Source organism: Trachurus trachurus (genome assembly GCF_905171665.1).
Source record: "Trachurus trachurus genome assembly, chromosome: 6".
Classification (NCBI taxonomy): Eukaryota; Metazoa; Chordata; class Actinopteri; order Carangiformes; family Carangidae; genus Trachurus; species Trachurus trachurus.
The window spans coordinates 16,446,812-16,588,739 of record NC_139897.1 but is presented as its reverse complement, the minus strand read 5'-3'; the positions used below and the strand labels follow the sequence as shown (position 1 = coordinate 16,588,739).

The 141,928-nt window shown below is 41.7% G+C and overlaps 12 protein-coding genes across 18 annotated transcripts; 4 read left to right on the top strand and 8 right to left on the bottom strand.

The window, feature by feature from the left end:
* Positions 1-38,234: 38,234 nt before the first annotated feature.
* LOC310987458 (uncharacterized protein) lies at positions 38,235-45,925 on the bottom strand. Of its 2 annotated transcripts, none has more exons than XM_083973727.1 (5): positions 45,283-45,925; positions 42,764-42,940; positions 40,868-41,077; positions 39,071-39,284; positions 38,235-38,614 (listed from the first exon to the last, which is right to left on the bottom strand). In XM_083973727.1, the coding sequence occupies exons 1-5, from the start codon at positions 45,772-45,774 to the stop codon at positions 38,436-38,438; spliced, it is 1,272 nt and encodes a 423-aa protein (XP_083829853.1). In that variant the 5' UTR covers positions 45,775-45,925; the 3' UTR covers positions 38,235-38,435. The 2 variants fall into 2 exon arrangements, with proteins under 2 accessions (XP_083829853.1, XP_083829854.1); XM_083973728.1 differs by having other exon boundaries at positions 40,901-41,077.
* A 3,661-nt stretch (positions 45,926-49,586) lies between these two features.
* prpf18 (PRP18 pre-mRNA processing factor 18 homolog (yeast)) lies at positions 49,587-66,020 on the bottom strand. 2 transcript variants are annotated; one of them, XM_083974564.1, is made up of 11 exons: positions 65,859-66,020; positions 56,110-56,187; positions 55,848-55,874; positions 53,873-53,974; positions 53,666-53,779; positions 53,156-53,302; positions 52,852-52,920; positions 52,419-52,559; positions 52,249-52,320; positions 51,998-52,153; positions 49,587-50,445 (listed from the first exon to the last, which is right to left on the bottom strand). In XM_083974564.1, the coding sequence occupies exons 1-11, from the start codon at positions 65,925-65,927 to the stop codon at positions 50,365-50,367; spliced, it is 1,056 nt and encodes a 351-aa protein (XP_083830690.1). In that variant the 5' UTR covers positions 65,928-66,020; the 3' UTR covers positions 49,587-50,364. The 2 variants fall into 2 exon arrangements, with proteins under 2 accessions (XP_083830690.1, XP_083830691.1); XM_083974565.1 differs by lacking the exon at positions 55,848-55,874.
* A 2,689-nt stretch (positions 66,021-68,709) lies between these two features.
* On the top strand, positions 68,710-71,860 carry bend7 (BEN domain containing 7; the record flags this gene model as incomplete). Its single annotated transcript, XM_083973330.1, has 8 exons — positions 68,710-69,058; positions 69,327-69,443; positions 69,521-69,870; positions 70,405-70,512; positions 70,697-70,814; positions 70,921-71,034; positions 71,236-71,277; positions 71,802-71,860. The coding sequence occupies exons 1-8, from the start codon at positions 68,725-68,727 to the stop codon at positions 71,858-71,860; spliced, it is 1,242 nt and encodes a 413-aa protein (XP_083829456.1). The 5' UTR covers positions 68,710-68,724.
* Positions 71,861-73,304: 1,444 nt separating this feature from the next.
* Positions 73,305-80,582, top strand: sephs1 (selenophosphate synthetase 1). Of its 3 annotated transcripts, none has more exons than XM_083974194.1 (10): positions 73,305-73,340; positions 75,185-75,307; positions 75,430-75,526; positions 75,930-76,033; positions 76,182-76,289; positions 76,577-76,731; positions 76,852-76,942; positions 78,095-78,194; positions 78,807-79,019; positions 79,345-80,582. In XM_083974194.1, the coding sequence occupies exons 2-10, from the start codon at positions 75,212-75,214 to the stop codon at positions 79,557-79,559; spliced, it is 1,179 nt and encodes a 392-aa protein (XP_083830320.1). In that variant the 5' UTR covers positions 73,305-73,340; positions 75,185-75,211; the 3' UTR covers positions 79,560-80,582. The 3 variants fall into 3 exon arrangements, with proteins under 3 accessions (XP_083830320.1, XP_083830322.1, XP_083830321.1); XM_083974196.1 differs by lacking the exon at positions 73,305-73,340 and adding an exon at positions 74,124-74,247; XM_083974195.1 differs by lacking the exon at positions 73,305-73,340 and adding an exon at positions 74,264-74,489.
* Positions 80,583-80,822: 240 nt separating this feature from the next.
* On the bottom strand, positions 80,823-88,539 carry cpt1b (carnitine palmitoyltransferase 1B (muscle)). Its single transcript, XM_083973616.1, has 19 exons — positions 88,317-88,539; positions 86,978-87,130; positions 86,745-86,884; positions 86,416-86,587; positions 86,178-86,279; positions 84,830-84,967; positions 84,666-84,743; positions 84,297-84,404; positions 84,062-84,146; positions 83,665-83,860; positions 83,399-83,584; positions 83,203-83,308; positions 83,001-83,117; positions 82,754-82,918; positions 82,494-82,628; positions 81,933-82,085; positions 81,741-81,854; positions 81,527-81,619; positions 80,823-81,413 (listed from the first exon to the last, which is right to left on the bottom strand). The coding sequence occupies exons 2-19, from the start codon at positions 87,116-87,118 to the stop codon at positions 81,279-81,281; spliced, it is 2,364 nt and encodes a 787-aa protein (XP_083829742.1). The 5' UTR covers positions 87,119-87,130; positions 88,317-88,539; the 3' UTR covers positions 80,823-81,278.
* A 340-nt stretch (positions 88,540-88,879) lies between these two features.
* Positions 88,880-92,330, bottom strand: LOC310987398 (kelch repeat and BTB domain-containing protein 13). Of its 3 annotated transcripts, XM_083973619.1 has the most exons (9): positions 92,168-92,330; positions 91,546-91,723; positions 91,261-91,449; positions 90,978-91,162; positions 90,506-90,877; positions 90,250-90,390; positions 89,934-90,088; positions 89,627-89,784; positions 88,880-89,482 (listed from the first exon to the last, which is right to left on the bottom strand). In XM_083973619.1, the coding sequence occupies exons 2-9, from the start codon at positions 91,579-91,581 to the stop codon at positions 89,300-89,302; spliced, it is 1,419 nt and encodes a 472-aa protein (XP_083829745.1). In that variant the 5' UTR covers positions 91,582-91,723; positions 92,168-92,330; the 3' UTR covers positions 88,880-89,299. The 3 variants fall into 3 exon arrangements, with proteins under 3 accessions (XP_083829745.1, XP_083829743.1, XP_083829744.1); XM_083973617.1 differs by having other exon boundaries at positions 91,546-92,330; XM_083973618.1 differs by having other exon boundaries at positions 90,250-90,395; positions 90,526-90,877; positions 91,546-92,330.
* A 124-nt stretch (positions 92,331-92,454) lies between these two features.
* On the bottom strand, positions 92,455-100,339 carry chkb (choline kinase beta). The gene is made up of 11 exons (XM_083973620.1): positions 99,482-100,339; positions 98,938-99,046; positions 98,618-98,731; positions 98,296-98,429; positions 98,098-98,202; positions 96,512-96,570; positions 95,239-95,326; positions 94,952-95,060; positions 94,159-94,259; positions 93,950-94,031; positions 92,455-93,822 (listed from the first exon to the last, which is right to left on the bottom strand). Exons 1-11 carry the CDS (start codon positions 99,988-99,990, stop codon positions 93,766-93,768), a joined length of 1,467 nt encoding a protein of 488 aa, XP_083829746.1. The 5' UTR covers positions 99,991-100,339; the 3' UTR covers positions 92,455-93,765.
* Positions 100,340-101,474: 1,135 nt separating this feature from the next.
* On the bottom strand, positions 101,475-103,804 carry LOC310987400 (zona pellucida sperm-binding protein 4-like). Its single transcript, XM_083973621.1, has 8 exons — positions 103,442-103,804; positions 103,129-103,313; positions 102,931-103,028; positions 102,557-102,714; positions 102,284-102,476; positions 101,995-102,184; positions 101,823-101,898; positions 101,475-101,657 (listed from the first exon to the last, which is right to left on the bottom strand). Exons 1-8 carry the CDS (start codon positions 103,755-103,757, stop codon positions 101,572-101,574), a joined length of 1,302 nt encoding a protein of 433 aa, XP_083829747.1. The 5' UTR covers positions 103,758-103,804; the 3' UTR covers positions 101,475-101,571.
* A 2,084-nt stretch (positions 103,805-105,888) lies between these two features.
* On the top strand, positions 105,889-108,032 carry LOC310987401 (zona pellucida sperm-binding protein 3-like). The gene is made up of 8 exons (XM_083973622.1): positions 105,889-106,372; positions 106,467-106,585; positions 106,720-106,823; positions 106,921-107,098; positions 107,211-107,328; positions 107,430-107,512; positions 107,604-107,761; positions 107,917-108,032. The coding sequence occupies exons 1-8, from the start codon at positions 105,938-105,940 to the stop codon at positions 107,979-107,981; spliced, it is 1,260 nt and encodes a 419-aa protein (XP_083829748.1). The 5' UTR covers positions 105,889-105,937; the 3' UTR covers positions 107,982-108,032.
* An 8,681-nt stretch (positions 108,033-116,713) lies between these two features.
* On the bottom strand, positions 116,714-119,378 carry LOC310987805 (gastricsin-like; the record flags this gene model as incomplete). The annotated part of the gene is made up of 9 exons (XM_083974235.1): positions 116,714-116,869; positions 116,995-117,093; positions 117,243-117,390; positions 117,522-117,638; positions 117,735-117,934; positions 118,356-118,474; positions 118,834-118,951; positions 119,066-119,210; positions 119,323-119,378. 9 exons carry the CDS (start codon positions 119,376-119,378, stop codon positions 116,714-116,716), a joined length of 1,158 nt encoding a protein of 385 aa, XP_083830361.1.
* Positions 119,379-121,933: 2,555 nt separating this feature from the next.
* Positions 121,934-136,233, top strand: mapk8ip2 (mitogen-activated protein kinase 8 interacting protein 2; the record flags this gene model as incomplete). Its single annotated transcript, XM_083973537.1, has 13 exons — positions 121,934-122,062; positions 127,001-127,240; positions 127,348-127,426; positions 127,725-127,928; positions 128,300-130,517; positions 130,785-130,993; positions 131,474-131,549; positions 132,285-132,457; positions 132,551-132,660; positions 132,749-132,871; positions 133,018-133,088; positions 133,179-133,277; positions 133,780-136,233. 13 exons carry the CDS (start codon positions 121,934-121,936, stop codon positions 133,850-133,852), a joined length of 3,804 nt encoding a protein of 1,267 aa, XP_083829663.1. The 3' UTR covers positions 133,853-136,233.
* Positions 136,234-136,470: 237 nt separating this feature from the next.
* arsa (arylsulfatase A) lies at positions 136,471-140,869 on the bottom strand. Its single transcript, XM_083973770.1, has 8 exons — positions 140,545-140,869; positions 138,694-138,934; positions 138,381-138,599; positions 138,013-138,182; positions 137,669-137,793; positions 137,433-137,560; positions 137,231-137,333; positions 136,471-137,127 (listed from the first exon to the last, which is right to left on the bottom strand). Exons 1-8 carry the CDS (start codon positions 140,772-140,774, stop codon positions 136,832-136,834), a joined length of 1,512 nt encoding a protein of 503 aa, XP_083829896.1. The 5' UTR covers positions 140,775-140,869; the 3' UTR covers positions 136,471-136,831.
* Between the last annotated feature and the right edge of the window lie 1,059 nt (positions 140,870-141,928).

The window sequence follows — 141,928 nt, the reverse complement described above, 5'->3', positions numbered from 1 at the left end:
ATGTTGAAAATCCCTTTGCAGGAAGACAGACGTGGGCAGCAGTTGGCATCTATGCGGTCAGGAAGACATTTTGTTGAGTAAAGTGTTGGCAGGCAGGAGGAACTCCCCCCACCCCCCCACACCACTCACCCTCCTCACCCACCTCTCCGGCTGTCAGGAGTGTCATATATCTGGGGGATATCTGAGGGTGAGGGAGATTGCAGCCCAATTACGGGCTGATAACTAATCAATAGGCCGCTTATTCCTACAGCAGGAAGTAAAGGAATGGGCCCCTGGGACAAGTAGTTCAGATTACTCTCCTCTCAACATGGGACAGGCACTAATGATGAGACAGAAAAAGAGAGGAGAGGGGCAGACAAAAGGGGGGACAATAAAGAAAAAAAAACAAGAAGGGAAAAGCTGCTCTTTCTACAGAGAGAAAGAAATGGACAAAATGGAGCATTCATGGGACAAATTTCTATCATTCTAAAGGCAGTTTGTCAGACGATGCAGCTGATGTACAGTAACAAACTATATCTCTCTCAATTTAATGGCAGATACAGTAAAGGGTTGCTTTGTCCAAATCACCATCAACAACAAGAACAACAGCAACTGTTTTTACTTTAACTGAGTCCCTATTAAGTCCCTATTAAACACATACACAGGCATTTTACACCTATTCTGCATAATCAACATTCCGCTCAGGTCAAAGTTGGGTCATGCCAGTAAATATTGTGTTTAAGGTTGAAAACGAGATACTGAAGCTGAGTGTGCAAACTAGCACAGTCCACAAAATTGTTGATTATTCAGCATTTCATCATTTTACCTATCATAGAAGGGTCTACATGTAAGTTTAGGTACCAATTACAGGTTATAATACGTCCACCAAGCAGAGCTACTTTTCTGGGAAATCTAAAAGATCCAGTGGCTCGCTATTGGAAAGTGAGGAGATCTGTTGGACTGGGGCTAGCTGGTTAGCATGCTAAAATAAGTAGAAAAAACCCCAAAACAAACAAAGTGAGATAAAAGATGCAAAACAAGAGTTAGCATTGGCATTGGAAACCACTCCTGCCTAATAATGGAATAAAATGTGCTACAGAATTCACATTGTTTCTGACTGGTAATTAGCTATTGTTAATTTTGGCTATGCAGCAATAATGAAACAAGGGGCTCCTTTTACCTCTGCCAGTGATCTGTGACAGCTAAAATTCTCTGATGCTTTTACTTTTTTGTCTGTGCACTTATAAAACAAAATATGAACAAGTTTTTCCTGAAAAAGTGGTTCAACCCAGCCCTTCCCCCAAAACCGTTTGGACTTTGGAGATCCTTTATGTGTCAAAGTTTAGTCAGCTTGAATTCTGCATAAAACAACGGGGTAGGTCAATTTAAAAGAATGTGTTCCAATTGATTTCACATAAACGAGAAAATACAGAAAACATTTTTCCTAGAGAAAAACATCATATTTTGTTGGGCTCTACAGAGATTCGTGGTTCATGGTAGTTACTGTAGCAGTCATGCTAACTGCAGACTTGGTCCTGGTTTCTGCCTCTAAACGAACCGCCCCTTGATGCTTGAAGGGTCCTCTTTCCCTGGAACACAGGAACTATTCGTTCTCATTTCTTTTGACAGGCCATTCGTTTTGTCGCTCCTCTGTCACTGTCGCCCTCATGAAGAAATATGGCAGCAGCCTCTGCCCCTGTCCCCCACACCCTCTGCCCTTAGCTGACAACCTGCCCTGCCAGACCCCCCTTACATCCTTGGGCCCCTCATCCAAGTCCCCTGTCACTCCAAGCGCTCTTCTGCTAATATTCTGTGAATAATCAACAGTTTTTGGTTCATTTTGACACAATCAACCCAAGGCTGGGGAGGGGAAATCATAATTTGAGGGGTGTTTTGAGTTAGAAAGTTTATGCCTTTTCTGTCAGAGCTGAAGTAAAGTATATTTTTTCTAATCAGCCAATAGAAGAGAGATGGAAACTATGGGCAAAGTTGGTCTTTAGCTCCTGTCTGTCTTTTTCAGTAGCACCGTCTAATCAGTAGAATGGTGTTGTTGGCTGTCAAGCAGAAGGCATCAGTGAAAGACGAAAGCCTAAACCATCACCATTAACACTGATCAGGTTTCTCCCAATCTGCTTGTTTATCTGCCTTTCTCCCCAGATCAGTACAAAGCTACTTTACAGCCTCTTAAACCGACATGTTTCTCCTAGACAATACAGACGAACCACAAAACAGTCCTCAATGACTTTAGTGATTAAACGCAAGCAGTAGTTTTGGATGAAATGAGACAGGAGAGAGCAATAGAGACAGAGAGAGTGAGAGAGAGAGAGAGCGCAAGAGAGAGAGAGAGAGTCACTCCTCCACACAACTTCATTTCCAAATCAGCTGCATTTGGCATCGGCACATTGGCCAGAGCCAAAGTTTTCCACTCAGAAGAACAATGCCATGCTCCCTCCAAATCGATTGGTAATACGTCTCATCCCATTGATGCCATCTCTAATCCATTCTGGGCTCCTTTGCAAGATGGAGATGGAGAGGCAGAGGGAGAGGTATGGCAAGGCACATGGAGAGAGAGAGAGAAAGAGAGAGAGGGGGACAGAGAGCGTAAATACCGGCTGAGCGGCCATGTATTCTGAGGAATTTGTGTTGTGACGGTTTTTTTCTCTCTCTCTCCATCTCTCTCTCTCTCTCTCTGCCTCTATTGCGATGGGGCTGTGTCGTTAAGCTCTTTAGTCCGCATGGCTAATGAAATAGGGTTGGCAGGATTACACAGGGCTAAAGCACTGTGCCTGGTGAGCCTTGGAGAAACCGCTGTAGCTCCGCCAAGTGAAAGAGGGAAGGAAGGAAAAAGGAGGAGGGGGTTCGTGGAGAGGAAGAGGGCAAGGAAAGGGTTTTGGGGGGGGAAGGGAGATGGCAGGTTAATTGTAGAAAGGAAAACTCCTGGCAATGTAAGACCATTATTTATCACATCTGTCAGCTATCGTTCTGGATTGTTTTGTGTGTTTTTTTTTTTTAGATGTTTGTTGCAATGATCCAGATGCAGCTGCGGCCTCTGAGGCTTTTGAACCCTTTGCTCCATCGAGGCTCTTATAGACGGTCAGCCACTGGTGGGGAGGAGAGGAAATAGAGTGAAGTAGAAGAAAGCTCACAGTTGGCTTCTAATAGCCATAAAAGCAGCAGAAGGTTTTTAACTAGTTGTAAAATCAGTGGCAGGAACAGGAGGATATTAATTAGATTAGCGCATTCATGGTCCTGTGATCACCTCTTCTGCTTCCATGATCATTTCTGAGAGATGGAGTGAGATCAGTTCATTATATGATGTGCCGTATATTGTGAATCATGCGAACACACCGACTTGCAGTGATACTGATAAAAAGATCTTTAAACATATATTAAAAAGCCAGTTTGAAATATGTCAGTGAGTCTTTCGCAAAGTTTTGACGACTACTCTGCAATCATGAAAAACACTCCCCTGCTGTATAAATCTTTAAAGGGGCATTTTACCAATTTAAGGGTCAGTTTACTCATCTTGAGACCAGCTCAGCCTATAAAACAGTTGTAACGTGTTTTCTGTGGTTCAGGAGGAAGCTTTCCAAAGTTTGGACACCTACACTGAGTCAGAGGAGTAATGTTTACAGGCTATGACTGATTTGAAACAGCACGTGCATTTTGAAACCAACAAATTGCCACCTGGAAGTTCCTTATCATTACGCTGATTGAGGAAACATTATTCATCAAATCCAGCAATCTAAATTGTTCCACTGAATATATTTGCGAATTATTTACTAAAAACAAGGTTACGTTGGCCTCTGCTTTTTAGGTTTTGAAAACTATACTTTTACAGTCTCCTGCGATATCCCAAACTTTACAGAAGTGCAATTCTCAATCAATTCTCAAATCTCAAAACAGCTTTAAAGCATCATTCAACTTTAACCCTTGTTTATGCCGAGGAGTCGTCTCTCGCTTTCTCTTCCATTTACTTCTCTCCTCTTCCTCTCCCTCCTCATCTCCCCTCCTCTTGTCACATCGTAGGAATAAATCTGTTTCCAAACATAATGGAGCCCTCCAGGAGGGAGGGGCCTCAGTTTAGTATGCGTCCCTCTGATTGGTCGCTCGCTTGATGTCGTATATGATGATAAATCTGGCCCAGGTGTCACCTCCCCGGCAGCAGGTGAGGATTGATGGGATACAGGAGGACTATCCATCATCCTGGGCAGGTGGCATGCTATCGGAATTTGGGAAATCTGTTCCCAATCAGGGTCCCGCAGTGCTCGGCAGGGGTTTGCAACGCTGTTTGGTAGGCGTTACTGGAAATCAATGGCAAGCACTCAAGGTCAATGTACTGTTAGAAAACTCCTTAAGCTCTGACGGATAGATCCCTCCACTCTTTCTGTGCCCCTCTCTCACTTCTTGTGTGAATGAGGAGACACTGACATCTTCCATCCTCTGCCGCCCCGGCCCCTCTGTTTAAGGAAAGGTGTTTTTTTAGGTGGATGTCATAGTGGCTGTCTGGAGCAATTTGCGACGTAGCCCTTCTCTAGGTGGATCCAGCGAGTGCCAATCTGGGGCCGAGCCTGGGACTGAGGTTGGGGCCGGGGAGTATCGGAGATCTAATAAAAGCCCAGGGCGCCTGCCTGGCTCCTTATTCTTATAGATTACCTGTAAGTCACCTTGTCCCTGCTACTGTAAGGGTTGGGAGTTAAGCTGCATAAAGGCAGACATTCACCCTCACCTCCTTGGCTGGCTGAAAATCAATTCAAACTGCAGATCAGAGGAGGGGGAAACTTTGTTACAGACGTGCTGCAAGCCAGTGATTCAGCATCCTGTCAGACTGTGGGTTCAGTTGCAGCACAAAAAAAAAAAAAAAAAAAAAAATCACTTTCTTTTTGTTGCCCTCTCTTTTGTCTTGAAAAAAGTGACTGATAGACCAATAGTAGAGTTCAGTCATAGCTTGTCAGATGGGTACTGTAACAACACAACATGGGCTGCAGTGAAGTTGTGCCTCAACTTTTTCAAGCAGCAAGAGCAGGTGAGCAGGTTTGAGAAAATGCAACAGGAGATAGATAGATAGATAGATAGATAGATAGACAGACAGACAGACAGACAGACAGACAGACAGACCCCCAACCCACCCATATACACCCGCGAACACACACACACACACACACACACACACACACACACACACACACACACACACACACCATCTTCCTAATTTATCATAACGTCATACACACCTTGTTGAAATCGTAGTAATTCCGTCCAGTTGAGTCACGTCCGACGTCCATCAATGTCCCTTCAACGTCAGCGGTAGTTCACTTGATTCATTCAAACATTTTCTTCCGTGTCCGTGTCACAGGTGATTTTTGAAAAAATATTCAACAACACAGCTGAAAATACTCGGTGCACTTCCGTACGCTCACGCTGACGTGATGCGACGTTCATCTTACAAACTTTTAGTCAGTTTTTCTTTTATCAGATTAGCTGTGCAGTGTGGACTGGGGCCTAGGCCAACTGGAGCCGGATGACCTGAGCGCTCATACGGAGCACAGGAAGCTGGTAGCTGCACTAAGGGACCATCTCTAAAGTGCACGCTTAAGCGCCAACGGAGCTATTTAGTTTTTACAAGTAGACATACGACAAAATTATTCACTGAGGCCACGTGATTTATTACACTCTTTTCTAAACATATTTCGACTGACTTTTTTGTTGTGGTTTAGCTATTTGATTAATATCAAATCTGATTTTATTTGCTGGCAGTGACGCTTAAAGATAAATACACCATTAACAACTGTTTTCTGATCTCCCCAAGTGGCCAAACAATCAGAGGGTTAAAGTTTAGTTGCTTTAAACCAGCAGATTTTGCCAACAGGTTTAGCCTACTTGAAAGAGTCTGATTAATTTTGAACGGACAAATATTGCATTCAGCCTTTCCAGGCAATAGCACATGAAAAAGTTTACACAACATTTTTTTCACTTTAGTTACCAAAGATAATATTTCAAGTAAATCTATTAAATAAGATTTAAGATGATGGTCTTACAGTTTTGGGAAATGCAGGAGTAATATAACAGGAGCAGACTGTAGGTTTTTAATTGAACTGATTTGCTCTCATCATGATGAGAAAAGACTATATCAGATTTTTATGAAAAACATCAGGTTGCATTATACACAGATTAACTATTTATTTTAAAACAGTTAAACAGTGTTAAACAGTTAAGTATTGACTTGGTTTACATTTACAGAAGTGCACCCCCATCCGTGTCTCTGCCCACGCACGCAGTAGCTATCTGTCTCCTCATGCTGACCTCATTACCAGTCTGGAGGTCAGCTGCAGGGAAGGTCACAGACCTAACCAACTCTCTTTCTGTTCCTGTACACTCTGCACTTGTATCTTCTTCTCTCACCCTTTACCTTTCATGCTCATTCTTCTTTTATCAACATTCAGCTGTACAGAACATTTCATGTCTGTCTTGTATGTCTAAGTCCATCTTACCTTTACTTCTACTAGTCTTCCCATTGCACATTTGCCACCCTGCCCCTCTATCCCAAGGTGACCCTGCCTCCCAATCCCCACTATCGGTCAGGCTTGGGCCCCTATTAATCCTACTTCATTTGTCCTGCCTCTTCCCTTCACTTTGGGAGGAATTTATGACAGTACCTTAAATGCTAATGGAGTCTAATCTGTGAAGAGCTTCGCTCTTTTCTAAAGACTCCTATCACTCTTTGTGCCACATGCATACAATGAGTCTACACATACAGGGACAGAGCCAGACTTGTATTAAGAGAAAGTTCCCTCAGTGAATAGACAGCACATGTCCATTCAAATGTATTTCCACCCAGGAAATCATGTCCTCTTTGTGGAATGGTGAAAATAATATTTTCTTTTTGTCAGAATACCTTAGTCTATGCTCAAAAGATGAATCCTCTATCAAAGTTCAATGGCTCAGGTTAAGAGTCACTGCAGTGAACTGGAGAGATTAATTTTGGCCTGGGGTACTTCACTGTGACTGAGTGTGCGTCTGTCCTGCCGTCTGTCTGGCTCCCTCTGTCCTTCTGTCACCGTGACAATTAACATGGAAACTCCACGGGAATGTTTAGCCTCACTCAAGGATAAAACCTGTCAAAAATAAGTGCTTCCTTTTAGAAATGTGTGTTTATAACGGAGAGGATAAAACTGGACAATTTTCTGCCTCACTAGTTTATTTAATGCAGGGGTAAAATAATGCACATTTTAAATGGATGTAATTACTAGTTATCACTGGCAGTTACTTCGAGTCACTTTGTGCTGGAATGGAGTGAAGAGACCAGTGGTCTCTCTTCAACACTGGAAGCTATACACAAAACACACAATGGTTTTGTGAGGGGTACAATTGTGGCACTTGAGTTCAGCACATGGATCCTCTCCATTTGACCGGAGGGAGAGACACACTGAGTGAATCCTCTGAGGAGAGTTATACTTGTGAGCAACAGACAAGGACAGACAAACAGACAGACTGTGCTGGAGACACAACACAAACATGTGAACATGCACATGCAGTGCACATGCCACCACAGATCACCGGCTGTGATCTCAATATAAAGACAAGGTAATTAGTGTAGCATTAGCCTCTTCTAAATATCTTCATAAAATCCTAATCTGTTTTTAATCCAGACGGTTTGATGCTGAAGTGCTGTCTGTCTGCAAAGGCAGGTGAAGTGCCTGGTAATGGAGAGAGTGGTTTATTTGGACAAACACACCTCATCATTACAACAATATTATACAGAAAAATATGTTGGTATAAGGTATTAGATTAATCATCTGGTAATTATTATCTAGTTTCATACCATAAAAAAAAAATACTGTGTAGATCTAATTTAAATCAACTCTCATAGCCACTCTATATACACATGACCTAACATGTATTTGTGACATATTTTATAATCAATACTGGTATGAAAAGTGACTTGAATGGCACATGCTAAACAGTTTTGTATATTTAGACATTTAGGAGGGATTCCACAGACAGATCGGCCTCAATAATCAACTCTGTATAATTACATCCACAATATCAATGGAGAAACATCATATTGGAATGCACTGAGGCATGTGTAGGGGATTGAGTATGTGCAGGTGTGAATGTGTGCATGTGTGTGTGTGTGTGAGTGAGTGCACGTCCACGCACATGTTAATTCTGTGCTGGTCACTGGAGTAAGCCACGCTAGAGAAGGCAAAGCTGTGATTGCGTTGAGCGCTGTGCTGCGACCGACAGACTTAATACCAGCCCCACTGGACTGAGATCAGCTATTAAGATAAACCAGGCCAACTTAGTTTAATTCCTGGGCAGAATTACGCTCAGACCTGGCCTGCATTTGCATTCATGGAAATTTCATTAAAAGACTAATTTTGGCAAAGATTTAGGTTCTCCTGTTATTTCTAAAAGCAGAACATTGTCATTTGCATGAATGCATTATGTATGAGAAGCACTGTGACATAAAGCAGTTAAGGGAAAAGACACACCTTTTATTTCAAGCTCTTTTTTGTATTTCTATGAGAGGTGAAGGAGTGGGTGTATGATCCAGTATCGTGTGCAGGCCGCATCTATTACAAACCTTGTCAGCTGCGCTCTGTGGTCGTGACCTCTTTCAAAATGCCTGCGTGCGGTACAATTGTTGGTTCATTTATCCGAGTATAAATTGAAGCAGGTCATTGACTGATCCAGCAGTTCAGCGGAGCAACCAGGATAACGATGGCTGGTGTGACTTCAGCGAGGCTTCAATAATCAGATTGTAATAAAGCTAGTCATCCTACAGTTAAAACACAGCCTGACAGTGAGCTATTGTTTCCTGGAACTGTGGCTACCCATAAGGCAGTTCTATTCTCATAATCACCACACATAATGGATGATATGGGTCAATGTGGAGGTGGGGTATTTTTCATGCTCACTTTTAGCCAGCAAGCCTATTCTTTTATAGAACCTCTTCATGAGCGAGTTGGAACATCGCTGAATCTCACGCCGTATTTCTTCCTGTTTTAACCTTGGTTTGACTTGTTTACCTCAAAACGTCAGGGGGAGGTCACGCTCCAGGGTTCTTTGGAGGAAAAGAGGCATGTTGTGGTAGGGGTAGTGCATCTCACACCTCTGTTTTCTCACAGTTCTGTGATACAGTGTGCTAACTTGATTCTGCAAATTGAATTTAGTGGAGAAGCAAAAGAAATGCATTTTTATTTATTTATTTTAAAAGGGCTGCAAAACGCATCACTAGTATCACACTGCTGCATTTAAAAGACGCGTTTCTGCTGAGCGTGATTAAGAAAAACATGGGGCCACAGTTTGTTATATTTTCATATATGTTTTCATATTAAGCCACACATTTATAACTCTGAATCGAACATAAAACACAATAAACCATATGGTGTTTTTATTTGTTTTCTAGTGCAGGTTTACAGCAACAAATAAAAGTAAATGTATAGGAGTTTTATGACAAAGGAAATTACTCAAGACTTTTCACTGCGCCCCAATGACTGAGGACAGTAAATGTGACAATCGACAGCTGAGAAATGCAGCCTCAGAACATGGCCTTTGTACACCGCATCTATTCATTTGTATTATAAGACGTGCATATGGTTCCCATTTAAATTACGTGACTTGTCAGGCTTAGACGTCTTACATGGACAAAACACAGTCATGTTCTTGTAGAAATAAATGCATTTATCAAATCTAGTGTCTTCTGCCCACGTACTGTATGTCTACACATGGAGCAACTGTAGCCTCATGCACTATTGCCTCCTGCTCCCTAAATCTACACTGTAACACTGTCAGGGGCTTTAGTGAACGTGTTTACAGTGCTGTACGCCCAGTGATCATGAAGTAGCCTCTTTTCCCCCCAGCTCCATCTCAACCGCCTTAAACTTTAATAGTGGACAGTTAAATATTAATAACTGATATCAGTGGGGGCTGCTTTACTGTTTTTGGCAGCAGTACAACATTAGCCTGCCTGAGCTCCATAACTACTGTGCTGGTCCTGCTCCAAAGCACACACACACACACACACACACACACACACACACACACACACACACACACACACACACACACACACACACACACACACACACACTGACCAAAAGTCCATACATAGAACGCTCACACGAACACACCACAGCCACAGGCAGACCGAAACACACAAAAAGACAATTTACTAACACATTCATAACTACTCATATCACTGCCACTATTGAAAATAAAATTAACATTACTGATAGAAAGTGTTAAAATGATTGGAGTAGCATAGTATTAGCTAGGACAGTGAAAACTGGGACAGTATAGATATGCACACACTGCAAAGCACTTTACATTGGAGAGAGTTTTGTGGTTCTCTATAGGAAAAAGTGTGATTCTTTTTTTTTTTTTTTTTCCTGAGCTTAAAATAAATTATAAATGGGGCCTGAGTTTTGTTCTGAGGGGATTCCTGTTTCTGCAGGTTTAACACACACAAGAGAACATCTTATCTTAACATAAAATAATAATATGATTAATTACATAGCAGTGGGAATAAAGAATTACCATTCGAATGGCAAAGGAAAAAACAAATTTTGCACTGCATGCAGGTATGTGCAGGTGCAGGATAAAAACCTGTGGTTGAGTTTGACCTTGAAGGTTAAAAATGTTTGGTAAAGACTAAAAATCTAAGTGTGCGGACAGCCTTTTTTTTTGCCATTTCATAATGTTTGTCATCATTCTCAGTGAGTTCACATGTTTTTACGTACAACTGTTGTAGTCTAAGTCTCTAAAACAGCGTTCAGGCACTCTGTCATGTCCCATCTTCACCTCTAATGCAGGTATACACTGGTTTGTCAACAGAGATGTCTCAGTGTTACCCTGTGCATCTTTATTTAAACATGCAGGGTCTCCACAGGTCAGCAGACATCACAAACACTGTCTCCTGGTGCCTGGAGGGTCTCAGGTTTGAGTACCTCCACCAACCCAACAATCAGCCTAGCGCTGCAAAAACACAACCTTTTCTGCCTCAAGGCTATACAAAAACAGGCCAGTCTTCAATCACAATTACCTTAATTAAGAGAGAAACTGAGGCTCAGCATCCACACAAGCAATAGACAGTGCTAGAAATAGTCAACAGAGGTTTAAATCAAAATTTCAGCTGCATGCCCAAACTTGTGGAACCTGGCTCTATCAGCAAAAACAAACTAGTTAACGAGACCTTGACTTGAGTCCTGCCTTTGTGGCCACATTCCTTCATGATGCTTTAATGTGGTCAATAGTTAAGAGGCCGTATCACAGAAACTCTTGAATTATTTTGATAATTCAAAGAGTTTGGAATGAAATTATTCTGGAGTAATATTGCACAAATTTCAAAGTAAAAGTGGAGAGAAATATGAATAAATCTTTCTCAGTTAAACATGTATTCTCATATTCCCAATGAGCATTTGCCTATTTATGTTTTATCTAAGGAAACGACCCATCCAGCCGGCACAGAAGAGCGAGTGTCAGCAGTTTTGGCCCCGACTCCGTTCTCTCTGTTCTTGTTTTCCCTGTTTCTCTCCGTCTCTCTCACCCTCTCGCCTCATGTTGTGCTTTGCATTTCCCAGATGAATCAGACGGGTTAAGGAGTGAAGTGAGCATATACGCAGTAATCCTTTATTTGCTTGATGAACATATTTGTTTACTCCAGGGTACTCACTCTTAGAGGTAATTACATCCCCCTATCTCAACCTCTAATTACAGGTTTTGTAGTACAATCAAGGTCTTCAAAGTCAAGCGCATGGAAACACCTTTCTTTAAGCTTTCTTCACTCAAGTTCCTTCTGGCTTTATACTGAGGTTTTTTTTTTTTTTTAAATGATCCCTATTAGACACACTAGAGATGATGAACATTTACCTGTAACCTTAAGGAAGACATTTCACAATAAAATTCCAGCTCACTACACAACTCCCAAATGTCCTCTTTTCCACCCTCCCGCGTCCTGTGAATGTCTCATATAACTGTTCATCCGGTAAAACTTTGTTGACTAGCAGCTGCTGTGATGAAGCTCAGGCTTGCGGCTTGTAAGCCTGTTCTCATCCAGAGGTCATTGTGGAGGAGAGCTCAACGGGCCGGCACCGGCCCCTACTGCGCTGCCAAGACGAGAGCAGGAGCGCTGCTAATCTGAGAATTGGGGGGATTAGGCTGCACTGTTATTGTCTGTTTGATGAGGGATTAAATTTGGTTAATCCAGACCTTCATATGGGATTCCTCATTTAAGATAGCAGCACAGTTCCATCACACAGCTTAACCAGGCCTCTCTCACTCTCTCTCTCTCTCACCCTCCTTTCTTTTACCAGTCAATATTTATTTTGCTCTCTCTCTCTCTCTCTCTCTCTCTCTCTCTCTCTCTCTCTCTCTCTCTCTCTCTCTCTCTCTCTCTCTCTTTCTTTCCTTTCCCATGTGACTTTCTCAGTCCGCATCTGCACTCCTCATTTACCTGCGATTGTGATCACCTCTGATAAGGGTCTGAGAATAATTAGATGCGCTCAAACGCTTTTTGTGGTTTAGTTTAAGGATAACACAAATCACATATAACTTGGAAATAAATCTGAAGAATGCAACTATTCTTGATATACAAAAATATATCACAGATTAATTCTGAAGACAGGTAGCCTATGTCTGGGAAAAATCATTAATGGGGCTCCGACATTGATCCAACATCCTTCAGCCAACAAGTTATTTATTTACTATAATTTTGATTTATTTACACAAGGTCAGAGGGTCCAGGATATCCAAGTTAAGTCACATCATATCAGCATAAAAAAAGTGAAAACAAATAGTGTTAATCACTTGAAAGTAGTGTTTAATTTTGCAGGATCCAGTTGTGTGAAGATGACAGAGCGCAAGACAGTGTTGCTTACTTTGTGTTTTCACTCAGTTTAAGAAAAATGTAAAGATTATAAAGATGCAGATTCAGCTTCAGTGCAAGGTAGAGTTGGTGTCTTTGCATAATTTCTTAGAGATGAAATATTGACATTGTTTCTCCTGTTCATAACACCGATTGATGCGTGTGAATAAATTATTTCTCAACTTCAAATATTCATGATTGGAATGTGATTTTCGGTTTATTTCCATAGGTGCAGCTGCTCTCAGGAGAACGCATGCAAGGACAATAACAATACTCTAAGTGCCATTGTGCTGTATCATCACTGTCCTCGCCGGTGTATTTGGTTTTTATTGTACTTTTCATTCAGTCAATACAAAAAGAAGGTGTTTTTTAGATGGCTTGCCACTTGCCAATACAAAGGCATGAACATAAAAGTATATGATCTAATTGATTCGTAGTGAAAATAAATTCCAGAGTTTTATGCATCGGAGTAGACCGTGCACAGGAAACAGATGTAGATATATTTCATAATCTCCCAAAATATGCTTACTAGTGACAGGCAAATAAAGCCACATATGTACATTTAAACAGTTAATAAAACAAAGCCTGTTTAACAATCAGAGCGTGTGGGTGGGCAGGAGAGAGAGATGGGTGAAAGTCAGTATATCATCCATTTATATCTTGCATAGCAGCTTGTAAAATCCAAGCATTGTCTTTGCCACACGTGCACCGCTTTCCTTTCGCTGACATCCCCTCCCTCCCTCACCCCCTCCCTCCGTCCCCCCTCCGTTCACTCAGCTCTGACACCATTTAGAACAGTTGGCATCATTAATGGGAGGGATTGCCTCTAAATTGGCAACAATGAAAAGACAAATTATGAGTGGCAGAGTGCTGGAAAGAGAGAGAGGGTGGGTGGGAGGAAGAAGGGAAGAATTAGAGTATTTGAATAATTTAGCCCCCTGTGGCTGGGATGACAGGAGTGTTATTCTGAAGGAAGGCCCCGCTGCTAGAGAAATGAGAGGTTGTAATGAGATGTAAGCGTGCGTGCGTGTGTGAGCATGTGTACGTGGGCAAAAAAAAAAGTGTGTGTTGCTCTTCCTCAGTGGCTCAGTGCATTTGATTTGGCAAGTATTTTCCCACATAGCAATCAGGCTGGTTATAGAGAGGGCTACTGTGACATGAGCTCTGTGTGTTTTTCTTTTAGTCAGAAACAGAGAGGCAGTTTGACATGTCAGCATCAAGCTTTTTTTTGTTTTGTTTTGTTTTGTAAGCTCTGTACACACTTTCTCCAAACCGTTTCTCTATTTACCCCTGGAACTATACATGCTGCACACCAGAGCTTCCATAACTTCAGTGTAACTTTTCAAAAATAATAAAAGATACTCCACAAACTGTTATCCCCCCCCTCCAAAAAAAGAGGTGCAATCCATGAATCATTTGTACTTGACCAGTCAAACAGTCTCTGTCTTCTAAATGTGTGTGAATGTGGGCTTAGTGACAGCTCCGTCCCTCACCTGTCCCCCACAGCGCTATCTAGGGACCCCCTCCCAGGCCTCTCTGTTGGGAAGAGGGGAGACACCCCAGACACCTCCCCACGCTGCACTCCACTTCTGCCTTTGAACACTTCCTCCACTTCAATGGCAACTTGTCTAAAAAAGCTCCTGCACTCCGTTCCTCACACAGCCACTTATAAGAAAGAATTCTCTCTTTCTCTCCTCGCTCTCCAGCTCTCCTTCTCCCTGCATTTCCTCTCTCTTTCTCTGCTGGCACTTGTAATTATCTTATGCCTGGGAGACAGGTTTTAAGCAGAGGTGTCAGGCCAGGTGCTTCCTGACAGCTGGGGATGATTAGGAGAATTCTGGAGTTCTGTCACTGGTCTCCATGGTGCTCCCCACGGCGACCAGGATGCCTTGTTGTCACAGCAACAATAGCAACTCTTAATTTGTTGACGGGGAGAAATTCATCAAGGCCTAGGTGGCTCTGCAACCCTAAACAACCGGCTCTCCGGGGGGTAAGAAGGCACACCAAGGGACCGGGGGCCGGGCTACTGATGGAGAGACAAAACTTCTGCAGCTCTTCCTCACTTTGCTCATCACATACACTGCTACTTCTCACTTTTTATTCACTACCCCCTCCACTCTCCTTCTCTCTATCCCGTTGCTTTTTGTAAAACTCTAAAACTATCCATCCCACAAATTGACCTCCACCCATCTATTCCTCTTCCTGCTCTTTCTGTACACACACACACACACACACACACCGACATATACAAACCTACAGACTGAGAGACTTAACTTTCATGGTTCATTAGAGCCCAGCTCACTGTCCTTGGCATCTCTCTAGTGTCGGTGTGTGTGTGTGTGTGTGTGTGTGTGTGTGTGTGTGTGTGTGTGTGTGTGTGTGTGTGTGTGTGTGTGTGTGTGTGTGTGTGTGTGTGTGTGTGTGTGTGTGTGTGTGTCTGTTTGCTCATATGAATGTTATGCACGCCTAGTAATGTGCTGTCAGGAGTACTAACAGCTACGAGTGTAACTTCTCTCGTTTTATAACCTGTACTACAGGACTACAAGAGGCCAGAGACTTACACAAAGACTCACAGGCCTAATAAATGTTGGATTGGTGTCCCTTTGCTCTGACACACACGTACACGCACACGCACACACACACACACCCTTACCCTTACCGACTGAACCATAGGGCTGCTGGGATACATTACAGCCCCAAATCACACACGCACAGTCTATACAGGCAGAAATGTGGCCTTCAAAGTCAGATTTCAAATCAAGCATGCAATACAAACCCTGTTATAATTTTCTACACTTTAAAAGACTAAAAAAAAAATTACACCATGGCTACTGAAAATTCTCAATTCTGAGAGGAAGGTATCGATTAATATTTGATGACTATAGACATATACGTGTTTGTGGTTCTAAATGAATTATCAAACTGTGGGTTGGGTGAAAGGTATTTGTGTAAACCTCCACCCACAATAACAACAACAGCAAAAAGATAAAAAACATCCCACTGAGAACCGTGCAAATATAATGTCAGACATATTCTATATGTGGGCAAATCTGGACAGAAACCTAAATCTAGGTGAAGCAGAGAGAGGACTTAAAATCATATTTGCCGTGAAGAAGCTAGAAAATAAAATAGATATGAAAAATCAGGGAGAAAAGTAGATATTTTAATAAGCTCTGATGATCCAGACCAACTTATTAAAATCACTCAAGTCAAAAGTGACACATAAACTGTGACATGCTTGCTCTCAAAATAAGCTTCGTTCATAACCTGTGTGTTGGTCAAACTCCTTGTGTTTTCTTCCCCAAATTTCTTCTTATCTCTCCACAATCTCATCATATTTTTACAAATTTGGAATGATGGCCAGAACCAAATCAAATGAATAAATAAGAGCCAAGTTGTAAAAAGACAGAATTGTCCTTTTACTCTCTCCTTTTCTCAGTTATATCATTTCATGCAACTTTGGCTCTGTCCGCTACTTATTTGTCAAACAAACCTTTTAAAGGGCTGCATATCACTACTCACTGAACACACACACACACACACACACACGGATGCATGCACGCACAGAAAGAGAGAGCCAGAGAGATGGCCTGTCCAATTACGTCAAAGTGATCAGTGAGAGAGATTTTCAGTGGAAACACTCCTCAGTTGCCTGCGTGATGAACCCAGCAGGATGAAGACACACACACACACACACACACACACACACACACACACACACACACACACACACACACACACACACACACACACACACACACACACACACACACACACACACACACACACACACACACACACACACATACACACATGCTTTGTGGAGGCCCAGGGTGGCGAAGCGAGAGGGTCTAATTGAGGGGAGATAATGAGTGAGTTTGGGCCTCCCTGCTGGCACCACCATGGATGCTCTCTCACCTCTCATCACGTCTCCGTTCACTGGCAAAGACAAGGTGCTCAACATGCAAAGGAGCCTCTTAGTGTTGCTGCTATTGATTTGCCATCATGAAAGACCTGAAATTAATATTGATTCGAAAACATCCACATGATGAATTTATCATGTGCTTGGTGTGTTGGATACATTTTAAAGGCGGAGAGAGTGAGTGGGATGAGATGGACATGAGGGGGAAGCGTTACAGATGGCTTCTCTTTTGCTCTCGCTACATATATGCGGTGACATTTAGAGGGAGAGAGGCTACACTTTGAGAAGTAAAGAGGAAAAAAAAACAAGTTAAGAGGGAAACTTAAGTAAAATGCTGATATCGGCAGAAGAGGTTTTGTTGTGAGCATTGTTCGTACGCTTTCTTGCAAATACAGAAAAGAGGAATACTAGAGGGGAATAGGAGCTAATTAAAACTAAGATCAAAGCCTCCCTCTAAGTGTTTTTCCTCGACACATCCGGGAAAACTCAAAACACTGCTTTTATTTTTCTGCCACCTCAGATATTTCATTTTGGGAAAAAAAGACAAATACAGTGAACTTTCTTTGAGTACATATTGTTAACTAATTATCCCATTCAGTTTGCTAACATGACCTGCTAACAAAAACGGAGGGTGTCGGTCGCTGTTTGTTCCCTGTGATAATCAGTGCTCATTTATGACCTTCCCGCACACGCCTGCAACGTTTTTACAGCCAAGATCGCGCTGGATCCTGATTTAATTTTTCTTCATAAACAATCTTGTCTTAATCCAGCACCAAGCAATTAAGAATGGAGTCTTTGCCTCCATTAACATTTCAATTAATTTCCAGTGCCATGTGTGTGTGTGTATGTGTGTGTCTGGAGCCCAGGGTACTGATAGATCCCCTGTAGCTCTGCAAGGATTACACCCCTAATCTACACTGTCACTCTGAATGAGCCCATAGACACACACTGCACTGAGGGGTGTGGGAGCTGTCAGGTCTTGTTACTACAGATAGTATAGCCTTGCACACACACACACACACACACACACACACACACACACACACACACACACACACACACACACACACACACACACACACACACACACATGCATGCACGTGCACACAGACCCCTCACCCACAGTTTATTCTGATGCAGTTTACATACTCTACAAATTGCTCCTATAGGGTTTTCTGCCCTCATCGATAACTCCTGGTTATTTCCCCAGATTTGGGAACATGCTTATAAATCTATTGATGTAACAGTATGGTAAGAAAATGAAAGTAGAGCCAAGATCACTTATGAAATTATATTCATCATTCTGAATGAAAACACTTTACTGTAGTGACATTTATTGCCCTTTTTCTTTTTTCACACTTCCTTTCCTGAACTTTTTGCGTGGGTTCAATCATTTTGTTGGTGTTTTATTTGGTCAGATTCCACACAGCTGTTGTGCAGATGTGAAGGACTAGCATGCAATTTTTTTTGTCAAGCGCTGCAACTTGAGTATTGATTTGTCTGTCAAATAGTTTTTTAGTTCTTTTGTTAAGTGTTTAGTTTTGATATAAAAGTGTCAAAAATAAAGTGAAAAGCTGTCCTTATATCATGGGGATTTCATTTCATAGGCTCCCCATGAAAAAATGCGCGACTTTTCATTGCCACTTTTTTCATAGACTGTATTATCATATTTATTTCAACCAAGGCAACAATGACGGTGACTGACAGTAACAGACAACATTTGATCTGCACAGCATCTTGTGACTTTGTCTGTGATGGGTGCTATACAATTTTTTTTACTGTCATTCTGAGTAAATATTTCTCCACTGTGACTATGAAACTGTGTTGATTCAGTAGGTCACAGTGCATTTTATTTTTCAATTCTGATCCAGAATTATTATCAGTTTATTCATCATGTTAAATCATTCGTAATTACTGTGTTATGTCTGTGTAATAACAATCATGTGTGGCTGAGCCCAAGGCCCCATGGCCTCAGTTCTCTCCAAGGGCCATGGGGCTTCTTCTTCTTCGAACCCAAGCCTCCCAGTCCAAAGTCAGTGGAATTACCCAAAGCACTAGACACAAGCAACACATGTAATGTGAGATAATACTATGGTGGAGCTGAGGTCTTAACCCATGTGGCCGGATAGGACAGTGGCTAAAGCTGTAAACTTTGGATTGGGAGGCTGGGGGTTGAATCCCGTGACCAGGTGTCTTGCGTTGTGTCAGACTGCACAGCATTTTCATCCCAACGTCACACACATTGGGACGATTTCCCACATAGCTGAAGGTTTGTTTGCTTTTTTTCTTTTTCTAATTAGCTCTAGTTTTCAAGACACTGTATACTGCAAGACTTTTTATATAATTTATCTCTAACTCTTTGTCTGTGCCTCCCTGATGTTAGCCTGGCTCTCGCCAGACCCTTGTAGTTCCGCAAAGCTCCACCAGAGGCGCTACGCTCAGCTTCACACAAGGGTCTGGACTCGAGGCCAATGCAAACTTCTTCCCCGGAGCAAAAAATAATGAACCAATCAGGATCGCCGGGCGGGACTTTCTGAGGTGTGACGTAGCGCTGAAGCGACTGTTTGAGTCAAATAACAATGGCGGCTCGCAGTGAGTGGCTGAAGTAGCACGTCATTCAAGATAACGGACCACTGGTTTATCCAATCACATACAAGATTTTTTTACAAGGCCCCGCCTTCTGAAATGAATCGCCTATGGAGCAGTCCCAGACCCTTGTGTGGAGCTCAGCGTAGCTTTGCGGAACTACAAGGGTCTGGCGAGAGTCAGGCTACCCTGATGCATTGAGTGTCCTGTATTGATTCAGTAAGGGGGTTTTGCGGGCCCTACTGGGCAGCGGGCCCCTTTCTCCCATGTGCAACCACCCTGCCTGTCAGTATCACCTGACCTACCTGCTGCTCCTCCACACTCACCTGCTCACCTGTTCCCCATCCCAACATTAGCCTCCCAGTAAGCATGGCGGTCTGTTTCCAATAAGTTCTCTGTCAGAATGTCTTAGCTTGTCAGATTAGCTTTCCTGCACTTTGTTTTTTACCTGTGTGTTTATTAAACTAGCTAAAATGTCTATAATAGGTGCTGCTTTAATAAACTAACTTCCATGCAGTAAAATATCAATATACATATTTCTAAACTTGGACCATTTGGTAACTATTTGTGTCTCTGATATGAGTGGCACCTTCATCTTGTAGTCACAAAGCACCAGAGTCACTGTGAAAAGCGCTGCAGTGACAGTCTACTGCCTCCTCTGTGTCTGGTGTTGAATGGATTCTGCACTGTACACAAAATGGAACATGTTCTCTCAATTTTATGATTTATGTCAAGTTTTGGATAAGAACTGTATTGCAAACTCGCATCCTGGTGCACACTCAGAATAACAAAACCAGGACTCAGATCCAATAAAGTCTATGAAGAATAACAGGTAACCAATAGTAAAAGTCGCTCACTCTCTGCATGAGTAAAAGTGTTAGACAAAATGTCGGATCCAGGTGGAGCTGTAACTTCACCGTCACTCCATAGGTTTGTGGAGGTCACATTCATCTTGTGATGCTCTCTGGTCCAATGAGAAGCAACATTATTACATGGTCCACTCAGGATCGTAAGTGATTGAGCTGTGCTGTAATGTGACACTGTATTGAGTTAGACCCAGACAGGTCACACCAACCCTTCCCACCTCATCAGCATCACCAGGCCTTAAAAACGGCCTGCTCACCCCAATCAATGACCCTAATATACATACATTTGCATACTAACCTAATGGATCTTTACCTTGATCAGAGCTGACCGGCACATGGACACTGGCCTGCTTGACAAACACTCCCAGAGTCACAGACTTAGAGCAGACATGTCATAACACAGTCAGTTTGATTTCTGTGGAAAAACCTTAACTGTTGCTTACTTTTATGAAACCTTATATCTTATTTTTATGTTTTTATTTTTTTTTATTTCACACTTAGACTGAAGAAAAAAAGGGTTATTATTTGTAGTCCAGATTCAGATTTTCATCCATCAAACCATTTTTTTTCTTGCTTACTTGCTTGTTGTCCATATATCCATTTACACTATGCAGGGTTTACTGCCCCAGTGAAAACATAATGCTTTCTGAGATTGTTTTCAGACACATCCAGGATTTTATTTGTACTTCTCCGTCTGTCTGCCTTTCTCCATATTTCTCAATATCTCTCAGTTTTTCTCTGATCTCTAACAGAATCAGTATCACAAGAAAGAGAAAGAGTGAGAAAGAAGGCCAACTGTGTAATGCCCTGCCAAGAATCCTCCTCAGAGCAGGCTTAAACGGGTCTGTGGCAGTCCATTTATTTATCAGTGGCTAGATTCAATAAAACGGCCCATATATGAAAGGGGGGAAATAGCAGCACTGTCTGACCGGAGGATTTATCACAGCTGGGAAACTGGTTGTTGCTCTTATCTGTCCAACACTGTTCCATTCTTTTACAGCTGATGACGTATGACTCCCCCCATCCACCCACAGTGGCAGCCTGGCCAGAAGACAGACCACGGACTGTACTGTGTAGAAGACATTGACACTTGCCGTGTAACTGCTGGGTGAGATTTGCAAAAATGTGTGTTTATTTATTTCTGCCATCGTGTGAGAGGATGATTCATTTCATTTTCCAGGGGGTGACACAGAAGAAAGAACACATTAAGTAGTTTTCTCCATAATATACAAAGCAAGGTGACAAAAACATGCTTTGACAATTTGGACAATTTGTTCCAATCTTGTTTAGCTTTGTATGACATTTTGAGAAAACACTTGAAATTGCTGGAACTTAAATGAGAAGACCAATGCCACTATTGTGTGGGTGCGTTAAACAGTTAGCCCAGCTTAGCATAAGAACTGAAAACGGGGGCAATCAATTATCCTGGGCTGGCCCTAAAGCTCATAAACTTGTAGGCCCTATCTAGTTTAATCCACTCAGAACAGAATTGAGGAGATGAAAATGCAAAAGTGAAACTATAATTCTATCACCACCTAAATCTGCATTAACTGCATCTTTTGGATTCTATAGGGGAACAGCATAACCATAACGATCACATCAAAGACACATCAAATCTGGTCACACAACCTAAGATGTTTTAAATATATACTGTGTAATACACCAATAAGAGGACTTCACTAAAGGAATTCATACACCATCACATGGCTGTTTGGGCCCTTTTTTTTCTTTTTTCTTTTTTCTTTTTTACCTTATACACAACATTGTTATCAGTCCCCTCTGTGGATCCTTCTTAATATTGTCACCCATCAAAGTTTGAACAAAATGGTAACTTAACTCAGATCTATTTCAGTGCTATTTACACAGAAACCCAAACACGCTCACCGACACACAAACACACTTGACCCTTGCTAAGTGGAAAAACAAGTAGAAAACCTGAGATGATGTTTACAGCTAACAATGCGGTGAGCTTCATGGGACACTTGGTGATTAGATGAGCAGGTCAGTGCAACAGCACATTCCCCTGTCACTCAACTGATGGCAGATTAGTCGTCTGAGTGGCAGCCATCAACTGTTTGTTCTGCAGCGGTGTGCACACACATACACACACTCTGAGGTGTCAGCAGGCCTATCTCTGGTGACAGGTCTCACTGTCCAGTCTTGTCTCTCCTATTCTTCAGGTCCTGTATCAGCCACGTCACGCACCAAATCCTGAACCCAGGTTACCTGTATTGCTGTTGGTGCCACGGACACACACACACCATTTCACCTCTTGACAGACAGATAGAAAGACATGCAGACAGACAGATGGACAGACTGAATGACACTTGGACAGATCCATGAAAGTCCCCAAGGGCAGCTGCAGTCAGTCTGATTAGGCACACTCATAGCCCTTTGCAGCCACTTATGCACACACACACACGCGCGCACACACGCGCGCACACGCGCGCGCGCACACGCGCGCGCACACGCGCGCGCGCACACACACACACACACACACACACACACACACACACACACACACACACACACACACACACACACACACACACACACACACACACACAGGGTTACCCTTAACTGACCTGCAGTAATTTTGCCCAGCAACCATGTCACCTGCATGGGAAAGCTAAACGTCTACACCCCAGACATGCACACACAGAGTTTCCATTTTGTTAAACCAGACTTTGCCATTATTAGAACATTTCAGGGAAAGGACCATTAGAACAGAAATGGCCCAGGCTAGGAATAGCCTGATGCCAGCCATCACATTATCTGTGTCGAATCACCAGATATTAGCTCAACTGGAGCTGTTACAGCTATCAAACTGTACTTTTTGTCCTTAAATGTTCCAGTGTGCCATTGATCTATGGTGAATGATATGAAGTTAAACGAGCCAGTGGAATCGAGCAGTCTTTATGTCTGGAGATGGGTCCGGTGAATGTTTATTGATTGACAGTTAACTCAGGTTAAGGTTACTTCCTGCTCAAATAATTCATCTGATTGGCTTAAAGATAAGACGACAGAATGTGGCAAAGGTCCATTTCAGTCTGGTGGACTATTCAATGGACATTTCTTCTTGTAAAGAATTTGTCAGGAGGGAAGAAATACATGGAGTTAGGGAATGATCCTGTTAGATATACTGTATGTGTTACTGGTCATTTTGAAAGTGTTTCATGATGTATTCATACACTGAGATTAAATGAAAGTGAGCAACTAGCTGTGTTATGAATTAGTATGAGTCTAAGAAGTGAACGGAGAGTACACAGAAAAAAATGATGCAAAACAGGGCATAAAAATTGGTGAAATGTCTTTTGTGGAAGAAGAAGGAGATAGCGTTTAATTCAGGTTTGTAGATATATGTAAAAAACAACAACAACTACAACTTAATATCGGTGCAACAAGTGTCAATCGCCTTGCAGATTCATACATGTGCAACAAATCCGGGAAAAATATTTGTATGAAAATATACGATAAAACTGTGCAGCAATGTGATTTTGGCGATATTGTATACTATGTACACAGCGTATGAAACAAAAAGGAAAAAAGACACACACACACACACGTTGAAAGAGAAAGTTCTTCTTTCTCTGTGGTTGCATTCCCATGGTAGTTTGCACAAACCCCTCAGGCAAAGCTTTATCCCCGAGCTAACATGCTGGAAAGCCTCTGAGTACCCCAATGATCAAAGTCGCCCATTTGTTTGAACACACTGAGACAGAGTCATTAGAAATGCATATTACAGGACAGCTATTGCATATTAACACAGTCAGGCAGCCAATTAATCATTAGCTCATCAATATCTCATTTGCATGAAATTATTCTCTTTTAAGAGCCTGTGTCTGAGGTGACGGGGTGAGCTCATCGATAATGCTAATGTCCCTGTGGGCTTGGGAGAGGGAAGCGAAGGGGGGGAGGAGACGGGGGAGAGATGGAGAGTGGGAGACCTTGTTCTGTATGTATGACTCCCACTTTAAATACCATATGAAGAGAATTAGTATGTACATTAGCAAGATCAGTTTTATATCAGTGGGTTTAGGGAACTTCAGATGTGGTCAGGTGAACATATGCAATCAAGGAATGCCTAACACACATAAATGCACATAAACATACACACAAACACACACACACACTCAAACATGTATGCTATTGGCAAGGCCAGAGAGAGTGGAGTGTCTCAAGGTCGCCTAAGGCTCAGGGCTCTTATAGATTGCAGCTACGGTGTGTATGTGCCCTGACCACACCTCAGTGTGTGTGTTGGAGGGCCGGTAGATGGAAATGGCAGCACTGGGAGTGATTCTGTCACCCTTCCCTAAAGAGGAAGGTGAGATGTGCCACGCTTGTTATCCATCAAGACATTGATTCCTCAGATGCAATATAGGAAAAGGGGCCAAGATAGAAAAGCAACAAGAAAAGACTTCAGAATTGCTTGTTAGCCAATTTGTGTAATGATGAAACAGCATCATAAAGTTCTGTCATATTTAATTAAAGATACGTCTTTGCCCTTGTATACCTGTGATTGAAATCATCTTTGAAGTGAGCCAAATAATCCACTCACTATAGAATTCACTTTCTTTCTACTGATGAAGACTATGGGATACAGATGTGGAAAACATCATGCTAGTCTCCCACCATCCCACTTCAACAAAAACTCTAATATAACAATTTTAAGAAATAACCATGGTTGTTTAGAGTCACCAATAACTGGTAAAATGACATTTTATTGAATTAACTGCAGAATTACTATGAATTAACTTGCATTCAATTTTTGTTAGAGACACCTTTGACTGATCTAGCAAGTTAAAATGCCTCTGTGTGTAAATCTCCCCTCTCATGTTCCTTCAACAGGCATTTTTATCCTTGTTTCTCCTTTCCACCCTCATCCCCTCTCCAGCTCGTGGAGGGGATACAGGTACTCTCAGCTGATTACCAAACATGAAAAGGGTTTAAGTTCAAGACTTTTCATTGATTACTGACCCCCCCCTCCTCCTTCCGTTCACTCTCTGCCTCTCTTCACATGCTCATTGTCAATCCTGCCACCTCTCCCCTCTCCACCCTTTCCCCTCTTTACCAGCACCAGGACCTGCCCATGTCATCCATGTTAAGAATGGTCAACATATCACAACACTGCAAGTTGTCCAGGTGTGCGTGTGTCCATGCATGTGTGTGTGTGTGTGTGTGTGTGTGTGTGTGTGTGTGTGTGTGTGTGTGTGTGTGTGTGTGTGTGTGTGTGTGTGTGTGTGTGTGTGTGTGTGTGTGTGTGTGTGTGTGTGTGTGTGTGTGTGTGTGTGTGTGTGTGAACACTTCTCTGTCTGTTCGAGTGTTTGTGTTGGAGGATACACTTGAGGTCTAATTAGAACCGTTACAGCTGCAAAGGGAGTGGTATAATGGCACATAATGAAAAATGCCAAATTTCCTCTCCAATAAAAACCAAATTGATTAATGAAAAGCACTTTGAGATAGAAGAGGTAAAGCGTTGTTGGATATAAAAGATGATGTATTAATCCTCTGCCGTTACAGATGGTTCAACCCTCCTGACAACTGCTATTATGTCGAGACACTGTTAGCATGCATAATTATGCTAATTAAGACCTAATTAAGTGCTAATTCTTTAGAGAGTCTCTTTCTTTGGTTGTAATTTAACACGACTCAGCATTTAACACTTCTTAAAGAATTTCACACCCCCTGTGATTCATTTGTAGTCCTTGTTTCGTTTGTTATATGTTGTAGACACATGTAGGCCTCCACACTGGTCAAACAATGATGTAAAAAAAGGCCATGGTTGAGAGAGAAATGGGCCCGGAGCGAGAGAGGAAAAGAAAGAGAGAATTCAGTGCACTGCTATGGACATACAGATAATGAAAATTCAATTATGATAGGTTGTGTTAGAGCTGAAATATATTAGATAGGTTGCAGTATTTTGACATAGCTAATTAGTGAAAAGTTGCATCACTCAGTGAATTTATATTCTTTTAATGGGGTATGACAGGAGATAAGTGTTAAGATATAGGCTCTTTCACTCTCCATTAATGATCACGATGTGAACCACACACTTTCTATCTCTCGTTTTCTATGGTGTGTTTGTGTTTTCAGTAGTTCATGTGAGAATTGCTTCTCCAGCGGGCTGACAGGACATTGTTATGTTGAGTGACGGACAGTTCAGAAGTTGTTACAGTGTATTGCGTCAGAGCAGGATGAAAATTGTGTGACAGTGATCCAGTACGTGTTCAACAGTGACCCTACATGTACACGAGCTGTGACTCACTCCGTCATTAAAACAAAGCCATTACAAACTTGACATGACATCTGTCACCCCGGCTATCATCACAGGTCAGGACTCTTGACCTCTCCCTGTCATGGTGCATGTAGCGATCAGAAGCAACGCAACTCACTGATTTTCTGCAGAGCCCACAAGCGAAAGCTGTTTCATAATGCTGTCTATTGTAATTGGTGCTGAGGGTATTTTTTTGTCCAGTTGCTGAAAATTGGCTGCAGTCTGTTTTTCCTCAACATGGAACCATAAGTCTGACAGTCAGGTTTTTAGGGCACTTCAGTATAAATCCTCTTTTTGGAACTTACAAAATTTTTACAAACTGTTAATTTGTCATTTGATGAATTGGATCAGTAAAGTATGGGACCATGCACAGAGTTTAGATGGCCGAATATAAATCCCAGGCTGTATCTTTAAATTTGAACTCTCACTGAGACCAAATGTTACATAAACCACAGACAGAAAAATGTTGCGAGAACGGGAACAGATGCAATGTAGTGTAGAGATTTTCTACGTTACCTTAAATCAACGATGGCCTGTAGCATTGGAGCAAGAGTATGTGCAGATAATGAAGTGTGGCACTAAGTAACTGTGGAGTCCCTGCCAAAGCTTAATTAGAGATTCATCCTCTGGTATATATCACTGTTAGTGTGTGTCAACAGGGTGCCATATATCAGCCGTTGGCAGAAAGGGGTTTATGGCTCAAACTGTGTGTGTGTGTGTGTGTGTGTGTGTGTAACAGCCACTTCTAGGCCTGTGAAATTAAACACCAATAATTAATGGGAGGTAGGAAGTTTACCACCTGTTTCAGTCTACCATTAATGGAGATCTTGCAGGAAATCCACTGTGTAGGGTTTTAAGATAAACAAGGGGTCTGAATGTTAACACCCGTTGCGCTTCTTCTTCTTTTTTTATATTCGGATTGTGTGGTCCTGCATTGTCTGTTTGTTCTTAAAGGTCCCACACTGTATAAAGTGTGATTTCCAGGTGCTTTTTGATTATAAAGCAGATCAAAGTGGTATATAAATACTGAGAAAATATCAAAGTGTGCATTCCATAGAGAAATGCACACAATCAAAAACTTTGATGTGCCATTTTAGTATGTGTTGATGTCCGACACACAAACAGTTGTGCTATTCACGTTTACCAGTGAGTTTTACCAAGGTACAGGAGCAGAATAATGCATTACCTGTGGTTGGTCTGGCAGTGGATCACTCAGCAAACAGTCAGCCAATCAGAAGAGACACTCAGTGACTGACACAAAAGACTTGTTCGTGTTTAAGCTGCAGAGAGAAGCACGAGAGAGAAGATGTAAAATTACTGGAATGATTTTTAGTATCAGGAATGTATGGGACATTTAAATATGCCTGATTAACTATGAGAAAATCTTTCAATAATAATATAGTACAGTAATGAAATGATTTACATAAACACAACAAGAATAAACTGAAAATAAAAGTGGAATTTTAAAAGATCCACTCAAACAGCACAAAAAAAACTACACTTCAAATTAAACACAATAAATAAATAAACCCCCACTATGAAGTCAGTGAGCACTATTTAGTTTCATTAAATGAACAACGACCATTCAGATGCATTGCCTTTCGATCAGTGAATCCATTTTTGTACACAAATGATTCTAAATGGAGCACAGTAGAGTTTCCCTGTAAAACATAGCACCTGCAGCTCCGGTCCATTCAACCCACGGTGACATGAATGTACTGAGTCTGACACATGAAATTGAATTTGTCTCTGATTGTTTTTTAAAAACCAGAATATGAACAATATATTTAAAACACACAGAATCAGGAGATGCAGTATATGGCGGGAAGTGTCATTGTTATATAGTTAAACCACGAGACAACCATTTCACTATCATGTTTTTGTTTGTTTTTACGATGAGTACATTAATGGACACTATAGGATTCAAAGGTCTAATGAAAAAGTCCATTCTCTGTTCAATATAATGGGAATATCTGAATTTATGGATCCTCCCTCCTATTCTCGCTCTCTGCTCTTCTGTGTTTGAAGGAGTTCACATGCATGTAATGCGTTAATGTGTGTGTGTGTGTATGAGAGGTGATTTGTGCCATGTCGCCCATACACATGCGGAGACCACAGACAATTCCCTTTATTAGTACACATAGTTTATGGTCTCATTTCAATTCAAACAGCATAATATAAATTATAAATAATGATTCACATAATAAATAATGTAATTTAACTATGTGAACCAAAGAGGCTGTAAATGTGGCATAATTAACAATACAAACATAGACACTTAAACTCTGTCAGCCTTCACATTTGAAACATGCGCGTGAATCCATGTGATAGGTTTAAACACTTACAATAAATGCACAGGTTTTCTAAATACAATTAAAGGGGCGTATATATTCGCCTGAATGCAAGATGGTTACATGGCACATATCACCCCTCACCTCACAGTTTTTGTCCACCTGTGTTCCCATACTGTATGTTTGTATATATATGTGAGCATGAGGAGAGGGCCCCTGAGGTTTGATTATGAACTGGTGACCATAGTGCCCAGAATATTTGGTGGAGGAGGAAGCACACATACGCTGGTCCAGTGACACAGTAACACAGCCCCTGGGACTTGAGCTTGTACAAGCTTTATGATGTTGCTGGCTGAGGCTGGAGCAGGACACACACACACACACACACACGATAATGATAAGGTCCCACTGCAGACAGCTGCACACTTCTCAGACAACACTGAGGGCTTGTAAGGGGCTGTCAACTGTGGGCTCCTCCACTCCAGGGGCTGTGAACTTTTATTTCAACTGTGACCAAAGAAAATGTTTGGATTGTGTGTGTGTGTGTGTGTGTGTGTGTGTGTGTGTGTGTGTGTGTGTGTGTGTGTGTGTGTGTGTGTGTGTGTGTGTGTGTGTGTGTGTGTGTGTAGACAATTCTTCCATATTGTACTAAGTCTATGAGACGATTCACTGCAAATGCACTCTCCATTACCTTTTGTAATATCCTTTTTTCAGTGGCACTCTTTTTCTCACCTTTTTTAAGGCAAACAACATACAGGGACGGACACAGAAACACACCAGAAAAACAGAAAAGCTTCTCGATAGTTTACACAACAGGTTGAGGTGAGGTGAGGTGAGGTGAGCAGAAAGCCAGAGACGCAGGGATTATACTGAAGGAAAAGTAGAAGTGAGAATAGTGGCGGTGAGAAAATGAAACAGAGATTCACCTCTCTGTATTAGCAACATGTTTCTTGACTGTGTCATTTAATCTGGCTAATTGAATGCTCCAATAATTCTAAAGAGATTATAGTTGGGCAAAGTGTCACACTCAGGTCAGAGGTAAAGCAGGCCAATGATCTATTTGTCAAATACATCAAGCTCTCCTCTAATTTCCTTTGATTGAAATTGATCATTTTGTAAATGCAGGGTCCAGATGGCTGAGAAGATTTATTCCCTTTGTGTTGGGGGAGGCTGAGCTAATATTATGCAAAGCAAGTGCAGATAACTCTGGATTAACTAAAGATCCATGTGAAGAAAGCTGGTTTTAAAGGTTTTATTTAAGCCTCATCTGTACTGATAAATCACTGATAGCTTTGCATTATCTAACGAGCAGATGGATTTCATTAGATTTCACTGTGCCACTTTCTCCTGAACACCAGGGCAAAAAACAAACAAACAAAAACATATATTCACAAATTAAAGGTTTGGGATGCAGTGGGCAGAAGGTGAAATCTGTATCTATATATTTAAATCTATATACATTCATGAAAAATTCAGCAACAATGTTTCCATTGTAGAAATAACATCACAGATGTGTTTGTCTGCTGGAGGAATCAGAAATTTAGATCAAATTTAGTACAACAAGCAGATTGCATGATTCCCTTTGTAACATCTCCAATTAATTATTTGCTTCGTGCTTGAATTACAGATACACTGAAGTGTTTTAATTTAGCAGCTGGAAATTTGAGCTGTTTCTAAAACCTTTGCATGATGATGTTTAAAAAATATCACCCCTTTATTCAGTCATATTCATTTTCTCTCTACAAGTGACTTGGGAATACATTTTACAAGTGAACAGGTTTAAGAGCATAAGCTTCCCTAGCCACAGCACATGAAACCCAGCAATTGGCATTTTTCAAGTGTCTGATGATTAATCATTGATAAACCATCTGAGAGCACAGAGCTGGTTCTGGTCAATGTTGCACAAGCATGCACACGCACAGGAGACGTCAGTGAGATGATCCAGGGAGACAGAGATGGAGAGTCGGGGTAAGAGAGGTGACATTTGTGAACTGCAGAAATTTTGAGATTGACTTGTCATTTCAGATGGTTTGTGTACGGCTCTATAATAGTGCAGCTCTGAACTGCTGAAGTGCATTTCTCTTCTGACATTCCACAATATGAGTAGGAGGGTCCAGATTATTCCAAAGTCATTCCAAGTTTACCAAAGCAGGTTGTTTCTCCCCTAAAAAGTCACAGTCTATGTTACTCAACATGATCCCAACTCAGCATTTCGGAGAGTTTTCTGTCAGCCTTGCAAAATAAACAGCTCTCTCTAATGCCCCCTCCTTTCGCCCCCTCCCCTCTTCCCGTTCTGTCTCTCTCTCTCTCTCCCTGTCACAGTTGCTCATTCGCAGGTTGATGGGAGGCTTCAGAAGGGATGAGTAAGAGGCATTTGAGACAAGTGTGTGAGAGACACAGCGTGATATCTGTGGCGAGGGACGTCTCTCTCAGAGCCTGTCTCTGGTCATATCCACAACCGGGAGACAACAGATGATGCAGAAGAAAGGATAACCCGGGCAAACACCCAGGGGCAGGATGGTCGCGTTGGAGAGGTTACCATAGAGGAGGAGTACACAGGGGCGGAGGGGTCATGAGGCTGTATGTAAGCTGGCTCTCCTGCTCATGTCCCATCATTTAAAACATGTTTTTGTCTGTCTGATGCCCCCCTCCCCCTCCCCTCCTCTCCCTTTACTCACCATTCTCCTCCTCCCCAATCCTTCTCTACATGTAGAGCCTTGTCAAATAGATCTGCAATGACAGGCCCTAGCTGCATGCATACACTCTGACCGACTGCTCTTTTTGACTTTGTGTATGTGTTTGTGTGCGCAAACATTCATGTGCAAAGAGAGGAGGGGGGGAGTAAGTCTGTTTCCCTGGCGTCTGAAGGGTCTGATTTTTGTGGCAGGGCTGTCAGATCTCCGTTCCCTCCACGCCAGATCAATGCCAGCACCAAGCAAGTGGCAGCGCCTGATGAGAGCCACCGGTCCCTCTGACGGGTGCCCGCTACGACAGGGAATATGTTCTTCCAAATAGCAAGCTGGTAGCAACTAAGTGACGCACACACAGAGTGGCACTACAGAGGGAAATTGGTTCCCTCATTGCCCAGGAACGCTTTTTGTTGAAAGTAGTGGCAATAAAAAGAAAGCAGGGGCCTTAAGGTCTGGACACAGAAACTATTTACACTTGTTGATTATTTATCTTCCAGAAAAAGAAGTGAAAATGTCTATAACAATAATTACCGTTTATTCATTATAAGGACTTTTTTTTTTTGCCATTAAACTTAATGTTTTTTCCTTTTAATAATTCCATAAACAAATATGGAATAAAAAGTCACTTAGCTAATTATCTTTTATTTATTTGTTTTATATAAATTCAAGCACAAGTTTGAGATAAAATTTTGGTTGTTTGGTTACATTTAATACGCTTCTCAATATGCCATTTGTGAAAATAGATTAAATAAATTTAATGATTCATAAAACACAGTTGTAATTCTCTGAGTAATAAAACTCTTCTTACCTGTGATGCACTTAAATGAAGAAGAGTGAACTCCTGGCCTAGACGTCTGTCGGGGGATGAATTTGACTGATCGATATCAGCTACTGTTGCAAAACATGGCCGACCACTGAATCCTATAAGCAAAAACACAGGAAACCTACAAACCACACAGCACATGCACTGATCCCAGCTCAGTTTTCTATTCCCTCAGTGCGTTTAACATGAAAATATCCTCGTGCACACACATTCAGCTGCAGTGGTCTGTTATACTTTCTATCTAAATGTAGTTCAGTCTGATGGGATGAACTCAGTGTGATATATCTCACCAAACACATTCTTCACCAAAAAGCCAGATGAAGAAGACAGGGTAAAGGGACAGCAACAGAGTGAGGCATTTAATGCACAGCACCAAAGCCATAACACTAAGTAGATGCTGCCCACTTAAATCTTTACATTCTTCATTCACTTTAGCTCACCAAACACGACAGTCCCCATAGGCGAGTAATGAATAATCATTAGCAAAAGGTCCACAAATTATTGATGTAAAATAAGCAATGATTCTTTTTTTTGTTTCGCAATTTATTGCCATTAACAAGTAACTTGCAATCCAATAAATGTCAGCATGGCTTTCAGTTAATTAAAGGGAAAGATATTATACAGTAATGCAGGGTGGCGTTTATATCTCGATTTCCACAGACTGCAATTTACTGCTGAGCCTTTATTTGAAGGGACCCACAAATAATGGCTATTAAGCCGTCAGGGGATGGACAGGGGATCACATTAATGAAATTAGATAAGGTGGAATGGTGATCTACACAGCCTGGACTCTGGAGACACACACAGACCTGGACTGCACACCACACACAAGCATGACATATTAGGACCGCATGCTGTTTAGCTTCCTTTTCCCACCTCCTTTTATTTCCCCAGACCTGCTTGGCTTGTGTTTTCATTTTCTCGTCTTTCTTGCCTTCACCTCTTCTGCACTTTGTCCAAGCACCAACCACGGCCGAGTTAGGTGTTCAACATGAGGACCTGTCAGCTCGTCAGGGAAAGTTTCCCTGTTTGTCCTGAGCACTGTAGGCAGCCAGTCAGTCCATCAGCTCCGCCATCAACACTGCCAACACACACACACACACACGCACACAGACAATGACACACGTGTCCACATCTCCCCCACTAACAGGGAGGTGTCACTCGGGGAGGCAGCTGCAGTCGCTGGTATGACGGCTCTCCACAAATCAGAGACCCTCGTCCCTGTCAACAGCAACCTGGCCCTGAGGCTACCCCTGTCACACAGCGTACAACCCCCCCCCTGAACACACACACACATACACACACGCGCACCCACACCGACCACGGGGATGGGGGAGGAGGTGGCCGTGCTCTATCTGGAGAGCTGTACTCCACTGGATTGGAGGAGCAGGGTGATGGAGAAGAGAGAACGAGATGGGGGTGAGGGGGTGGGGGGGTACAGGGAGGGGTGAAGATGTGTGTTTTAGTTAGAACAGCACTCCTGATATCCGTCCTGACAGAGAGGCCCAATTATTAGCTGTGACAGTTTAGGGAAATTGGGCGTTGAGTGTGATGGGACAGATAGGGGAACTGATAATTGTTCGTAGAAGTCAGGTATGAATCCAGCTGTGGGATTCGACCATACTTCACTTTCATGTGCAAAAATGCAAACAGGAATATTTCAAGAATCACCATTAAGATATTAAGTGAATCGCTTTCCCTATAACTACCTCTGCTGCCCTCACCCCCAGAAAAAACTCTTAAATTTCCCTTTTTTCTGCCTTTGTGCTCATCATCTCACTCCTTCTCTCTCTCTCTCTCTCTCTCTCTCTCTCTCTCTCTCTCTCTGTGTGTGTGTGTGTATATGAATGACTTGGTCTGTATTTGTGCTGGCAGCAAACATAAGAGGCCCTCTGTGCAATCGGACAAGGTGCCGATACCTCAGTCATGTGACAGTGACTTCCTGTCTGTATGTCAGACAGCAACTGAAGGCTTGTCAATACGAGCTCGTGCTCACATCCTTTCCCATCTCCTCAAACACAAACTCACTCGGCCGGTGGAGAAGTGTGTGAAAACCTTCCTTCTTTTGTCTCTTCACGCAGAAACGTCAAGCTTCTCCTGTAGGAAGGAATGAAAACTTTACACTGTGACAAAAACTGGTTTTAAACACAAACTGTAATAATCCAGTTACTTAAAATGAGGCTTTGAGGAGACAAGGTTAGAAGTTAATTTTGTTTTAGTGTGACGGATCATCATAAACCAAAATACTTAACTTAAAACAATTAACTTTAATCATAATATATGTTTCTGTTGTTGTTTTATTTTTCCAAATGATTTGTTTAATGGGACTCGGCAGTCATCTCCATCTATCCCGTCTCCAACTCTTCATCCAGTTTTGCCTTTTGGCTTCATGGTCTGTTAAACTTAGACAGAACATAGAGGCTATTTCAAAGGACAACACTGCCCCCCTATGGCTGGATATAGCTATTAAAATGTGACATCACCACTGGCTTTCTATGGTATATATTTGATGGGAGTCATCCAAAAGAAGATGTAAAATTCTCCCTCTGACCAGCTGTAACTGTGCAAGTATTTCCATCAGTTATTACAGACTGAAAAAGTTGAGGAATATACAATTTTCTTAAAATCACTCCCATTCAATGCAGCTCTCACTCAAAACACAGATGTTGATCAGTAATCCAGCTAAATCTCAGTCTATGCCCGCAGCATCACATGTGTCTGCTTGGACTGATAGATGCCCATTGCTGTGACTACAACTCATCTAGTCTCTGCTTAACATTTGTCATTGATTGCAGCCAAACCCCCATTGGCAGGTCTAATTCATTTACGAACTTGTCATTCCACATCATTGATTAAGTTGTCCTTCATCCCAGCTTTAATTACATACAAAGATAAAAGATTTTCTCATTAATGTGTTTAATCTAATGAAAGGCCTTGTGCTACAGCAGGGGCTGGTTCAGAGGTCCAGACTATTGACCTTGGAGGGCACAGCTAGCGGATGAATGTTTTTAATTAGACGGAGCAAACGGCTTTGGGAGGGAGAGCCTTAACTTGTCTTTTAGGGCTAGAGGGTGGGACAGGTTGGCACAGAGCACTTTAATAGATCTCAGCAGGTCACTGTCTCACCTCTATTGACTTCAGCTCAAGACTTATCACTGTTAGTGCATGACAAAAATATCTGTCTTGAACAGATATTTAATTTAACATTCAGTTCGAAACATTATGTTGCTGGTGTGGAGGGGGGCAGAGAGACACACGGCACAAAAACATATATTTGCAAATAAAACATATACCATAGACATTAAGATGAAAATAACTTTTTTTCTTTACTTTCTCCCAGGTCATGTAAGTCTCAGGGTGTTTTATGCCACCTAGCTACTCCAAACAATACAATCCAGAATATATGTATAGAAAAATGTATGTTTTATGCATGTGTGGTTTTCTCTTTTGAATGAAATAAATATATTTTCATTAATTTTAACAGCATTTACAGTGGTATGACAATAGCCAATTAAATTATTATTATTTCTAGGAAATTTTCAGCTGTTTATGTTTAATTGATCAGAAAGACTTTGGCACCATGTCATGAAAAAGTTTTCAGTGAGAAAAACTAGATTAAGATGTACAAACACAGTATTATTGTACGGGTGTCATGGTGAACAATATAGACGACAACCCAGATATCTACAAAATTAAAGCAGAAGTAAGTGATATATTTGTGTTAATATAAGTCTTAAATAGTTATATCTTCCGACAGCAATCACTTACATAGAGTGTTTGGACTGAAACACGGGTCTCTCAGTCCCTCTGCTCTGCTCTGAGCCGAGGAGAAAACATTTATCGTATCCTACAGTTTTTATCCAATGAGGAGAGAGAACGGCATGCAGGGCTGTGTGTGCAGCCAAGGGACGCTGTGAATGTGGCGACGTAGGGACGAGGACTGTTATGGTGCGTTCAAGGAAACTCGTATTTTTCCGACCGTGAAGTCGTACCAGTTCGATCTGGTACGAGTTCACGGGTCGGATGTTACGAGTGGCCGTTATAGTGACTTTCACCGGTAAAACAGGTCGGAAAAACACGAGTGGGTTGCCTGGAACGCTACAAAGTCGTAAGTTGTGACTTGAAGCTGTAATTTACGATTTCAAAAGCCTGCCTGGAACGCAGCATTAGCGAAAACGACCGGACCACTTACTTCTGCTTTAAATACTGTTCTGTTGATGATACATTTGATTATAATTAGATGTGAGGCTTTGTGGATTTATTTTGTCAGTTTGGCTGACTCTCTGGTTTTGTTCAAGCATAATTGTTCTTTTTTTTATATTTACTACTAATTTGTGTATATAAATAAAAAACAAACAAACATATTTTGATATGATGATGGTGTATAATTGCACTATATCTTGCACCTAAAACCTGTTTTAGAAGATATAAACAGATTTTATGAAAAACTATCACCTCGCTATGAATTCTTCCATTTTATAAAGCATTTTATAATATAACAGATGTAGAAACAGAGTTCATGGTTAGAGGAGAGGAGCGGAGAGGAGAGTCTTATTAAACAGCCTGCTAAACTCCATGCCAGTGATAAGTGAGCAACTTAAGAAGCAGTAGTGAGTCATAGTAGCAGAATAGTTATGATTTCAGGTGGTGGAGATATTCCTACTTGACTGAGATGGGAAAGAAAGATTTTGCACAATGATTCAATGACTGAAGCCTAAAAATACAGACATCAAAGAAGGAGAGGCGTTACCTGTTCAACTGGTGACCTGTGCTCATTTCAGAGATCTGTTCAGTGAATGAACACCTGTTTTAACACATACTCGACTTTAACAACTGTCACCAGTCTGACTGAACAGATGCAACTGACAGTCTCCGCCACTGGAGGACACTGCTGCTTCATACTGAACACTGTGGAAACTGTGTAGGATCTTTATTTCCACTGTTTCCACTGTGTCATTTAAATTTACAATAACAACATTTTATGAATATGAATTCAATTTGATCATGAAATTGAGAGGGGGCTTTAATACTCATTATATATATATTGCCTTGTTTCTCTACAAATGAAAGGGCTTCATGTAAAAAAAAAACATCCATATCAGCCTTGCCAGACTAATGTGTGACTGTCTTTATTGGCGCTTCGACAGGAGCAGGACATTATTATCAACATACTCTCTTTAATCTCAAATAAAATATTTTTTTATAGGTGATATGGTTTTGAGTCCTTTCTGATCACCTGGAGCAAAATATATAAAAAATAAAAAGTCAAAATGTGTTGCCAGCAAAATAAACTGATAATGATATAGTTTGCCAACAATGTGTTTGCAGTCCACTATTATTTGAAATGTGCCAAAAATCTTAATTTACAAGGCAGCAGACAAAAATAGGCCACTCTAGCAGATATCGCACCACGTCATCGCCAAAATTACCACTGCATTGTCAAACCAACACAAAGACAAAAGGCTTGATAATAACACTTTGGAGCAGCTGCCTTCTCACTTCATCATCTGTCTACATGTCTGTGTCCCCTTATGGATGGTAATAGTTTTATATATTTTTCACTTCTAGCTTATGATGGCACCATCCCACTTCTCCCTGATGTACTGTTCACAAAACAGCTCAGTTTTGACAAAGCAAGTTATTTCCCTGATAAAAGGAAAAGATGAGAGTGATGAAAATGTGAAGATGATAGAGTTGCCTCTTAGAGCTACAACTCTCTGGATTGGTACATCCTCTCACCTTACAGGGCAAATACAAACCCACTGCAAAGTGTACTGTTCCACTGCGACGGTGAGAGAGGATAAGTCTCTTTCAGGTCCCTGTATTATCAAGCTTTGTAACCTGAAAATCAGAACAGCTACAAATACACGGGACGAAATGTGTCCTTTGTTATTCACAACCCATCGATTTAGAGTAGAGCGACTCACATGTCACAGACACTTATGGGCACATGTTTACATCCATTATCCATCTGTTCGCAGCTCACACTCACTCGGCTCTATTCAGCATGTAACCATTAGTGGTTCATTTCACCATCAGACTGATGATTCATTGTAAACATTCAGTGTAAACACAAATTATCCACTGCCACTTTCCACTAGGTGGCATTATGCATTCAGCAGGACGTCCTTCTATTTCATTCATACATTGATTCAGCCAGGCCTGTCTGCTTGAAGGTCTCAGCCACATGTCTGGAGTGCTGCATCTTAGCCGACAGCGCCTCGAGAATATCATTCTGGTCCACAGCTGTGGCTGTTCGGTAAATGAACGTCCCCATTGACTCCAGACCTCGCATACCGAGATTTACCCCACAACCTGGAGCATGAGCAGGAGAGAAAACACAGGCATCACACACATATATCTAACATAATCTAATCTCTTTAATGCACAGCACATTTTTATGATAAGAAGCAATGTTCTTTATCTCCCAGACAAATACCAAACTGTATCCTTGAGGTCACAGTTATGACCTAAATGAAAAGAGCACAGCAGCACATAAATAAACATCCAGCAACATGGAGACAAAAATCTGATAAGCGTCGGCTGAAAGGCCATTGAGCAAAGTAATGAGTCACACACACACAGATGCATAAAAATAATTTACACTCTCCTAGCATCTCTTATTCTTTGCATTTCTCTTTCATCAGTGCCCTTTTATAATTTCATGTCTCACCTTCAGCTACTGGTAGCACACACAGGTATCCTCTCATGTATTTTAGGGGCCCCTCCCATTCTTTGAAATACATTATCTGCCAATCCATAGACAAGTACCTGTGTCAAAATTGAGGACCCGTGCTGCCTCCCCCTCCACGGTGACTGCCACGTTGTCCCCTTCGATGTAAGCAGCACTGATGCGTCTGTGTGACAGCTGGATCTCAAAGAGACGACGGCTACACTGCATATGGTGCAGCGTCACATCACTGAGCCGAGGTTCTATGTCCGTCTTGTAGGCGTTGAAGGACTGGTGGAAAATGTTCTTCATGATCTGGGTGGCAGAATGGAGACGGTTACAAGACATTTCTCATTGTGTGCATCATTCACTGGCGACTTCGCCATGATGTCACACTGTCATAAATTGACCACATGATATACAGTAAATACATTTACACACATGTATGAAGCCTCTGATAACAACTCTGCAATGGAATGAAATACAGGGAATATTAACAACTGTCACCATAAAGACGACTTGTGAGTTGTCAATCAACAGAAAATGGACAATTCATTATTTTCAAACAGAAAGCAAATGTTTTTTTGGATCCAGCTTCTCACCTATTTTACATATGATATTAAAGCAGAAGTAAGTGGAATATTTGTGTTAATATAAGTCTTAAATAGTTATATCTTCTGACAGCAATCACTTATATAGAGTGTTTGGTCTGAAACACGGGTCTGTCAGTCACTCTGCTCTGCTGTAAGCCGAGGAGAAAATTTTCCTTGTATCCTACAACCTTTATCCATGAGGAGAGAGAACGGCATAAAGGGGCGGTCCTCTCTGTGTGTACAGCCAAGGGATGCGCGTGAATGAGGTGACGTAGGGACGAGGGCGGGGACTGCTAACTCCATCGGCTGACAAGAAGTTAGCCAAAACGACCGGATCACTTACTTCTGCTTTAACTATTTTTAATTTTTCCTTTTTTTGTACATTAAATGGTTCAAGCTTAAGTGTATATTTTACCATATGCGATGACGCGTGAATGAAGGTTGTCATTTCATGTGGACAATGAATACAGAGGATGAGAGCGCGTCCACTGAATGCTGTGTGCCTCCTTGATTCTACAGTAATTGTGGGTATTGTGAGACGAGCCTCTCACTGGCTGCCTTGCTCTGTCTCTATGCTCAGCTCTGCTCTTCTTCGACCCATACTTGCACAGTCATCTGTTACCAAGTAACAGTGCATCTGAATGGCCACCCACATAGCAACAAGCGTTCCAAGGATGGTCTTGCTACGTACCTGTGTGTGCACCACACTGCATGCTGTGGCTACAGGCTGTGCACGATCAGAGCAGTAAAAAACAACTGCCCAGTGGTTGTAACTGCACTCATGGCCTGCTGCTGAGCAGAGGTAGGTGGGGAGATGTGGGGTAGGGGGGAGGGTGGGGCTGATGTGTAACATCAGTGTACAGATGGCCTCTACACACACACACACACACACACACACACACACACACACACACACACACACACACACACACACACACACACACACACAAATAAACTGGTGAGGTCTACTTTCTCCTCCCCTCTTTGCCCCTTTCTTCCCTATGGCTCATACGCACTCACTCTTGTATAGGTCCAAAGATTTGGACACCCACGCACAAGCACTTATGCATGCACATGCAAACACATACAGACGCTAATGGACTCTCACAATGCAGTCAAAGGCCATTTGCTGATTGAGAGGTGAGGAATAAGTTGGTAGGCAAGGCAGCGCTACGCTGTGGCCACTTGCGTAAGCATGGAAATACACATGCATATCCATCACACCCAGGATCGTTATCTACAATGGCCAGAAGCAAACAGAAGGTCTGAAAATTATTTTTATGAAAAGGGGTACAAGAGGCTCACAGAGGAGTTAGCTGTGTGCCTGAGGAAGCGAACCATCTTGGTTTCAGCGGTGGGGCAGACCAGGGCCATGTAGCGGTTTCTGAAGGTGCCATAGATCTTCAAGTGGAAGCCGGGCTTGGTGGTTGGGTTTCGGTGCTCTCTGAGGGCCTCCACTCCGTAAGCTGACAGGTCAAAGTAGAGGCTGTGGGCACGGATCTCAGGGGTGGGTACCTGAGGTGAAGAGAGACAGGGAGGGAAAGGAGAGAGAAAGACAAAGGAGACACTGGATCAAATCATTGCAGATATAATAAGATTTTCAGGGAGCAGCAATGACATTACTGTCACTTTTGATATCATCAGTGAAACACTAACAATATATCTTCTCTGTAAGTCTAATTCATTACATACATGTAACCTATGAAAAGAGAAAATTGCCCAAACGTCATTTCTGCCTGTGAGGCAGTTGTCACTTGAGTGGAGATTAAGAAAAGCTTGATTTTTATTCAGTGGTTCAATCTGGCAGCGACTCCCTGAAGCCAGAATGTATCAATTTTCTTTTCAATGACATAAACCAGCCAAGTGGGATGAAACAGCATTTAGTGCAGCCAAGGGAGATAGCAAGGGAACAGAGCAGCGGCTGGGGAGAGGATGGAAGGGACAGTAGGGCTGGCCAGGTCATATCCTGGGGGGTAAATTCAATCACTACAGGAAACAGCCAGAGAGAAAAGGGGCCAATAAAAGGCAGCCGCACAGCCACTAAAGAGTATGTGATATGAATGGTTATGGTGGCACGAAATAGCAAAAGAGACAATGCTTGTGGTTAGTATTAGTCAGATATTAGCCTGGAAGCATTTCACCTTGACCTGTTTATTTGTTTCTCCAAATGAATCTTTTCTGTTTTACAGATTTGTACACATGTTCCCAAGACCAACTACACATAGACAAGTCATTCTATATGAATCACACAATACAATCATACAGTGATGGCCTACATCTGGTGATCAGCACAGGATGAAGACCAGGCTGCTGCTGTAAATATCATTTGTCTGTACCTTGACTGCCTCCACCTCAGTGGACCAACAGTGATGTCAGTGTGATGTTTGTTTGTTTGTTCGTCTGTCTGAACAATACTTCTGCCTGAATAAGTACCCGAAGGCTGGTTGGTTGCCTGTGCTGCACCAAACATCACACATTTCTTGGCTCATTTTCTTCTTTTTGAGTCTAAATCTGAAGCTTATATAATATTACACAGCCAAGAATGAAGAATGAATCAAATTATTTTAGGTTTTTTATTTTTTTTAGAAGTGATTACTCTGTGGAAGTGTTCCATATTTATTAAGTCTTTTACAGCCTCTCTGGGTAACATCACTGAGTCATTGTTCAAGGAACCATCTGCCTAGATAATGCCAAAGAGACCTTTGGCACACAATGTAAAAAAAACTGCAGCCGATGTTTTGATATCTTGATTCATATTCACCTGGCAGGGACCAGATTATGAGTCTGTCCAGGGGTACGTAATGAATTGAAAGCTTTATCACCTGCTTCCATCAGAGGAGCAGCTGCTCTTATCAGATTCAATGAGAAAATCAAAATATTGCCAGCGTGGCCGCTGACGTGATCCAACAGGCTGCCGAAATCTGGCTGTTTACATGAGAGTCAGGCATTATGTTCAGATGCTGTTGGCCGCTCCACATCACTGTTTGTTCAAATCCACTTTATGAGGTCAAATAAAGTCGCTGTTACTCCAATATCCTGTTCCTACTGTCTTCAGTCTTTACACAAACAGTTGGCTCTTGGCTCTGCATGTGTACATGAGTAAACGCATTTATTAGTGTATGTTTGCATAGGTGTGTGTGTGTGTGTGTGTGTGTGTGTGTGTGTGTGTGTGTGTGTGTGTGTGTGTGTGTGTGTGCTGACCTGTCTCTGGTCCAGTCTCTCGATAGTTGCATTTGCTCCATAGGCATGGCAGGACTCCACAGTATAATCAGAGCTGATCCCCAGCACTGAACACGACTCGCCACATGATCCATCAGCCACCACAATCACACTTGGCCATTCATTGTGTGGGATGCGGCGCAGGTATTCCTCTGTGAACTAAGAAAAAAACAAAAAACAAGAATTTTCTTTTTCTGTGTCCAGCCAATAAACATTGTTTGATAATAAAAATTATCACCTTATCAACAGTAACACAACACATTTAGCACCACTTGTAAATACTCATTTTCCACCTCCCTGGAGTTATAGCTGTAGTGTTTACTTCTGGAACACTGAAGAACCTTATATAATGCACATTATCTAGTTATATTCAGTGCTTTTATGTGAACATATGCATATCAGTTAAAATACCTTTCAGAGGTTACTTGAGAGGTAACTAATCATTAACCGCCAACTGATTAATAATTTATAACCATTTAGTTGGGTGCACAATGTTTAACTCAACTAACAGCCTTAAACCCAAGTTTACAAAAGAAAGAAGAAAAAATGTTTTATAGAACTCTAACTGTGATTACTTCTGTTTCTTACATGTTGTATTATTATAACTTTTACATAACCAAAGGATTTGGCATGTTTTTTCTACCACTGCCCATTAATCTGAGAGACAGGTGGGCTGCACTGTAATATACTCATACCAGCCATTAAAATGGACTCTAGAGGCCATGCTTGTCTTGGCAACGGTACAGCTCTGAGAGATTTATTATTATGCCTGTGTATGCATTGCCGTCCCTCAGTCAAACACTAGGTACTTGTCTGTGAACAGGACGAGAAAAACCCCGACAAGGTGGGTTAGGAAAAGACTGACAGGCTGAGAGGAAGAATAAAAAGGCCACACAGGGTCTATAAAAGCTCAGGGCATCAGAGATTTATCTTTAAACCATTTCAACTGAGAAAACTGAAAAAAACAAACCCTTTTGCACATTCTCACTTTTGAAGCACTGAAAGGCTAGAAGGGTAAAAGAAAAAGTCATCAAACACAGTGCCCTGTCTAATCAAGAGGGAATGGAGAAGTTGGCAGTGATTTTAAAGAAAGCCGAAGTTTGTTGTGATCAAAGACCCTCTTGACCTTGTCCTCCATCTTATAAAGTTTGGTGAGTCATTGGATAGGAGGGAGGACAGCTGTAGCAAACAGGAATGACATTGGAGCTGGGGAGGAAAGAAAAGCTGCTGGCCAGAGCACAACAACACACAACTAAGATTATTATGTTTTCTAAATTCTACTGTTTGATGAATGGTAGGAAAAAACATGCAGTTGCAATAAAAGCACAGACCCAATTCAGAGTGACACTTTGATGGAGCTGTAACACAAAATGTTGAGGCTCTGGTTTCCAGCCATGACACATACACTAAAAATGCAGTCTTTGTTTCTATGTTAATAGGTTATTGTTTTGTCCTAGGCTGAGGCCAGGGAGTGTTGGAGGGGGGTTGTTTTCATAGTGTGACTGGCCACAGTGAGGGGAATATACTTTATTCATTTGTTTAATAAAACAGGGATAACACTTGTTACTTCATCATTATACTCGGATCAAAATTACATGATATTGTGATATAAAATCAGGCACCAAAACAACATTTCATTTAATATCCATTTGGCTTGGGGATCCCCTTTTTAAAAAATCCCATCAAGAATCCCTTGCCGAAAGTTAAAATCAAATAGGTTTTGAACCCAAATTGGATTACACCCTAAAACCCTCTTCATCTTAATGCTATAACACGCTTGGCTTGGCATTTATTTACTTTAATTCTGTCTTTTACTACCCACTGACCTAAAAACTGTAGGTTTGAGGTCAGCTTACATAACAGGTTATTTCACCCAATGAGCCTGCTTTCAGTCTGATATTATGCCTTGTGAGAGAAATCTTACAATAGCAGGAAATAGAAATTCAGAAAAGTCACATGTTGGATGGATTGCTCCTGAAGTATAAACTGAAAACAAAGAAAGAAAGATGAATAAAAGTCTGGTAAGATAAATGTTTACTCCATGTCTCAGGCTGCTTTAAAAGCTATGTGGTTCATGTTGAATCCAGAGGAGACTGGGTCCTTTGATCAGATGCAGGAACAGACATCTCTGTCACCATCACTGCTGACAGCTGTCAGAACATCTGCAGCAAACCAGCCTCTTTTCTGTGACCGCTGGGTCTGGTTTTGATCATAGACTGTATATAAATTGACAGATTATAAAAGGACAGGGATTAGCCTACAAGATGAGGCAGAGTGAGTCTCTCCTCTCTACAAAGTCATCACACATTATTTCCAGATCAGTGGCTGTCTATGTATTATTGATATAGCTTTGCATAACAGAAATTAGTTGTGTATGGGATTTACACCCTGTTTGTTTTATTGTGAGTATTGTGCCCTACAGCTACAGTACTTCTCAATAACTGACTGTTGAAACATTAAAGTGCCAGTGCAACACATAACATTAGATGATAATGCTGTACCTTGGTTCCCAGCTGCACCTTGACTTCTACCTTCTGTTTCTTCTGCTCCAGGATGCTCAGCAGGTACTCCTGAAACACGCCTATCCTGGTGAAGAAATGCTCGTTGTGCCAGCAGCCCTCCATGTTATCAAAGTCCACCCCGAGTCCGAGCAGAAACTTCACACTGCGGGGATCCAGGGCGATCTGCTGGGGCCGGCAGAGCAGCGCGGTCCGATACCTCTCATCCAGCACGGTGAGTTTCAGGACCTTCCCGGAGCGGACAGCGACCAGCGCGGCCGTCAGCCCCACGGGTCCCGAACCCACGATGAGCACGGAGATCCTGGCCCGCCACTGTCTGATGCCGTCCAGGCTGACTTTCACCACCACGTAGACGGTGACTGCCACCAAAGTGCTCAGAGCAGTGTCATAGGCGAGAGCGCGGTACTTTTCCTCCGCGTTTTCCGCGATGCCGCCAACTCCAGCAGCGTCTTCTGCCACCGGCAGCCCGTCCATAGCTGGAGCAGAAATTACGCTGGTCACTGTGCCACCACGAGACGTTTGCCGACTGCACTCTCTCGCCCCTGTCTGTCAACCAGCCGAGCGTCCCTTCGTCTCATCTATGCGTCCACTGAAAGAACAGTAGGATTCACATCCATCCACGCACACACACAGCTGCGACTGGCCACATGCGTCCTCTGCGCTCCCTGCGCTGCAAGTTGAGTTGTTGCAGCACACTGGACCCTCTCTCTCTACTCCCCCCACCCCTCCCTCTCTCTTTATCTCTCTCTCTCTCTCACTCTCCCTCCCTACTCAGGCCTGAAGGTGCTCTTTATATGGAAAGTCAGGTAGCTCAAACAGCAATTCAACATAAACATAAAGGTCTTAATCATTCCTATTTAGTCACAAGATTTCATGGGCATCTTTTCTTAAATCCACTAAAAAAGAAAAAGAGTTTAACAGCAAACTGCAGAGGGCTGACACTGGGCTTTGGTTTTACTCTGAGAAACTATTGATTTACTGTTGCTAAAACAAGAGAGGTCGATTCTCCCTCTCCTTGAGCCAGCACAACAGAGAACCCTACACCGTATTAGGCTACTGCTTTTTTCTCCACCTACAGTGTTAAATTTGGGATTGGATGACAAGATTTTGACTAATCTGATTCACTGTAAATTAACAGAGTCACTTTAAAGTTGCCGGTAAAGGATTAAGAAATAAAAAAGGCCACAGGTCAGGAAACGGTGAATGTTTCTGCCTGTAGCCTCACATTCAGCTCTCCTTTACCCCCTGCGTTGCATTTCTGTTTCAATTGAGTGTATCCATTACAGGACAGTTTCCTTTTCCCCTTGTTTCTTTGCCCTCATCTCCTCTGAAAGAAGGGGAAGCAGTGACCAAGGAAGACATTTCACTCCTCAGAGGATGAGGCCAATTTGTATGAAAAGTATAGCAGAACAGAGATGACGATGCACTATTGTTCACTTTTTTCACATTTATTATGTTACGTATCTGTTCATAACTTACTTTTGCACTACGATGGATGATGGACCTGGCCAAACTTCTTCCAACCCAGGTGTTATGGACTCTTTTTACACATGTCTCGCAAAGGAACAGCAAATAAAGCAGCTGAAAAAATAAACACTATGAATAGCATTTGGTATCACTGGAATATTCCCTATCGTTCATCTCTCCTCTAATGCCACGGCCCCCAAATGACCCCAATGGATCACATTCATTACACGATTCAACATTTTAAGTCATGCTCTGACCTTTAAGCCCCATTTGAGCCCGTCTAATAAAATGGGCACTTTTGAAGGTGGTGATGACATCAGTTTACCTAAGTGCCTCCTGATATATACCAAAGCCTTCACAGACTGACAGGGAGGTGTATCTGCCTCTGCATCTGTGACTGTGGAAGAAAAGTACATGAATCCATAAATCAGTTTAAATTGCCAGGGAGAAAGTGAGAAGAGACACAAACACGCACAGAGAAAGAGAGAGGGGGAGAGAAAAGGGTGGGGGTGGGGCGTGGGGTGGGCATATTGGTGTGATCCACTATGCCTCCACTGGTAATTACTTTCCACCTCTACTCAGGTGCCTGGCAACGACCATCCAGCTGGTCCAGGTGAAAAGAAAGAATGAAGCTCTAATTACAGTCCAAGACTTACAAGCATCTGCAGAAGGGACATTTTCATGGAAATGAATGTTGAGTGGTCACCTGGAAACATAATTTGATGATCTGACATATCCCATAATGGTCCTCTGATGATCAATCTATAGAGCTAAACTGGAGCTGAAAGCACATGGTAAACATACCGTTGTGCATGCATGAAACATCCAGAACCTGTTTAAATAATGTTTCAATTCATCTACATGTTGATTTTTTTTTTTTTACCTACAGTGAGATCATTCAAAAAGTATCTCATCCACCTCAAGTACTTCCTCACCATGAAATAATTCACTAGAAAACAATTAAGCATCTGAGCATCACTTTTGCTTTGATTTCCACATTAGCGTGCTAATATATGCAGTTACACAGGGCCTGTGGAGATAATGCTTCCACGAAGCCTCTGGATTTGAATGTGTTAATGACACTTTGTGGATCTCTGACACGTCCTGCTCTGACACCATCCTACGCCTCAACAAAAGGAGTATAGAGAGCCAGGTTTTTTTTTTATCAGCTTGCCTGCATCTTACAGCCAGTAATGGGGCTGTGCATAGATCGGAGGTCATTAGAGAGACACAGAGAGAGAGAGGGAGAGGGAGGGAGAAAAAAAAAAGTTAGGTCCCCACGTAATGAAGACAAACCCTCATTGTTGTCAGGGAGTTCATTCGTATCAAACCAGATTGTCCACATTCAGGGTCACTGCCAGGAGAGTGGGACGAGGCCGCATATTTGTATGCAGACTTTTAAAAGCATCTTTGGTCTCTGGACAAGCTGAAGTGAAATGAAGAGGACAGTCAAGAGACAGAGGCAGCGACTAAAAACGAATCACAGCTTTTACATTCAGATTCACAGATGGCAGAGTGCCATAGAAGCAGATCGCAGACTGACACAAAATGTATCGACGCAAGGAGCATCAAGTCCAACAGGAAGAATCTCAGCCAACTGATCGAATGGTACATTGTGAAAACAGGAGACACTGAGTTCTTGTTTTGACCTTATACATGCAAAAACAGCAGCCCATCCAAATTGCAATCCTTCTTTATAGCCCAATTTTCTTCTCAACAAGCCATTTCTTCCTCTGCTCACCCATAAATAGCCTCCTGCACATTTCCTGTGCCGCTGTTCTAATACGCCAGACATGTCATCAAGTGTTTTGGACTGATCACTCTGACATCTGCCCAAGTAGTACAGTGGGTTTCTAATGCCCCATCTTATCAGATAACTATTTAATACTGTTGCGCTGATGTCTTCATTCATTCACACAATTCCACCTACATTATTATGTGCTATATGTACCTGATTTATTGTAATGAATCTTGGAGTTTCATTATGTTTACAAATGAAATTTAGCTCCCTATATCATATCTGTGATGTCTAATTAAATGCAATGTCCTTTCTGTTGGTCAGAGAGATAACGGGACTCACACTAACACCCTGGTATGATAACACACAAGGGAGTTTCTTGTTAATTTAGAATGAACTGCAAATATTTTTGCACCATTTCAAGGCCCTGGCTAAGCAAACGACACAGCCACCATCGACACAACAGATTGGACTGGACAAAAGCCAAAACATTCAGCTCACTTCATCTCAAGGACAGAGGAGTGCTGTCACGGCTGGACAAATGTACTGACTTTTTGATCAGGCTATTTCATGCTCTCCAGCTCAAAACGCTGCACACACTGTTAAAAGAAATGTGTCTTCTTTCACCGTGGGCCAGATGTAGGAGGGAAAATCCTGCACTAATTCACAGTATTTGCACTGCCAACTGTCAACCTGTCCAGCTGAGTCTCAAGCAATGACGCGCTCAGAGCTGGCAGACCGAAACCATGGTGACGTAGGTTCAGGCAGCCGAGAACACACTATGACCACAAGGAGCAGATCACGTCACCATGGTTACTCAGCGTAGTAAGGTCAGTGTGTGACGCTGGATGTTACCATCTTACCAAACTACTGGAAGGTTTCCATCAGTTGTAGCACATCTAGCTGTTGTTCTGAATTGTCATCCAGCCGAGCACATAATAGCACAATGATTCCTTAATTGGCTATTTTCATCTGACTAGTGTGTTCTTAATGAATCCTTAAGTCACACAGTGGGCAATCAATTTTTTTTACTGAAGCATGTTATGGCACATTTGCTGAGGAGAGTTTTTTTTTATAAGAACAGATTCCCAACAGACACATATTCAGGGCTAAAAAAACACTCTAGTGGCTAAAAATAGTCCCATTCAGCAGTCCAGCTGCTACGAGAAAAAACCATCACAATTATGGAATAAAATGTATCTTGAAAGGGAAAATTAACTTTTCATTCTGCATAAAAATTAACAATCATCCGGATTGTTGCTGGTTTAATGAGACACTTTATTTTCTCACGATGAGATGGGACAGAGACACTGATTTGTTTCATTCTGCCGGAACCATGACAACTCAAACATACACATTAAAAGTGACTCTGCAGTGGTCACAGCTTGCCAATACAAAGACCTGGAATAATCTCAGGTGTAATAAAACTTACACTACTGGAAATTTCTTGGAAAAATCTAAACCTTTGAAAAATTAATAGGCTTACAGCCTAGAACAAGAGCAGTAAATAAAGTTATACTCTGTTGCTTTAATATTCCTGCAGAAATTGTTTTGCACCCCCCAAAGCACCCATGAACATAAATGTTCTCAGAGGGACTGAAGACTGGTGACTAGTTATTAGCATGGCAGGTGCATCAGCTGTCCCAGAAGACAGACAAGACAAGTCTATTAAAAACCAAGGGCTGTTGACTGCAGACAAATGGTTTTACCCCAATTCTGTTTCAATTATACATTTTCCCTGTGAGATGTTTGTCTGCCTGGTAAATGAGACTCAACCACACCTCAGTCAAAAAATCCTTATTTGAATAGTGATACAGTGGACCTGACAGCCATGACATAGATTACATTAAATTTATAAGTTACAGAGCATTGTACTCCACACACTTTGATGGATCTGTTGTGAAGTGTTTCTGGCAGATGGTCATTAGCCTCTTCAGTCCCTGTAGTGAGAAAAATAAAAAACAAGGCAAGTGCAATTTAACTGTCATTGAAAGGTGTAACATATGGACAACTATACTCCAATAGTGTGTATCAAATCACATACTTCTCTCTAGTGCACTTCTTTGCAGTACACTACAAGGAAGTGCACTTACTTGCGCAGTGCACACATTTCGACAGGGTAGTATCGTCTCAAATCAAACACTGCCGCTGCGCACTTACTGGAAATTACTCGACAGCTTCTTCTGTTTTTTAAAGGCTGATTGCAAACGGCTGTTGGAGCCTTATCGCCGACACTTGACAGCGCTTTTTGTCGATCAAAACGAGCTATTAAGTTGTGTTTTGTTGTGTTATTGTTGTTGTTTTGAGTGTTTTTTAAGACATTTACACCGGTATCAGCTCCGTCGCTGCTCAAATCAACCACTATTGAGGGTGGAAAGTGTCCAGCGATCCACACTAAATTTTCTGGTTGTTTGAGTGCGCCAATTGAGTGCGCATAGCGCACTACATTGTCGCACACTGCTCAGTGTGAACGCACTTATGTACTCAAAATATTAAGTGTAAGTGCAGAAGTGCGTGATTTGGGACACACCACAATTTTAGTCCACTGGCATTTATCTTAGAGATGGGGAAAGGATGCCAATTCACCAAACTGTTCCTAAATTGTTGTGTGGAGAGATGGTAATATTCACAAACATGGTGAACTAATTTCCTTAGTTGTCAGCATCATACATATCTGCTAGCAACTTTTATAGACCTTCTTAAGACATATTAACATTTGCTAATCAGTACAGGTCATGGTAAAGCGTTTCAGCAGATACATTGTGCACCACATAGGACCAGCCACTAATCTTCTAAATGCAAAATGCTGAATTTGCATTCCCTACATGCAAAGTCTACTGTGACTAGGGTTTAACATAGGAATTGTCCTTCATTTTTTGATTTAAAAAAAAAATTTCTAATATTAAAACTCTTCCAAGAAAAGGGGGCTATAAATAGTGCACATCATTTAGCTAAGAGCATATTATTGTTTGTAGTGCAGACTTCACAGTACCCTGAATACAGCATTTTCAAAACTTCAACCAGGAGAAACTAGACCTGCTGCCTAGTGGTTTTATGCCTCTGCCAGACACTTTCAGTTCACATTAGAATAGATGTGAAGCAATTCAATTACAGGTCTCATGTGTATTTTGTCATTGGCTACCAACTTGTTTTGTGACCTTGATCTTTGACCATCAAACTGTAATCAGTTCATCCTTGAGTTCAAGTGAATGTTAATGAAATTTTTGAGATATAAACTTCAGGGACAGACAACCAATCATAACGTTTCTGGGTACAGCTGCCGCTGGTATGGAAACATAAAAATGATCTAAAGCTTCGGCACTGTGCAAGGGGCATTCGGCAATATTTTGTGCTCGTATTACTCTTCCATGCACAGTGTAAACATGAACACGTGAAGGTGAGTCAGAATATGGCAAAGGCTATTAGACTGTTCAAAGTCACTGTCCTGAAAACAAACCCCATGATGTGTAGTGAATAAAGTCAGGTTCTCACCTGAATGTATTTTCTTTGCGTCTCATCGTTGAGAACGTGCGCCACGTGTTTGGAGAAAATCTTTTCTCGTCCAGTACGGGCATGGATACCCACCATGGTGACACCAATAGGCCAAGGAGCATTTCCAATAGCCATCTGCAAATACGCATCATTTGCCTATAACAGAGGCAAATTTGTTAAAACATGTAACAGTAAGTTTAATAATAAAAACGTAGCATAGATCAAAACACTGTTATCGGATCTTGACATACCTTGACATATTCTCTTTCCAACATGAATTTGATGATGTCTGTGATTGACTCTTTGATGTCAGCCGGTAAATTCTGGAAGCAATAATAAAGAAATTCAAATAATTACATATGAAACATTCACATCACAAAAACCACATGTTGCATCGTGTTTTACCCTCCACTAATATTACCTTCTTCCTGAGCTTCCTGAAGAGAGGTTTTAGGTAAGACTCGGTCTGTGAGTGTGTAGCACTGGCCAGCTTGCCCTGAACGCCGCGCTTCACATGGTCCTCTCGGCTGTTCAGGTCCTTGGCCCAAACACCAAGAAGAAACTGGAATTCAACAGAAGCAAAGACGTTAAGAAAATATTACCAAGAATGTGACATGATGTACTCAGGCCTGATTGTTTCTTCTTGTAGCGCCAAATATATGTACAAAAATGTCCCAATATCAAAATAACTTGTAATATTTACTTAAGCTTTTTACAGTTTAACAAGAATTTCATGTCAATACTACAAAGGAACAGAAAACACAACTGGGACAGCAGCCACAGTTGTGATGTAAGCATTTCTTATCCAACAGCTCCCTCTAGACTGAAGGTAGAGCATGGTTTTCTTGTCTTACCCTCAAAAACTTGTCAATAAGATCTTGGTCTCCATGATCATCTCCTGTGCCCAGGGTCTTACCAAGAGCCTGAGGAGGAGATTCAATATTAAGACACAAATCAACAATAATCATGATACTTAACATGTCCAGATGATAAAATAACCAGTTTGTATCTCAATGTCTGACTTCTTGCGAATACAAAAGCAGTCCTAAGACAAACTGCTCATAGCTTGATATGAATGAAACAGAACTATTAAACAGCTGAAGCCTGAAGACCATATATAAGTATATTGTCATGGACACAGTTTACTGTCAAATGTACCTCCAGTTCTTCTATAGTGGTGTTTTCTTCATGAACTTTCAGGTCGTGCTGAGTGTCCACTTCCCCAGACTCTGTTCCGCCAACAATTTCATTCAGGTACTGCTGGTCGATCTTGTCCATGGCTGCTTTCAGGTCATTCCTCAAACCCTAGTCACAGAGGCGGCAGCACATGTTAGGACGAAATAATTTAAGAGAATCGGTCTGCATTCTGAGCCTAAAGGATTGAGGATAATAAAACCATTTTTAAATCACATGACAGAATAAACGCCCTGTCAATTCCAGCTTTTCAAAAACTCTGGTAATAAAATAAGACTTGGCTTCACTATTTTGAACAAAACATAACTAATATGCTTTTGATAGTGCCAGTTGAGAGGCAGGTACAGCTTAAGGTATGTATGTCAAAGGCGTGATAATAAAAGTGAAGAGCAATTTTCTGCAGTGGAGACTTCAGTGTGAATTTCTGTCTGGATCTGGATACTGGGCCCCACTCGCAGTCAGTCTCAGTCCTACCTTGTTCACTTCTGGCGTCAGAATCTCAATCTTCCTGAGTCTCTGGAACGCATCATAGTCCGACTCTCCAAACAATCGGATCGGTTCCCCTCGTTCTCTAAGCCGTCGAATTACCTACATAAACACAGAAAAAGCCTAATTTAATATGCAATATGGAAATAATCAAAAATGCTCAGGGGGAAGTATAAATATGACACCTTCACTCACCTCCTGACGAGACAGTGTCATTGGCAGCTTCTCTTCTGTTAATTCCAGCTCCAGCACTGGATTAGCTGAGGTGGATGGCTCATCTTCCTCTTTCTTATCAATCTTCAGGGCAAAAAGGAAGAATGCGAGATATACAAAGTTATTTGAGGGTTGTATAGGTAAAATGAAAATAGAGAATTTGATAATATCAGAAGGAGATGGAGTATTTTTGGACCAATGCAAATGAACCAATACAACTGTGAAATATAAGAAAAATAATTTGTATTGTCTTCGTGAGATGAACCTGAAGACAGAGAGAGGTTTTTTATCACTATTAAAAACTGTACATACAGTAGATTTACAAATCTTTCCTATCCGTCTTACCTGTAATAAGATATTCAGTGACTCATTGTGGATAAGTCAATGAATAACTTACCAGTAAAAACAAGCATATTCAATGTAACTTAAATCTCAAAACTTTCATGAAGTGCTGACTGCACCACCTAAAGTCTAAACACAGGCAAAGCATATTCAGTTAGAGAAACTCAAAGTATGTACAGTACATCATGCTTTCAAAGGCACATGCATCCTGGCACTCTTAGATTGTGGTTTAAACAGCACAATCTAAATGATCAAAACAGAAACGGATGACAAAAACAAACAATGGCCCTGGCTCAAATTGACAATGTATAACTGCATGAGTGCAAAGAGTAGAGCTGGATATGTTTGACAATTTTAATTTTGCACAAAGTAGGAAGGGAAATGCAGTTTTCCATAGAGCAACTGTTACAGGGCAATGCAAACTAGAGACACAAAACCAGGGAAAACTTAAAATCAGCCTAAACATTAAAGCTGCTGTCACAGATTATGTGCAAAATCAGCGGCACAGCTTGAAAACAGATTCTTTTTTTAATTTCAATTCAGTATCCCATGCTGAAATCCACACTGTGACTGTGTCCCACTCAGACTTTGTGGCTTCACTTTCCTTGTTCCCTTGCTTTCTGAAAAATGACTGTTGCTGAGTTTGCAAATACACTGCCCGTCCAAAAAAAAATTCAACACACTCTCACTCAATATTTCGTTGGACCGCCTTTAGCTTTGTTTATGGAATTTGCTGTTGCATCGTTTTGATAAGCTTCTGCAATGTCACAACATTTATTTCCGTCCAGAGTTGCATTAATTTTCATCTCAATGGGGTTAAGGTCTGGATTCTGTGGTCACATTGGACCACATTTCCTCCTTGACGATGATGGGTCCCCACTATCCTTCCAGTTTTTAATAATGCGTTGGACAGTTCTTAACCCAATTTTATAGTGTCTGCAATCTCCTTTGATGTTTTATTTGCTTGATGCCAATAATTTGACTCTTCTGAAACAGATTTACATATTTTCCACGACAACAGGATGTGTCTTCCGACATGGTTTTTTAAGAAATGAGACTCCATCAGTTAGGGTTAAATAAGTTGTTGCCAGTTGAAACATAATAATCCATGCAGTAATTATCCAATGGGAGGCTCTTACCTATTAGCTTAGTTAAAACCAAGTGGTGACTTTTCTCTTGGACGGGCAGTGTAGTTTATAATACAAAACCAGTCCAGTAAATGGACTAGTTGCCAAAGTGGTTGTTGCACGAAACAGTAAAAAGCATAAATATAAACAATGGTGGAGTATTTGATGCATTGGGTGGTTTCGGCAAATGCATCTAACGCAAGCTTCAAATATTTTGTTTTCAGTTTCCAGACTGATTGAGCTGTCACGTTGAGATGAGTGTCCAAGTCTCTCAAAACATCCAGCTCTCATGAGGTTATTTCTAACAACTTGCACTCCCAGATAAAGGATGCTCCACCATGTTATTTCTGCTTTTATCCTCACTGGCTTTAGTGAGTTCAAGTGACTTTCAAAAAAGGATACCAAGGAAGTGGAACCTTTTGGGACAAATTGTGCTTTATCCTTTTATCATGCATCCTGTTTGCTATTTTCGCTCTGTAAACCCATACCTGGTTCTCAGGAGTCTCTCTCTGAACCTACAGATGCAGGCAGTGGAGGTAGGTTGGGGAAAAACAGCACAGTAAACACAGATATATATACTAATGTAGACCTTAGCATCAAGTCCCGATCTTATTTGTTTCCTGGCAAAATGTTTAACTGCAATATCAAGCTGTCATACAAAAAATATGAAATCAAGGGGAGCCGAAAAAAGGCAGTGAAGTGGTGTGCTTTGTGAAATAATGAGAGAAAGAGAGCAGGCTTGGCATCAACCTTGTATCCACATCTTCTGAAGTAATCTTCTTGTTCCTTGCGTGCAAGATCGGCCCTTTTGAAGTATTTCTTGGAGTCCTGGGAAACAGAAATATACAGCACAATGAAATGATCGAACTGATGGTGGAGCCTGGAGAGGCATAACATAGTAATTGTAAAAGACATGTAAACATATATGGTTTTATTTATAATTCATAATTGTTTAATATTATTATCATTAGTAGTAGGCTATCACCATCATAATTCTATTTTGTAATTTGGAATGTTCAGATTGTTGTCATAACTACGGAGGTACAGTAGGCTAACGGTAAACGGAGCAGAGACACGAAAAGGAAATAAGGAGTGTAGGCTACTTTGCATATTAATGTAAATATTTTTGAGCGCCCCGTCAAAATGGCAACAAGGTATCTTTTATTTACTCTTCTGACTTTGTAGTGATTGTGATTGTGTTGTATTTGTGTGATTCTATAGATATTTATTTGTGTATATTTTGTGTTTATAACAGCTCTTACGGTATGGATGGATGTTAACGATGGAACGCTATTAAACCAACAAAATCTACAGACGTCTCATACTTGTAAAGCAAAAAACCATAATGATTGACCGGGGACCGCTACAGTAAGAGCTTGAGCAAGAGCTTGACGCTGCTGCTTGCCACCGCAGAGGAAGGAAATCGCCGCTGCCGGCCGCTGTTACGGGAGGATATCACCGCTGCTCGCCGCCGAGGATATCCAAGCTTGGCCACCCGTTGCCATGCTGCACGGCGCCTTAGCAACGGCTCAAGGTTCGCAACGGCAACGGAGAACGGACACAGCAAGTGGCAGAAGTTGATCTCACAAAAAGTATGGAAGACACTCAAGCTTCATCCGAGAGCCTTACGGACATTCTCGGACAGATTATTACCCTTCAAAGAGATATTCAGGACTATAAAGGACTGCTTCAAAATGCGAGTGAGATTACAAGGCAGGATTGTCGCTACCCGATCTGCGACGCTACCGGATCCGTGACAAAACTGGTCTGCGCATGCGCAGACCGGCCGCCATCTTGGACAGCTGCCTACGGCAACTCCACTTGGACAAACTTCATTTGGGCACTGCCCGATTTGCGTACATGCTTTAAGTACTGTGAATTTAAAATACGGTACTGTGAAAATGATTAAAAAATAAAATAAAATAAAATAAAAACCGCGTAGGTCCGTCATAAGACAGCCGCGGCAGACTCGTTTATTCAGTGAGTGTTGTGGTAGTTGTGATTGTTTGTGGTTGTCATGGTGATGAGGCCGGCGAGAATAGAGGACAGTAACATTAAAAGTCCGCCTGTGTTCCTGTTTTCTGAGCATCAAGATCCTATTACCACCACAACCAACCCTCAATTTACATTACTAATAAAGTATTTAAAAAATAAATAATAGATAAACCGTCTGTGGCGACGCACATAGGGCAGTGATCCTAAGTCAATTCAACTAAGTTTGTCCAAGTGGAGTTGCCGTACGTGGCTGTCACGGATCTGGTAGCATCGCGGATCGGGTAGCGACAAGGATATCCGGCAAACGATACAATGTAAAGAGAAGACGTTGGCTGCGCTACAGTGTAACGTCCAGAGTGCCACAGAGGATCCTCGCCGCTCTGTGCGTCCAAAAGTGCCCACAGAAAAAATGCTTGCTTATCAAAAAGAAGAGTTAAGTAAAAAGGAAAAGAGACTCATAGGCTTATATGAACAGTGGAAAATGCAAGCACGTGAAGCAAGAGAGAAACTTAAATTAGATATAAGTGACACACTCATGTCATCACTTGTGGATAGGCCTGGGACGATAATCAATAAATCAATTAATCGCACGATAAATGAAAATGAACTCGATCATTTTTCCGGCCTCGATAAATCGCCATGTGCATGCACGTATTTGTTTTCCTCGTCTCTCGTCTCCAACCAGGCTGGATGACAAGAGGCTTCACTCTGTGCATCGGTCTCAGCACCTGGGCCGTTTGTTTTGCAGAATGAAAGGAGTGAACCCTCTTCTCAGTCATCCAGGATCTTTGTTTCCCAGAATGCATTTCACAGCAACCGGCAGCGCCAGCTGTAAAGCTAAGCAGCTAAAGCTATTTTACCGTAATTCTTGCTGCAGCGCTGTTAACACGTCACTTTTTAAAAGTTTTAATATGTTTTCATGCCAGAAAGTCACAGTTTAGATCCCAGTCTGTGGTCAGTTTATCCACATCGCCTGTTAGGAGATTTCCTACGACGTTTTTGGAGCTAATGTGGTAGCGGCGAGCAGGAGGAGCGGGGCTTCCCACAGTCTGACTGCAGCCGTCTGCAGCAGCTCACGGGCCGGTCAGCCTCCGTCATTGGGGGAGAAAACGACTAAGAAAACTTATCAGCAGGTTTTTAGAGGTTTACCACCAGCTGGTTTATTACTTTTAAGGAGATAAATGCTAGTCTCATTGATGAAATCTTACATCTGTGGAAGTCACATTAGTTTGTTTGAATGAAAAGTGGAGCTTCAGGGACAGAAGAGCTGCACTGCACTGTTTATTATTTTTTGTTTATTGTATTTATTTAGGATAGTAGCTATATAAGTTCTTGTCATTCCAATTACAATGGTTAAAAAATACTGATGAGAAATAAAAGTTTATCGCATTTAAAAGGGTCTACTTGCATTATTATGAAATATTATTATTATATTAGTGGTTAATTTGTTATCCAAAAAAATGTGTCAATAATATCGTTTATCGTCAATTATTTGTGGGACAATATATCGTCCAGCAAAATTTGTTATCGTCCCAGGCCTACTTGTGGACAATTTAGAAAAAGGAAGAGATGACATTTTGAGACTTTACACTGAAATAAGAACTCACATCGCACCATCAGCTGATTTGAGGAGGAAAATTGATGCATGTGAAGCAGTAACTCATGACATCACCAAAGTCATATATGAAAGACTAACAGGCATTAATGGAGATTTTAATGCTGAAGATGAAAGACATCGTCTGCGTGAGCTGCTGGATCGTGATTATGCCATCTCCATCTATGGTTCCACTGCTGCACCATCAGGAATCACTCATCATTCTTCATCTTCATGCATCGCTTTGAGACGAGCTGAGGCAGCTGCAGACCTTGCAGCAAAGGAGGCTGAGTACAGGATCGTACAAGAGGAAGGCAAACAAAAGGAAAGGATCAAGGCTTTGGAAGAGCAACACCAGAAAGAACTTGAAATTCAAAGGTCTGAGCTGGAACGTCTGAAAGCTGAAAGGGATGTGGAGGCAGCACGGGCCAGACTGGAATCCTACAACAGAGAAATGGTACAGTTAAGTGATGCACAGTCATTTAAAGGTGAGCAGATGAGCCCACTTACAGCCCCTCAGCCCCCTGCACCATACTCACCTACTGGGCTGTCAGTGCCCTCTGATGTTGCTCAACTGGCACAAGCTGTTCAGGACAGTATAACATTTAACAGACTTCCCATACCTGAGCCTACAGTGTTTAGTGGTGAACCAATACATTTCATTGAGTGGAAAGCCTCTTTCACATCACTAATAGACCAAAGAGGCGTTTCTGCCTGTGATAAACTGTATTATTTAAAAAAGTATGTCAGTGGTCCAGCTCGTAAATGCTTAGAAGGAACCTTCTTTAGAAATGATGAGCAAGCTTATCAAGATGCATGGAAAAAACTAAATCAGCGATATGGCCAGGCTTTTGTTGTCCAAAGAGCATTTAGAGAGAAATTATCTAATTGGCCAAAGATACAGACTAAGGATGCTGAAGGACTAAGGAGTTTTGCAGACTTCATTAATGCATGTCAGCTAGCCATTCCCCATGTAAAGGGCCTAGAAATATTAAATGACTGTGAGCAAAATCAAAAACTGACCCAAAAATTACCTGACTGGGCATCTTCCAGATGGAACCGTCAAGTTACAAAGGCCCAGTTAGATGGCAAAGACTTCCTGAGTTTCAAGGATTTTGCAGATTTTCTGTTGCTAGAAGCAGAAATTGCCTGCAACCCAGTCACCTCCATCCATGCTCTTCGCTCCTCAGAGTTATCCAGTAACAAAGATAACTCGAAAGATACTAGGAGAAATAAGGCAAGTGTATTCAGTACTGAAACAGCTGTGCACAGTGACAAAACAACATTGAGAGAAAACATGGGGCCTCAATGCATATTGTGTAAAGGCACACATCAGCTCCACAAATGCCCCGTCCTCATGGAAAAGTCACTGGAAGAAAAAAGAGCATATGTTAAGGAGAACAGACTTTGTTATGGCTGTTTAAAACAAGGCCACAGTGCAAAAGAGTGTCGTCGTCGCCTAAAATGTGACACATGCTCGAAAAAACATCCAACCTGCCTTCATGATGACAATTTCATAAAAAGAGAAAGGCAAGTAAATACAGCAGAAACAGCACACAATAGCATGTCAGAGACAACAACTGCTATATCACTCAATGTCGCCAGAGAGGGACAACCAGCTAGTACTTCAATGATTGTTCCAGTATGGGTGTCAACTACTGTTAACCCATACAGAGAAAAGCTTGTCTATGCCTTGTTAGACACTCAAAGTGACACTGCATTCATTGATCAGGAAGTGAGCTGTGAGTTACAAGTAAATAGATGTCCAGTAAAACTAAAACTCACCACCATGATGGGAGAAAATGCAGTTATAAACAGTGAGAAAATATCTGGTCTCCGTGTTAGAGGTTACAATTCTGCAACACACATTCTCCTCCCTCCTACATACACAAAGGACCATATTCCTGTGAACCGGGAGCACATACCAACCTGTGAAACTGCCAAACGCTGGAGTCACCTATCACCAATCATAGATGAAGTTCCACCACTCCTCAATTGTGAAATTGGACTCTTGATAGGTTATAACTGTCCAAAGGCACTAGCACCTAAAGAAGTGATACTAGGCAAAGATGATGAGCCTTATGCAGTGCAAACAGAGTTAGGGTGGAGCATAGTTGGCAGTGAAACACCTCACCATGAAACAGACATGATAAACAGTCTCTGTCACCGTGTGGCTGTAAAAGAGATTCCCCCAGTAACTCCTATGGATGCAATTCGAGCATTAGAGAGAGACTTCAGAGAAGGCAAGGAAAATGACAAAACAGTGTCTCAAGAGGATCTCATGTTCTTGGACAAACTTAAGGAAGGCATAAGAAAGGATGAACAAGGACATTATGAAATGCCATTGCCTTTTAAAGAAAGGCCATATATGCCCAACAACAGACAGGTTGCAGAGATACGTCTTAACCACCTCAAAAGGAGATTGTCTAAGGATGAGAGATACAAGGAAGATTATGTTAAGTACATGAATGACATAATCAAAAGAGGTGATGCTGAGGAAGCTAAAGATGATGGACTTAATGGCAACAAATGGTATATACCACACCATGGTATTTATCATCCAAAGAAACCAGAAAAGCTGCGAGTTGTATTTGACTGCTCAGCCAAACACAAGGGAACCTGTCTGAATGAGCACCTATTATCCGGCCCAGACATGATAAACAATCTAACAGGCATCCTCATACGCTTTCGACAACATCAGATAGCTTTAATGTGTGACATAGAAAAAATGTTCCATCAGTTCAAAGTTCAAGAGACTGATCGCAACTACTTCCGCTTCTTATGGTGGAAAAATGGAGACTTAAGCACACAACCACAAGAGTATAGAATGACTGTACATCTCTTTGGCGCAGTGTCTTCACCAGGATGTGCAAACTATGGATTAAAAAATCTAGCCAAAGAGCACAACCTTGCATTTCCTCTAGCTGCCCAGTTCATTGCCAGAGACTTTTATGTGGATGATGGAGTCACAAGTGTAGAGACAGTCAAAGAAGGAATTCAGCTGGCACAAGAGGCACGAGAAATATGCGCAAATGGTGGACTCCGGCTGCACAAGTTTGTATCAAACAGTGACACTGTTCTAAACAGTATACCAAATTCAGAGCATGCAAGTGACATTAAAACAAAAGACCTTGCTTTCAGTGAGATGCAAATAGAGAGAGCACTAGGCATTCACTGGAATATAGAAAGAGACTGCTTCACTTTCAACATCACACTGAAAGATCAACCACCCACACGTCGTGGAATATTATCCACCATTGCATCTGTATATGATCCTCTTGGATTTGTTGCTCCTTATCTCCTCAGTGGCAAAAAGATCCTGCAAGAAATGTGCCGTCAGGGTACCAGCTGGGACGATCCTCTGCCTGAAGGTCTGAAACCACGGTGGGAGCACTGGAAAAGAGATCTCATCAATCTGGAGAAAGTACAGATAGCCAGATGCTATGTACCTACTAACTTTGGAAAGGTGGAGAAAAGAGAACTGCATCATTTCTCAGATGCAAGCACCACTGGGTATGGACAATGTTCCTATCTGAGACTTATAAATGAGGATGGAGATGTTCACTGTGCCTTCATCATGGGAAAAGCCCGCGTCTCCCCCACAAAGATCTCCACTATTCCAAGGTTAGAGCTCACAGCAGCAACGGTCTCAGTCACAGTGAGTAATATGCTTAAAGAAGAGCTAGCTCATGACACTACAGATGAATTCTTTTGGACAGACTCAAAAGTTACCCTTGGATACATACATAATGAAGCAAGACGGTTCCACACCTTTGTCGCAAATAGAGTGCAAAAGATCCGCAACAGCACAGCACCTCAGCAGTGGTTGTACATTTCCACCAAAGAAAACCCTGCAGACCATGCGTCCAGAGGAACAACAGTGGAGGAATTGCTGTCATCTGAGTGGTTCACAGGTCCAAGGTTCCTGTGGGAAAAGGAAATACATCCTCCAGCAAAGGTAATTCTGGATCTTCCAATAGGAGACCCAGAAGTTAAAAAGGTTCAAACATTCTTAACAAAGACTACTGCAGAAGTGAGTCTGTCTGACCGCCTCGTGAAATTCTCATCCTGGTCTAAAGCTGTCAGTGCTGTGGCTCGTCTCAAACGCAGACTCCTGAAAGACAAATCAAACACTCACTCTACAGTCAGTGAACGAGAGAATGCAGAACTTGTGATCATCAAAGACTTACAAAAACAAGCATACACGGAAGAAATAAAGACATTAAGAAATGGAAATCTGTTACCAAGGAATAACAAGTTACATCCCCTTGATCTCTTCTTGGACAGAGATGCTGTGCTCAAGGTGGGAGGAAGACTGCGCTGCTCATCCCTCCCTAGCTCAGAAAAGCACCCAACAGTCATCCCCAGGCAGCATCATGTCACACAACTGATAATTGCACACTGTCATGAAAAGGTTAAACACCAGGGCAAAGGCTTCACCATCAATGAAATCCGGGCCAGTGGCTATGGGATCCCAGGTTTAAGTCAAGCAGTTACTTCCTACATTCGTCAGTGTGTAACATGTCGGAGACTAAGAGGACATGCAGTAGGGCAAAAAATGAGTGATCTCCCAACAGAACGGATGGAATCCTCTCCCCCTTTCACATACTGCGGAATGGACTGTTTTGGCCCTCTCCTGACTAAACAAGGTCGAAAAGAACAAAAAAGATATGGCTTGCTCTTCACATGCTTCAGCTCACGTGCTATCCATGTTGAAATGATAGATGATTTGTCAACTGATACTTTCATTAACGGACTGCGTTGTTTTGTGGCATTGCGAGGCTCAGTGAGACAAATTAAATGTGATCAAGGCACTAATTTTGTAGGAGCCAAAAATGAACTGAGAGCAGCTCTACAAGAACTGGATGTTGAGAGACTGGCAACCTTTCTTGCAGAAAAACAGTGTGACTTTCTGTTCAATACGCCTCATGCAAGTCACGCAGGTGGAGTGTGGGAACGACAGATCAGAACTGTAAAAAATGTGCTAAACTCCACACTCTCTCTCTCACCTGGAAGACTCAATGATGCCTCCTTAAGAACTCTATTATATGAAGCTTCTGCAATTGTAAACAGCCGTCCTCTTACAACGGATAACCTGAACGATCCAAACAGTTTAGAACCACTCACTCCAAACCATCTAATCAACATGAAAGCTGTCACTACACCCCCTCCACCAGGCAAGTTCATCAGAGAAGACTTGTACGGACGAAAAAGATGGAGACAAGTACAATATTTAGCAGAACAGTTTTGGAGCCGGTGGAAAAAGGAATATCTACACAACATCATGCTCAGGCAAAGATGGCATGCACCCAGGAGGAATCTTCAAGTGGGAGACATTGTAATGGATACAGAGGAACAGCTTCCAAGATCAGACTGGAGACTTGGACGAGTCTCAGAGATAGTGAGAGATGATGATGGACTTGTAAGAAAAGTCAAGATATGTCTAGGAGATAGACATCTAAACAGAAGAGGCGAAAGCTTAAACAAAGTATCCATGGTAGAACGTCCAGCTCATAAATTAGTTCTACTATTAGAGGCCTCTTAAGTGAGCAAAAACAAAACAAACAAATCTGTTGTGTTAATGTATTTACTATTTATTCTTAAGTAATTCCTCGTAAAAATTAATAGTGTTTTATGTTTTGCATATTGTATAAAACACTTATAATTTGGTGGGAGTGTAAAAGACATGTAAACATATATGGTTTTATTTATAATTCATAATTGTTTAATATTATTATCATTAGTAGTAGGCTATCACCATCATAATTCTATTTTGTAATTTGGAATGTTCAGATTGTTGTCATAACTACGGAGGTACAGTAGGCTAACGGTAAACGGAGCAGAGACACGAAAAGGAAATAAGGAGTGTACTTTGCATATTAATGTAAATATTTTTGAGCGCCCCGTCAAAATGGCAACAAGGTATCTTTTATTTACTCTTCTGACTTTGTAGTGATTGTGATTGTGTTGTATTTGTGTGATTCTATAGATATTTATTTGTGTATATTTTGTGTTTATAACAGCTCTTACGGTATGGATGGATGTTAACGATGGAACGCTATTAAACCAACAAAATCTACAGACGTCTCATACTTGTAAAGCAAAAAACCATAATGATTGACCGGGGACCGCTACAGTAATTGTTGCCTTCCTTTTACTAAGACGGAATAGACACATCTTTAATACAAATGGCTATTGATGGACTGTTGTTTTTTCTCTGCAATGAAGCAACTGTGACAGCAAAGCGATGTCTCAAAATTCACAGTTTAATATTCAACCTTCTGTAAACGTGGTGGGTGATTTGGCGTCATAACCTAAAGACAATAACATGCAGATTAAGTAAACAATACTATCTAGAAACAGGGCAGTGAGTGATGTACTATGGAGTGGCTGTTTAGGGAGTCTACGAAGTAACATTTCCATGATGTTTTGTACTAAACAGTCACAGTTAATGAAGAAGAATAAGTAAAGGTGCAATGGTAACGTTATATCTAAGACATGTCATTGTATCCGTACTCTAACAACTTCTCCATTATGTCTACCACGGTGTTTGTTTTGTAACAAAAAATAGTTTACTAAATTGATGTTTATGTGGCATGGTTTAGGCATTTAAATAACAATACTCCTAAATCGGAGGACAGGGTACACAGTTACAAGTTATCATGCTACGTGGTGATATACTACTGGTAACATCGCTTATATATTTTCCTGCTAATTGCGAAATTGACTTTTGGCTTCACGTCTATATTAAAAACTGTACATTGTATAATCTGGATTCATCTGTTGAAACGAGTTGAAAATAAAAGGTTGAGGATTTTAGACAACGTTGTCGGGAAGAAGTTTGTGCTAGTCAACATTAGCAACCGGGCTAACAAGCTAACAAAAACAAGAAACTTGATGAGAAACTCACGTCAACAAGCTCCTTTTCCTCGAGCAGTTTCCTCTTCCTCGCGATTTCAGCTTTAATTATATCCATCATTTCAGAATCAGAGCTGAAATACGGGTCTTCTGCGTTTGTTTCAACAGTTAACTTACTCACGCAGACTGCAGCGACGGTACTAGCGTCGAAACGACTTAACAGGAAGTTAAACAGTCACCTGATTTCAGAATAAGAGTCCTCAATAGTGTTTTATGGATTGTGTTTCAAAATAAAAGAAACGTAAAAATAAAGGAAAACTTGCTGATCCCAAATGTTTTCTAAAAGACATCACCTATATGTTAACAACAAAACGTATTATTACAAGGCTACGCGCTCTTCTTTGAGCATTATTAGACAACATAAATACTGTGTTATTCTTTGGATGGTGTATCACCATCCTAGATAAACAACAACAACACACTGTAGAGAAATACAAGTTAGATATTATTGCACATTAGATTTTTTTTTTTTCATTTTATAAACCAAATTTGGCGTTAAATTAGCTGTGTAATCAAATTACTCTGAACTGTGTGAACAGTGTTCAATACACATTTAATTGTTAGTTTTGAATTGAGTAGAATTAACTCTGAAAAGTTGACACTGGTCAATTTTACTCAAATTTTGAGTGGGACAAAATGTTATCTGAAACAGAGTTAAATTCAACAAACATTGTTGTTCTCTGATGGGAGCTCCCTATAGGCTACTCTCTCCAGATGACCAATGTAACATGACCTGCACATGTGTGTTCTGTCTTTTCCAAAAATGTCCTTATAGTGTTTAATTTATTGTTTACTTGTCAATGTTCCACTGTGTAATGCCACAATATTTATTCATTCAACAGTGATTCTCGTGTTTCCCAACAGCCCCATTTGCAAGTTGGCAGGATTTAGCTTTTAGTGGATCATCACAATACCAGAAAATATGCATGATCTCTTCCAAGAGCAGAGTAAGGACTTTTGAATTATTTTTAAGTTGAAAATGGGCGGAATTGATAGAAAGAAGTGATGCCAACCTTCCAGACCTTTTTATCCAGAAGGCTACCAGCAAACATGCCCATGCGGGCCCACTGTGGGTAACTGTGAGTTTACTACAGTGCAAAACAGGGCATTCCCTGGGGTTGCCCACTGTGTGTGGGCTCATGTGGGGCCCACGGCAGTTTTGCCATTTTGATGAGGGTTTTCTGTGGGTAACCTGCATGGTGTTGCCCATAGCAAGCCCAAAGTGGACTGCCCGTTGTCTTTTTCCCACACTGGCACATCTGCAAATGTTTGCTGCATTTTCTGCCTGTGACTTTTTACAGTCTCCTGAAGTGAGGTCATGAGGGCAAATTAACAATTTGATGTATGCCTACAAGTCAGATAGATAGGCTATGTTCCAAGGCAGTGAATTTAGTAAACTCAGTCCCACCTGCCATGAGTATAATTTACTCTAAATGTTTATAATAACATGGACACTACACCTGTATTGTGCTTCTCCTCTCAGCTGAATGTGAAAGTCTGTGATCATTTAATTATTTTTGATGTATAAAATGAGTTGCTTTGACAACATAAACAGTATTTCATGTGATAATAATTTATAAATCTAAAAAAAAAAGTTAATGTTTGCAAGCTGGTCTCTGTAGTGCTTTTGTCCAGAGGCCAGTCCATTGTCTGGACACCACAGTGGCAAATGTCTGACTCGACCTTTTAGATGAGAACGTTACCATCAGGTGGCGCAAAGGGATATGTGACGATTTTTAATATTAAAGTCATTAATTTATTTACATGGCGCAAGGGAAGAGCAAGCATCATGTTAGGAACGGGAGCAGATGATACAATAGCATTTATCAGGTCAATTTAACCATAACACGGCGGAAATCTGCTGCTGACAGGATCTGTAGCGCAGCCTGAGGAGAAATTTAACTGATTAATAAGGCAGACGGACACTGATTCCGCTGAGTGTATCCTTGTCACTGATTTTCGTCTTTCTGAAGAGCGATTCCCGACCGCACGGCTCACTGAATCAGCCTAATCCTGCTGAAGATGGAGTTTGGGGAAAGGAAAAGGAGAAGGAAGTCACAGAGCTTTAAACTCGTCACGGATGAAGGTAGGCTGCTGAATGAATGCAAGACCTTGTAAGACGCGCGTCCGTGTCTGGGTGTTTGTCTGGCGCTGTGTGCCAGCAGAGACGACTCTGTAAACAAAAGCGATGGCCACGACAATGCCCACAGTCTGTGCCTCGATTTCAACCATCAGCTAACTCTAATAATTCAAGTCTGACACGTAAAAACCCTCCCTGGACATCTTTTCTCACATAGCTCAATTTAAATAGATAGCCTATCAAAAAAATAAATTAAGTAAGAAAACAGTTCAAAATCTGAAAATAGCCTTTGTTGCGCATTCTGAACATGCAACATTGTCCACTTTTTGCTGATGCTGTGAGCTCCAGGCCACCTCTCTTCACTACACTACTTCATACCACCTACAGGTGGTGGTTTCTGCATGGGATGGGAGGGGGGGTGGGGTTGACATCACAGTTCCCCGTCAGATTAAGCACATGAAGCTTCATCTTAAAAAAAGCAGAGTGCACCACAGCACTGTCATCTATCACATGCGTTTTATCAGGTGCTCAAGCTTTTATTTGATTATTTTTACATTAATATTTCATGACAAAACCTTCCTGTCCTACATGTAGATTATGACCTGGCGTCATATGTGGTGAATCCTAGCTGTAAAGATGCCAATGGAGAGCCCAAGGATGCTCCTGTGTCTGATGGTATGTGCCAGTGTAAGGATTCATCTCTGATAGAACAGCAGAGCTGAGTAATTCCACTAACACTCTTTTCTCTCTCAAAGTTGTTTGGCTTGGGGATGAGGGCATGGAGATCAAGAGACAAATCACAGGCATGATGAGGCTTCTGAGTGATAAGACCAGCAGGGTATATCAGCGTGTGGGTACGGAGCAGGACACCTCAACAAAGGAGCCCCAGGATAGGCGCCAGGCGTGGATACATCAGCCTGCACCTTTGTCTCTTGTATCAGAGGACCACCAGAGCAACAGCTGGAACCCTGCAGGGGACCCAGGGCCTTCTCCTTCATCCGTATCCACCCCCATCCCCAACGGCCCAGGCTGTGGCCAATACAGCACCCGCTCCAAAGCCCTGAGGATCCTCAACAATACAAAGCATTTAATCAAAGTGAATGAAGCGAACGGTATGGCGGCCTATCTGAGCATGCTGGAGAAAACGTGTGTAAGACAGACACTTAGAGGTGTTCTTGGCACGTTTAATTATCAATATCCTCAATGTAAATTTATATTGATATATTAATATAAATGTATATACATGAAGCTTCACCATTAAAATGCAGAACACACACAGCAACATACATGTGTGATGAAGAATAGACTTGTGTGTGCATGCCTGTACAATGAGACGTAAGATAACAAGCACTAACCAAAGCACCACTGACTTTCCAGCAGATGTGGTGCCTCCTGCTGTGCCAGACCCCCCCTGCTGCATGTGTAACTGTAAGGGCACCTTGCAGGCTATTTTGCAGGAACTACGTGCCATGAGGAGGATGATGCAGACTCAAAAAGGTCAGTGAATGAACCCGCATAGACTGTGAGATAGAAAGAGGGTAAAAAAAATATAATGTGTTACTATCTATTTCTAGCATCCTTGGAGAGGCAGGAGCCGACAGCCTCACCATGCCCACCTCGCCTCGGCCCAGGAACCACTCCTCGTCGTAGGCCCCGCAAGAGGAGGCCAATCTACAAGGCAGCACCGGTGACTGTGTCTGGCACAAGAAGAGCTGCTCTTACCCCTCTGGAGGCATCACCACTAGTTGTTGCACCTGCAGAATCTGGAAAAGGGGGGGAATCTGAAAAAGACTCATCCACAGCCAACAGTCACCCTGTCCCTTCTGAGGTCTCTATGCTGCCACCTCAGAACAATCCAGCGACTGCCAACAACACGCACCATAGTCCTCTCCTGAACCAGTTAAGAGAATCACAGTCAATGGAGGTAACTCACTTGTTAGTGTATACAGCTGTGTTGTCTGTGCTATGCTACACACTCTCCTTGAGAACTGCCTTTACACTGAGAGGGAATTGGATTTTTACATTTTCAATACACACACAAAAAAAGGACAATAGAATTTTCAGGTGACAATAAGTTGTACCAAAATGTTATTGACATGCACAGTAACATTTTCTATTGTTTTAATAATTTCTATTACCAAACGTTTTTCTCTTTGCCCTTATTTAAGCGATTTAAAACCCATCACATCATTGTGTATATCAAGACTGTTTGTGAAGTCGCATGCTTGGCCATGGAGATGTGTTTTACTGTCTCCTGGACTGTCTCACCTATAGTCATATTTTTGCAACAGTATGTGAATTAAAAGCATTGCATGATGATTCTTATGCTTTATTTTGGTGCAACGGGGCTCATGTATTCATTATAAAGATTTGTGTTGTTTTCAATTTAAAAATGGAATTAATCTTGTTATGTGTTGTTACTTCACAATTCACCCTGTGTTATTTGATTCCTTTTCAGTCTGAAGTGCGTCTTGCAGAGGATCATGACGTGTTTATCTCAAAGGCTCAGTTAGACTCCATCCTCGTCAACTATACTCGCTCTGGGAGCCTGCTGTTCCGGAAACTGGTGCGCAGCTACAATTTCTAAAAGCATATTCTTTGGTCCTTTGATCATGGTCATCACAGTCATGTTGCATCACTTTGTACGTGCATTTCATTTTAAACAATTATTTCTTTCAATTCACTTCAATAAAAAGCTATATTGAGTAAAGGCTGTGCAATGTTTTACCATGGAGCTTCTATGTGTGCAGGTGTGTGCCTTCTTTGATGATGCTACCCTGGCCAACTCCTTGCCAAATGGTAAAAGAAAGAGAGGACTAAATGATAACCGCAAAGGCTTGGACCAGAATATTGTGGGTGCTATTAAAGGTGGGTGAGAAAAAGATACGTGAATCATTATTTCTGTAGTGGGGTAGAGCAATCATGACGCAGTATTTTGGGGAAACACTGATATAGTTGTGTGAACTGTGTCTAGTGTTTACAGAGAAATACTGCACTGAAAACAGAATAGAGAAGTTGCCTGGGCCACGGGACTGGGTGCAGATCCTTCAAGATCAGATTAAACTTGCGAGGAGGAGGCTGAAAAGAGGTATGTATACTGCTATAGTCTCTCTGCTACACATCTATCCAGTATCCTTTTGTATCATGCTGTTGTTACAAAGGTTTTGAGCATGGTCAAACAAAGTTGCTGTATTATTAGGAAATAGGTTCACTGATTTGAATTGGTTATTACGTTTACCAGTCATCTGTAAAGGCATCAGGTAAATCCTCATGTTGTTTCCCCCCTCAGATGCAGCAGAAGCAGAAGAAGTCTTAAATGGACCTTCGACAAGTAAGAAACACTAGGGCAGCTAAAACACACACTATTGTACCCATTTATTCAGTTGTCTACTTTTGTCTTTCTGTGTCTACACCTTTACCCTCACATCAGTAGTCCCATTTTACAACATCTTTCCATCAGCCCCCCTCTGAGTCCACAATGTCTTTACCTCTCTCCCTTTGGCTGTCACAACACACACACTCACTGGCTTGCTTATTGGCTCATATGTCTTTGTCACGCTGCCGCTGTGACATTTGACATTCTCACGCAGCTTCCCAAAATGTCAGCTAATTATCTTCACACCATGCACCATATCCTCTCTTTCACCTCACCATTTCAACTTCGATGTCAGAAAAGCATTTCTCTTTCTGAGACCTACAAGAAAAAATCAAACAAAATTGTCCATACATTTTCAAGCAAATGCATTGAGGCTTTTTTGATTATATTAACATTATTATTATTATGCTATTGTCATTATTAATGCTGCTGGTAAGGTTGTTGTTGTTATTATATATATTTTTTTTCTCTTCTTATAGGTTCTGACTATAACAAGCCTGCAAGCGTGGAGGGGACAGTGATGAACATGACTGGTTGATTCAAAGACCTGCCATCTGGCCTTAAAGCAGATTTGTTGATTGTGTTCATTACTTCTATAACTTGATGCATTTAGCCACTTTAGATATTTCCTTTGCTGCTATGTGTTATGCATGTAAAGGGAACAAAACAACAAGACCAAATGAAGACGAAGCCTGCTTAATGATATCCTCTCTTGCTCTCTCTCTCTCTTTTTCGCACACAAACACACATTCTGCCTTTTGTGATCCTGAAGACTTTTCCTTTTCACACATAGTAGTAGGATATTACTGTACACCACTTGGATCTGGGATTTTGTGATAGCAGACAAGGAACTATAGTGACGAAATGTTAGGTTGTTTTCATGTTCAGAAGTTTACATGATGGGCAAGAGCTTTAAAACTTGCCTAGTTTGCATCATTTACTACAAGGGATAATGAGCCTAAAACAAAGCAAAGTACTGTAACAGTATAACATTAATATATTTTGCACAGATTACATTTACTGTAACAGGAAACTGCCCATTGTGGATTGTGCCTTTAAGTGACTAGTATTTCAGTGGGTGTAATGTACAGTGCAGCATCCACCTTATTTCCAAACATGTAATGTATTTTTGGGCAATTTTTCTAATTAAAAATAGTTTGAAAGGCTTCATCTAGCTGAAAAAAATTACGAAGAATAAAAATACAGTATCAATGATGTTTCTTTTATAGGATTAGGAGGTTTAGGCTATGCATATCAGTGCTATTGTTGTGAATATTGTGATTAAATTGATGGAAATACAGCATTCTTCATTCATTTCTGCTAAAAGCACACATGAAATGAATAGTTGTTTCCATCATTAAATATGGTTTCTTGACAACTGTTCTGTTTGTGTGCTGTATTTGTGTGGCAGTGTAATTAAAAACAAGAAATGAGACAAAAAGAAATTGCATATTCATGTAGATCACCCTCAAGAGTCCTAAATATTATTATACAACATAACTCCAATGTAATATTACAGTATAATTAGATATTTGTAACCACAGTAACCTGACTCTGCTTGAAACACAAGCTACGTTTCTGAAACTCGGCGTTTGTTAGGTGGCTACTCTTTGACCCAACTATGTTGTGGTGCCGTGAACGTTATTGGAGGGAAAACAGTAAATTAAAGGTACACTCCATTGTAGAGATTTTGTTGCCAGACTTCTCGGCTCGTTAAAGGGGATGTTGAAGCCGCCACTGTGCAGGCAGAGGACCCTTTGAGATCTCGTGAGTTTCCTCTTTGGATTGTAACACAAATGTCACTCTATAAAGACGAGGCGTGGCCATGTGGCTTCGTGGATCAATGTACAGTAAATACGATGTGATACCTTGAATTTTCTGTCGTCCAGTCCCGAGTCCGAGGACAAAATTGTCTCCCTTTCCGTCAGGCGTTATCAGTGGACGCCCTTTTCGAGCCGCGGTGCATTGTGGTCCAGTCCCCGCTCTTCTGTCGGGGATCCACCGCTAACGTGAAGCTGGTAAGGATAAACTGGTCAGAGCAATTAAAGGGGAAATGTTGCAAGAATATAACTCCGCTTTGGTCCTAAAATCACATATAGGACGCTTGTAAACACTTCTGTTGCACCGTATCATCACAAACTTTGCACAAGTCGCATGTTTGGCGTTGTTTTATTGGTACCAAGTCTGATGTTGCACACATCGCATGGCGAGGGACAGGAAAGGGTTAATTTTTTCCGCCGCCGACATTTTTGTTCGGCGGTCTACGGCAACTTTTTTGACTTACATGTGCAACGAGCTGGCGCAATGTTTCACAACTACATGTATCACCTTTGTAGTGCAGCGTGCACGGTGTGTGTGTTTTTGTGTGTGTTTACATGAATGAAGCGCTCGGACGCCCTCAGCTCTTTGTTGCTCAGCGCTGCTTATGCTCATCACCTCATGCATGGATCGGCGATTGCTAGCAAGAGCTAGCACCGAAACCAAAACCGCATTTTTTTTTTTTTAGCAAAACAAACAAACGTAAAGCATGTAGCTGCCACTATGATTATTATGTCTCAAACTAGAAACCCCTAATAGTTTATAATGCACTGTGCATCACACTGAATGGATATGTTTAAACCCAGGCAGCGGTAATATTGTCAGCCAGTGCCTCAGGGTTGAATGAACTTGGCAACGTTTTGTTTCTTGAACACTCCCACTGTTTACTAACCGAAGCCCCCTCAGTGACTCACAGCAGTTTAAACCACAAACCGGGGTTATGAGCCAAGTACACCTTCACTGCACTGTGTGTCAGGTGGCCAAGCGTTTCACTTTCGTTATTTCTGTTCACAACACAAGTGTGAGAGTCAGTCGGGCTCACTTCAGCTCATTGTGAAGTTGTGGGTGTTTGTGTCTGTGCGCGCCAGACACAGGGACATGTTTGTAGTAAGAGTGTTTGATGTGGTGCTTTGCAATTTGTATCAATTCACCAGAATTGTACACTGCATTAACCTCCTACCAACTTTGTATGTTTTACTTAAATAATAGAAGTCAGGAAACCCTATGCCCGAAAATGAAAAAAGCATGAAACACTGACCAATACTTATATTTGTTCATATTAATTTACCATGAACAAAAATATGTATATCAGCTACAGCTCTAATTAAGAAGACATGCTGAAATACAAGGTCGGGATTGTTTGTGATTTTTCATAGAGTTGGGGATTTAATTCTGTCTGTTTGTTGCTGTAACTGTGCATGTTTTGTGCTGGTGTTTTGTCTACAAAATAGTACTTACTATTAGTTTGTGTTGAGTCATTTTGGAATATACTGTAGATTACCTCAATCAGTCAGGTGGATTGAGAGAAAATGAATCTGTAACTATTTTACTGTCAGACATTTTCCTCCTTCCTGTCTCAGTTCAACTGCTAGTCAGACATTACAGGAACCATTTAAAGGCATTAACAAGGGCTTTTATGATATTTTCATTTTAACTGCCACTTTTCATTGTGTTCTGTCATTTTAGAATGAAAAATCCATTGCATATACTGGTAGATGAATTGATAATGCAAATAACTGTAATTGACAGCAGATTTAAATTGCCAGCTATCTGACTGTCTTAGAATATTATTAGCTGCAGAAAGACAGGATTCATTGCTTCTTATTGTACAGGTGTTCAAGCTTGTATGTTCAATGATTCATGACTCATTTGAAATAATAATCTCAGGTGACATAGCAGTGTGTTGATTGAACGGAATTAAAAAATATATATATTATTATTATTTGAAGTCTGTGCAATTAAAATATTTCTTTCATACCTCTGACACCCAGAATGTATTTCTAATCACCTATTTTTCTGTCCCCAACATTATTGTGTGTATTAGTGGTGAGGGCCCAGAGTTTCTACAGACATGTCGGTGAGGGAGTCCTTTAACCCCGAAAGCTATGAGCTGGACAAGAACTTCAGGCTCACACGCTTTGCTGAGCTCAAGGGCACAGGCTGCAAGGTTGGCTCTCTTTTATATGAAAATCTCCCTTTGTCATGTACAAATTCACCAGGCAACCTGCCTGATCAGGTGGTAAAAAAATAAATAAATGTGAGAATGATGTTTATTTTCTGTGGTCACAGGTGCCTCAAGATGTTTTACAGAAACTGCTAGAAACCCTACAGGAGAACCACTATCAAGAGGATGAACAGTTCCTGGGGGCAGTTATGCCCCGATTAGGTAATTATAATCTATAACTATAATAGGGATGCAGAGCATGCAAATTAAATACAAATACTGTATGTAGTGCAAATATTTTGGCAAATGTTACAACATGCAATACAGATTTCAGTTGGAATGGACGTTTTTGCCTTTTGAAAGCTTATGTCCCCCCTTACATTAGATATATCCTGAACTTCAGTTTGGAATTTGACAGGTCATTGGTTTATTTATTTCCTTTGGGACAAGTTATCAGTTTAAACACACTGAAATACCATGTGATGGCATCATTTTATCTTACGTTAATAATACCAAGCAGTTACATTCTGTACAATCTTTTTTCTAGGGGTAATGTTTAATTACTTTATCACACATACATCAAAAAACGTAACAAATTATCACAGGCAGTTTTTTCTTTTTGAAGGCATAGGTATGGACACCTGTGTGATACCTCTCAGACACGGAGGCCTTTCTCTGGTCCAGACTACAGATTACATCTATCCTATTGTGGATGACCCCTACATGATGGTAAGGATCTGTTTCTTTGTGGGCTTTACACATGACATGTGGATGGATGCCTCGTTGCCGTTATTTACAGATGTGCATTAATCCAAGTAGACCTAGATTACACATCCAATCCGTCATTTGCTTAATTTTCTAAATGTTTGTCTTGTAGGGGAGAATTGCTTGTGCCAATGTTCTAAGTGACCTGTACGCCATGGGAGTGACAGAGTGCGACAACATGTTGATGCTTCTGGGTGTTAGCAACAAAATGTCAGAGAAGGTGAGAGCCATATCAGTTGATCCATCCAGTTTCTGATAATATCTGCAAGAACAAACTGTAGTTCAGTCATTATTTTGTTAAATGGACTGCATTTATATAGTGCTGATGTTGTCTTGATGACCACTCACATTTATCATTTACCCATTTATACAGTGCTTGCAATGTACACAGCACATTTCTATCATACTATCACCAGTGGTATATTGGGGGAAAATTGGGGTTCGGTATCTGACCCAAAGACCCTGCATTGTGCTCTCTGTAAGTGTTCTGACTGTACTGTTTTACAGGAGAGAGACAAAGTCATGCCACTCATCATCCAGGGATTCAAGGATGCATCAGAAGAGGCGGGCACATCTGTAACAGGAGGACAGACGGTGCTCAACCCCTGGGTGGTGATGGGAGGAGTTGCTACAACAGTCTGCCAGCCCAACGAATTTATCATGTAGGAATGAGTTTCTAGTACTACACATTTCCGTACTTCTACTCACAGTTGATCAAGAATTATGTAAAATTTTGTTGAAATACAACTAATTATGATGATGCCATGCTCGACATCTCTTAGGCCAGACAATGCAGTGCCAGGAGACGTGTTGGTGTTGACCAAGCCACTTGGAACGCAAGTGGCTGTTGCAGTACACCAGTGGCTAGATATTGTAAGTCTGCCTACTAGGGGTGTAACGGTACACAAAAGTCACGGTTCGGTACGTACCTCGGTTCAGGGGTCACGGTTCGGTACGGTTTCGGTACAACAGACACTAATTGAATGTAAAACTAAAATCTGTCTTGTGTTATAAAAGTTAAAAGAAAAAATAATACAAAATAAAACAAGTGCATTAGGAGTGTTATAATGCCATTCATTAATTCTAGAGGAAAAAAAACGTGCACTTGACAACTGGCAACTAGGCTATTATTCGAATTATTAAATTATTATTATTAAAAAAATATTATTAAAAAAACAAAACAATAAACTGACATCAATGTTGGTTTACACAGTTAAATTAGACTAGCAGTTACTTTGGTGATGTTTCTGGTCCTGCCTGTGTTCATAAAACATATTAGGCAGCTACACGCACATCCCCAAAAAACTGAAGACTAGGTGCTGGACCACCAAGAAAGACACAGGTAAGGAAAAAAGGAGACCGCACACTAGTTAAAAGCTCCCGTGACAGTTTAATGTCACTCACACGTTTCGGGCGTCAGCCCTTCATCAGACAAAATGTGTCTGATTATATATAGTGTGCGGTCTCCTTTTCTCCTCACCTGTCTGTGCTCATGTCAAGAGGCTTAAAAGCTGCGGGATAAGTTGTTGCACACAACTTGTCTTTTTACTTGCACAAGATTGACATATCGGGTTGAACATGCGCTACGTGTTTGATGCGTTTCTAGCGACGCACCGCGCATCCGTGGACCAGTCGCGAGCATGGATGTATTATGGTCGCGAGCCGCCGCCGCCGTTTGTTTCATTGAGAAGCCACAGTGACATGAATGAAGCAGACAGCTCTCCTCCTCTAACTCCACTCTCTCATCACTTCTCTTCTTCGTCTGCTATGACGGCTGCAGGCAGCTTCGAGGCTCATTACCGCCACCTGGATTCGAGTTTGGACTCGACTTTTTTTTAATATTCATTCAGACGTATTCGTCGTGTGACTGTGTGCACCGAACCGTGACCCCCGTACCGTGACGGCACGGGACGAATACATATACCGTTACACCCCTACTGCCTACCCAATAATTATGTCTGACACTTACTGCTCTTTGGGATGACCACTGGAAATGTTTTTTTTTTATTTTTTTTTTACTTTTAGCCTGAAAAGTGGAACAAGATCAAGCTGGTGGTAACCCAGGAAGATGTAGAGCTGGCCTACCATGAAGCTATGATGAACATGGCTCGGCTCAACAGGACAGGTAAAAGCACGATAAGTCTGTCCCCATAATTAATTTGGAGTCATAAGTGCCTCGTACAGTGTTGTTAAACTTTTGGTTTTCGTCATTATTTTTCAATTAAATGCCCATGCTAAATTGAGCATAACTAAGGCAGCTGTTAGCCAGAGGAACAATGGATTTTGTGAACAACGGCACCCTCTGCTGCTCAGTCTCTTCTGTGTCAGTTTTACAAGGAACATGATAACAATACAATACTAAAAGATAATGTTTTATATGAGGCAGTAGTTGCTATTAAAACCAGACAGAGAAATATTTTTTCAAAGTTGTGCACATGTTGTTGTGGTATTTAGTTATTGTTTTTGTTTTCCGTAATTACACCGTTTTCTTTATAAATTTATTAAGAAGGTACTGAGGATGAGTACTTGAAATCTTCACAGTGATTGCTTGTCTGCTTTCTTGATTGCCCACAGTGAGTTACAGTCTTTGTGAATGTTGACATAGGTGGAATTACTTGTATTTATTCATGCAATTGACAATATTCAACTATGAAAACTGAGTTTTGCATATCCCTGATCAAAACAGTCCTTTCTTCAGATGCCTCTCTGAAATGTCTCTTTCTGTCTATCCTTGCAGCGGCTGGTCTCATGCACACCTTCAATGCCCACGCAGCCACCGACATCACAGGGTTTGGCATCCTTGGCCATGCTCAGACGTTGGCACGACAACAGAGAAGTGAAGTGTCATTTGTCATCCACAACCTGCCAGTTCTCGCCAAGATGGCTGCTGTGTCCAAGGCCTGTGGGAACATGTTTGGTCTCATGCATGGCACCTGCCCTGAAACATCAGGTGTGTGTGTATTGAGTGTATAAAGATATATAGTGTATAGATTTCTTTTGTGCCTGTCTGCAACACCACTGTGTACATCAGTATCAAATGTGACATGTAGATTTGGCAATATGATAATCATGAACCTCAGCAATGCTTCACATTACAAACCATCTTTCTTTTTTTTTTTTCCAAGTATTTTTTGGGGACTTTTGTGCAGCAATGGGCTACCAGGTGGAATCAAACCGGGGCCGCTGCAGTGAGGGCTATAGCTTCTGTATATGTGGAGCCTGACGACGCCCCATGGAGCATTATTTTAACCGACCAGTTGTCCTTTCATTTACAGGAGGCCTGCTTATCTGTCTGCCCCGAGAACAGGCTGCCCGCTTCTGTGCCGAGATCAAATCCCCGAAATACGGAGAGGGCCACCAAGCATGGATCATTGGGATTGTAGAGAAAGGAAACCGCACTGCTCGCATCATTGACAAACCTCGGATCATAGAAGTGGCGCCACAAGCGGCCACACAGAATGTTAACCCAACTCCTGGTGCGACCTCTTAATCCCAGTTGGCTGAGCCATAAACCGGAAACCCAAAAGCTCTGTTGAGTGATTTTAGACACATAAACTACAAACAAAACATCCTAGAGTGTTGAAATATATAAACAAAATAGTACATACAGAAAAATGACTGGGTTGGCGTGTACCTACATGAAAAACAGCACACACACCACACAGTGGCCCTCGGGGAGCATGTCACCACCCAGTGGACTCAACCTGCAGTATCCCCATGAAAAAATTGGTAAGAAGTAGAGCATACTCAAAATCCATATGCCTTTTGTGTCTGTTGTTTTCTGTTATGTTAAACGTGCTTGACTGGCAGGCAGCTTCTGGTAAGAGAGTGATGAAGACGATAATCCGATACTGTTGATTCATTTTGAATCTTAGGAAGTCTGGAGTCTGTTGCCTCTTTTTAAAGTTGTTCTCATAAGCGACATCAATATGATGTGACGGTGTTTTTGTTTGTCTTTTCACTTTGTACAGTTATAAAGCCTAGTATTAGTTCATTACTGTAACTGATGCCTTGAAAGAAACTGAGTGTGACCAGAATGGTTTGTTTTTTTATTACTTTGACTTTTTGTAATGTCCCCACATAAACTAATAAATATTCAAATAGAAGATTGTTTGTTCTCACTTTGGGAGCTGCAGTCACGCGAATGGAGCTAAAGCAAATGTGACATAATCCATTTACATCATACAAATAGAGATTGATTGTTAACACGAGCAGGTTAAAGCTCAACAGCTGTTCAAGTCGTTTATAAGTTCAACCTTCTACCATCTTCATTCCCAATAACAGTCTGACTTGTACAACTGTAGAAAAGTAAAATAAAAGTTTGTCGTTCAGCAAGTGCTCGAATCTTTGAGCTTGTCGCCTGTTGCCTTTGCTCAGGATCTGGTGTTTAGTTTTGCATTCTTGATGTTGCCAGAAGATGTACTGAGAGAAATCTGACCTAGTGTATAGAAGCTTTCAGCTGATCGAAGTCCAGATCGTTTTTGTTTATCCTAATAGCTGGGATGGATCTGGAACGCCTCTGTAAATGTTCATATGGATATCAGGAACAACACATAACCACCACGCCACCTCTTATAATAAACTTCTCTTATAATAGATTGTTTTCCTGTGTCTTTTTTTTATCTATTAAAATTGTTTAAATGTGAAATGAAAGTTACCAGATTAAATAATTTCTCATCATCTTCTGTTCACAGATGCCAGTGACAGTTATGTATGTAAGTTGCTGTTTTAATCAAAAATCACAAACACCGTGAAATCAAACAGCACATTTATAAGAAAGGATTTACATCTTGAAACATTGCAGAAATCTTTATGTATATTTACAAGTTTTCTTATGCACAAAACATAAACCACACCTAAATATTACATTTAGATTACATAACATTACATTCATATACAGTCTATCTCTGAAAGAGAAAAAACTGTCATTGCAAAAATAAAATTTCCCACAATCAAAGACTACATCTTTCCTTCTGCGCCAAACAGCTGTGGAAAGTACAATATCAGTAGAAATAAATTAGGGGAGTAACAACTATTGCTTTAGTCTGAGGGAGTGGAATGACCGCCTCCTGATATGGGTCAGGATATGACCCACCAGAAAAGCAAAAAGATCACAAGTGCAAACTTTCACCAGAACTTCGTTTATATGAATGAAGTATGTCAAGGACTGACTCACAAGTTACTCATAAGCCTGAACCCACATTGTCTGTTATAGGTGCTTTTTCCCATTTTCCAGCTGCACATGTTTTCCATGCTCTACTGTCTTCTTATCATTGTCAGGCTTAAAAAGTCCTTGGATATCAAGCATGGCCCTCCGAATGTTCTGACCAAACCGGCACGAGTCCTGCAGGCCACACAGAGAGGGAATCATGAGAGGCATAAAAAGTACTGAGCTTTGAAAGATTACCTATAAGCTCCACAGATGGTTAAAAGATACTGTGCATTTTGTGCTCTTACAGTGACTGGGCAAGAGAACTTGCTGGAGATGTGGAATGTGATGAGGTTTTCCCCAACAATGATATAAGACAGCCCATAACCATCATCAGCCACCTGGGGGCACATAACAGAGGTCATTACTGTACGGCACCTTTAAGTAAATCAGGACAATAGTGCCCGATATTAAGAGTATTGATCTTGTGCTTGTCTTTAAAATGAAACAATCTTAACTCACTGGGCCAAATCCACCACCAGCACCCACATATTTAGGGAACTTGTTGATATCAACTAAATTGAGCTGCTGCTGTGGAGTCTGGCTGGTAGACAACTTCCAGGGCTCTGAAAGCACCTAAAAGGACAGACATTTAATGTTGTGAGGAAAATGGCATATTACGAAAGAGACAAAAACTGAATCAGGCGCTCTAACCTTCTCAAGAAATGGTGAGTCAACACCGATGTATTTGGACACTATGTAGAGACAGAAGAGGTGTCGGTCAATCCCAGAGCCAGTCATGGCCAGACGATACATGTTTTGATGCTTATCTGCTGCTTTCCGAAACAGGGCAAGTCTCTGGGCATTCTGATCACAAAGACAAACACACAATTTATATCCATCCAAAAGTATATGTGACAATAACATCATATCAAAATGACCCTATTTTTTTGTTGTGTCATAAGTGTCAGTTTAACCTATGGTATCTGGGAGTTTAAAGTCCATTGCACTTGCCTCTAGGTCTTGTTGACCAAGTTCTGAGCAGTACAATGTGACCTTTCACAGAGTAGGATCAATAAGAGCCATCGTGCGTAGGCTCAATATGACATAGACTGTGAACTTGTGTGTCAGCTGTCATTTGTTGCCAAATAGGTCCAAAGTCAAATTCATTTTATCAAAACTTGGAATTATTTAATGCAGTAAAATGTTTTAATATCTACAGCTCTGCTGGACTTTACTGAGCTTCTGTTTCTGTGCTTTTATGTATTTCCTTACAGTTCCGCACGTGTCTTCCATAGCTCTGACAAATGCAACAGCCTCGGAAGTGCAGGAGCGCACCGTCTCAGTCCGACCATCTCTGAACATACGAGTCATTGATGACTCGTACGTCAGACAAAACACTCCCTGGTCCTGTAAAGCAGATTAATTTCCGTGACTAAATGATGGCAGATGATGCAATTAAACATTTAAATGTCAATAGTGAGCTATCATTTCCATAATGTGACTCCAGACACATAGGGCTGCACGTGTCCTACCCTGAACTGTGCCAACTGCAGAGCCAGCTGAATGAAGGCATCAGGACTGGTCCGACACTTCTTGATCAGGCCTTTTCCAAACTCACTAAACAGATATCCATGGAAGTCCACATCATCAGCTATGTGCTTTGCTGATAGGTATGAGGCCCCAATGACTTCTTGACACTAAAGAGGGAAGGGATTAATTAGAGATGGAAACATGGCTAACTGTATCAATGGCAGTAAACAAGGTGAGCCTCCACTGTACCTCCCTTGGAATCTGCCACTGCAGTCGAGTGGGATGAGGCAGGCCCTTATTCACATCCCCTTTACAGTGTCCCTCCTCTGTGTAGCCAAGATGGAAGCAGTCTGTTGCAAGGACGTACTACACAGGCAAAAAAAAAAAGGACACCTGAACACTACTGCAAACTGTTAGTAGGGTGAACATTTCACATGTGAACATTTCATACCTCCCACATATGTCCGACAACTGGTGCATCAGCCCAAGAGTGTTCAGCGTTAATCCCCATTTTCCCATTTGGGTAAGATACCAAAGTGAAAGACTTGTCAAACCACCTGTGAGACAAGAGTGTTTTGGGACATAACTCACTAAAAATGCAAGCCTTTGGTGAGGATAAGTAATGAAGTCTCCCCTGGTCATTCTACCTGTCATAACATTTTCCATGCAGCAGGGACTTGGCATAACCATCAAGTGAATTGGTCTTTGCAGGGTCATAACCCTGTGGCTCATCATCCAATGTCAGGAAGAAGGCAGCACACTCGATGGCATCCAGGGACGCTTTGTTTACTCCCTGGCTGAAATATTTGATCCGAGCCCGAGCCCAAGGAACTCTGGAAGCAAAAAATGAGACAGGTTAATATGTTTATCTGAGTGTCCAGGTGTTTGGATATACCTGTGTGTTTGTATATACCTGTTTCCTGCAGTCAGTGCAGCTAATTTGAGTTCTCCAGGCTGAGGTTCAGACGTATCACTGAGGATCCTTTGAAACTGCATCTCAAGTTCACTGGGTAAGAGATGGCGCCCTCCAGTGTACAACCACAATTGGAAGAACCGGCCCTTGTGGTAGACAACCAGGTGCTTACGGTCACTCAGGTGCTGCACAATATCTGCAGGGGTAGTTCAGCATGAGCAACAACAACAAAGTAAGTCATCTTTACAGTTACAACAAAGGTTAAGGGTGGAACAGTCAGTAGAAAACACTGCTCGCCATGTCTTTATAACTGCTGTCGACAGGAGGTGTCTGTCCGATGTGAGTGAATGTTGCTGGACCCCTTAAACCGTATGTGCAGACCTGAAAAGGTGCTCACCTGTTTCAATGCCAGGGATACGAGTGGTGTTAAAGATCCTCTCCATCTGGGTGGAGCACATAGGAACAGTCCCCAAAGCCCTCAGCTGAAAAGAAAAAAAGGAAAACTATCACCCCGATATATTGTATCTTGAACTTTGATTGCTGCTTGCACAGTGACAGATATGTAAGGTGTGTGTACAGACTACACAGAAAATGCATGGAAAAATGTAGAAAAGTGGGATGGCAAGCATTACCGGTGCATGTTCACCACGTTCTAGTTTGCGTCTGTACTGCAGCATGGCATGGACCACATTCCCCGCCCTTGCAGCCTGTCGGTGTGTTGGTGTCACATACAGGAGGTCCTTCACATAAATAAACGCACCACATGGGCAAATTAGAGATACTGAGTCAACATAATAAAGACTCAAAGCAGAGCACAAATGTAAATCAAACAGACCTTTATTGCAAAAATAATTCAGGCTTGTAGAAAGGTTACATTTTGAGGATTGAATGAACTGTGTGTACTAAATCTACCTCTTTCCTATATTATTTCTATATAAGTCTTTGACTAGTACTGCACAAAACTAATGTGACAAAACCAATCTGATGACATTCTATCTTACCATTATGTAGAAGTTACTGTTCACCATGATAGGACTCCTGCCCCTGAGGTAGATGTACTCCTCCCACCAGTCACTTACCTGGGCAGATATAGATTATTATTAAACATTATGATAAAACTGAATTTAAAATCTAATGTTGCATCAGCTCATTAAAAGCTACTCACATAATTTGTTGCCCACCAAGACTTTAGGATTAAATATCTCTGCAGCTGGGCTGCTTTTGAGTCTTTAAAGTCATTGGCCAAAATCTCCATTTGGTTGTACTGGTCATTGTCCAGCAGAGGACGAACTGACTCGAGGTACTGTGGGAAAAACATGGAGTGTGTTGTCAGGACAAAGAAGCAGTGTTATGTAGAAATACAGCAATAGAGCAGTTGAGATACACAAACAAAACACATGTGCAGGGCAGCTAAGGGGTCAGGTTTTACTAATATACTCATACTTATCCAACTTTTACAAAGTGCAGCTAGATCAGTAGGTGGTGGTATAATCAAGCTACATTTATCAAATACTTAGGAAAGCTGGAAAATTTCAAATATGAAATGTCATAAATGGAAGAAGTGTAATGTTTGTTTAAAAAACCAATCAGTGGATAACATAACAAAATAAACTGTGCATTATTTCACCCTATATCACATTATAATTTTATTCTGCTTCTTGAGATGTTGTGAGAAGATGACATACATTTTTAGACAGTCCCTGACTGTAATGACGTCTGTTATCTGTCCTCTACCCACCCAGGTCAGGGTATTTCCCCCCAAATATCTAGAGGACACACTAGGCAGGTGCATGTGGGTGTCCAACCTCTAGGGGAGCTCCAAACTCCTATGTCATCTTTTTCTTTTCAAATCGCATAAATTAATTTATTGTGGGTTTGTCAAGATGCAGAACAATGAATGTAGGGTTACTTTATTTGCAAATAAGAAAATTGTATGATTGGCTGGATGGTTATGTGTGTATCATGCATAATGATGACGAATGAGGTTGGAGGAAAACTACAACCCAGAGACACTTAGTAGTTGACATTGGTTGGTCTTGGAAACATTTGACTATTGTATCATTGCATACCAGGATGGTTGATATGGTGGAAATCATAAATGATACAGATTAGACTGGCTGAAGTGGGTCTGCAATAAGCATGTGTGTGCCATTCAGTCACACGCTGTATAGTATTGCATCGATATTCCTGCTGCTGGCCTTTGTTGCAATCATGTGGTGTAAATCCTGAAAGAATATGTCTACAAGTGTTGATATTGTGCTTCAGGTTGTGTTCACATGTCAGTGTAAATTGTGAGTGCTTCCAACAGATAGTGGCCTATTCAAATTCAAAATCTTGGATTGTGAGTATGGGAAGAACAGACTGGGGGCAGTGGAGACTCCAAACAAATTAGCTAGTTAAAGTGCTTAAGAATAGATGGTGTCCTTAATGTGTCATGCTTGGCAATAAACCTTCAGGTTACATTTTTCTGTGTGTTTCTGGTCATGAAAAATCAATTGTATGAAATTACACACCCTGCAAATTGTATCATCCACACTGGGCACAGGAAGCCTTGGTAAAGAAGCCTGGAAACTGTAGAGCAGTGGCCTGCGTCCAGAGAACATCTTAACCAGGCTCTGGTAACAAACAACACCATACATCATACAGAGGAGACACTAGATTCTAACAAGAAACACCTGCACCCCTGCAACGAGGGAGGGACATAAAGATTAGATATACTGAATACTGTGACAGACAGAGGGACAAACGTACCAGCCATATTTTGGTAGATGTGCTCATTTTTCCATGGGATTCAAAAATCCAGCCATGGTAGGAGAGCAGAGCTTTGAGGGTGTATCTCAAAAGGTAGATGAGGAACAGCCACAGACCAGTGGCAAAGAGGATGGCACTCAGCACAGCGCGGGTCTGCACTGACATACAGTCTCTGCTCAGAAAAGGCACAACACTCCCCTTGTCATGTTATCAAAACTTAAAGATGAAGTCAAACAGAAGATTTAATCATCAGCTCATCTAAACAAGCCTACACTCCAGCAGAATATTAAGAATGTCATTATCATACTAGACTAGAGGGGGTTTCTAACCTTTGTGGTAGGTTATCCTTGATGGTATCAATCATTCCTAGAGAAGGGTCTAGACGTGTGTACAATGAACTCATCATAGCGATCACAACTATCAGCCAGCTGGACGGACTGGCTGGATAGACTCCAGCTAGTACACCATTCTGTGAATAACAAAGAATCAGTGTTTAGTATTGAAACAGGATGGATATATATGTCCTGTTTTGTGTTCTGATAACCAGGACAACCAGCTATACCTTGAATTGTATGGCTTTCTTCTTCCATGCTGTCAGTCCTGATAGGTAGATGTTCTTGATGACCTCCTGACTCAGCTTAAGGTCCACACCATCAGGGCGCACAGTGAACTGGAAGCCCACCGCCTGATGCGCCTCAGCCATCTTTGTGTATTACTAAAATGGGAAGCAAAAGGAAATGGTCAGGTTTCGGACTGGAATATTTAAAAAATATACTGTGTTTAAATAAAAATAATATTTTTCAAAGTCTTAGACTTAGTGCTAACACCTCTTGTTGCCTGAGATATTATTCAACCTGATTACCAAACCAACATCTCATTAATATTTCCAATATTGTAACTCTTTGTCACATAGTAAGGGCCGTCAACTCTTCCTTCATTCAACACTATTAGAACATTTCTCATGGAAATGCAGCTGCAACAAAAATCACATTATTTAATCTCAGCCATGGTCAGGTTTTATTGTTAGGATCCTTGGGTATTTAATTCACTACCATTAAGTAAGAGTAACCTTTTATGTTGTATTAATTAACCTCCAAAGTAACCTAACTGATATTATTTTTGATCAAGAGCAATAAAGAACAGGCAGAGTTTGACAGATTTCACAATAGTGAAATTATTTAAGAGAAAGTTGCAATGTTTGTCCTCAGTATTTGCTTGTAACGTGATAAGACAGGCCACTGATATGTGACGTCAGCATGAAATGTTGTGTTGCTGGAAGGGTTCAGTTATTGTATTTTTGAGAATATGGCCTTGTGACACTCTAAACATAAATATTTGGAGTTCATAAACCACTGCATGTAATGGCCAGAGTGACAGGTCTAGGATTTCTTTTTCCATGTCATATGACTGAACAGTCACCAAGTGGGACAAAGTTCATTGGCCATATATAGCGGCGCACCGGCTGAGCATGTGCAGACCTCAGATGGGCATGAAAATATAAACACAGAGTACAACCAACAGATGAATGCTAAACCCTTTGGTATTACAGAGTACTGTGGGAAGCTATCAGACATGTTGAAGGTCAACATGATTACCAATGATTGTACAACTTTAAGAAAAAAGCTTTTATGGAGCTAAAATGTAAGTTTTAGCACTTTGTGATTGTTGTTGCTGATGTACTTCCTCCTTATGATTTCCACCCAACATTTTACGTAGAAGACACATGATGCACAAGGTAGTAAAATATATCAATGATTTAGCATTTCCATTGTAACCTTTTATACATGCAGTACGCAATTATAAGTTTACTCTACAACAATAAGTGAGATAACATCTGCAGCTAATACAACAACATGCATATGTGAATGAAATAAGCGAAAAGAAGCAGGCCCATATTTTACCGTTGTCAGAGCAGAGTCAGTGTAATCCACTCAGGCAAAGAAAAGCTGTGACTGGTTTGTGCCAGCGAGCCAGGGACATTCCTCTGCACTCTCTGACTTGAGTGCTCTCTGTGTGACTCCAGTAACCTTGAAATGGCTTTCCTCAGGTAGTGAGATCAGAGCTGCCGTCGCCACTTCCCCAACACCACTCTCTCTCTCTCTCTCTCTCTCTCTCTCTCTGTGTGTGTGTCTCTCGCCCTCACTCTCTCTACCCCCTCCCTCTATCTGTGTCATGCTTCTTTTTGTAACCAGATACCAAACATAGACAGAGCCTAACCTCATGTGCTGCGAGGTCTCTGCTGTGTAACTGAATCTGTTGCAGTGCTGTGTTAGGATGTAACTGAGAGCAATGTGACATTTCATTTTCACCTGCAGAGAGTACAAGCACTGCTCTAAAAATGATAATGAAGGTGTAATTATGTGAGGGTAAAATTATCAGCAAAACCAGAAGGTCAGTGGTGTTTATCAAGAGAGCCAGAAAACAAAATATGTTGTCTTTATTGTGTGGCCAGTTATGTGAGGTCGGTTCACAGCATTATAACTTTCAAATACAAAATAATACAGTGAAAAAGAAGGGTATAAATATCTGCAATGCAAACAAATTAAGAACACACCTAGTGTTGTTATGGACATGGATGAATAAACACCAAAATCCCATCAGATCAATTGTTAAAAGCAATCATAATATAATGTCAAGTACATTCTGAAGTTCTCTATACACCTAAAAATCCTCACTACAGTGCCTTAACTGTCTGTAACTGTGTTCACCCTTAGACCAAGATTATAACCTCAAGACACAATTATAATGCACTGATGGAGATTAGATAAAACTTAAATACTATTCCATTCATCCACATTACTGACCACAAAATGCACCACCATTTAGAAGTTTGAACACACTGAGTACAGTGTATGTAGGCTACTATCAAATCAACACTGCAACATCAAAAGTGAAGATTGAAGACAGATTCGTAGCTAGTGGAGACTGGTAGAGGAGGTAACGCTCGAATAGAGAGAGTTTGGAGATCTATACTTGCAACAGCATTGTGCTCGATACTTGGCATCAGGACCTTGTCACCTGCAACTGTGCCCTGTCCTGCAAATGCCACTTTCTCAGCCGTGTGCACCTGGATGAAAAAAGAAAGAAAAATGGAAATTTCAAACTAAAAAAATATCTAGACGAGAGGTATTTGTGTTTTGGATGTGATGGAAGAAGTGAATTGTATTATTCTAATCAACACAGTCTCAGTCTCTTGTCATCTGATTCTTACCTGTCCCCATTTCTGTGACTGGACACAGAATGATGTCACAATGTTCTCTGAGTTGTTTCCACCAATCACAAGCAGCCTGTCGGTGACACCCAGGAAGTAAAGGGCTGGGAGGTCTACATCTGCTCTGGTGAGGGTGGGAAGTAGTTCAGACCACACATCTAAAGCACATAGAAAATACAGGAAGTGCAGACATCTCAATGAGCATTGGAGGAAACGGTGCATACTGTAAATCTAAAGTCAGTGACTTCAACTGAAGCCAGCGGAGAGGACAAGCTGAACAGAGCCGTGCTGCTCGACCTTGCTGTACCTTTCTTTGTGTTGTACTGCAGCAGCAGTTTCTCTCCAGTCCGCTGGATACTCCCCAACACATAAAGACAGCGTCCAAGGCTAGTAGCAAGGGGCACATCATGGGACAAAGACACAGTAAACTGGAAATCCGTGAGTGGCAGTGAGGAGACAAACCTGAGACACAGATTGCACTCAGTCACCACCAGTATGCCAGGGGATGACTATGAAATGATTCTCTGAAGGGGGAACATTTTAGTTAGAAAGCATAGATGCAGTGCTACAGTACACAAACCTACTGTACCAGCTGGTTTTACACTGTCAAAGAGGAAACAAACCTCCATGTGTCCTCCCAAGGATCATAACGCTCTACAGCTGTATAGAGAGCCGTGTTGGAGTCCGGGGTCACCAGGGAGTCCAAGTACCAGCCTCCCACAGCGTAAATACAGCCATCACAGGCCACTGCACTGAAATGCCGTCTGTGCTGTGGACACAGCAGATGGTGACAGTTTTCATCAGGGTGATATATAATAAATGACTGAGGAAGACAGGGCAAGTAATGTGGAGTGACACGGATGGATCAGCCTGACTTACAAGCTAGAGGACTTCTTCACCTTAATGAGAGGAGCTGTGGAGGTCCATGTATGAGTAAAGGGATTATATCTAAAGGAAGCCATCTTGAACTCCCAGCCTCTCTTCACACGGTGCCGGTATCCTCCTATGATGTACAGGTAGTTATACAGAACCACTGTAGTGAAACACCACTTATCAGCCCTGAAAGGAAGCTCTGTAACTGGATGCCAGTCCTCACTGTCTTCTGACCGTTTCAGGATGAAGAGATTTCGAGCACGCTCTGTTTCTGGGTCGTTCCAAGAAGTTAGGTTCTCTTTCCTGAGACTGCAGAGATGTTGATCTCCTTGTACCCTCATCTTGACAATCTCATCCTTAACCTCTCTGTTCAGATACCTGGGTTTTATAATGACAAGAAAGACATGGCAAACTCCGTCCTTGTAGTAAATCCTGATTATAGCAATAGAATAATTTATGATACATGCGTATTATGTACTTGGTGAGGAGTGATAGTTCCATCATGTTTCTACTCAGGTAGGTCAACACTGTCATCATCAGTTCTGCACAACAGATCTCTTGAGCCAGATTCAGGTAGGATAAACAGTTATCTGGCCTTAAACCACTTGCCAGGACTGACAGGCACTTTGAGAGGAAGGCCTCTGTCAGGAGATAGCTGCCAACCTAAAGAGTCAGACAGGGAGGAAGAAAATGATCGTAGTATGTTAATTTTGGGTTAACTCACAGCAAATGACAGGAGATCTGAATCTCTGTTTGCGTACCTGGATGTGTATGCCCAGCTCCTCTTGAGGGACTTTAAACTTATTATAGAAGGAGAATTCAAGAAGATTGTAGAAGACGGAGGAGGAAACATGGTCCAGGTGAATGTGGCTTTCTGAAGTCTCTCTCATGTTGGACTGGGACAAGGCCCTGAAGTACTCACTGCACTCTGAAAGTCTTCCAAGGTCCACCTTAAAAGATGAATTACTGAAGTCAGTCCTCTATGGTCATTGGTTAGTTTTTGATTAACCTGCACGGTTGGAATAATGACTTTGTTTTCTACTTACATGGAAAGCATGTGTCCTGGTTTGGACTGTAACCATAGTTTTGCTTTCACCTCCCAGGTCATACGTGCGGAGCGCCTCACTGGTTTTCCACTCTTCTGAGTCTCCTTGGCATGATCGCTTTTCTGCAATACCTGGAGATGCTGTCCAACTATTGACTATTGGAAAAGCTCTCCAAAGTCTGGTAAGACCAAATTTAAGCCATATACTGAACCACTCAACTAGTATCACAAAACATTGCCTGAAAGGATTCATTTTATTCAGGTTTAACCATTGTCTGACCATTGACTATTCCTAAAAAGTTCTGATTCTCTCTGCACTAGATGTCATTTGATTGTTAAAACCTAACGAGGCTCTTCATTTTTCACACAACCACTGAACACATTGAGAATGGCACTATATTTCCTCCTATGGCAAGGCCACCCTCCCACAAAGTAGCTACTGTACAATGGAAAAACAGAGGACAGACTGTTCAAGTTTAGTCCATGAACCAGTGGCTCTTCTTCTTTTCCTGCCTCAGCTCTCACAGTCATGTGCTCTTCACAGCACGAACAGTGAAGCAGCTGTCAGCAGTTTAAGACAGAAACAGAACAGCTGATAATAATAATTAAAAAAAATCCTTCACCTTCATTATTCCTGTTTGCTCTGCATTAGATCCACATGATTCAAAAGTATTCCTCTATCGCTGAGCATTGGACTTATTTCTGCGGATCTATTCTTGGCACATGAAGGCGGGACAACAGTCAGCCCTCTGGGATGAAACATGGCCGCCTTCACTCTGCTCTTGACGTCATCATAGGGGACTCAAGTTACTTTGCAGTTAGATGGCAATAACATGAGTGTAACTTTCACAAAATGCATCAATACATTTATAAAATACCTCACATGTAAAGGAAAACACATACACTGACACAGCTTCTAAGCACATGTGTTTATTTGCTTTTAAGTCATATTTTTAGTAGTGCAAATAGGACATAATATAGAGAAGTTCTAACAGAATGAAACTGTCATGGGGCAGTTTTGCTATAAAAACAGCTACAGTTCATGAGGCACAGTTAAGGTTCTAGTTTCCTTTCATGAGTGAATAGATGAAGTTGCATGTAAAACAAAATGGAGTTGTTAATTGGACGTAGTGCATTCAGCCAAGTGAATAAAAGAACAATACAAGGATTCAAGACCCTAAAATTGTCAAAATCTCCCTTCACATTCAAATGAGCTCCAAGAAACAGATTTCAATTATTGTTGGCTCTAATTTAGGCAATCCAGTTTTATCTGGGTCCATATATGTGCAAGTTAGTCAACCTAATGCAACCTAATATTCCAAGATATTATTCTCTGTAAACAACAAAAAAGTACAAACAGAAATAATATATCAGACTGACAGGTAAAAACAATCAATGTTAAATATGGACAGACAATTAAAAGGTGCCGTCAATAACTGATATCTAAAGTGGTCACCAGATCCAATTTACTGACTTTAATGCCATACACTTTATACATTAACAGTATTGTTGACTACAGTGATACTGTATAAAATAGCCCTTGACATAATTTGGTGAATCCAGGTAAGATTTTGATTCAGTATTTCTGAGTGGTGAAGACTCATTCCACATACTCTATTTTTTTTGTTTGCTTCTTCCTTCACATGATGCCCTTATAATCATCTCTATGGAATCTATGCACCTGAATGGACAATGAACATGAGGAAAAAGAAGTGAGGTAGAATGACTAAAAATAATACTAAATCAAAGACTTATACAAAAGCCTTCCACAGTAAGATGTACAGTCTGAAATGAAAATACATTAATTCTCTGACAAGCAGATTGTCCACCACCTAAGTGCACATGGAGCACAGCTTAAGAATTAACAATGCCAATGTAAAAAAAACAAAAACAGAAATGGTCCAAGAAGTGAAGTGCGTCTAAAATTGGATGATAAAATAAAAAAGCTAAACATCACATTGACTGAGCCCCTTAAAATGTAAACCATATTTGGTGCTATAGAGCTATACCTGCTCCAACAGTATCACACTAAAAGGTCTTTGAATAAAATTGATTGCCTGAAAGCTGGAAATTTGTACCACTCACAAACCATTACTTGTCATTAGCAGCCCTGCATAGAGTTGGGAGTTTCTATAATGTGAGGAAAACAATAAACTTAAGACAGAAATGACAGAGGACGTGGAGACAGTACATTCAGATGTTACATGGTGGAATTCTGAATTCAGGAGAAGAGCTTTTTTTGCTTGAAGTAGGCATCAAAACGACACTGGGCATAGTCCTGCGAAACAGAATTGTTTACTACTGGGTGGGATCAACTGAAATTAAATTTGAAATTAATACTGCTGTGCGAAAAATATGAATGTGTGACTTTTCCGTCACACTGTAAACAACAAAAGTCATCTTACCATGTATCCAAACTCGATCTTGGATATCTTGGCTTGAATGATGGACCACAGCCCCCAGAGGAAGTGTGACGCTAATGCATATCTACAAATTAAAAACAACCAACAAATTATCAATAACAAAACAATGTCAATTCTCTTGTGATTCTGCTAAACATTGTAATGATAAATATTCCCCACTACTGTAACTTATTACAACACTATGTTGTTACCTGTTCGCCTCAATTATCAGGTCCTCTTCAGTTTGTGTCTGGTCCCCGGGGGCGTCAGAGCATTTTTTCTGCTCTGACAAATAATTTCTTATGAAATGAAGCTGTAAGAAAGAGCAACAATTATTTGAAACATGTTTTATGTACATTCCATCCCATGTTCCTTTCCATTTAATATTTAATTATTACATTTTTATTATCTTTTGACATAGGAATTCTATTTCCAGCTTAAGATTCAAGCTTATTACACTAAAACAATTATTCCTTCAATTACATTTTACCTGTTGATCCCAAATCTCTAAATAGGATGCAAAGTAGGCAGCTATTGTGGTACATCTTACTGATTCTTTGGTATACAGCAACATGCATACCATGTGCAATCAGTTACCTCCATTGCTAAAATCTGGTTGTAACAATGGACTCAATAGACAATGAATGTAGTGTTATAGGCTGTTATTTTGCAATAACATATGGTAGGGTCCTCCAAGGGAAAAAAAGTCAATTGACAGTTTGATTAGATTTTTCGCATGAGTTCCAGTGCTCGAGTTTGCCCTGCAACCCCAATTTGCAGTGAAGAGATGTTACCACTAGATGGTAGTGTGAAGCTACAACCCCTGTCTGTCATCTCTTTCCTACGCTTGAAATTTTGAATCTTCTTGAATGGTTGTTATTGCATGACTAAAACTGTTGCAGAAAACCTATCTTTATTTTTTACACCATCTTTGTTGAATGCATATAATTCCTTCAAAAGGTTGTTGACTTGTAAGTTTACTGGGCTGTAAAACTTAAGACTGACCTGCTGCTCTCTGGTGGGGTAGTTCTCTGGTGTGGCTTTGTAGAAAGGCCACTGGTTATAGGTGTAGTCGTACATCCACTCACAGAAATGGTTCCCAAAGTCAAAACCCCTACATAAAGAAGACAGAGTATGTTTTATATTAATAAGCCAAGCCACAATCAAAAACTGGATCTCAAAACCACACACTTCTAATCACAAGACACACATACTGTGGAAGTATGATTCATTTGATTTGCTAAAAATAAAATCAATCCCTTTACACGAAATGTATGACTAACACACATTACCTGTAATTATAACTGCTGTATTCAAAGTCTATCAACATGAGTTTTTCTGTTGAGGAGTGGTCCCGTTCCTCCAGCATCAGGATGTTGCCTGCAGAGAAAAACAATCAGTGAGAAAACCACCATCACCCACACTGATGAGTCACGCCATTTAATCATCAGCTGTTGCCAGGCTCAAAGCAGACGGCTGTTCAGCTGAACAAAATGGAATAGTATTTTTTCTCTTAAACGATGGTCATCACCACACACACACACATCAATCAGGTATTCTTAGCATATACAATTTCTTCAGCTACATTTAGACCTCTCAAGTAACATGTCTGGCCAAAAGTATGCAGATTGTGCTTTTATTCTGGGGTACGGACTAATTCCAAATTTTAATGGTACGAGTGTGTGCCTCAAACTTTGTGACAACGTGTGAAGAAAGCCCTTTTTTTTTCAGACAGCGTGTTAATGCACTAGGCCAGAAGCCGGATTAATCAAGAAATGGATGTCCCAGTTTGGTATCAAAGAACTTGACTTACTGCTCCAGTGAGATCCTATCTAATCTAACAACATGGAAATGAACAGAAGCAAAGCCTGTGAGCGAGGCCTGACAGGTTCCAAATGTTGGGGAAGAGAAAAGCGTAACGTTTAATGGCCTCATGCCTCTACCAAGCAGATTCAAATGTTTATTGCCGCGTCAGTATACATTTGGTTTGGCGTCTGTGCTCCAGCTCATCACTTTCTGAATAAGATTTCATCAAATATACATGGACTGACGAGGACATGCCCTTACCCCCTCAGAGCCTGCAGGTGGATGCTGGGGTGGAGGTGGGGCTGAAACAATAGGCAGTAGGCAATGGTACGAGAGGGTGTGTATGACTGACTGAGACATGTCACATGAGTAAAACAATGAAGCTCCAGTTTCCTGCAGGCTTCGCTCCATTTGCGCCAAATCTGAATCTGATAGACAACACAAAAATATATATCTATCCATCCAGTCATGGCTGCTGCTGACAAGCAGGCTGTTCAGCTGTTGTGTTTTTTTGTCCTGTGCAACAATCTCATTCATTACAAAACCTAAATGTGTGACCGTCACCTTATGTCCAGTGGCTCATTTCCACCTATATGATGATGCCTACAAATAGGAGCTGCCCCTATTAATACACCACAGCCTTATGCAATGTACTACTCTCCAATGAAATGTGCCACTACAGACAGACAGACAGGCCAGGTGAAAGGACCAACCAGATAAAATTAGATGTGTGAAAGATGTGAAAAAAAATGTATTTACCTTCTTGGACATCATTGTGGCAAAACACCACTGGTGATGGAGTTGCTGCTAATAATGAACTGTTGTGGAGATAAAGCCAGATAGGGAATGTGCGGTGAAAGAAAAAGACAAAGGAGAAAATTAGTTTGTACTAAAACATTATATTAATTCTGTGACTAAGTATGAGAAATTAGGGCCAAAGAAAATCACTTGAGAATACAGACAGTGGGTGAAGTTGTCCTAGACCAAACAAACTGCAGTGAGGCTATGAAACACAGACATTTACATTATGTAAAACGCTCGCTGTTTTACCTCTAGCAAACCTGGCTGCTTGGAATAACATTCACTCCAGTTGGCATACAGGCAAATACACTCAAAACATGGTTTGCCCATGCCCAAAACGTTAAGAGTGGTGTTGGTGAGTGTTAAAGCCTGAAAGTTGACTTGCCCAGAGTGAACTCATGAACAGAGAACTTTTAGATCTTACAGTATATCTATGTGAGAGATGTTTCATCGACTCAGATTAGTTGGAGGAATTCAGATGACGACGGCAGATAGGCTGGGGATTTCCAGGTAGTGGTAACCGCATGATTGCTTCAGTGTAAGACTGGTACACGTCCACGACATAAAAAAGATAAACAGAGACAGCAGTGGGCTGATTCTCCCAAGGTCAGACCGTCAGCACAGCTCAGCAGTGAAGTCGTGGAAGCACTGGAACAAAGGTCAGCCTGTGGACTGCAAACAGAAAGGCAGCTTGTTCTGTCCCTGAGATTAGACTGTCTCTGTCTCTGACAAATCAACTATACCCTTTATAGCCTTATCTATATAATATACAAATTTTTCACAGTAATCTATACTACCTCATTGTAAAGGTACTGTTTGCGTAACCATTCATTTTATTTGCAGACTAGTCTGGTGGTAAGGGCTCTGTGTACTCAAAAGACAACAGACAGTAGGCTAATGTGTATTTTAAAAAAAGACACCAAGCTGTTTAAGTCCCAAATTTTATGAAGTACACTTGAACTCAGCGAAAATAAGTCTTTATTGTGATGCCCTGTTGAATAAATACAAATGCATTTGGCCAAGCTCACACCGAGTGATAGGATAACAAAACTTTTTTTAGAATCCACACTGTTGAGCGTCATTGGCAGACAAGAGGATCCGCACCCTCACACTGAACCACTGAATTGACCTGTCATGTTCCTAAAGTCGTATATAATATAGTAATTGTTACTTAATAATTTGTGAGGAGATTGGTGTTGGCTCTAACAGGACACGATGAGCAGACTAAACTGTCACTCCAACCAAATGTTGATTACAGTAGGTAATATGAGATGGCTCTGACGAAACAACATCTATGTGGCACTTGGCTTAAGCAGCAAGATTGCATCATCGTTCTGGCCAGAGAACTAAGAAACAGGGGGGCTTTGCTTTGTCTCTTACTGACATTGGGGATTACTGAAAGGTGAGAAAACATACTCGAGCTTTCATCCAACTGCTTTTCTTAACCCTACCTGTCACTATACTTATGGCCTTACATAGGTCAAACACAAAGTCTATCCATGCAATACAGTATTTGTCCTTCTGAGGTCTGGGTCCTAACTCACCGGAGGCTTTCCAGCTCAGCAGGCAGGTCCAACTTCATCAGCTTCTTGTACTTCTTCACATGTGCCTCCCGTACAAAACTGAGCTTCATCACCTGATCCATGTATCTAAAAAAGACAATAAAAAAACAGTATGAATAATCATTCTAAAAAAAAAACAGTTATAGTCGTATAAAGAGATTGATACAAAGGTGTCCTTACTTGTCAATGGTCCCAAACAACCACTTAGGTTCTTTGTTAAAGGGCATGAGCATGTCGTGGAAACGTGCCAACTTGGTGGCGATCTCAGCAGAGATGTCAGGGTGTGAGAGTTGGTCAGTGCGCATGCGAGTATTCTGGGGATCAAAATAGATAATACTCATTGGTATCTCGTTTTATGTCAATCATTGGTATGTCATTTTGTTTTTACTTCAGCTAAAGATGACAGCGGTAACAAAGGAGACATAGAGTGCATGTGTATGTAGGTATGTGTGTGTAGTGTACTATATACATGTACGTATAAATGTATCGGTGTGCATCATACATGAAGGTATTGTTCCAAGCGTCCCTCGGGGAAGATGCCGTAAAGTCTTGGCCCCAGAGTTCTTTCTGCCAGGATGGCAAACATCACACTCTCCAATACAAGAGAGTCCACTCCCTGTGACAGAGACACACACAAAAAGAAATTAGAAACAACATCTCTGTTTCTGATCTCTATCACACTTTGATGTGAGGAAAGATGGCACTTCTACAGCAAATCAAATACAGCAATGGCATATTATTTAATCATGCATTGCACGCCACACATTTTTCACAAAACAACAGACACTACAACACCAGACAGCCACAGCTCTGCAAACTTACCTGTAAGATGGCACCATAGATCCTGAGCAGCACCTGGCGAGGTTCCTCTCCCTCAGACCGCACGTGCTCAGGTAAACAACACAGGTACAGCAGATTACTCAATCCACCGCTGCAAAAACAAAAACACCCAGCGTTATCACATCATTAGCAAGTTAACACAACTCCTCTGAACCCTGTCATAAAGATAAGTCACAAATCAGCTTAAGATTGTGCTTGCAGGGTCTTGATATGGAGTTTAGCCTATTATCTGGGGACGAGACATATGCCAAGTTATATTGGTAAATTATAATATCAATCATTTACATTGTTTTTGTTATTATCATCCATCTATCTATCTATCTATCTTAGAAAAAGAAATATGATCTCATGTGTTGGAGGGATTCTGGGGGGGAGCGGATGTAAGTTAACAACAAACTGCAGTATGTAGACGAAGGTTTCTGAACTGCCAGCCCATCTGGGAGACGAGCAGAGTAAATAGTGGCTTCCCTGCAGGCGCATTGTTGTGGTTTTCTTCACCGCCATTATTAGGCTACTACTTACTTACCTGACGATGCTGATTTGAAAGTCCTCCTCCGGTATAGTCTTCCACGACCCTGACAGAAAGTCTCTGCACCAGGCATACGCCCTGCCCCGGGTGTCTCGGTCGACCTCCTCGGTTCTCCCATCGCGGTACGACTCTGCCTCCGAGTCGTCATCACAGTTGCCCCCGGAGAGAGGACTCGGCGTCCGCAAGTTTCTCTCGTCAACGACAAGCGTGTCTCCCACCCGTTTCTTCCCCGCCGGAGGACCCGTGTCTTCTGTTGTGATAGTGGGAATGCTGCTGAAAAGCCCCGGTGGTCCCAGTGGCTTCGCTGCTCCGCCGTCCTTGTCGCAACCGTAGCTGCTGGTTACATTTCCACCCGACTGCATCGTTAGTTTCCGGGCGAAGAGTAGAGGAAGACCGGTGCGAAATGTCGGTTTGAGGCGGCTGAAGGAACACGCTGACAATCGCAGTTTACAGGTAAAGCCACTCAACCGGAAGAGCCGAGCATAGCTAGATGGTCTAAATGGCATGGGAGGCGGATAATAGATACCATTAAAGTATTAAATATTCAGAGGACACCTCCCTGTAAGCGCAGCAGCCGTTGATTTGGACCGAGTAAAACTGGCGTATTCGACGTCCAATCACAATGCGAGTCTGCGTTCACCAGCCAATCACATTGGTCGATTCACGGTCGTAACCCTACACGTTAGCTTCCCGTACGCTGAGGATTTCTGGGTAATGAAGTATTGTAGGCTGTGGCGCTGAACTTCACCATTGCTGTATTTGACCATAGACTGTATCCATGATTTGACTTCTATTGAAAAAGTAAAACTGAAAAATCAATAATTTCCCTTTCTCAAAATCTCCTTTGATTAACAGACCCCTAAATTGTAGATTGATTTTAAACTATGCATTTTTACATAGGCTAGGCTAAATGTTGTTGCTGTGTGTAGCCTCTTCATAATTGAAGGTTAACAATGTTACAAACATTTTTTTGTATTCCACATTCACTAATGTTAAATAAAGTTATGCTGACAAAACAAACACTTGTCCTAACTACAACTAGTGCAGTCAAATAGGACCACCCTGCAATAAAATCCCAGGCTGGTGCTGTAAATGTTGATGATGTTTTCTAAAGCGATAGCCTGAACTTAATAATTTTTGCAGGATGCAGTTTGTGGTGCTTTTGAGTTGTATTAGCAATAATATATTGTTGATTTATATAATTGTGATTGATTTTGAGCAAATGTAGGCTACAAGATAAGCTATGTTGTGTTGCAGCCTATAACGCAGTCATACACACAGACACAGAATTCAACTTTAAAAGGATCTACAATTGTAATGATATTGAAATCAATCATAAATTGCTTGATTAGTAATAGAGAATGGGCAAAGCCAGTTTATTTATGGGCTTAAATGATCAAAGTTGCTCTCCAGACATGTGCTAAATAATGTAGGTTTTCCCTGTTGTTAGTTTTCTCATATAAAAAGTGAAGAAGAAGAAAAACAGGACTAAATGCACGTCTACACTAAATTCTGAATCAAGCCTTGTGCCCTGCCCACCACTGCTTGTAAAAAGGTTGACTGATGAGAAAGCAGTGTGTTGTGTTAGTGGATGACACACCAGAGAGATTCAGCCACATGTGTGAGTCTCAATCAGACCCAGTCTCAGAGTCTGTTGTGAACCAAAACTGTCAACTAGCAGAAATGTCAGGACAGTTAGTTATGATCTTTTATTTGCTAATGTTTTTTTTTTTTTTAGCTTATGACTGCAGTGGCTCAAACACTTTTATTCATGACATGTCTTGAAATAAATCCATCTGGACATGTTATCAAGGTTACAAATTCAGAATGAGTTTTTAAGACTGATTTAGGGCAACTTGAAATTGTCTCTTTTTTCTCTTATTACTGTAAAATCATACAACTTCCTGCTCCAGAGTTAAATAAATGTTGATTAGCAATGAGATCATAACAATAGCTATCTAAATGCCTTTTAATTATATCAGAAAACACATTTAACAACTTGTATGATTTATTTGAAACTCAGTGACCATTGGGAGCAGAGATTTCATTGCAAGAAAGTTCCATCTGGTCATTGGTTACTGGACATTTCACTCAGTGACGTCAATCCTTTGACTGCTTACAATAATGGTCTCAGGCCTGAGTTCTTTCTGGAAAGATGCAGCAACGTCTCTCCCTGTGTACGAAACATGACGTTGGTTAGTTTGTGTCCGACCTGAGGTTATGTGATACAGGATTATACCAGATCCAATTTATTGTTTTGGTGGAAATATGTTTGGCCAAGACAAACATGTTTTTGCAAGACAAAAAATATATACAAATTATATTCATGAATACTCACTCTTTCTGAAGCACCTAGGTTCACAAGTATTTCCAAGAGAGGGCTGGCACACAGCTGCATCACAGTGGATATACACCTGGTGGAAAACAAGGGTATTGTTTTAAAATATGTAGATAAAGTTATTGATAAAGAGCAGATTAAAAAAAAAAAAAAACATTTTTGGAACCATTACATTTTCCCTGAGAGGAATCATCTGTACATCTGCAGCCCCTCCCTTCCCCTTCCCAGGATTGGCAGGAGGGTTAGATACAAAAGTGAACATCTTGAAAATAAATCGCCTGTGGTGGGTTGGATAGCTGAGTCCTGACGAGGCATCAACCGGCACTACTGTCGTCAGGTAACGGTCATCACGGTAGGGGCAGCTATGAAAAGAGTAAAGAGGATGGAAGAGGGTCTGAGCACACTGTCAAAATATATTAACAAATTATATATCTCCAAGTGAGCACAACACTAACTCTTACCCATCAATCAGCAAGTCCCACTGAGGAAGACTGTGAGGGTATGGGTCACATGTTGCCCAGCATCTTCCAAGGGTCAACACAATGTTGGGATCAGTCCTCTCCAGCATTCGGACCTCAACGTACACAGGATCCCTGAGCGGCTTTGTGACTGGGTAGTCAGTAGCCACATAAAAGGAGGTGTAGGCCACCTGTTCTGATGAACAAAGACAGCGTGGTTGGTGACACAGTCAGTCAAAAGAGACTAACTGTACAAAACACGTCCCCCACTCTTACCTTCATTACAGCCCTTGGCATTACACTGTCCATTGGCCAGCCTCAGCTCCACATGCAGAGGTCCAGGAGCAGCAACTGGGGGAGGTGGAGGAACCAGGCCAACCTCAATGACCAGAGCCTCAACTGAGGTGCCAACATATCTACACTGACAAATCAACCTATGATAAGAAACAAAGTGCATGTCAGAAAATCATTTTGGTGAAGACAGTTTTAACATGTCGAAATAAACTACCCCTCACTGTGAGTTCAATTAATCTTGTTGATAGTGGGATACTAATGATTTAGAGGGAGTAGCCTGCTGGAAACCTTAGCCCACATGTAGTAATTATTTGTTGTGGTCATTCAGTGTTATATAAAGAGAAAAAAAAACATACTCATAGCTGCTGTCCCTGGTAATTGCTCCATAGGGTCCAACTGCAACTTCAAATGAGGATGACATCCTGTTCTCATAGATTAAAACCCCAGGCTCCTCCTACAGGAAGTTAGTAGTATTTCAATCTTTATTGCTACATCAGAGACATCCCAAAAAACGAATTAAATGGTCAAAAGAGGAGTCAAAAGATGACCCTTACCATCACAACAGTGCCGCAGGCAGTGACAGGAAATTGGTAGATGGCAAAAGCTGAAGTGGTACCAACAGGAGCACAGTTCTGATCATTTCCAAGGAAACTAATTGTTTCCAAGTCAAGGTTTGGTAGGGTGGCGTCTCTTGCCACCACCACAATGAACTGGGCATCCTTGGTGCACTGAAGAGTCACTAAAAAGAATTTAGAAAGAAAAGTGCATTGTTCATACTATGTTCTTTGGACAAATTGATAAAAGTTAATTCTGTGTTAGAGCAGCAGTGAATTTTTTAAGGTCTTTGAGAGTTAGAGATATACTCACCAGATTTGCCATAATAGCACATGCGTCCATCAAAGCAGCAGTTTATAGTTTCACAGTCTGGACCAGAGATGCCAGGAGCCCCACACTGTATCTTGTAGTTCTCCTCCACTTCACAAGAGTGAAATATTGGTACTGATACCTTCTCTGGCGTCTGGGCTGCAGGGTGATGGTGAGGATTCTGACGTGGTGGTAGTGGCCGACTTTGTGGAACATGGGGCTGTTGTGGCGTCTGAGGCTTCGAAAAATGTTGAGCCTCAGCGAGACAGACAAGAAGGCCCACCACCAGAAGACAACCACAAATTAGCTTCATTGTCATGGCTTCACAGCACAAAGTGATGAACACCAGATGCTGTGAAAAATATGGCGAATATTTGCTGACTTTTATAAGGTAAGGGTGCTGCTGGCCTGTTGTTCTCACACACCCTATTTGCTGCCAGCAACTGCCAATCAAATTCTCCAGTTACTGGGTGGTCTGTGGTGGAGCAATGAGGAGAGTGAAGATGATGTCAAAAAAAAAATTTCCTCTGAACCAAAATTATTGCAGTTTCACTGTGACTGTGTTTCACTGTGTCACCTCTGTACGTAACGGAAAACAAAACTGCTAGATAAACATAGATATTTATTAATTGGTATCTACTCATGCAAGCAACTTATGCTATTTGTGCAACCCTGCTGGACAAATGTACAAGTGCCACGAGGGTCAATGTTTGGAAATTCAGGTTGAGATGACATAGCGGTCACCATTCTCCTAGTTCATCTGTTTTTCTTCTACAATTGAAGACAAACAAATTACATAAAAGCAATATCCTTTTAAATGATTTAGGATGATTAATAACTTTCAACATTTTAAATATCTTTAGCTTTAACATAATCATATTCTCTATGCCATAATAAAAACATGAGTAATATATAATATTAATTGTTCAATTTTTAACATCCATAACTTTAGTGTGTTAATATTAGAAACAGAACTGTAAATATCTTCAATTTGACTTTTGGGTGATCATTTAACTTAAATAGAGATGACATATCCCACACGGAAAGAACCTATAGGTTTTAATATAGGTTTGAATATACTATGTGACATACATAAATTTGGCTGTTTTCATATATACGTATATATGCTAATATGGTGCATATATGCTGCACATATGCAGCATATATGCACAGATAAACTGCATATAGGTTTCATTTATGCGCATTTATCCTCATGAGGATATATAGGATATACAGTATATATATATATGCGCATATATGAAACCTATATGCAGTTTATCTTTATATGCACCATATATATTAGCATATATGAGTATATACAAAAATATATATAAAACGGCCAATTTTATGTATGTCACATACGTATATTCAAACCTATATTAAAACCTATTGGTTCTTTCAGTGTGGGATCTGTCTATAATTCTTTGTACATGAGGCTGTCACGTATGGTACATTTTCATCAGACCTACAGTGAGCATGGAAAAAAGTCATTGACAACACTTTGGATGTGGGACAAACTGGCCTCGTCTTTTTAAACAATAAGTCTTATATGAAATTGATTTATTTTCTTCACCTGAATCATTGATGTATAAAAGAAAAAGAAAGAGAAAAAAGAAAGTAAAGCACATAAATAACTCATGGACAGCAGTTATGTCACTGCTCTGTGTTTCAAAAGATGTGTGGAACAAACAATATTAGTTGTCACTATTGAGGATTTTGAGCATGAACTTGTACAAATATAAATCAAAGTAAAACTAACTAAAAGAAAGAAAGAAATGACAAGAACGACAAAATAGATGTAACCATTCGAAACATTCAAGTATAAGTGAACAATATCTTTGATTTTCTTTCTGCTCTGCTCCTCAAAGCTGCTTGGTCCAGGCTCCCTGGTTACCGTGGAACTGACTGAACATTTGACATCTGTTGTGTATTTGATAGTTCATCCCTGTTGATACTCTCTGGACGCAAATTGATTTTTTCCCCTTTCCAAAATGTTTTTTGGCAAAGACTTGACATGTCATACTGAGGGCAGGTAGACCTAACCCTGGCTGACATAACTTTTTGTGACCGTTAGTTTCTGATGATAGAAATGACAAATATTTAGACATGTTTTTTCACTTGCCCAAACAAAGCTTTTTACATGACCTTACATAGTTTTTACATAAATTTAAATATCATTTGGCACATTAGACTCATCAATTTATAATGGCAAATGTATTACTGTATCTTGAGTTTAAAAGACAACTTTCATCCACAGCTAATATTTGTTTAGCACAGTCACATTGTATTTATTAAAATATTTAATGGTCTCAACACATCATACTGTTTTAGGTGTTGAGTAAGGTTGCGGCTTCTTGGGTCTGATGGGGAGTGGCCAACTCAGAGGGGTGGGAACATAATGTAAGTAAACGTGCTTGCTCTATTATAAAAGGAGGTGCACATTTGTGCTTTCCTTACAGCACTTGGTGAACTGTGAAGATCACTTATTGCTGTGAAGCCATGGTGATGAAGTTTTCTCCTGTGTGCCTTGTGGCACTGGCCTTGCTGGGCAGCGTATGTGATGCTCAGTATGGCTCAAAACCCAAATACCAGAGGCCATCACCACCTGTGAAACAGGAGCCCAAGGGACCGCCCCAACAGTCAAAACAGACATTTGAGAAACCACTCACCTGGACATACCCTGAAGATCCCAGGCCTGAGCCACAACCTGATGTGCCTTTCGAGCTACGGTATCCAGTTCCAGCTGCAACTGTTGCTGTCGAGTGCAGAGAGAGGGATGCTCATGTCGAGGTCAGGAGGGACTTCTTTGGAATTGGCCAGTTCATCAATCCTGCCGACCTTACCCTGGGAACCTGTGGTGCTGTCGCAGAGGACACTGGTGCTCAAATACTGATTTATGAAGCAGAACTGCATGATTGTGGCAGCGTATTAACAGTAAGCACAACCAAACATTCAGTCAATGTTAATCAAAACTATGAGGAAACGTATACCTGCTATTTGTTTGTACTAATATCCGTTTCTTTGCCAGATGTTGGAACACTCACTCGTCTACACCTTTACTCTGAATTATAATCCCATGCCCGTGGGTGATTCTAATGTGGTGAGGACTAGCAAAGCTGCTGTAATTGTGGAATGTCACTACCCAAGGTATGTAGACTATAATAAGAGGCTTGACAATGGACAAACAAACAAATGACATAAAATCTAAATCCAAAATTGATATGTTATCAGTAGTCTTTGACTTGATCGACTATGGGTAACTGTGTGTTTTAATCATTTAGGAAGCACAATGTGAGCAGCCTTCCTCTTGACCCCCTCTGGATCCCATTCTCTGCAGTTAAGGTGGCAGAGGAGTTCTTGTACTTCACCCTGAGACTCATGACTGGTAACTTAAAATACTTTTTTTTATCATGTGTGTTTCAAGATATCTATTTGTGTTCATTACTAAATATAATAATATAATAATGTCTTTCATTGCACAGATGACTGGCAATTTGAGAGGCCAAGCTACCAGTATTTCCTGGGAGACATGATTAATATTGAGGCTACAGTCAAGCTGTTCTTCCACGTGCCCCTCCGTGTTTATGTGGACAACTGTGTAGCTACTCTTGCACCTGACGCAACCGCCAACCCCAGATATGCCTTCATCGAGAACCATGGGTGAGATTTAGGCAGTTGATTGAAGCTGTTCTCTTGAATGAGAATTAATAATTTCAAACACTGAAACACTTAACTTTCAGTTAATCTTTAATGATGTTTCTTTTGTATGCAGTTGTTTGATTGATGCTAGGGTCACAGGCTCCACCTCAAGGTTCATGACTCGCTCCGCAGAGAACAAACTTCAGTTCCAGTTGGAGGCCTTTAGGTTCCAGGGTGCTGAAAGTGGACTTGTCAGTATCTCTATTAAGACTCAGTTAAACATGTAATGTTTTCTGTTACATATCAAATGCAGCAACATAACAATAACTTAAACGTTGTGTTATTCAAACAGCTCTACATTACCTGCCACTTGAGAGCAACATCCACTGCTGTTGCCATTGATAGTGATCATAGAGCTTGTTCCTACATTAGCGGGTAAGTCTGCTAGTGTATGCCCATGTTAATCAAATAGTGAGATTCAAGAACTGATATGGCACTCACCTCTTCTCTCTCTTTCTATCTCCAGGTGGAGGGAGGCTGGCGGCAAGGATGGAGTTTGTTCCTCTTGTGAGTCTGGTGGATTTGGACCTGCACCATCTGGTGGATCTGTTGGAGGTGGTGGTTCCTTTGGCGGTGGCTCTTCTCTGTCTACTCCTGGAAGGAAGAGCCGTGATGTGAATGAATGTATGATACTTATATATTTATATAAAAACTATTATGTGAAGTATTTGATATCATAGAAAATTTGACAGTTTCTGAGTTAATGTTATTTTACAATGACCATAATGTGTGCTTGTCTGTTTTGCAAGACTTTAACACATGCCTTCTTTCTTTTTCAGTCTTGGAATGGGAAGGTGATGTCACCATGGGTCCTATCCCTATTATGGAGAAAGTGATTGCCTAACTTCCATTCGTGCCATGGCAATAACCATCAAAATAAACATTCTCACTGGTTCATATCTGTTATTCTCTTCCTTCTTGTTAATAGTTGAGTTTAAATAAGGAAATAACCTTCATGGACCTCCTTTTAATGTAATCAAAAGCACAAAAGTACAACAAAAAATATGTTTTACATTGTCCTTTGTGTTATGATAAATTAAATGGAAATAAAAATTAAATTATGTGAAAAGCTTGTGTCAACACTGAGGTGAACCATTTTTCCTATTTTTCATCTAAGATGTATGCTGAGTGGGAAGCAAATCAGTAGTGGGATAAAATGGACTGTGATATCGTAAGATTAAGATATGCATTTATATGTAGCCTATAACATACTACTTCATCAGTCTCACCCTGTTACACCAGACTTTACAGTCTCTATCAACATTAAACAGGGTTTACTCAACATCTCTTCATTGGTGAATCCAGTAATATATTGAATGAACAAGGTCCTGCTTACAAGCATACAAATCTTATGTTCAAGCCTTACCTATGAATAGGTTGGTATTTGCCGCCCTCCTGTGGCACAAATGTACTGTAGCAAAGTACACAGTTTCAGCACCACAGGCAGTGAACAGCTCCACATAGTAATACCTCCTGAACTCTGAGGTGTGACTCTTACTGATAATTTACTTACTGTTTGGTAAAGAGGAATAGGAATCCCAATACAAAATTCTCCTACATTTTGGTATCTTTAAGAAAGAGATGGTGTTATGTACTTCTGATAGCCTACTGGTTTAAAAACAGGGTCTGCTCACCACAACAGTTTTTGTATATGTAGGATATTATCCGTTTCATCTGGTAGGAAACTTGCATTTTATTTTGTGGCAATTCATTGATGTTCTTACACTATGTCCTCAGCATTCTGCAGTCCTTATTTACTAATGTATTTTGCTCATTGCGTTTGTCTTTGAGCTCTGTGCAGGCCTATTCATCTTTTGTGACACTCCTACTGTCCAGCACTGCTCGCGAGCTGTTCTCTTAATTAATATGGAGCCCAGGCCCAATAGATTATGGCAAGATCATGTAAACATGGGTTTGAAAAACAGTAAAAGACACGTCTTTTCTGGGGAACCCTTGGACCCCCACCCCACCATCTCACCCACTCCCCTCCGACCCAGGGGGAGGACCTGGTGCTCAGACATGACTTCTGGTTGTAAATTCCACAGTCAGTGTAATGTCACTGTAAACACCGAGCCTGCATGCAGGCTTAAAGCTCTGCTCTCATCCACTCAGGGCAGCCTGCTCATACGGTAACGGCACTGACGTTATACCGTCTCTAGCCCCACACCCCCTCCCCCTCCTCCCTCTCCTCCCTCTCCTCTGTCTCTGCCTGTCTCCGCACTGCTGGCCTCTCATCCGTTGTGTGTCACAGGCAGCATCGCGGCAGCAGCAGACATTTGGCGAGCGCCTAACGCGGACTGTGGCCGCATACTGCGCGCTTCTGCTACGTCGTGGACCTACCGAGGGAGTCGCAGGATTGTATTTTCATTCCCACCCGTGCTGTGAGCTGCCTCCGAAGATCATTTCTGCCTTGATACCCCCCACCTCCTACTCCTCCTACCCCGCGAGTGTGGATGGTTGACTGCAGATTTCATGGTGCTGAGCAGGCTCGTCTGATTGAAGGCTTTGCGGCCAGGGGGGCATCCGTGGGGGCCGCAGAGAAAGACACCCCCAGTTCACGGCTGTGTCCGTCCTCTACCCTGCCACTGTGAATGGACTGCGCTCCTTCCGTGATTTTCTGCAGTCGCTCTGAGTCATTTGTGGAAGAAGATGGCGGACAGGGCTGAGATGTTTTCCCTATCCACTTTCCATTCCCTGTCTCCTCCTGGCTGCAGGTAAGAGCTTACAAGGAAAGCGACAGTGGAAAGGGAATGATGGAGGGCTGATGTGCACAGCTGATGAAGGGAGAAAGGGACACTGACGGGCGAGGAACACATCTACCTATCCAGTTTTGTTTTGATGACTGCAGTAAAGCGCACATCCTGAGCCTGCTAGTAATAGATAGAATAACCTGCCAGGCCTGCTGCTGCCTCCCCCTGCGCGCCTATTACCCATGAGCTGCAGTTTTAACTGTGCTGCCTGTTTGTGTTTTGGTGCGTGATGGCGCTTGTTGAGGCTTTGCTTTATATAAGCCAACTGTCACCTTTTCATCCGCAGGGAGGGGAGGGAGGGTAAATGGTAAAAGAAAATACATGGCAAATGATTGATCTTTAGCTGTCGCGTCAGTCACCCGCTTTGCGCATTCTCGGTATGAGGCCCACGCCCTGTTGAGTCCTGCCCAGGCAAGGGCATGTTGCTGAACAATGATTTAAGGAAGTCCTACTGATATTGATGCTCTTTCAAACGCCTTAAATGTGACCTCTGCGACACACAATATGACAAATCTGCTTGCTGGTTTCCTCTTGCCCAACCACAATTGTGAGTACGATTGTACTGGCAGTTACCAAGGATCAATAACTAGTGCAGAATCAGTGCTATACTCTGAGGTTGTGGCTGATATAGACGAAAAGAGAGGACATGGAGTTGTCTTGGATCAGTGTTTGTAAATGAGGCCCTGTAGAGAGATGTGGAAAATTGCAACACTTTGGTGTGGTTTGGCTGAAATTGTGTGGAGGCTGCTGCAATATTCAGATCTGCTGTTTCCTGGAGGCTCAGTGTAGGAATATGTCACAGGAATGTGACAGATGTAATTGTATTTCTACTTGGATACGATTTCCATATGCAATGATTTCATGCCGACCACCTCTCTCTGTTACCATCCCACATATCCTATTGGCTATACTCAACAACCAAAGCAATAATTTGTTATTGTCTTGGTGTCATATATTATTTTCCAGCTATACACAGCTATAACTCACCCACACAGACTGGTAGGAAGAAGAAACATGAACAAATGGATAGTGGAGGGTCTCAGCACTAATAGGCTACATACAATTCAAATAGCATTTCATTGTCCCTGTGTCTGCCTCCACATGTCCCATATCCTACTCAGTCCAATCACATTAGCGAGCCATCTCCCAAAGGATTTCATATCCACAACATGCACTCATGCAGGGTTTAGTTACATACTGCAGCTTCATCTCATGAGCGGATCATATCAGATCAATAGACCTGATTTTTTTTTTTTTTTGCATCACTACCAATGACCTTAGTTCACAGCACAGAGCCAAGCTTTGGCCATTACATCAACATTTTTAATTAGCAGCACTGGCCAATAATCTGAGCAAGCTAATCTTAAATGTATCAGAGGAATAATGGGTACAGCTCTTTCTTTATACACACTTTTGACCTGCTGATACATTCACTGTCACTTAGCCTTCTCCAAATCTATATCTGTGTGTTGAGTGATCGTATCTATGGAGAATAAAGCCCACTAGAGAGACGTCAATAATCAATTTAGAGTGCACCAGTCTATTATGTGAATAGGGTGGAGACTGATCAGTTACACCCCAATGTTTTGATCCGTTTAAGAGAACAGCAGTTTGTTGTTTGTCTTATTTAGTTTTAGATTGAAATACCAGTACATTTAAGCGAGCCTATAATCATATAGATTTGTTTTTCTTTTACATACATGAATTACACACAATAGTGTTTTTTGTTGTTGTTGTTTCTGTGTTTATACATGTGTGTCTCTTTCTCCATGTTTCATGGATGGAATCACCGGCATTGTGATGGTGTGGTACAGTAATCTGCCTTACATAACCTAAACACTGTTTCCAATAGGCAACATAATCCGCAAGAGCCTATCTTTTTCCCCTGAGCACCAGCAATTTATGACAGACTATAATTTCTCCAGCTCTAAGGGAGCTCTCTCTCTCCACTGAAAGTACAAGCTTTAAGAGATGGGCCTACACACTGTATCATCCTGTACTGACACAGTTCACTAATATTTCAACCTATATATTTGGCATTTCTCTTCTGTACGTTAGAGTATGTGAATATCTTTTATGGCTCCATACAAACAGAATGAACTTCATTGGGAATCAATGTGGTGTTTTCCTTTATTTTCCCATCCAGACTTCAACTTAATATGACATAAATATAAAATGCAGGTATCTTATAGTTTTTCTGCCAACATAGACCCTGCTGTGGTTTGCTTAAACCTAAGACAAAAGTGCTGACATATTAAAATGTTGTACTCTTAAAGTACTGGCCACCCATTACCTTTTGTGGATGCATTTGTTTGTGCTGTCTTTCGTAGATTTGTTGAGGCAGCAGTCTGGTGGGAGATCCTTTTTTTTTGGTTCTTCTTTTTTAGGTTGTTTGGCTTTGGAATTGTGGCAGAATTTGCCGGGTTTCATTTTGGATCCATTTTAAAGTGGCTCTGCATTCAACATATCACATACTGAGAGGAAGTGTATCTCTTGTAGAAACAGAAACCTGAGCTTTTGTTCTTTGAATGTCAGACCTAAGATTTGGCGTTTTTTTTAATTGATATTTATAAATATTACCTCTTACAATTAAGTAAAGCCTATTTGAACTGGATTTGACTTACGTAATCACTTCAACCAACACAAAATAAATCAACAACTATTTGGTTGAGCATAGCAAAAAGAGCTTTTTATGTGCTTTTATACTTTCTCATATTTACATGAAGTCTACTTCTAATTCCTTCCCTCATTCCTTTGCCCGTGAGTCCATATGTTTAGCAGCTGATGTTCCACTTTTGCCTTTCGACTCTTTAAAGGCTGTGTGGAGAAGGCAGAGGGAGGCCAGTGGGCGGTGGTGGGTATGGTTATCATGGGGTAAGAGGCTTAAATCAAATACAGATTCATTTTAGCTTAAGCGTTCCATCGTTGCCTCCCCCATGCTATCATCCTATCACTCTTGTGGCGTTCCTCTTTTTCGTTTCCCTCATTCTGTGTACAACCACCACTTGGCTTGTTTTCACCTGTCAGTCTTCTCAGTGGATGCTGCTACAGCTTTGTTTTTCCATTTAAGAATGACTGAATGACTCATATTTATGCAGTCCATATGAAATTCTTTTCCATCAGTATGATGCCCCTGGGTGTTTCCCATCTATCAGCTGCATTCACTTTACTTTTGATGATTTCATTTATTCAAATCCAGCCAAATCTTAAAATCAACCTCTCTGAGCAAACTGACGCATCGTCTCCGCCTTCAGTTCAAATATGGCGTGATCTTCAGATTTGGATCTGACGAAGACAACAGAGAGAGCTTCATTAGGTTAAATGGTTAAATGCATGACTCGTGTGTGTGTGTGTGTGTGTGTGCACGCGCCTGAGTGTGTTTTTGTGTGGGTGTGTGTACATTACTGGAGACGGGTGAAACGCCTGCAAAATTGATCTTGTTAATGAGTCAGTGGCAACCACATCAAATGTCCTTTTTTTTTTTTTTTTTAAAGATGATGATGTCACCGTGGAGCAGGTGCTCATGGTTAAAAGGCAGCTCAATTACTGCAAAGTCCCCATTGCAGCCCCCCTTTGTGTCTGGATCTGTTTTAATCTTATCATTATAGTGTCAAAGAGCACAGGAGAAAATGAAATTTACACTCTGTCATTTCATTTTTTAAATTATTGACATCTGGGAACTGCAGTTATACAGTAATGCTATTTTATGCTTTGTACTCTTGTCATTTGAATGGGGTTACTTAAGTGATAGCTATAAAGTTTTTTTCTCCTTGAGTCCAACAGAGATTGAGTTTACTAAAACAGAAACCAGGGTTTTTTCAGAGCCAATAATGATACAGATTATTAGTAATCGATAACCGATATTTAGAACCGAAAATTATTTGCACTAAAACTTTAAATTTTGGTGTCAAAATTTAGAATAAAACACTTGGGATTGGACTGAATACATTATACTATTTGTTTGTTTTTTGTACACTGTGAAAATCTGTGATAAAAAGACCTTAAATTTTTAAGGAAAAACACAAACTCCCACACAAATCTTGGTTCGGTGGGGGCTGTGGGCGGGACATTGTTACAAGAGGTGACTTCAGGCAGAGAGACAGCTGCATCACAGCCAAAGGAACGTGTTTTAAAATACATTTATTTTTCTGTTATCGGTGAAAATTGACAATTTTCGTAAAAATTCAGATATTATCGGCCATGCCAATAATCAGTTGACCCCTATAAATTACTAAAATTATTGACTGATCATGGAAATGGAAACATTTACAGAGAAATGATTAACAGAGTAATTAGAACATAATGGGGGATGGGGAAAACATTTGAATCTGAAAGGGCCCAGAGAAAAATGAAAGAAAGGAGGGAGACCTGAAGACATAGAGGTGGAAGAAAAGCCCTCATATGGGAGTGCCATTGCGCCAACATGACCAGCATCATTGAATGGTAATTTTCTGCTGACCTGTTTTCTCATGGTAGGATTCTCATTTTTGCTCAGCAAGTCACAATTCAAAATAGATGGAGACTAGGGTGTTGCAGGGCATTTTTTTCCTGCATGATCCCAGACAGTTGTTCTAATGATGATTCTTTCTTGAGCTCTAAAGCCTCAGCTTCAACATCCTAATCGATAAGAACAGTCACAAGCAGAGGTGACTGGATGCAAGAGACGTCACATTGCAATGTCAGATAAGCAGCAAGTAGCACACAATATGGTGTGACAGGCCGCACGCTCACTTGGATGTCTAATCATGGGCTTGTGATGACAACACTGCAGTAGTGACTAAAACTCTACTATCTCATATGGAATCTTAAATCTTAAAATGATATAGAATATTTCACCATGTGCTGAAAGAGAAATTGAGACATCAAGAGAATAGGGAACTGTTTGCTGTCGAGACGAAGGAGTGTGAGCGCCTTGTATGCATGAATGTCTTTGTTTGTGTATATGTGTGCAGATGAGGTCAGGGACTGTTTTCACACTTCAAGGAGAGGACAGAGCATCTGTCTGGGTTTGGGGCGTCACTCTGTGTCTGCAGCTTTTCACTGACACACATTTCTTAGGTTTTGCAGTTCAGGGGAAATGGGGCCACACTCTGTGGTGACATGCATTGCAGGGCTCCAGGATGACTTCAACACTAAGTAGGAGAGGACACAAACAAAATGGAGTCTGGAAACACAGCCGATTAAGAATCTATGGTGGATACTGGAAAAGGGATTGGGGAAAAAGACATGAAAAAATAATGCTATATTACATATTACAGAGCCTATACATTCACATTATAAAAATGTAGCTAGTGTTATGTAGCCATGCTGGTATTTTTTATTTTATCTATCCAGCTTTCGACACAGTATTTGAATCCACTCCATCACAGTGGAAAGCAATGGGATTTGGTTTATGTTGCTCACAGCAATGAAAATTGACATTTAATTCAGCATCAAGAACTGTAACTGTGAACAGTTTCCATTGATACTACTGTATGTATAAATCAGTGTCTTCCACATCCAATTAGCTCCATGTACTTTTACATACATGCGGGGCAGTGGTCAGATTTCATAGAAAAATGATTGCATTACTTCTTGTCTCCTTAAAATTTTGTATCTCTCTTGTGCACTTGTACTTTTTGAATTCTAGTTTCCACTGTGTTACAGGATTCTCATTTTCTTCTCTCCTTGTCCACCTCCACTCTCTTGATTTCTAACCTGTCTCCTGTATCCTTCACTTCCCCTAACCCCTCATCCAAAAAACCAAACATGGACCTCGTTCCACTGGGGCACTGGTGACAGGATGCCTTGGATGCAGCAGCACTGATGTGGTGTTTTTCCATCATGAATCACACCCACACATACTTGGAAACACAATTCCCTGAAGGCTCAAATGGGCGAGGAGCTTATTAGTGACCTTCTTTCTCCTAGTTTAGTTAAAGCCGGCTCTATCTTCCTGTTGTATCTACGTGGAGAAGTTTTGAGGTCCAAGTGCCACCTACACACCACACACTACACAGGCTGAGAGATTGGTGTCATTTTGTGCTACATCATATGTTATTCACACAGTGTCTGGCATCTGTTGTCACACTGCTATGACACCAGTGGCAACACAAATCCAGTATGGTGCACTGTGAAACCATTTTAATGCTGGGCAGAAAAGGACAATTATAAGGTCTACTTATTCAGGACGAGTCTTGAAATGTCTCGTTTCTTGTGTATCTGCTAAGTAACACAAATTGCCCTAATTTAATTAGGTTGCACTTAGTGATTTTGCAAGCACCTTAGCAGATGCTGCATTGACCTTGCCTTGCAACTGCAACTGATGCAAAAATAATCTACTATTTAATTTGCCAAATTCTGTGGATGTTGGGACAAACCCTTTTTATGTCCCAGTGTGTATGGCATTAAAACTGCCACTAGTTTGAGAATAATTGGACATGCACATAGGTCTAAGGTTAATTATAATGGGAAAAAAACCCTTTGATGTCCCTCGGCCCAGGACTGTGCTGTTATGGTAATGAGTACTCATTTAAAAAGATGAAATGTAAAAGCACAACCAAGTAGTTTCACCTTTTATTCCCTTCAGTTTCATGAACGTCTGACTGTTTTTCATGAATGTACAGTTCCACTGACAGCAGTAGAGATTTGTATACAGTTTGAATATTGTAAAACAATATTTTCACTGTAAATTTACAGTGAAAAATATGTTGCATAGAATCTCCATATTGTCCAAAAAGGCAGATGTTTAAGATGTACCAATGCCTCAGGTTTTCAGCAGTGAACACAAGTGTAAACCTTCTTATCTGATCAGGTTTACAGTCAGGTTAGGTTACACTGATGGCACTTATGCAGCTGTGGCAAAGCCGACACGGTTGTTGGTGCGGTCATAGACGGAGTAGTACTCTCTGAGGAACACGTCTCCAAAGATCCACAAGGGCTCGCCATCCTGAGAGGGCAGGTAGGTGGGGGTGATGCCCACTGAGCAGGTGTTGTATCCACCCTGGTTTTGTGGAAAGAGGAGAATGGGTATTTGCATATCATTGCATGTACACTGAAAAACGCAGCGTGTACATGAGGGGTACTTGTACCCACAGAGATACATGCTGAGGCTGAGCAGTAACTTACCTGGATGATGTAAGCAGAGGGAGGCAGAGGGAAGGCAACGCCACTGATAACAAAGGTGAGAGTTGGCAAGTTGTTGACCTGGCTGCAGTCCACCTCATACTGGAGGTCAAGACAACAAGTGAGAGGATTGATGGGCAGCCGTGTTTTGTGAATCTGACATAATGACCTTTAAATGGTGACAGATAATAATCTCTGCTTGCTTCATTTTTGTGTGAGTGTCTATCTGCCTGTCTGTCCATTTGTCTTACCATGTCATACTGGTTCCTCTGGGCTCCGATGGCCTGCATGATGGAGCCCAGAATCTGGCCAGGGGCTGTCAGCATGGAGGTCCCAGTATCCACGACAGCCTGGCAGCCCTGAGAGCACCAGCCGGTCTCCTGGCCATTGATCTGGAATCTGTGGAGCACAGGACAAGCCTATAGTGTTTTGTTTTTGTACTAATGTTTTGGCATAAAATTATTCAATAACAATCATAAGAGAATCCCAGATTTCATATTTGTAAAGTTGCTATGATGAAAAGCACAGACCCTTGAACGCCGATCTGCCAGTATGTCTGAGAGGTGACAGGGGTCCAGTAGATCTGTCCCTGGAACAAGTTATAGTCCACTCCACCAAAAGAGAGCACACTGTCCTGCTGTCCTCCCCTGAACCAGACAATAACAACTCAGCACCACTTGTATGGCCATATTACAGTAACCGCTGATACATTTAACTAAATAAAAGTTCTGTGTCAGTTTTACCTAGACAGGTAGAAAGCAAACATGTCAGCACGCAGCAGGTTTTGAGACATCATGTTGTCCATGACTGGGGTCTCTCCACCAGCTGAGATCGAGGGGTAGGACAAACCCATGATGCCGTCAAACTTGGCCACAACAAAGTTCTGACCAGGTTCATCTGTGCTCAGTCCAACCTCCTGGTTATTGATCACAATCTCGCTGACCTACAGGCCCCAAACCAAGTGATATGATGAGTGATATGCAAATCACATTCAGCCTAGTGACAACAAGTATGACTGTAGGCAGTAATGTCAATAAATGAATGGGATTGACCTATTAATTCTACTGCAGTGTCAGATCATTACAAATATCCCTCTGATTCCAGACCCATGAAACAGAAAAGTGCTGCACTGATCTTTGTGTGTTGACACTTTGAGGCAGGATGCAGTTCTGACCACACTTCAGTCAGGGATGTTTTGGCTGGGAGGCTACACATATTGAGATGATAGTAAAATACCTGCTCTCTGGTAATACTCTCAGTACCTATGACTCAGTCTATTATAGTCTGGTCTGTTAAAATTGAATGAAAGTCATAACTCAGATACTAGTAGTGTTGAGACTGAAGCAGTTACTTGTTTGACTCACAGTGACGGTGTCGTATCCAAAGACTCCAGACAGACTTCCTGCCCCATAGGGCAGATAGAAGGACTGGCGCGTGCCACTGAAGGTGGAGGACTGCTGGGGGTTGAACTTTTTGTGTGTGTCTGAAAATGGCACAGATCTGGATTATCTCTGCAGCCTCCCTTCCACAAACATGTCCTTTTGAGCCTTTTGACATTTTGATAATTCAGAGACCACGAGTTGAATTTTAACTGACGCAGTTGCTGATGCTTCCCTAAGACCGAAATACTAAGTGGCACGCCTGTAATTACACTCAAAATCTAAATCCCATGTGTGCACGCTCTTTAATCTCTTGGAAACAAGCTGACAAACTGAAAGCTCTGTATCCGAACCTATATCAGCTGTAAATCCTCTGGTGTGGTTCTTCACATGCAATGTGCTCTGAAGATATCGACAGATGAGGGATTTTTGTAGCGCAAAGCTTTTCGGTTTTTGTACTCACTGCATGCCTGAGTGTTACAGTAGGTGGAGTCTACCCACAGGTTGGCAGAGCCGGTGTCAAACAGCACCTCGAAGGACTGGGGGGGTGTCCCGATGCTGATGGCTCCATAGTAGGTGGTCTGAGAAACACGGTGGTTTGAGTTGCAGAGAGAGAGGAGCAGAATGACAGGAAAAATACATAATATTTTTGAATGAAAATTGTGCGTACTGTATGTTAAAGTGGTGTCTCTTACATCAGCATAGTTGTTGATGTACATGTAGGCCGAGCCACCAGTGAACTCACTGGGCTGGTACTTCAGGCCTGGATCCTGGTAAGGCAGCTCAATCCCCTTCTCTCTCAGGGCCTCACGCATAGACTTGTGCTTCCGCAGTGGGATCCTGAAGGAAGAAGCAAGAAAATTCCACTTTTAGGACCTTAAAGTCAATATTGTTTCATGTTAGAGTTAGACATTTTACATTACAAATAAATACAAAAAGGTTGTCTCTTTACTTGACAATTCCCTCAGCGAGCACCACGCAGACCAGAAGGGTAACTAGGCGCTTCATGATCCCTCCTGCATACACAGCCTGTGGATGGATACAACTCAGCCTGGATCTGAACAGGGTTTATATACAACCGTTGCCAGCATTTCAGTCATATCAGCTCAGAAAGGGTGACCCTCAGAGATATTTTCTCTTTGAAGACCATAGTTAATTTATACATCTAACATTCAATGCTCCACAAACACAGCAGAAAAAAACAAAGATAATAACAAAGATATGCTAAAGATGTTATTCAGTTGGGTATATCCAGTGGAATGATCCTGCGATGAAAATAAATAATTCATGTTTGTTTAAATTTGGCACTTTAAGTAAATTTTTCAAATCTTATTATTGTGTCATGACTATAAAGGCACCATAGATAAATGTTGCTTATTCTATGCTACATTAATTCACTTAAAAGCAATTGGTTGCATTTGTCGATAAAAAATCTGTCTCATAGTATCATAAATGTGTTTTTTCTGTGCAGTAGAACTTTATCTTGGTTTCCCCAAAATTGTCTGCATGCTGTTGTAAACCCTCAAGATCCGTTTTTAACTTTTAGTACAGCAGTTTATTTCTATCTGATTTGATACAGCATAGGTACTACTAGTAACTAATACTGTGTATCAACAGCAAGGTCAAGCTTCATGGTTTGTTGTCAACTTGCAAAATTTTATGCAAATGGAAAATGTGTTTTATCTAAATTTGAGTATCAGTGGCACCTTAGATATACAATTTTATCAAAACTTTCTGTGTGGTTCAACTTATCATAACGTTTAATGTTGTTTAAATTTTGTTTTTTTCTTCCTATCGCTCATAAGATAAGGACTGGGTGTTGTCAGTCCTTGCTTTTTCTAACATCATGCACTCATATTTCATAACTCAAGGACGTGTGGTTAAAAGGAAAATTAGATTTTTTTCTATGATTACTTTTCCTACATCCTACAGCTGCAACTGACGTATACTTTATAGGATATAAATTCAGTTGAAAACTGCCCTTTTACCTTCTAATATCTCCATCATGATTACCCTTTTCCAGTGTTTTCTCTCTGTAGCACTGTGTTGTACCTTAAAAAAGTAGACCAGTAGCAGCGGGATGCTCTGATTACTGTGACTTTTTCATCACCCCCTTGTTTCACTTTTAGATGCATCAGCATATCCTCATTTGCTATGGGACCGATGACTTTGTGTAGACAGGACCCCAATATAAACATGTGATGTAAGCTTGTATCATACGTAATATGTGGAGTGTCCTCTTCTTAGGGGGAGAGCTGCAATGCAGCATTTCCCTCAACTCATTGCAAGCCAACTGCTGTAGAAGCGAGAGCCTGCTGAAACTAATGGAGCAAAGAAGAGACATAGTATAATCAAGAAAACTTGCAAAGCCATGGCCCTCAACAGAAACACAGACTTCCTTGCCGTGGTATGCTGATGCTGTGAGTAGGCAATGAGTTGACAAATGGTGTAGGGATGTCATGATACAATTTTGGTACCAACACCATTCCATGACACTTGACACCAGATATGATACCACTGTAAAAAGCAGGAAATAACAGAGTCTGCGTGACACAGTGTGCTAACAACACACATGCATATTCGCCCACACATGCCCATATAGTCAGTGTGGGAGCAGGTGACAGGCCCATGGCGTGAAATTATATTCATAAAAAGTGGGCCTCATATATTTTTGAGTCATCAGACTGGATGGTAATAGCCTGATAATGTTGTGAGGACCCAGATAATAGCTGTAGCTGCTGCTACATTAGCCTAAACAAGTTACCGACCGTTAGCCATTATGAATATTGTGTGTGAAGTTTTGCTACAACCGATGCCAAATACTGTTATTTACACACAGCAGTAGAAACATTTTAGAGCACAAACATGATGAGCTGTTGATTGTGGTATTTGGTTGTCACAAACTTTTCCCTGATGATTGGCTCTAATGCAAAATGTCTCCATTCACCAGTCATAATGTTGCTGTACCTGCATTTGCTGTTGTTATTGTTCGCTGTGCTGCCTTCTTCTTTTCTCCTATTTGAATGTGGAACTGGGATGGTTGGTAGTCAACATCAAATATGGTACTGTACTTGTCAATCTTAGAAGAATCACATCAACCATTGGCGCTGATGGTACAGCAGATAAACCTGCACATTTTCCGGATTTAGACAGTGACTAAATCTAAATGATCAGTTCTCGTGACATCCCCTGAAGTGAGACACAACATCACAGAAATCACTTCCAGCTCTGTTTAAACTTAATCTGAAATGTTGCCATTTTATTCCAGTACTTTATGTAGCCTACTGTTTTTATTCAGCTCCACTGACGTGTCACGCCCTGTTACCCTGGCACAGTATAAGGGAAGACAGAGGATGTGAGTGTTCACCTGGCTGCTGTGTCCTGTGTATGAGACTGAGAGACCCAGGTAACTTGTGACAGGCGATGAGTTAGCACAGGTTTCCCTCAGAACAGGGTCAGTGTGTGGGCAATAAATCAATGAGAAATTCCCCTCTGGAGCTCTCACTGATGAAACAGCCATATTGCAGATACCAATGTTCGTCTTTTTTTTATGACAAGTGAAAATGTTGTCTCCATGTATTTTCAGGCCATCCCACGACATCAGCCTGGAGGAGTTTGATGATGAAGATCTCTCTGAAATTACAGATGACTGTGGGATTGGACTCAACTACGACTCTGATCCATATGAGAAGGTGAGGTTTTTTTTGTTTTTATCTTGTTCAATTTTACTGATAGTTTACCCAACTGCACTGTCAACTGCATCGTGTCTGTAAAAGTAGTTATAAGTGTGAAACAGTCTTTGGAAAAAGCCTTTTGTTTGCTGAATATTATGGGCAATGATTCCATAGAAAAACTGCCCATCTGTTGTCTCGCCATGTTTCTATGGGCGACTACTTTCAGCTTCATAGTTGATTAACAGCGACAAGAGCAATCATTTAGTGTTGAGAACTGCTCATTAGCATATGGACATCTTATATAAGAAACTCTGTAACTTAAGATTTTTATCTTCAGGCTTAGCTTACCAGCATCGCAGTATTAGCCTCATATGAGGGACAAGATGATGCATGGCTGTGTTATAGTGGAAACAGCTGAAGTGCTCTCCATGTACTCAGATAATCCTCCAACATCATGCAAACTGGATCTGAGCAAAGAGCAATACATTCAACAAACTCCATGTGTAATATAAATTCAAAGTAGCACTTCCACTAAGCCTCCTATTCATGTGACTGTGTTATGAAGTACATGCAAATAATTGAGTCATTTGCAATATCTGCCCACATGTCTGACCAGCTTAGGCCTTAATTACACAGTTTCTAAAAACTATTGTGACCCCCCCCCCCCTCTCTCTCTCTCTCTCTCTCTCTCTCTCTCTCTCTCTCTCTCTCTCTCTCTCTCTATTTCTCCTTCCTGTTGGATGTAAATGTTTTATGCTGGTGGCGTGGAGCCACAGCTGCAGCAGAGGGTGGGTGACCCAGTGCAGTTTGCTGCTATGCAGAGACAACCTTCTTCCCTCCCTCCATCTCTCCCCACCCCACCCTCCCATATGTCTTCCCTTCCCTCTCTGCTATGCAGAGTGTTGCTCGGAGACAGAGCTCAGATATTCCCTGCTCTCCTGTTCTCTGCTACCTCTCCTCTCCCTCTCCCCCATAAAGCTTTTCCTTCCCTAACTTTCTCTCTTTCGCTCCTCTCTGCCAGAGTGATTTGAGCTCAGGGATGGTTGGTTTTGAGGTTTAAGCTCTCTGTATAAATCTGTGCTAGATATTTTAGCGTCCTCCACTTTAATCCACCAACAAAACACATTATGGATAGCCAGCAAAGCCCTTTTGTAACAAAGCAGGGTTTTGCGTGAGGAGAACCCCCACAGAGAGAAATACTTTAGAGGAAAGATGTTTTTTTCTTATCATGCCAGAGAGGTCATACAGTAGTAAAACATGCATCCATTCCCCGCCCTCTTTCTCCACACAACAACAAAGGCCCTGACTGCTCACTTCACAAACAAGAGTGTCAGTCCTTGTTATTTTACATTATTGCCTGGAGGAAGTAATGTTGCTGACATGGGATGGATAGGACACACACCCAGCTGCCCTCTCTTATGTGTAGAGGGGACAGGGTATTTCATGTGGAGGGTATTTCACATGGTGTTTGATTTTGCTTGCATCAGGAGGGTTTGTGACATTTGTCAGCTCATCAGCAGCAGCACTTGTCCTCCCTCGTGCACCACTCTGCTGATGAAGAGAGAGGCTTTTGGTTTTTATGTCAGTATGATTTGGTAATATTGGGCAGCATGTCTTTGATGTTTTAGAGGAACAGCCAATCTAAACAGTGAGATTATCCTCCGGCCCCAATCCCCAGCTCTGATTAATTCTAATTCGTTATGGGGTTCAGGTCTTAATCTGCAAAACCCTTTAGATCAGAACTTAGTTTTTATGACAGCAGGACTTATGCACATGTGAACAAAAACAAATAGACACGCTCAAGAGGAAAATAAATAGCTAATTCTGTCATCTGCAGCTGATGGCATGTAACCAAAGATCATTTATGGTTTTTTTTTTTAATTTTCTTTTATTAATGTCAGATTTTCTGTCTCAGAGGAAATGGGCATTTCTGGCCAAATGCCAAATGCTTTAGCAGTTCTGGCTCAGACTGTCCTTTTCTACTATCTGTGATGTCACTAGGGATTCAGTTTGACTGTGTTTTTACATGTGTGGTTTGTTTTTTGTTTTGCCTTGACCTTTAATTTTAAAAAAAAAGACATAACAAGCAGATAGAACACAACAAAGGGGAGTCCTTCCCTTTTTTTTCTCTCTGAGTCTTATATACACATATACACACACACATCCTGTTGCCTCTGCCTCATCTCCTCTGTTTCTTCTGTCTCTCCAGAGCCCTGATTGAATACCATGAGCACATGCATAATTCAGTATGTGACAGCGAATGGTGTCTGTGTCTCAGCTGTGGCATCACTCTGAGTTGAAAATGTGGAAATACAGAAACACTGGTAGATGGAGGTCGTCACTCACTGGGTGGTCTCCATTAACGGGAGACTAATCATTCCGGTATAAAGCTAACCCACATTACAAGCTATATTTGGTAAATCAGGCTTAGGTAGCGCATGCACCCACAGAGAGACACAATTTGTATCTGCATTTGTGCAAATGAGTGTTTTGCAAGGTTGTTTTTTTCTTATTTCTTATGTGTATTTATTGCTACGTGCAACAATTGTGGTTCTATGATGGATTTGTGGGTTTACATGCAGCACAATGGTGCAGGGGATAATGATATTATAGACTGATTATTACACAGCCTCCCAATTAAAAGAAGTAAAGAGCATTGAGGCTCTCCAGGACATTTGCATTAATTGAGAAGCACCATGTCAGTCAGCGGCCCAGCATTAGTTTGCGAGGATGCTTGATGTCAGTGGCTCTTTTGTCTTCTGTTGACCCACTGCCTGTTAGATTTTAAAATGCTGCTTAATTACCAGCCTTCACTTCTCTTTGCTGAGATTTACGAGTCCCCAGTGTCCTCTTCATTCACGAGGCCGTGCAGCCAATGCACGCTTGAGGATCCTGTCCTCGGTTTCTCTCATCTGTCCAGTGCTGCCTCTGTCAGCTGGTCAGCTCATTAAGCAAGATGGTCCCGCAGTTAAACCAGAGACCTCTGATCCCTTCACTGCTGAGGGCAGTGCTGTATAGCAGAGCTGCCATCTCACGGTCTTTGCATGTGCAGCAGACAGGACGTATAGAATTAGCCATGCTGAACAAGCCAGCGCTCTGCTAATTAGAGATGAAAAAGCTGCTTTGCCTTCATCTTTCTTTTCCTTCTTTTTTTCCTTTAGTGATATCTCTTTTCTGACTCTAATCGAGCTGGTGTTGAAGAGCAGGAACTACTTCATAAATGAGCTGTTTAAAAGATATATAAATATTGATCTGCACAGTTAAATGTATTACGTGTCTGTGTATGATACAAGGAACAGCATTTTACCTCTGATTCCTAATTGAATTTACATTAGCTGCATTTGTGCTCTCCAATGCTTGTGAGTGTGTAAGAGGGTTCATTTCATTCACAACACTTCCCCTGCCACCAGCAGCAGAGCATGCTTGCATAAGTCTGCTGGGTGACAGAGGAGGGACAGTCACGGGGCTGGATGTCCTTGGGAACTGGAGACCATGGGGATCGATTCTCGCCAGCACACAACTCTTATTTATAGTTCTCTCTCTTTCTTTAAGCCTGCCCGCCTGCTCTGTCAGTCAGCCTCACTATAGGATGTCTCCTGACAGTGCAGATTATTCTCCCAGGCAGATGTGGCATTTTCACAACCTCATTGATGGATCTTGGGGCTTTTACTCTGTAATGCAGCTATATGTCACATATCCTCAGTGATGGCGTAGTGTGGGGAAACAGCGTGGTGAATCCCGACAGTAGGTTGTTGGCAGCTGAGAATTCATATCATATCATTTACTGATAATTGTCTGTTCCACCAATGCACCAATTCAAAAACAGTTCTTCACAGCTAAATCACAGAAAAAATAGATATGTTAATAAGTTATAAGTCTGCTGCATATTCATGAGTACTCTCAGGGTAACAGATTGAGCGTTGATTTTTGTTGCTGTGGCATAAAGTGGATGCACCAGGCGTCAGCAGAATTGTGGGTGGTGGATGAGTGAGAGGGTTAGCTTTGATTCAGCCATTAAAAAAGACTGCGCTGAGGGGCGGAGAGAAAGTGCAGCGCTGTTCAAACTGCAAACCCAATAAATCAATCCCAGTGTTTGCATGGTCAAATAAAGTCAAACAATGGAAGAGATGATCAGAAAATACTAATGTGGTGGTGGCCACACAGTCTGTCTGTGAAAACGATGGGGGAATTTGGGATATTTTCAATACTCTTGTAACTAATTATTATTATTTATCATTGGATTTAATATTTAAACATCATCAGAGAGTGTAGCCTATTCAAAACAAACAGTCTGCTGAACTCTGTCGACCTCAAATCAACATGCCTTGCTTTTGGCAAACGTAAATGCTCCATGGCAACACACACGTTTGTGGAGGTGTGGTCAATTAAACCTCCAAATCATCTAATGCACCACTTTCCAGTAAACCATCTGAAACCTGAGAGATGTTGGATTGATCCACTCTGGTTTCATTCCTCCTCCTCTCTGTCTTACCTACACACACACACACACACACTGGGTTCACACACACAGAACCTGAGCATGCATAAAGAACATGGCAGCAGAGTGTGCTGTGGCTGTTAACATACGTAGAGTTACCCATTACAGTGTTGAGAGTATGTGCACGTTTTTATTTTGCACACGCTCTCTGTGTAATCAAAGAACATTTGCTGCATGCTGTCCATCTGTGCTCTCTCAGTTCTTTTCATCTCTCAGACAGGCTTGTTCTTGGCAAAAGTATTAAATGAAAAAGGAAGTAGTATGCTGTGGAAGCTGGATTTTTCTCCCCCTCTGTTTGTGTACTACATGATAGTTTCGCCTCTGCTGTCAAAACAGACGATGCTTTGATTACTGTAGTGCATCTATCATCTGAAATATGGCTAGTGTGTGTAAATAGAGCATTATCACATGTCCCAATCACTAACCCTCTCTTATGTTTTTTTTTTTCCCGTGGCCAGGATTCCCTCATTCTGGAGAAGAATGACTTGCACCACCCAGTCTGCTCCTTCCAGGATGACTTCCAAGAGTTTGAGATGATCGATGACGAAGATGAGGATGATGAGGAGGAAGAGGAAGACGATGAGGAGGTCGACCCTGACGCGCCCCCATCTCCCTCTGCCTCCCCTCCTCTCTCCCCGACTCTTGGCACTCTAAAGAGCAGACCCACCACGCTGAACCTCACCACTGCTGTGTCGCAGGTAAGCAGACCGAAGCGGCGGATACTTATAATGCACAGCGTTTAGTCTTCATCTTCATAGCAGTTATGTATAAGCTTGTTAAATGTCCTCCTCGCTTCTCTTATTAGGATTCTCTGAACAACAACAGCAGTCTGTCCCCAAAGAAGGGAAGCTGGCAGGACTCCTTACGCAACCCTGCCTCACAGGGTAAGTACATGACCAGCTAGAATAAATTAGGAGTACTAGACAGTGTGGATATGTTTTCATTTCCATTTGCATTCATTTGTTTGTCCACTACAAATGTTAGTCCACTCAAGATGGTACAACAGATTTTTGTTAATATTCAAACATTTCAAGTAAAGTGACATAATAAATGTATCATTCTGGACAGCTCATTCACCCTTAAAAATTCACAAATGTCCTGCTTCTTCAAATTAATTTCAATTAACATAAAATACAATCGTAAATAAAAATAAATCATTTACAATACCTACTCTACCTCCAGGCCGTCTGTCTCCAACCCACTCATGTCTGGAGGATGGTAGCCATGTGACAGGCCAGTGTCCAGCCTCTCCAGTTTCCCAGGCACCAGGGTCTCAGAGCAAAGGTACTCCACCAAAACAGGCAGGGGAGGGTGGGAACCCCCAGTCCCCTCACAGGCCCCTCCTCTGCGACATGGAGGGCAACAGGCGGGAGAGGCCCGAATACGGTAACAAGAAGGCCAGCCCAGCTAGCTTAGGGCTCATTCCATTAACATCCGTGTCGTGTCTTGTTGTGAAATGAAGTGTTGTGACGTCGGTTTGACTTGTTGAGTGATATAAAAGCTCAGCAAAACTTCATTATGCTGTACAAAGCAATATGTCCCAGGGAATCAGAGTAGTGTCTCACTTTTCAGTTCGCTGAACCTGTTCATCCCTCACCTTGTATTTTGGTGTTCGTTCTTTTTCTCTTTGCTCTTTAATTGTCCAAGTTGTTCTAGCTTCCACAAGTACTCTGACCTGTGTCCTCTCTCCTTGCACTTTCTACACGATATACTTCTCATGTCCTTTCTGTTTCTCCACCCCTTTTGTGTCTTTTTAGGCTCTTTTGGTCAACATAAGTCCCACCCATGCCCTGGTGTTGTCACCGAGTCAAAAACTGACCCTTCAATCCATTCGACCAGAGTACCCTCCATAGACGAGCATTCCCAGTGTTCGGACACAGAGGTGGACCATGACCTAAACAGTGACCACAATCACAAACATTCAAACAGGCGTGCCACTGACACCTACACGATCACCAGCGAGTCCGGTTTGGAGCCAGAAAATGACCCAGACCCAGATGCAACCAGTCGCTGTTTGTCATCTACTGCACCCATGGGAGTCAACGATGGTGCAGACACACCCTTGTCTGATGAGGAGCTGGATAAGGACTTTGAAGTGGAGTTCATGTGTAAGGAAACCTACGATATGGTGTGCAAGGAGAACCAGTCATCATACATTGAATTCCCCTGCATTGAACCCTCCGAGCTTGCTTCCTTCTCCAGCTATGTGTCCACCAGCCGCTCAGATGCTCAGTCCAACAGTTCAGATGCTCTAGTAACGTCTGCTGTGGAGGCAGCAGCTAATGACTCCACCTCTCCATCCTCTGATCCAGGGATAGCTGATATGAACCAGCGGGGTTACATAACTTCAGACCAGGACAAGGACCTGAGCTCTCCGGGCTCTGACTCTGACATTGAAGGAGAGCTGGAGGCAGCGTTTGCCTGTGGAGGTCCTGTGGTGTCCAACATGATCTCCTCTATCTCAGAGACAGAGCTGGACCTGACCAGTGATGACAGTAGCAGTGGACGCTCATCTCATCTCACCAACTCCATTGAAGAGGCCAGCTCGCCTACATCAGACCAGGAACTGGATCCAGATACAGAGTTAGAGCAGGACAGTGGTATCGTTGGACTGAAAGCGTCTCTATTTCTGGGCCAACCTGACCCAATCAAAGAAGGATCTCCTCTACCATCTCCCTCTCCTCTACCCTCACCCACTATTGCTACGCCATCCCCTGTTGACTCACCCATCTTGCCTCCTGAGCCCTATGATGACGGTCAAGCTCTGATGGGGCTACATAATGTGGATGATGAGCTGTCCTACGAGCACCAGGCTGACCCAGATGAGACTTTGCCGCCAGCTCAGTGCTGTGAGGACAGTCTGTCCAGACAGATGGTGCTCCAGATAGAACCAGACCACAGTCTAGAGAGCTTCAAACGCTCCTTCTACCTGCCGGTGGGACCCAGGCTAATGCCAAGTGCAGATGATTACGATGGAACAAGTGAGGGAGACTCAGAGTCAGAAAGTGAAGATGACCTGAGTGAGAACTCAGACTCACCCTGGCTGCTCAGCAACTTGGTTAACAGGATGATCTCCGAGGGCTCATACCCAATCAGTTGTCCCGAGGAGTGCTTCAAGAGGAAGGTGTCTGTGTCAGACACTATCTCACCATCATCAGACATTGGAGAGGCAGACGGCTTTAATGATGATGAGCAGGAGAAGAAATCAGGGATGGAGGGATCAGAGGAAGAAGAGAAGGAGGGTGATGGGTACAGAATGGACAGTATGGACCCCGGGGAAAGGACAGGTGTGGAGTCTTCAAACGAAGGAGGTCCTTGTCTCTATATGAACAACCCTACTGGTGACAACATTGCCCCTCTGATTTTAGAGCGCTGTGCAGACACAGATTATAATTCTTTGTATACCACTAAAGACTCTGAGAAGAACTTCACAGACAAACAAGTAAAGAATGGCAGGAGACAAGAGGAAGACGAAGAGCCCAATAACGATTTGATGATGATGGAGGGGAGGAAGGATCTGGACTCACCAAGCCTGAGTGAGAGCGTGATCAGCGACAAGGACGAAGGTCGAGAGACTGAGCCAAGGCCAACGAGCCGTTCCTCAGCCTCTCTCGAGCGCATCACCGAGGTCAAACACAGCCTGACACTGGACATCCCCACCACCCAGACCAACCGCTGCTTTAGCCTTACCTACTCCACAGACAATGACGAGGAGGAGGACGATGGGGACTCGTATCCATTCATGGGGGGTTTGAGGAAGGAGTCCTACAGGGGTAGTGATTTGGAGCTTGACAGTTCACCACCCATTGATACCAGTGTGCAAGACCATCCCATATCTGAACACGACCTCCCACTGTGTGAGAAGGAACTGGCTCTAAGGCAACCAAATGAAGATGAAGGACTGGCCTATGACTCCATGAAGTACACACTAGTGGTGGATGAAAATACTACATTGGAACTAGTGAGCCTTAGAAGGTATGTTGGGGCAACAGATAACACTAATCTGTGTTTAAGATGAGCAGTGATAATGGAATATGGTTTGCATAATCCTTCCAGTTATATTATGATGACACAGCTTCTTTATGTCAGTATAAAGCTAGTTATACTACTATTACATAATACTGTATGAATAGTGTTTATGCTTTTTTCAAAGTTGTCTTCCTTCTCTGCATACCCCCCAGCGGTTTTTCCTATTTGTGGGTGTCTACCTCTAATCTGAGATCTAACATCTTGTCTTGGCAGGTGCACCTCTGTTCTGAGTGATGACAGTGAGCTCTCCACGCTATGTGATGAAGAACCTTTGGGAACAGGTGAAGAGGGCTACAGTCGGGATGATGAGGAGGTGAGGCCAGAGCTCCTCAGTTCCTCTGAGGACTCCTCCCCAGAGGCTGACCTCCCTTTCTCCAAGAAGTTCCTCAATGTGTTTGTCAACAGCACCTCCCGCTCCTCCAGTAAGTCACACGCAAGACTATTCTACTGGTAATTTGGGAAACATACTTTTGAAATTGTGGGGTGAAGTGATGCGCCCTACATGTTATAGTCCAGCAGCATTATGGCTAAACGTATCCCTTCATGGCCCTTAGGATGAATACACTGTAACAGGATTTAACTCATTGCTGTCAGCATGATGCATTATCATGTGTTCCAAATTTGGCAGGGAGCCGACTCAAGACCTATGGGAAGACTGTGCTTCCCAGTACACCCATCATCTATCAGTGCTCTCTCCGCTAGATTTATATCTCTAATGAAGGGTGATTTGCATAATGAAAGGTTCATTACAAAGAATTAGCTTTCATTTACTATTTCTCTAGGAAGTTTACATGAGAAATGATGCCTCAACATATAACAACATATTGTTTTGGACATTTAGGTTATAGTTTCACATTTAAGACTTAAGACCTAAGGTTAACTGTTGCCTGTTTGCCACACAGGCACAGAATCCTTTGGACTTTTCTCCTGTACGATCAATGGGGAGGAGAGGGACCAGACACACAGAGCAGTCTACAGGTAAGATGACGTCCTACAGTGCATTTTCAACAACAGGAACATTGGGAGTTATGTAACCTATGTACTACAGCTATCTTTTAACAGATTATTGTTGTTTTCACTGAGTGTAGAAACAGGATGGTGTTGTGAATGTCATTTGCGCAAATTTTTCCAATCACTATTTGGCATCAGGGGAAAAGTCCTTGCATGTATAAACAAAACAATATTTCTTCAAGGTGTCATGGCTTTCAGTGTGCTGTTGGGATCATTTGGCAAAAGTGAATTACTAATAATGTTTAGAGGGAGGAGGCCAGATGATATGAGACCTGCAGGGTAGCAAGTCATAATAAGATCAGTACCACCTGTGTTTGTGTGTGTGATAGCGAGACAGAAAGCTGCATCCTCCCATTTCTGTGTGTACATTTTGTGCATGCGTAATTATGTATCTGCTTTACCACAGCCCACTTTCAGTAATCATGTCTCCACATTTAAAGCTCTTTGTCTGCCTCCTTTGTCCGCCCCACCACCTTCCTCAGTCAGCTGTTTCTTTACTGCTCCCTCCCTCCCTCCCTCTCTCTCTCTCTCAGCTCCCCACTGGGAGTAACCTGAAACCCAAACAGATGCTTCCTGATCAAATAAACCTCAGTCTATAGGATGCTCAGCTGCAAGGATACCATTTAAGGACACAAGGTTTCACAGAGATGGCTTTCTTTTTTCTTTTTTTTCTCCCATCACTCTCTCTACTGCCCTCTGCAGGTTCATTCCCAGACATTCAGATGAGCTGGAGCTGGATGTGGATGATCCTTTATACGTGGAGGAAGAAGAGGATGACTACTGGTACAGAGGCTATAACATGCGGACAGGGGAGAGGGGCATCTTCCCTGCCTTTTATGCCCATGAGGTCATAGGCCAGTCTAAAGAATTGTTGGGTGAGTGGAGATGCACCAACTGTCTTTTCACCTGTTTCACTGTGAATCTCAGGAGAATCACACATTGTGTATGTAATTCTGCACATCACGTAGGAATGAAAAGAAATCCAGCGTGGATCGAGACTTTCGGCGTTCAGTTTTTGGGGTCTGTCGAGGTACCTTATCACCAAGGCAATGGTATTCTCTGTGCTGCCATGCAGAAGGTAAACAAAGCACAATGACACAATGCTGTGCACACACAATTTGCATCGTGAAATCACGTTAATTTTAAATTGAATGTTTTCTGTTTAGATTGCAATATCGAGGAAACGGACAGTACATGTGCGACCTCCCTCTTTGTGTGAGCTGGAGATTAGTTTGCAAGGAGTGAAACTGATCATGAGCCTGGAGGATGAATACGACACCCTAGATGAGGTATGGGCAAATCAAATGAGTGAATTAACCACAGAGAAGCTATCAATCAGTCATTTATTTAAAATGCGATAATAATATTCCTACTGCTGAATCATCACAACAACTGAACTTAATGAATCCCTTTCTTTGCATCCTGCTATCTTTAGTATGACAGATGTAGTCACTTCTTCCAGATGAAGAACATCTCCTTCTGTGGATGCCATCCGAGGAACAACTGGTAAACAAATACCGATCCCTCGCCCCGATGATATCAGTGTACAGTGTACCGTCTGACTGATTGCATCATATTGTTTTCATCCCTGTGCAGCTACTTTGGCTTCATCACTAAGCACCCAATGCTGAACAGATTTGCTTGCCACGTGTTTGTTTCCCAAGAGTCCATGAGACCTGTAGCAGAGTGTGTTGGGTGAGTCCAAATTTTATTTCAATATTATATAAAGGTCTCTACATCAAGTGCATACCATGGGACAGCATTGTTTTTATACTATAAACCATGTCTGAATTCATATATACACACTCCACCTAAACTGTAAGTGCACATTGTTTGCCAAGATGCTTAAAAGAAAATAACACTAACGAGCTATATATCACATTTAAGGTTTAAACCACATTATCAATCACTGTCATCTGTAGCTGTAAGAAAGTAGGATTCACATTTATCTAATATTGTAGTCTTTAATTTGCCTGTGCGCATGTGTGTAAGGCTGGATTTGAAGCAGATAGTTGACTGGCAGGCAGCAGAGTTTGGGACGGGCTGAACCCTTTCATCCATCCCATCTGCGGCACAGAACCCACAACAAGTGCAGATCATTGTTACCCCTCTTTACTTTTCCTTTGAGTGGTTCTGTCTTTTAAAAAGCTGTTGTTAGGTGGATGTTAAGTCTTGCACTTCTCCGTCTTTTCCGCAGACGAGCCTTCCAAGAGTACTACCAGGAACATCTGGAGTACGCCTGCCCCACCGAGGACATCTACCTAGAGTAAGAAGTGTTGCCATGACGACCGCCTTCTTCCTCTACAGCTTGTGTATATTCATCAAGTTTGCCACCAGAGGGCACTGTCAGTGGGGTCTCCTCTCCATTGTAAACTACCCCTCTGTGTCCCTCTAAAACTGGGATCTTCATTTCTACAGTATGCTAGGCATTTGACTGATTTCATCCATCTCTCTCTCTTTGTTTGTTTCCATCACCTTGATGGATCGATTGCCTGTTTCTTTTATCTTTTTCTATGATATAAAACTAAGACGCTGAGCACCTATTTATTTAAAGGTTCCTCTTTTGAAATGAAAACAATATACCTACTACTGCTGTTTCACTTTTCAATGCATGGCTAGTAGGGTTAATGCACACAGACACACCAAGAAATACACATATCTAAATGAATGGCAAGCAGCTCAACAATCAGTACAGGAATGGTGTAGAATCAAGAGGCTGGCGTTTAATTAACTGTAAATATGTATTTGTTCAATATTATTGACAAAATGCTAATTTGATTTCTACTGATAGTGGCATTGGAGCAAAGTAGAGAGAGTGCAGTGAACTGTCCTTGGTCTGAGCTTACCCCTGTGTTGCGTACAAGACGTAGTGTGTGTTGTAAATACATGTATAGAAAGTAGACATACAGGCGCCTCATCCACACTAATTAAGAAACACACAGCTGAGACTAAAGGAGGAGTTTCTGTTGTGGGTAATAATGAGTCACTCTGACGAGAGTAAATTGCAGGCAAATAAGATTTTAGAAACAGCAGCAATGACTTGGAATGAACTTTGAATGTCATTAGCCCTGCAGATATTGTATTCAGCTTGGATTCGGTGCAGCAACTGTCAGCACATTTGGATGATATGACAGAACCATTTTACTTTTGTCCAGTCCTCAAAAAAATGCACAGTTTACTGACCTTCACCGTGGGGGGAGCTTTCATGGGAAATCATTCAACTGTTAAAAACTGTGCATCACTGTATGCTTTGCAATGATTGATGTGACTTTCAGGTCAAAGAAAGCAAAGGCCCTCTGAAAAGCCATATTCTCACACCTCTGACTGTTTAACTCTGGTTTTCAGTGACATCCTAGTCTCCATTTTCTTTTGACTTGGGGGGTTTCAATGAGGGAAAAGGAACGACTAGATTGACCTGCAGCCATGTGTCAGTAATGCTCCATGGTAGTGTGCCTACTGTGTAAGTGAGTGTCCTGCTATTATGCTTGGCCCTGGTATCACAATGGAATCAAACCTTTAATAAAGCATTCAAAAGGAGGTTTTATAGTTATGTAAATGGTTAGACTTTGATCTTGTTTTTTAACTATGGACAAAGGGTTGGCCTCATCTTCCTATGTTAATTTATTTATTGCTCTTAGCCTGGTTAAAGGTCAAAGCCTCATTCACATGTTACACAATAACCTACTCTAGGGTTATTGTGGCATATATCATAGCTTACTTTCTAGCACCTTACATTACAGGAGGGGGTATATTTAAATGATGATGTCATCACCGCAGTCCACTGGTACCTGAAATTTCAGGCTCTGAGGTTTACAAGTCCTCAGTCCTCACCACTCGCATCGTTCTCACAGACACTGTTTAGCGTCTCGTTCTGCTGCTTTCAGTCACAGCCCACTGGAACAAACAAACACCTCAGATCTGCAGGATTTCAATGTTAAAAGTGCACTGAACATTGATATGGCAGGAGGGGGGTGGGGTGTTATCTACATATGTATCGCTGTCAGTTAGATCATGTATATACAATAGCGAATCTAAGATAGTGCTGTGTCCTTTATGTTGAGTATGTTACTGAAATAAATATGTACATTGATTAAAAAGAAATTAAAAAAATGATCACAACCTGACAAAAACCCCTGAAGGAAAAGAAAAAACACATAAATATCTGTGATCTGCAATAATTTTATTTCAGTGTGTTATGTTTCTACACAAGGTGTTATCTCAGTATCTGTCACACAGGTGACATCTGGGTTCCTGCCAACTTCATAACTCTCTACAAACAGGCTTCAGCAGCACATTTAGGGCACATTTGTGAGATGTGACATCATTAGTGTGTTACACACCCACCAGACTACTGACCAATCTGCTGTTAGAGCTGAATAGTGACTGAGTCAGCTGCCACTGGAAAACTATTACTGCGTCTTGCCGATTATAGTAATCGCCTATGAGCTCCGACAATGTGACCCATCTCTGATCTGTATCTATTTGCTTCTGATTATGTTTTTCTATCTCGTTACAGCCTAGTTAAAAATCCTTCTTTCCTCTCAGCTACACAAAAACAACCTCTGAGGATGATCTAGTCCCATATAGCCGCTGAGACATACATTAACAGTTAAACCAAACTTTTGACTTTATTACATTAACAAGATTCTTCACTGTATACCTAGAGCAAAACAGTATGTGACAGAACAAACATATCCTATCTTGTATGTTTAAAAACAAGGACTTGTAAAATTCAAGGGAAAAACCAAGAAAAAATGACAAAAAAAATCACTCTGCCTTGTCTTATGAATAAAATATATGCTTGATGTCCAAAACGTATTGTTGTCATTATTGTTCTCATCTATGACTGTTTATGTGATTGAAATGGGCTGCGAAATGATTTCATGTATCAATTGATATATTTATTAAAATCTTTATCATCATGAACATGTGGGAGTGGAAATAACAAATGAATCAATTCGTAAAACATGTATTCAAGTCAGAAAATATACAGTGCAGTATTACTTGAATGTAGTAAAGTATTAAAATCAAGAAAATAATCTCCTCACTGAGGAATTAAGATTGTGCGATATTACTTTTCAGTATGAGCGGTACTGAAAAGTTAACTGTTCACAAGAAAGTAGCAATGCATAATTACAAAATCAGCATCACATGTTGAGAATTCATGGAGGGATTTTAGGGTAAAAGCAGTGCAGTACCTCCAGCCTTCCCCGATGCATCTTCATTAGCAGATGTGAAGCTCTGCCCCTTCAACACTGGCAGCAGCTGGGCTTGGGGCTGCATTGAGGATTGCAGCAAGGCTCCAGGTTGGCGTCTGTTCCCTTTGATACCTGGCTCTCACCAAACACCATGGAGGCCTCAAACTGCTCCTTGACTTTCTTGATCTGCTGCACCAGGGCTTGGAGGTCAGGTCTTCCCACCAGGGGGAGAGGGTAGTGCTCAGAGGGGTCAGCTTCCAGGTCGAAAATCAAAGGGGGGTCATGGGGCTTGAGAACTGCAAACACTGGGCAGTCTTGGTCTGGGGTGGTACCACTGTGGGTAGCGCCTGATGAGCAAAAACATGAACAACCAGGGGTCAGTCCACCACCTCAGATCAGTGTCAGATTATGTTATTCTGATGGATCTCATGCACCTAAAGCCTACTGTACCTCGTGTGTAGAAGTGGGCCTTGTACTTCCCAAGCCTGAGAGCAAACAGGCCATACATTGTACTAGGATCTGTGGGGTAGAAGATCATCGTCTGCCTTTTACTCTGCAAAACAAGGATGAAAAAGACAAAAATCAATGCATCCATTTTGTTTTTTACAATATTCCGATATCCACAAACATGTGTGAGGTTTGAAGCCACTACCTTTCCATGGTCAAAGAGGATTCCTGTCATATCAACACCATCCAGCATCACCTGAGGCAGTTTGGCTCCTGCAAGTCCTGCCATGGTGGGGAGGATATCTAGAGTGCTGGCCAGCTCGTGGGTTACACCTGAAGAGAAGCAGAGAGAGGAAGAGAGTGGCATCAACCAGTCTGGACTTTTTCACTGCTGACTGAGGGGCTGTGGTCACTCAGCCAGGACAAGAAGGCCATCCTGACCTGGCTTGATGGTCCCTGGCCAGTAGGCAATGGCCGGCTCTCTCATGCCCCCCTCATACGTGGTGCCCTTCCCACATTTCAGAGGGCCAGCGTTACCCCCTCGGGACATTCGCATTAGCTCAGGTCTACGCACAGAGACAAGAGACAACACCCCATTAGAAAAATAGTCAATAAATAATATGTTATCACAAGAAGGCCATAAATCACCATGTAAAAGAGGACAAATATATGATGATTGCCCTTTGAGCAGAGGATAAACTCACAACTGTGCTAGAACTACAAGAAAGTCATGATAAACTGCAGACACAGTCCTTAAATTGTTCTTTTGTATATGAAAATCCAACCCGTTGTCTGAAGTGAAGAAAACCAGTGTGTTGTTGATCACTCCTGTCTTCTCCAGGGTCATCAGCAGGTTTCCTATAGTGCTGTCAAACTCCAGCAGAGCATCTCCAAATGGGCCCCTTAAAGACTTCCCTGCTGCCCCTGGACCTGCATACTGGGGGTAGTGGGTGTGCTAGAGGAGGAGGCAGAAGAATGTGAAGTATTTACTACATTTATTGCACTGAGTTACTGTAATCCATCAAATACATTGCAGACTTTCTTGCTTGGAAAACCTAACTTGAACACATTTTTTATTTTAAAACATTTTGTAAGTGTTATTTTGATGGTTTGGGAAGTGCTCTGACTATCACACAGTGAATTTGTTGCTTACATGTGAAGGATAATAAAGGAAGAAAGGCTGTTTTTTCTTAGCCGATGCGGTGATGAAGTCAGTTGCAAAGTCACTGTAAGCCTTTTCCAGGTCTAGGAAATTGACAGGTTGCTGCTTGATGACGTCATTGTGCATCAGCGGGACCTTTACAGTGCCGACATCACACAATCCGAAACACTTAACATCTGGAGGAAAACAAGTCAGGTTCCAACAGGGGCCCTGGGGGAAAGGACAGGGAGACAGAAGATATTATTATTGTAATATTACAATAGAGTTTACAGAAAATATCACTTAAATACTCAATCACACTGACCATGTCATGAGAGTAGGGTATTCCCAGGTACTGGTCAAACCCCTGTTTGGTCGGAAGAAACATCCCATTGGCTCCGACTCCCAGGTGCCACTTTCCTATGGCAGCGGTGGCATAACCCTGAGGTTTCAAGACCTCAGCGATGGTGGTCTCATTCAGAGGCAGACCGCCAACCGAGCCTGGGAACAATACCCCGGGGTAGATGCCTGAGCGGGTCTGATAGCGGCCCGTCAACAAGGAGGCCCTGAAAAGCCAATGTTACTGAATGAGTGTGTCAGGTAGTAGGAGAAATGTGCATAATGTGTGTGAACCAGAGGTGTGTGATTTCAATATTAAGCTTTATAGAGACTGAAACCAACAGTGATTCTGTTCAATGATGCAGTACTGAGCATTGTGAAGTCTATAAGTGTCTGTCGCAGACTTAGGCTAGTTGTCCTTGTCAGTGCTGCCAACCGCTAGGCCTAAATGGTCATATTTCCTCTTTTCTAACTGAAACACCATAATTCATGTTTAGCTCCTCCCTCAAGTGATGAACTGCACAAATCTGTATAATCTTGTACTAAACTGAAAACACATATGTAAATCAATTTCTTTCCTTCTTACAATCTCTACTGCTTTTATCCCTATTAAAACCATTCACCTCTTGGATGCAGTTTATCTTATCTTAGTTTAACTTTAGCTTTTTTTTCTTTCTTTTTTTTTAGCATTCACACACATTTTCTTCAGAAAATGCATTTTCTAGTTCTCTGTCCTTCCTGGCCATGGAAAGACACACAACAAATTAAAGACAGGGTTAATAGTGTCTGTTGATCATAGAGTTCTTATATTTGGTTGTATAATAGCTATTACAGTGAAGGCTCAGTCTTGCTGATAAATACATATTAACTTTTTTTTTTTTAACTGATTAATGACTTTGCCAAGTGTAGCATGTATAATTTCAAAAGTATTGATTTGTTCCTCTTCCTCTCACTCGTACAGGTTTAATTCGGCCAGTCGTCTGTAGGGATGTGCACGGGTACCCGAGTACCCGGGTACCCGAGTAGGCAATCTGCTACTCGGTTATGAATTTATTATCCGGTTAACCTAGGATTAAAAAAACGGCACGTTAGAGCGCAGTCTAGTGTCGGATCAAACTACATTATCATGCCGTGGTTCGGCTTCTTGTAGTGTTAAACAGTTTCGGATCAAGCAACGTGATTTTCTGCTGTGTACAAGCGTTTTTGGATCGAGCCTCGGACTTTCAAACCTTTTACAATAATCTGTGGTGATTCCCTCGCCGTAAACCGTCGGGAGGGAGACGACAGGTGTCATCAAGTCTGTTAGAAAATCTGCTTTCAGTTTACCAACATTCTGAAACCTTCCCAGTTATTTCCTGAAACGATGCGAGGCAGAGAGGACCGAAGGCACCAAAATGTACTGTGGACTAATAAATAAGCACCGCGAATGATTTAAAATAAAAAAAAAATAAAAAAAAGTTTTCTCCTCCTCCTCCGAGGCAGCCGCGGCATAAATGCGCTGCGCTCAGCGCTCAGAGCGCATGCAGCGCATTTATTCCCCGGCATAAAGATGCACATCTGCCCCATATGTGCATCTTACTCCAGTCTCTACTCTTATTATCCACCTGATATTTAGTCTGACGACGCTGTGTGTCAGAAATGCGGACTGTCTGACGGACAGAGCGCATTTATGCACCGGCTGCGCTCTGTCCATCACACATGACGTAATTTTTTTTTTTTTTTAATTACAGTAATCGGTTACCCGGGTAACACCAGGTTAGGTTACTCGATTAGGAAATTACTCGAAATGCCCATCTCTAGTCGTCTGTGTGTGCGTGTGTTACAGACGGTAAGTTACCTGGACGGGCTGCAGACGGGGCTGGTGCAGTAGAAGTCGGTGAAGCGGAGTCCTCCCGCAGCCAGCCGGTCCAGGTTCGGGGTGAGGGAGGTCGGGTGTCCGTAACAGCCCAAATCCCCGAAACCCAAATCATCTGCGAACAACAGGACGAAGTTCGGCGGAGAAGCCGCGCAGGAGCCGAACTGACAAAGGTTCAGGAGGAGGAGGAGGAGGAGGCAGGTGCGACCCATCCTGCACCGTCTGACATGAGAGTGGAGCTCAGGAGCTCAGGAGCATGGATGTATTATATCAGGACCATGGATGTATTTGTAAAAAGATCAGGACCCGACGGTCAGTGAAGAGGAACCAAAACAACGACGTCACATGTTCGCCCGCGGTAACTGTCGAGGAGAGATGACGCCACGCGCAACCAGGAAGTGTAGTCAAACCTGTTATTTTGGATTTGACAATGAAGGTAAACTTGTTTTAATCCCCCTAGTACGTGTTTTTGTTCTTCTCTGCTGGTACGAAACGTAAAACACCACTTATGTTCATATTGTCAGACCCAATTTTATTTTTTATCCCCAAACAATCTCTCTAATTTTAGTGTCTGCTTGTTGTAGGCTCTTTTGCATAAGCTAGTTAAAAATGGCTGAAATGAATAATTCTTTTTAATTGAATATATGAACTGATTGCACTCAGTCAGGAAGTGTTAAGCCATCACAGGAAACTATACACCTTGGACTACAGGTGTAGTAAGAATATTCACTTACGAACCTGTTACAGTGTTTAAGTTGTGAACACAACATTTGCATCACTTGTGGTTAGCTGTTCTGTCAAATCTGATTGTTTATGGTTTTAACAGCATAGTTGCTTATTTTCAGCTGTAAATGTAACTGTTTTTGGTTTTCTGGAGACTGTCTGGTCTGTCTGTGTGGAGACTGACTGCTTCATTGTATTAGCATCAGCTGATGCTCTTTGTAGGCTACTCTGTCTGCTGTGTGGTGCTGGGCAGGTTGTATGCAGTGGGTTTCCAGGGCTTTTCTGCTGAAAATAGCTGGCTGAACACAATGCCATGAGACGCCCAATGTGGCAGGACTGAGACTGCCCACAGTGTCCTGAGCTGTTTTTGCAGCCTGCACATGTGATGTTTTATCTGCCTCTTGACTGAAGTTGTTAGTCCGAAGGCCTGCAGCCGAGTTTCTGTCCTCGTTGGCAACCTTGGTTTTCTGCCACTGATTCGACCTGACACACGGTCAATTACACAAACAAGAGGAGAAATAAATCTGGTGCAGTGCTGCAGTAGCCGCCAGTTTGAGCAGAAATGGACGTCACAGCTGATTTTGTAATGTACAGTCCAGTGCTGGGCCAATTTATTTATTTATTCTTGGAGTCATGCTTCAGT

Bases quoted from the DNA above. Each gene is read 5' to 3' on its own strand.
- LOC310987458 (XM_083973727.1), bottom strand. From the start codon at position 45,774: ATGGACGGGCTGCCGGTGGCAGAAGACGCTGCTGGAGTTGGCGGCATC. The intron at 42,941-45,282 runs GTACAGCATTAT...TTTTTTTCTTAG, and splicing joins AGGTGCAGCTGGGAACCAAG to TTCACAGAGGAATACCTGCG. The intron at 41,078-42,763 runs GTCAGCACACAC...TCTTCACCTCAG, and splicing joins AGAGACTGGACCAGAGACAG to GTACCCACCCCTGAGATCCG.
- prpf18 (XM_083974564.1), bottom strand. From the start codon at position 65,927: ATGATGGATATAATTAAAGCTGAAATCGCGAGGAAGAGGAAACTGCTC. The intron at 55,875-56,109 runs GTTGATGCCAAG...CTGCATCTGTAG, and splicing joins TCAGAAGATGTGGATACAAG to GTTCAGAGAGAGACTCCTGA. The intron at 53,303-53,665 runs GTAGGACTGAGA...CTCTGTGACTAG, and splicing joins TGACGCCAGAAGTGAACAAG to GGTTTGAGGAATGACCTGAA.
- sephs1 (XM_083974194.1), top strand. From the start codon at position 75,212: ATGTCGGTGAGGGAGTCCTTTAACCCCGAAAGCTATGAGCTGGACAAG. The intron at 75,527-75,929 runs GTAATTATAATC...TTCTTTTTGAAG, and splicing joins GGCAGTTATGCCCCGATTAG to GCATAGGTATGGACACCTGT. The intron at 79,020-79,344 runs GTGTGTGTGTAT...TTTCATTTACAG, and splicing joins CACCTGCCCTGAAACATCAG to GAGGCCTGCTTATCTGTCTG.
- cpt1b (XM_083973616.1), bottom strand. From the start codon at position 87,118: ATGGCTGAGGCGCATCAGGCGGTGGGCTTCCAGTTCACTGTGCGCCCT. The intron at 83,309-83,398 runs GTAGAATGACCA...CTTGTCTCACAG, and splicing joins CATGGAAAATGTTATGACAG to GTGGTTTGACAAGTCTTTCA. The intron at 82,629-82,753 runs GTAGGACACGTG...TCTGCTTTACAG, and splicing joins TGCAGTTGGCACAGTTCAGG to GACCAGGGAGTGTTTTGTCT.
- LOC310987398 (XM_083973617.1), bottom strand. From the start codon at position 91,827: ATGGTCAGACAATGGTTAAACCTGAATAAAATGAATCCTTTCAGGCAA. The intron at 91,163-91,260 runs GTACGCAAACAG...CTGACTCTTTAG, and splicing joins AGCTGGGCATACACATCCAG to GTTGGCAGCTATCTCCTGAC. The intron at 90,878-90,977 runs GTACATAATACG...TATAAAACCCAG, and splicing joins GAACTATCACTCCTCACCAA to GTATCTGAACAGAGAGGTTA.
- chkb (XM_083973620.1), bottom strand. From the start codon at position 99,990: ATGCCATTTAGACCATCTAGCTATGCTCGGCTCTTCCGGTTGAGTGGC. The intron at 96,571-98,097 runs GTGAGTTAGGAC...TCTCCACAACAG, and splicing joins GCTGAGCTGGAAAGCCTCCG to TTCATTATTAGCAGCAACTC. The intron at 95,061-95,238 runs GTAATGTGTGTT...TTCTTTATGTAG, and splicing joins TACAGCAGTTATAATTACAG to GGGTTTTGACTTTGGGAACC.
- LOC310987400 (XM_083973621.1), bottom strand. From the start codon at position 103,757: ATGACAATGAAGCTAATTTGTGGTTGTCTTCTGGTGGTGGGCCTTCTT. The intron at 103,029-103,128 runs GTAAGGGTCATC...AACTTCCTGTAG, and splicing joins CCTGCGGCACTGTTGTGATG to GAGGAGCCTGGGGTTTTAAT. The intron at 102,477-102,556 runs GTAAGAGTGGGG...TTTGTTCATCAG, and splicing joins TGCCAAGGGCTGTAATGAAG to AACAGGTGGCCTACACCTCC.
- LOC310987401 (XM_083973622.1), top strand. From the start codon at position 105,938: ATGGTGATGAAGTTTTCTCCTGTGTGCCTTGTGGCACTGGCCTTGCTG. The intron at 107,099-107,210 runs GTGAGATTTAGG...TTTTGTATGCAG, and splicing joins GCCTTCATCGAGAACCATGG to TTGTTTGATTGATGCTAGGG. The intron at 107,329-107,429 runs GTCAGTATCTCT...TTATTCAAACAG, and splicing joins AGGGTGCTGAAAGTGGACTT to CTCTACATTACCTGCCACTT.
- arsa (XM_083973770.1), bottom strand. From the start codon at position 140,774: ATGGGTCGCACCTGCCTCCTCCTCCTCCTCCTCCTGAACCTTTGTCAG. The intron at 137,561-137,668 runs GTCAGGATGGCC...GCTTCTCTTCAG, and splicing joins GCCAGGGACCATCAAGCCAG to GTGTAACCCACGAGCTGGCC. The intron at 137,334-137,432 runs GTAGTGGCTTCA...CTTGTTTTGCAG, and splicing joins TCCTCTTTGACCATGGAAAG to AGTAAAAGGCAGACGATGAT.